Genomic DNA, 144,179 nt, shown 5'->3' with positions numbered 1-144,179 from the left:
GGCTACTCTGCAAAGGTTAGGTGTCACTAGAGGTACCTTGCACAAAATTGCTTTAATTTTATTTTTCTTAACACATTTTTATTTTTACTATTGATGTTAACTGTAATACTAATATCAACAATTGAATTTTTTAGAAATGAATTTAATTGTTCATATTTTGTGTTATTTTAGTTTATACTAATATTTTATTTATCCTTTAAGAACTTTTATCCCCCACTCTTTTTTTATATTTTTGTCTTACTCCAGCTCTATTGTGTTTAACCATAATTTTGTCTCTATAGTTTATCCTTTAACTATTTTGGGCCATTTGTGCTATTTTCTTTCCTTTCCATCCATTTTATCTTCTTTTATGCTGACAACATGATGTCCCTGCTTCTGACTTTTCCTGATGAAACCATTTCTGTCATGCATGCGGCTGTAAACCCCTGGGGACTGCGCTCTTTGTGCAGGGGCTGAAACAGATCCACAGCTGCTCGCCGAGGAACTCCCAGACTCCCGGGCAGGTCCTGGGCAGCACTGCCCCCTGGGGAAGGGGCGGCCTTCCCTCTGGGTGTGAACGCTGGCGAATGTCTGAAATAGTCTCCCCTGCCAGCTGCTCATGTGGGTTGAGGCCCTTATCAAGGAGAGAATTTCTAATGGCTAAACCACCAAGACGTTATTCAGTGAAACACTGGAAGTTTGTCTAGGAAGCACACCATCCATCCACTCCTCTGGGTGCTCTAGGCATCCTCCCGGATCAAATCTGACCATCCAAAGGCTTCCTGGTGGTCATATTAACTGAAACTCTGGGATTCCTTTCTTTGAGTTGTATAAAATTCATTCCTGTCTTTGCTCTAAAAATGTTGTGCTCAGGATGCTCAGAGTGAAATCTGCGTTCTAAAAGAGTAACTTCATTCATCTACAGCCTTTAACAGGTTGATCATCTACATTTTCTACATTTTCCTTGTCTCCAGTTTCTTATTGCGCATTGATTTAAAAAAACAATGCACCACTTTATATCACTTTTTTTTTTTAAATAAAGAGATGAGCTCAGCCATGTGTGGCTCAGCGGTTGAGCGCGACCTAGGATCCAGGAAATCGCAGTTCAGTTCCTGGTCAGGGCACATGCCCCGGTTGTGGGCTCGATCCCCAGTCAAGGGCCTGCAGAAGGCAGCAGATTAATGACTCCCTCATCATTGATGTTTCAACTCCCTCTCCCTTCCTCTCTCTGAAATCAATAAAATATATTTTAAAAAAATAAAGAGGTGTGATATAATAAATAAAAGTCAAATTTCTCTAAATATGTGATTTAAAAGATTTGTTCTTAAGCATGAGTCTATGCTCCTTAAAAACAAACCATTTTCCTCAAGGACTATATTTAATTTTATAATGAAAATAAATGTTAAAATCTGAACTTAGAAGCCCAGTATTTTAAAATTGAAATGAATCTTTCAGGCTACCTAGTTTCGCCAGTGATCCGAGTTTTAAAGGCGTGGTCCTTAACCTTTAGCATCAGAATCACCTGGAGGCCTTTTTGCTAAAACACATCTTGCCAGGTCCCATCCCAGAGTTGTTGATTCTGTAGATAATGGCAGAGGCCCCAAATTCCACATTTCTAACAAGCACACAGATGCTGCTGCTGCTGCTGGCCTGGGAATCACACTTGGCCAGCGACTGGCTTATAGAGTCCAGAATGAAAGGTTTTCGGAAGTTAGAAACGTATGCGCCAGTCACATTGCTCTCATTCTTCTGATTTCTCAGAGATGACAACCATAGCTTCTCCTGCCTCATTTGTTCATTCATTTAATATCCTGTGGTGTAAGTCCTCAAATCTGGAACTTTGAAATGATTTATGGCAGTATTTCACAGAAGCCTGCAATAGCTTCTTAACTGCCTCCCTTCCAGCTTGACTCCCATATGGCCTATTTTCACCCAGCAGTCAGTAATTTTAGGAAAAACAGAAATCAAATCATGCTATTTTTCTGCTCAGAAGCCCAGAAGCTACCCAGAGAAAAGATCAAACTGCTTACAGTTGCCTATAAGGGCTTACGATGTTGCCTTCCAGTTGCCTAGCTGAATTCATCTTTTCCTGTTCTCGGCCTCTCTCACTCCTCTCTAGCCAAATTGGCTTCTGGCTGTCCTCTGCACCTGCCAAGCACACACACGCTATTCCCTCTCTCAGGAACACTCTTCTTCTAGCTAGCTGAATGCCTAACTCCCTCATCTCCTTCAAATCTTGGCAAAAAAGTATACCTTCTCAAAGAGACCTACTGTGCTTCCCCTCCAGCTTCTCATCCCACTCTATTGTTTCCAAAGCACCTTTTGGCTTATTATGGACTATATAATTTGCTTATTTATCTTTATTATTCATTTTCTGTCTCTTCTGGGTAGAATATAAGCCTTGAAGTAAGCAGGACATTGTCAGGTATCTGTTGAATACAACTACTTAAAATGAACTCTGCAACAGCCCTGCTCAACGTGGCAGCCACTGGCCATATGCAGTAGCTGAACACTTGGAATGTTGCTAGTGCCAGATTTTGAAATGATAATATTTGGGGCATGTTGGCTTAACTAAAATATAGCATTAATATTGTTTATTTTTCCTTTTGTCTTTTTTTCAAGTTAGCGTCTAGATACTTCAAGTATGTATGTCGGCCTCATATTTCTACTGAATAGTACTGGTCTAGTATATACCTTCCTCCTACTCCTTTACCCCTCCAAGTGATCAGACCCATAAACAAATGCATGAGTTAAGGAAGGGGCAACCCCCTATTCTGAGGTGCTCTAACGGGGAAGGCAGCCCTCTCTGGATTGATAATTTCTCAGTTTTACTTGGTCATATTGTTGTTTTTGGATCAAGAAACACTATAGTGAAAAGCTACTTTGCCCATAAGCAAGCATCTGTGGGCGTGTATTCATGAGCACATGTGGAGCAGAAACCACATTTAAATCTGAATACAACAGATTTATAGGAAGCTTTCTATTTTGAAATAAATTGGCATCCTGACAAATAGAAAGCATACAGTGTTCTCAAGCCAATAATCAATCCTCTATCCGCGTTCCCACCGTAACATCAGCTTTGCTTCAGCCACAATAGCCCTCTGAGTGGCCCTCAGCCACGTTTCCCCTACTGCTCACTGGTGACGTGTGCTTTAGGCAATTTCTTTCCAGGCAACCGCAGACTGTTTACCAACTGTAATCAAAATGACAGCACACTGTTTTCACAACCGAGTGTTGAATCGATTGCCTTTTTCACTTGGCAACCTGAGGGAACTTTAAACTGGGATCTTGAGGTACAACTTGTATTACTTCAAGATGGTGGTGCTTACTTCATGTGTTTCCTGCACTCCTTTGGGGTTTAAAATATGAGGACTGAGTTTGATCCAGCCTGGAGCCGAGTGGGATGTGACCACTGCCTTCACATCAGTGTTAGTGGTAAATGCACCTGAGCACAGGCCGATTCAGGTGGGGCTGGAGTTCGGCCCTCACGTGCTTCTTTCTCCAGCCAGAACCCAGCCACCTGAGGGGCCTACTCTCCCAAGCACGCCCCACAGTAGATGATTATAGTTCTGCAAATCGGATCACTCTGAGGTGGTGACAGCCCAACATAACACAAAAGCGTTCCCTACCCATCCTTTTAGAAACAAGTTTTAATGAAAAGATAAAGAAGAAGGGAGGAAAATGGAAGAAAAGGAATGAAACTTGCACTTCAAGTGACCTGCATGCTGGACTTGTCTTTGCCATCACTGGCTGCGACATATTGAACACTCAACACCTTCTGTGTCCCCCGTCCACATTCATAAAAGAGAGGGCAAGGAGGGAAAGACTAGTTCATTTGTCGTGTGTTCTTTATCTCTAAAATTCCGGTCCAGTGTCCAGACTCTAGGACTCTGTACTAGGTAGAGTCCAACATGTATCCTTTCCAGGAGAGAATTATCCGAGGGCAGGCAATAGCGTGTGTACTCTGAGCAACAAGGGCCACTGAATGCTGACTAATCATGTAACTGAGCTAGGCTGTGCTCTACCTACCAGGGGCTGTCTTCATGTTCAGAATACTTTGGTGCACTACGGGCTTCCTGGTTTTAAATTTAAACCATGTTTTTGATGAGTCAACAGGAATGCCTTGAATAGAGCATAGCTGGAAGGTTGGTTGCTGAAAAGAGCTATTCCTCGAATTCTTTCTAACTCTGGATATTCAATTCTGATACATGATCTCTTCATGAAATTGTAGTATCAGAAATCTTCTCATCTGAGAAATTCTATCCAAATAGCAGTTTAAAAAAAAGAAAAAACTTTTCTAGTTTTCAGTGAAATATGACAAGGCACTTGGTTAAATCCCCCCAAAATAGGGCCTTCTGAAGTAAAGAATAGGTGAAGATATATTTTCTAGGATCTGAATTCAGTACCCAGAGAGTCTGTCTTTTTCCTTCAGCCACTGAGCACATCATTGGCACCAAAATCGAGCAAGGACCTCCGTGCATCGTCTTGATCTAGGTGTTGGTCATGCCACACACTGAAGCAGGAACCCAAGGAAGGAGGCATCTGCATGTAATGGCAGGAGGGACTCTGTTCAGTGCTCAGTTCTTTTGAGGCTAAAGGAAGGCCAGCATGCTACAGGTAAAAGAAAATCACATGGTGTAAATTTTTTTTCCCGCCAGATGGGATTGCAGTAACCAAACTGCTAATGAGAGCCAAGACTGGCGCTTGTCTGTCCTGGCCCTTCCCAGGATAGTGGATCTAGTAAGTAAGACCTTGGTAGAGAGGACAGCAGTCATTAGAGGAGAAACAGAAGAGTTGAAGGGAGAAGATGCTTGAAAGGATGGAACTGGAACTTGCGGCCTTCTTTCAACATTTCAGATGTGCTGCGTATCTCCTCAAAGGCATAGATAATTCAGGATTTTGATAAAATTGCCTGTACAAAATGGGGCATGCTTTCCACTCATCCTTTAAGTCCCCCACCTTTAAAAAAATTAATAGACTTTATTTTTAGAGCAGTTCTAAGTTTACCAGAAAATAAATAAGTAAACTGGGAAGTACAAAGAGTTCCCACACAAAGTTCCCTTTTTTGTCTTTAAATATTTAGTCTTCAAATTTTTTATTCAGGAAGAAATTAAGTAGAAAACATTTTGTCATGCATAAAATCCCTCAGCTTTAGCTTTTCTGAGGGACATGGGTTGATGGGGGGAAGAGTGTATTATTTGGGATTAATTTGGTCTCATAGACAATGTTGTCTGACACATGGCACCACTATACTGCATTTAATGGGTATTTTAAAGAAATGTGTCTTACAGTGACTCAGGATAATTTTAAGACAGCAAGTAAACAGCACATCTAACAAATGTCTGAGAGGTCGTTACTGTGGCTTTGGCGGTGCATCTTCAGTCTGTGTTAACTTGCATAGAGATCTGCATCATGATTCGGATGTGCTCTGCCACTTTTTATTTACTCCTAAGCACTAAAATGTACTAACTGCTTTGAATAACAAGATGGAATGCTTTTCCCCAAAGAATCAAGTCAGTTCTCACAGTTGTCACCACGTTGGTGAAGGGAATGGTTATATCAACAATAAATGTTTTGCTCTCTACACTGACTGAATAATTTAAGGTGACCCTTCTTCAAAAAACATTCCTTCTCTGTTAAAAGAATGTCAGAAGGCAATCTTATTAATTTTTTACTGGCTTGTTATTTATATTTTCACTGCAGATGACCTAAGTACTTCATGTAAAAAGGTAAGGTGTAATTTTTTTAAGTAAATGATGCGATCCCACTTTGAGAGCCCAAGCACTAAATCACAGATATCCATCATAAATCCAGCCTCAAACATAATATTGAATTCCTAATGTTTACCACAGATGTACCAGCCTCCTGCTTCAGAATGTGGATATTCTCACCTTGAGATTTTACAGATCTTTTCTACATAGTGATCATTTTACTGACCAGGTGGACAGAATGGTAGAGGTCATGAAGAAAGCATAGTTAAGTAGAAATATTAAAGGATATTTCTCTAGAAGAAAGGCTTTAGGATATAATCTGTTATGAAGGACAAAGAGGATTATTTTATTAAAGGCTACCACTGTCTCATCCCCAGCCGTGGAAAGAACCGCAGGGAACCAACATGGAAACACGACTGGGTGTTAACCCAGTGAATGTCTCCTTAAAGACCTGAGAAAGCTGACTCGCTCTAGTAAAGGGATTCCTTTTAAGAAACGTAATTCATTATTAATTCCACTTAGCTATTAAATTCTTTCTTTTCCTGAGAAATACCGCTTTTCTGAATATACATTTTAAATACATTTTGGCTTTAAAAATATTGCTGGTTTACACATCTGCCTTTTCTCTGATCTCCACAATTGCAGTTTCAAAAATTAGAAATCAGTGTTCTGTTTCCACCTGGATGACCTGGACATTCAAAGATTATTTTTCAATAGACACTCTTATTTGGTTATTTAAGACAAGTTTCAAAGGAGCAATTCATAAAGTACAGAATAAAAAAAGGGCATGTCTCTGATTTTACAAATTGAAGTTCATAGATGCCTATTTCCGAGTGTGCACAATTGTTTGTATTGCTGGTTTACAAAACATACCATAACTAGCAGCTGAGTCAACTTTCAAATAGAGTCAAGGGTAGGAAATTAACAATTTGAAATATAAAACTGCTTACACATGTAGGTTAAATAACAGCTTCTTCAAGGAAGAAAGAAACAGACGTGAATGTATTTTTTATTTTCTTAAGTATTTGCATAGGCTCTTTACTTAACATGGGCTCACTCATCAGCATTTATTTTGAAAGTCATTTCTTAGCTAATTTTCACTTCTCTAGTTAAGTTTCCATTCAGTTCTCTGCCTTCCTCTAGTAAATTGGTTTCTCAAACCTGGCTGCATGTTTGAACTATACTTGCAGAGCTTTTATTTATTTTTTTAATACTCACCCAAGCCTATTTTTCCCCCTCATTGCTTTTCAGAGAGAGTGGAAAGGAGGGAGAGAGAAACACTGATGTGAGAGAGACACATTGATTGATTGCCTCCCGCACTCGAGCCTGCAACCAAGGTTCATGCCCTTGGGTGGAATCAAACCGGGGACCCTTCAGGCAGAGGGCCGACACTCTAACCACTGAGCCAAACCAGCCAGGGCTGCTTGCAGAGCTTTTAAACAAACACTGATACCCAGGCCAGCCCCAGGGAATCTAATTCAATTGGCATAAGGTGGAGCCAAGCGGTGCTGTTTTTTAAGCTTTGCAGGTGATTCCAATGTGCAGCCAGAGCTGTGGGCCGCTCTCTGAATAAGCTAATCATGTCTTACCTGTTTCTGTTTTCTCTCAGAATGTTTGCGTGTCTATTTCCCTTAAATTGTTATTTTTTCTCTCCTGTCATTTTTATGAGTTTTAAAAATCTATTTTTTTTTAATTCTCATTTTGCTGTTTCTATTTTTCCATTTACTGTTCAAGAATGTCTCATTCCAGATACATGTATTTGATTTGTATTTTTATCTAATACTACCAAGCTTTTATGTCAATGAGAGAGAATGAAATATGCTGTGAATTATACTTTCGTCTGTTCTTCCAATGCTAATATAATAATATGATTTGATTTCTGGTATAAATTTATAAAGATCGATAGTAAAACCCAATACAATTATTTAAAACTAATATTAAGAATAGATTTACTTGACTTATAATCATTGGCTATGATTAAAGATATTTTAGGACTTTGAGACCATATGAAACTTGAAGACATGTAAATATCCTATTAATAATAGTTTTACTATTTCACAGCTAAAAAACATATGCTTGCTCTAAATTTTAAACTTTAAAGACAAATTTCAATGGCTTCAGAACAGGGCAGAAATGAGAATATTCCATACCACACCAACTAACATATCAGTAACAAGGTACCCAACAGCAAGGGAAGCATTAAAAGCAAACAAAAGGGCGGGCGGGGGGGGGGGGGAGAGAGACTATGATGATAAAGTTCGGGGATGCAAATATCGGATATCAGTTGGGGGAAAAAAAGATACATAGGATATTCAAGGATTTGAAATGAAAGAGATGGACAAATGGTGGGCAGTTGGGTGAGCCCAGAGTAGTAGAAAAGAAATTTTGAGTGCCAGTGTGGCTGCACCTCTAAAAACAGTAAAACCATTTCCTCTTCATGGGGTTTATTTTCCCTCACTGGTGCAAGTACTGGTTGGACTGGCAAAGGGGGAAAAAACACGGCCCAAAATCCCTTGGCTATATCCTGCCTATAGGTATGTTTTGTTAGAGTTATCCAGTATTGTAAATCATTTAAAATAGATGACAACATTTAACAAGAGGGAGATTTCTAATAAAAATCTGGAATTTCAGCTTCTTTGGAGGAAGGGTTTGATTCAACATTTCTCTGGCCCTCAGAAGGAGCTTCCCCTCTTTAGAAAGGGCATGGCTGTCGAATTCCTTAGTCCCAACCTGACTGGCTTTGCTTATTTTTTTAAAATCTGCTTTGCTCATGTAGAAATTTGGGGTTGTTTTCTGGGTAATTTATTCTTAAGGTCATTTCCAATCACAATGTAAGTTCCATGAAAAGAAAATGCCCAGAATATTTTGTTTAGGTAGAACAAAAATAACTTATAAAAAGAAGAAGAAAAAAAAAGTCACAAGCAAAAGCACCAAGGAGACAGAAACTAACAAATAGGTGACAGGTTCCCAAATACAGGCTTAAGCCCATAAAAATGTGTCTTATTAACCCTATGCAAGAATATTGGGGGTTCTGGTGTGGAAGCACAATGTCACTTAGCAATAAGAATTGGGATTTAGTGAATTATTGCATTTTGAGCTCTTGGGAAAGAAAAAAGACAAAATGTTCTGTACAACTCAAGTAAGAATAAAGTATATTCTGAATATCAGGAGATTAAAATTCCCAAAAGTGAGCTTCTTGGCAGAAAATGGCCAAAGTTATTTAAAGAGTGACTTCCCATCTTTAAACTCACCCATTGAATAAAACAATATTAAGCCACTGTTTAATAATTCAAGGCCTGTCATTTCTTTCACTGTGCTCCAGCACAGAGCTTAATCACATGAAGGGCTCCCTATATGCGGTCTCCAAAAGGGTGAAAACCTAATTCAATCATTACAGAAATAACTCCAGACTTTCAAAAGATGTCTCTGAACTAAAACAACCCCTGAGAATTCCCTTATACAACCACCACCTAGCATAGGTTTATATGCACTGAATTTAGGCATCATATATAATAAATACTGTGTGTACATATATATATACATATACTGTGTATATATATGTAATATATACTGTATTGTAAACCTGTTTATAAATTCCTTTGCAGTTGTTTTCTATTTATATTTTCTTGTACAGAAAATTTCTTTAAAATACTTTCCATAGATTTTTTATCACTTGAAATTCTGGAGAAATGAGGTAGACTATTAAAAAAAATCAGTCACTCACTTGGCACATTAAAACTTGTGATATCCAGTTGAATAGATATTTATATAAACTGTAAAGAATTCTTCTACTGTGGCAAATTCTTGGGTAGAATCAGATTTCAGATACCCAAAGAGCTGGTGCCTATCAGGCAGTTCAGAGGACAAAGAATGTCTTTGCTTAGCAAGACAGCAAGATTTTATTTGTGACTGTTTTATCAAGTAAACTAAAATTAACACTATCGTGCTCTGAAATATGTATCTACACTTGCTATATCCCATTAAAATGTATACAAAGAATGTGTTAACTTCACCCCAGAGTGAAAAATGTCAGGTAAAACTGAACTGAAAAAGTAGCTTCCCAATCGAAGATAAACATGTGAACGTGAATGTGCAACGCAAAGCAACAATGTAATTAGCTTTTACCCTTCCCAAATTGTATAACTATCCCAAAGAACAATCTACCTTAAGAAGTAGTAGTTTAGATACCAGGTTCTATATTGAATTGCCATTAAAATTGTTTATGGGTAAAATTCAAGTGGAAACAAAGATAATTTACAATCAAAAGTAGTCTAAACTTAAAACTAGATCCTAAAAATACAAAAGTATGCTGTCAATATCCTAAATTATATTTCAGGGGTAGGTGGGTAATTCATTCTCAAAGTTTTGAAAAACTGGTGAAATATCCATCAGTATTCAGGTGGATTGAATAATCTATTTTTAGATGACAAATGAAACCTTAATTTTCAACCTTCAGTTGGTTCGCAATGTTTCTGTACATGCATTATAACGAGAATGAAGTAGCCTGTCCAGCTACCCATGCAAAGAAATTTCACTATCTAGTCACATGTTCATTCTTTGGTGGAAAAAAGAAAGCATTTTGTCTTTGTATGCTTATACTCATGGGTGCTTTCAGCTAACTTCAACCCTAAAAATAAGGAATCATGAGAGCTGGGGGTGGCTGAGTGTCAGGGACATGAGCTAGCAACACATCCCAAGCAGAGCACTGTCTAACTGAGAAACCTTACCCTCATTCTTTAAGCCTCCCAAACTCTCAGCCACCTCAGATCTGTCTCATCACGAGCCCATTAACTCGTCTTGGCTGCCATGAAGATGAAACTGACAGCGCAGTTACTTGAGTCAGTTTAAAGAGGCCCAGGGTGGTCGAAGGGAAGAATTAGGAGGCCTGGGGTGCTAACAGAACATCCCAGCTCTAGCTCCCGTAGATCCCGGTAGCACACAGCTGTCAAGAGCACAAAGCTTCACACAGAGAAAACCTTGAGAGGGAAGCAGAAGATTTGCACTATGTCAACAATTTCATCAGGCACAGTTGGCCTTTCCTCCTTTTAGTGTACCGTTAATAGGATTTAAACAGTAGAGAGTTTGTGAATTGATCACATAGCCAACACATGAAGCATTTCATAGTAGAAATTATTTGTCATTTAAATGTGATTCTTGGCGAAACCCAGATTTTCTTTGCGAATCTTCACAGAACGCTTTTGCCTAATTGGTCTAGCCTACTAAAGCAGAAGTGAAATAACGCCCTTTCCCCCCATTTTGTTAAAAGAAAAAAGCTTTTGAAGTGGAGCCCATGTATCTTATTGGGCAAAAACAGTCTTCTAGAAGGTATTATGAGAGTTCTATAAACTCCAGGAAATGTCCAGAATGTTAGCACTAATTGATATTACTACAGGGAACACATTTTGCTACTGTTTCAGCACGGGCACTCTTTTAAGATGAGAACTGAAAATTACTCGCTTTTCAACTGCAGAATTCCTTGGCAGTTTCCTCCTAGCCTTCCTGCTGTGGTGGAAGATATTATACCTTCATCACCAACAATAAAACCTGTTCTATGTGATGGTTGGAGGGCGGGGGAGGGGGGGGGCACTTAATCATGTCTCAGGATATATATAATAAATACTGAACAGACATTATTTTATTTACCCAATCCTGCAACATAGCCATTGTCATGCCTATTTTATAGATGATGCAATAAAGGCTCAGAAAGTTTAAATACTTTCTCAAGCAATATTGGAGCTAGAATTCAGTCTGCCAGCCCTTGCTCTTAACCACTTCCCCACTTTGCTTCCTAGTTGTTAGCACCACAGAAGGAATAGGCCAAGGACCTTTAAAACATCAGTCCCCCTCTAATTCTCCATCCCCATGTTTATCACACCATTAGTGATAGCATACAACTCAGTAACAGTCAAGGATGTACCTGATTACAGTTAAGCGAAGAAATCAATTGGTGAAAATCCACATAAATTAGAATCATAGAATTTTAAAAATGAAAAATGTCTGTATATATCTCTGATTCTAATTCCCATCTTTTACAGACAAGGAAAATGTGTTTCAGTGATACTTGGTTTCTTTTCTGAGGGGACAAAGTTCATCAGTACAGAACTTGAACCAGAACCTAAGACTTCCAGCTCAGTATTCAACCTGTTTATCCCTCCTTCACCAATACATTACAGTATTCTTCTTGACCTTACAATTGAAGTCACTATTAGAGTCTTCTAAAGAATAAGATCTACAAACCTATTTGATATGTCATTTAATCAAAACAGGTTTGATTTCTTAAAAATTTCCAAACAGCACATTTGTGACTAACTTTGGATGCATTAACTCTTTACATTGTGACTTCATATACAGACAAATAACTAAGAGATTATTGAAACTATACCCCCAAAATTGCTAACATTCAGGGCCAAATGTAAACATCCATTCATAAACATAAAACAGCTCAAGCAAGACCAGCTCTTGTGTTTACACAGAACAAAGTTACATTCAGTCACCTGTAGAGCAGCACTGCGTGTACAATACACACAAGTCAATTAACATCCATTTCTGGGAACCCTTTTCAAAGAAACAGTTTTGTTTATACCCTATGGTAGAAGTTCTGAAATATACACAACCCAGGGCTTTTCTCGGAGGCATCCACTATTTCATGTTTTTTATGAGTATTATTGTTACTCATTGGAAAACATTAAGTGAGAAATCATTATTTTTACCATATCATTAAAAATTACAGTTGCTTTTAGAGCAGAGGCCTCAAGTTCTATTTTTAGGCCCTTTGACCAGTCCTGACTGGAAAGCCAGGTTGAAATCAGAGGTCTTTAAATCATACAGGGCACTGACTACTTGAAAGAATCATGATGAAATATTTCCATGCAAATCCCTACAATCAATTAAGACTTTATCTTTGTGCTCATATGCTACACTACACCACCTGTTATATTTTTAAAACTTTATAATATTTAAACCCTTTCTTTCAGTTAATACATATAGATTTTTCTGCCAATAATTTCTTATTCTAAGTATGTGATAGCTAATTGAATGATGCATTTGTGGTTATACTATAGAATATTTTAGAGAAAACTATAGAAAATATAGATTATAGGTAAATAATTGTTTTTTGGCTCAAGTGGATCTCCCTGGTAATTAAAAATAACAGTAATAATAATAATAACAGCCAGTTATTAAATCTACACACGAGAAAACCCCCAGAAATGTATCAAGCTTATGAGACAATTCATTAAGAAGACAAACCCTTTAAGTCAATAAATTAAAAGGTAAATATTTAATATAGAAATGAACAGATTAAAATACAAAAGGAATTACACATTATGGAGCATATAGGGATCATTTTATTATTATAAAGTTGAATTTCTTTTTTAATGATTAGTATTGGTGACCTTCTGCCATTAGTGAGAATAGATTTTAGAAAAAAAAGATAATGTGTTTCAAATAGCCAAACACCTCTATATTGTTATCACTCCCTATACTCAAGGCCTCCTCAAAGCTGTTAAATGAAAGACTAAGGCACAAGGATGATAGTTCCAATTTCACTACACACTTATGTTTAAAAATACTAGACACACTGGATATTTAAATAGAAATGTTACAGCCATGAAATCCATTAGGTTAGCTTCATGTAATAAAAAATCCTTCCCCTTAATACAATGAACCGTAAACATCTGCATATTTCTGAAACACAAGACCAGTAATGCCTGGTCTGTACCGTAAGTCACCATTTCTAGACAGAGGCTGTATTTCTATTGAGAAAGAAAGGAATAGTAAGCAGTTTACACATCAAATGGTGCCTTGGTTTCTGTAATTTACATTAAAACAACATTAGGTTAAACAGTAGCATCATGAAGATGATTTTAAAATAAAAATGATGTGGTGGATTCTACGGTGCAGATATTAAATGTTGAGCCAGCTTACCTGATCAAACAGAGCCTTAGGGATCACAGCATAACAAAGCCCCGCATCCAAGATGGTTAGAGTGTAATGTGCCTTCTTTTGCAGTTGTTCACATTTTTTGGCTCCAGAGGTTTAGAAATTAATTACAATATTTTTTTCTTTGCTTTCTCTGTGGACAAGAACACAAAGAGACCTTTCCAGAATCCTCTCTGCTATGCCTCCGCTTCCTCTTCTGAGATTCACTCTATGGTACCCAACATATATCAGAAAACAGCTCTGAGGGGAAAAAAAAAAAAAAAAGCTGATAGAAACCAACGTGGTACCGCCATCTACTGGCAGACACACAAAATTGGACAAAAGGAAAACAACCCCATTATTCTTTATCATTAAGTAAAACATAATCTATCCACTACATATTATGTACAAAGGGGTGCTTTTGCATACTCAATTATTTGCACCTCACTAATATTTTTTCAAATTTTTGTAAATTTACAAAGTTGATTCACCCATAAACTAAGACCATAAAAAAAACCCTTACAAATTTCTGTTTGGAAATTAGGTTTTTAGATTACTTTACACCCTACATGTAGAGTTTTGCAATATCATCACTCTTGTGGCCTGAAAACTTTTGATTTTCATGGGATTAATTCTAAGTAAGTAACCTGCCTCCTTAAAGAACAGTGTAATACACATTCACTGGTAGTCTTTTTGTGTTGCTTTTTGGTAAAACATTTACAAGAAATAATATCTGAATGTAGAAAAGTATTATAAATATCAGTGAGACCTAGATAATTTATATCTGTGGGTTATTTTGGTGCATGTATTAATGCAAGGAACAGTTGAAATTTATCTTACATGAGATAATTCAGTGGTTATGTACAGGGTGTCCCCAAAAAAATGTATACACACTTTAACAGCTGATAGCTCAATTTTGAAAATGAAATGTATTTTAATAAACACTGCCTTTATAATTATTCAAAGTGTGTGTATACGTTTTTGAGGATACCCTCTATTACTATATCTTTGTCTTTAAAATACTAAGAAAACATTATTTATGAGACCATTGAAGCACATATTACATAAGCAAAATAAAAATGATTTTATCAGTTTATTAAAAGACATTTCTCAATTAATCAAAGTGCTTTCCTTTCATTTGACTTTTCATATTTACTTTAGAGTAAACAACTGTAATTTATGAGTTTATGATTAATTAATTAAATACATTTATATTGATGGAGCACCATAATTTATGTCAGGCACTATATTAGCTTAGAAGAGACAAAGATAAAAACGCCCAGTACCTGTCATCAAGGAGATGTGTAACGAAGAGGGACAAATATAAACGATACCATATTTTGAAGCCATGTGCTCAAGGAGCATTATTTACTTAATTTTTTATTCCAGCCCCCATTCTGTCTAGTGGCAGAAAAATAAATGTAGCCAGTTCCAGGTAGATGGAGTCACTTGAGGCTTTTCCCAGTGCTCTTGGGTTTACACTAAACCAGTGCCTTCACCTAAGTCCAGGCACATTTCCACATGTGGAGGAAGCAGGCTGCGGTCCCCAGCCCGCCCCTTTCCTATGTGCGCATCCGATGAGCTGTAGAATCCTGTGGCATCCTCGGGCGTCACTGTCCCTCCGCACAGTCATCTGCCAATGAGCCCACATTCCTGCTCGGTCCCAGGAGCCGCATCCGCTCAGTTTTCTATGGCAGTATTTCCTTCTCATGGCCATTAGTTACCTCGGGTTTTGTTTGCTTTTCCATTCAGCTATCTTCTGTTCCTGTGTTTGGGTGCGTAGGAAAGAAAAACAAGTAGCATCTTTCTGGGGCTCCTCTGGGCTGTAATTTGTTGACCTAAGTCCCAGGTCCCAAGCACCCCACACTGCCACCCCAGTCCTACTGTTTCCATCCCAAGGAGTGTAAGGTGCTCTGTGGGCTTCCAAAGCGAGGCACCGTCTCTGCTACATTAGAATATCCCGCCTTCTCATCTTCCTACCTTTTCAGCTAACCCTGGGTTGGCAAGCCGTGTAGGGAGTTCCTCATTCGAGACCCCGGTTGGGTTTGGCTTCCTTGCTTCCTCACCAGCTTCCTTTGCAACCCCAAAACAGTTTTGCTTCTATTTGTCTTCCGTGCCAGTAACAGACTAGATCCATAAGCTTTCCTCTCAAACCTTTCTGTCTTCTACCTAATTTACCAGTTTGCAAGGTTTGCTGAAACAAAGTACCACACTGGTGGCTCAGACCAACAGAAATTCATTGTTTCCCAGTTCTAGAGGTTAGAAGTCCTAAAGCAAGGTCTGAGGCCTGACAGGAAGGATTCTTCTTTGTCCCTTTGAGCTTCTGTAGCCCAGGCATTCCTTGGCTTATGGCAGCGTGACTCCAACACCTGTCTCCGCCTTCCCATGGCATCTCCCCGCATCTCCTCCCCCCATCTTCCCTCTGTGCGTGTTTTCCCTTTTTATAAGGACACCTGTCATTTTGGATTAGAATCCACCCTAATGACTTCATTTTAATTTGATTACTCTGTAAAGAATTTATTTCCAAATAAGGGTGTATATTCTAAGATACTAGGCATTAGGACTTCAATATATCTTTTTTTTGGTGTGTGGGGGGCAAGGACACAATTCAACTCATACACTTAGACTGAAGCCTTTTAAATTTAGAACACAAGAATCTGATGAGTCTTTTGTTTCCCATGACAGCTCCACTTAGGAAATAATAGCCTTTGTATCTGGCCAGAACTTGGGGAAGTGGCTGGGGGCAGAGAGTCAGGTAATAGTGAAGAAATTCAACAATAACAACAACAATAAAAATTGACATTTATTCAGTGCTATGCACCTGACACTCTTCTAAGCAGCTTGCATATTTCATTTAACCCTGATCCACAGGCGGTATTATTACAGACATTTTACAGGTGGAACAAATATGGAGGGAAGTAAAACATATCAGTTAGTATTTCGCATATCCTCTTGCCACACAAGCAATTATAATCAAGTAAGATAACTACTATGATACCAACATGGACCAAGTATTGAGGAACATAAAGGACATGACCTTCCACGAATTTAGACCAGTGCCACTCACTCACTCCTTTAGTGTGAAAATTCATGACAGTTTACCATTTCATTTATACATTTTCTGTCATGAGATCTTTCTATTTTCTAAGAACTTTTACCTTAGTACTACTTAACTAAATGTTAATTAATTCTGCCAGTCCCTAGCCCTCCATACTAATTTCTCCACTAGTAATAATACTTACAAGTGTATTCATTCTAATGCCCACTTTTGGGAATCCATATACTCAAAAGTTTCCTCTGGTAGTGTTTTCTGAGCAACTGATTTTTTTAGGTGATTCTAGGCTGTGTGTGTGTGTGTGTGTGTGTGTGTGTGTGTGTGTGTGTGTTGCTTCTGTGGTAGACAGTTAGACCAGAGCAGAGCAAGGACGATGGGCCAGGTACAGAAGGTCACCAGAGCAGAAAGCCCTGGGTTTCCTAGCAACAGGCAAAACTGGGAAAACAAGGACTTTGCCCCCAGGGTAACCTTTCCTCCCCTCGAATATCTCTGGTCATGTGGTTCAGACCCTCCCCTGACCTTTCCTCCCCTGGCATGTTGCTAGTAAGCAATAGACCCTTTTGTAGGAGGAAGAAGGGGCTGAAAAGTGGCCTCATGTGACTCCCACTTGGGCCCTTTCATGACCACTCCCTTAAGCATTAACCCCCAGGGATAACATCTAAGCTTCAGTTGTGTTTCAGCTCCAGGCCCAGAAAAGCAGCAAAGCCAGACAAGGGATGCCATGGCTGACCTCAGGAGCAGCTGCATTGACTAATGACCCCCCGCCCTGGCAAAGACCAACCAGTGGAGACCACGACCCTGAAAGGGACCACACCTGGAAAGCAGATGAACATTCTATTAGATCCTCCCTTGGGACCTCTCCTAAAGTCCTCACCCTTAAAAGCTCTTAGGAGGGAGGACCCAGGTGCTTCCCCTTGGGAGCTCCGGAGCACACTAGTGCTTCTTCCTCCCCCTTGCTTTCCCCAGGTGCTTTACCTTTACCTTTCTCGCTCTCTTCTAAGCTCTAAGGGCCCTTCTTCTTCTTTTTTTTTTTTACAAATCTTCACCCAAGGACATATTTCCAATGATTTTAGAGAGAGAGGAAGGGACAGAGGGAGAAAAACATTGATGTGAGAGAGAAACATCAATCTGCCCCTAATGTACAGGCCTCAACCGGGAATCAAACCCAAAACCTAGGCATGTGCCTGACTGGGAATCAAACCTGAAGCTTTTTTGGTGTACAGGATGACACTCCAACCAACTGAGCCACCTGGCCAGGGCCAAGGGCCCTTCTTTTGCCTGTGTAACTTGTTTCTAGAACCATTTCTTCTATCGCTCACTTCTCCCTCTGTAACTTTCTAAATAAACTTTTGCTCATATTTGAGTCTTGGCTCTAAATTATTCTTTCTCGCCAGAACTCAAGTACCAAGGTTGCTGAACTGAGGTCCGATCACTGGTAACATTCTGGTGCCATTATCTCAGCCAATATTTTAAAGAATAAACTCTATTCTGAGGACAATAAGAAGAAATTATCATGGGATAAAATTAAAATTTAGTGGGAGGAAAAATGCAGTTCTATAATGAATTCAACTGACAATAAAAAATATAACAAAATTATATAATTATAATAAATATCAATATAAATGCAAATTATAAATTATACCAAACTTAACAGAATTCACATGTTAATATGGAAATATTAGTCTCTTCTAATTCATATATTCATTGCTAACATCTGTAATTGCTCCATTAGTTCTGACAACGAGCAATGATTATTATTCCAAATATTTAAACCTAATTTAGCAATTCTCTTTTAAATTTTCTTAGATATTTTCCTCTTATTGCCTTTCCCTTTACAACTTGGATCAGTGGTTCCCTAGGTCGAGTCCAAACATAAAAATAGTATAAATGTAATTCTGAAAAATCAAGACAATGCATGGAGCGAAGGTAAATACATAAATACTATAATTAATGTCCCAGAGAAATAGAAGTGTATTATATATGTGAGATGAGAATGAGATATCTTGGGAGAATAATAGGGCATAATAAAAAGCTCTCATAAATTATATATCCTACAGATAAATAGAGCAGGGGAAAATCAGTAAGCAGTTTGGGAGAAAAAATTAGACATTTTTTAAAAAGGTGAACAAAACACAAGGATATGAAAATGTGATTTAAAAACAAAAAAGGTTATCAACCCCTAAAGTAAAATTCCAAGTGACTGTATTACAAGAAAAATTTCCAGAAATGAAAAGGCTTACCAAGTGTTCAATTGATGAAAAAGAACACACACTGAGATGCATTATAAAATGTATGTGTGTTATGCTAAAATTTAAAAAAGGAAAGACACATCAAGTTTTGACAGTTGTCATTTCCTGGGAGAAAAGGAAAATGAAGGGTGAAATTTATGAAAATTTCAGAATTTGTTCTGTATATTTCTGTTGCGTTTGAGCCTTATGTAATTCTATCTGTGTAGTATTAGTGTAATTAAAAATACATTTACAGCCCTGGCTGGATGTCAGTTGGTTGGAGTGCCATCCCATGCACCAAAAAATTTTGGGTTTGATCCCCAGCCTGGATTCCTGCAGGAGGCAACTGATCCAGGTCTCTCTCTCTCTCTCTCCCCCCAAAAATAAATAAATAAATACATACATACATACATACATACATATCCTTGGTGAGGATTTAAAAATATATTTACAATATTAAAAATGCGTTAAATAAATACCTTCATACTATTTATACACATTTATCCCTTAATTCCCCTTTTGAGTCTAGAATAGATCCCTTGTGCTATTTGAGGAGATAGTGAAATCAGTCTTCTCCCAGAAGACTTCATTCATGTAGATACTTACTTAGTTTCTATGTTTCTGTTTTTAGTCACCTTGATAGAAAAGTTATCTACCACTGTGCTTGCATTTATATTTATTAATTATTATTAATTTAAGCAAACAGAAATTAACTTATATTATGTTCTCTCTACCTTTGTACCTCTATAGTCCATCTTAGATCAGAATCTCCTATTGGTAAATAATGATACTAACTCACTTTTGCCCAGTGCTTTTTTACATAAGGAGTTATAAATTACAAAAAGGAGTAGATGGTCTTTTATGATAAAAGGTAATTAAATACATTCACATCTACTATATCTTTTCTCTTTACATCATCTCTAAAAGTTAGAAGTGTACATATTTTTCACATTTTTCAGCTGAAAAAATTCGGTACAGAAAAGCAAAAATTACATGGTGGTAAAAACTGGTTAAAAAAAAAAAAAGGGATAATTGTCACTTTAAAGTCTACTCAGAAGATAAGTGATTTTATATCAAGGGCTCAAATATTCCAGATATAATAGCTGTCAAAATACTACTTATTAGGTGTGATTCAATTCAGTAATATTATTTTTTATCTTTACTATAAAAGAATAATGCAGTAAAAATATTCTATTTCCAAATGGTTTTCTGGATACACTACCCTCCATGTTGTGGCTTTACAGCTATGTAATTACAATTTCCCAAAGGCATCTTGGGTCACCAGCACTTTTAAATGATTATTCTCTCAGTTTCTCATTGCTCTTCATCATTACCCTTCTCATCCCCACTTTCCTCTAACGCCTGGCCAACCGCTGTTTACTCTTGAAGACTGTTAGGATGATGAATTTGATATCCTGACCTGCTCTCCCCGCAAATGACTTAGACACACCCTCCTCTGCTTTCCCCAGGTTACATACGTAGCACTATATTACATGGTTATATTTTCTTTTATTATCTTATGCAGTAGCATCTTCCATACTACACTGTAAATGTTGGCTTATTTTCAATCATCCTTTTAACACTCCTACACAAGGCTACAAATTCCTTGCGAGCAAGTACTATACCTTTTATAGTCACTTCATATCCTTTCCTTTGTTTTAACACAGTGCCTGGCACATAGTAGGTATTCAGTAATATCTGTTATGCATAGGATAGTACTATGTGACTGTTTGTAAGCTGATGTATTATTTACCTTTTCCATTTAGAAAGCCAGGAATGAGAAAAGCCTTGACCTCTAATACCAATGTTAGAACAAGATTCTGTTCTAGTTTTAAAAGGTAGGCAAATTCACTCCAGTTTACCAATAGTGTAATAATAACTTGTGGGAATCTATACCTAAGGGCAAAGTATCAACTTAACTACAGTCTTGAATACTACCTTTCATATTACTACACACACTGTCAAAAGTGAGCATGTCACTCATTCAGACGCCTGAATAGTCTTAGGCGCTTGTAAATGCTCATTATTTGCCACGGGGCTTCATTCCAAAAAGACAGATGTGGAGCCGATGCGATCAGGTGCTGGAGATACACTTCCCTGCGCCTCTCAAAAAAGATCTGCAGATAATCTGTTTACCCATATGGACACACACTCTCCACTCTAGGGCTTTGTGACTAAGCAACAGACCTTTTTTTCCTACACAAACTTTGTTAGTGTGACGCTACCAGACAGTCAGATCAGCTAAGCTAACAGGAAAAATACATTGCTGTTATTTCCATGATCCCTTAGCATTTATTGCTAATTATAAGTAAGCACTCAGTCAAGTCACTTATATGATCTCCCATTATATCTTCTAAAATTTGATGGGTACAGTAACTGTGTCCAAATCTATGCATGATTAGGTCAATATGAGAAGATTTAAAATTTTAATTTAATGTGCTCTCTTTTATTTTTTTGAAAATATTTACTTGAACTTCCACTACTATTTTACAAAATTACCTTATACTAACACAGTAAGATAGGAAACCATACTCAGACCATACATCTTCTAAGTCTAGAGGGTTTAACCCTTTGAAAAGCTTATCTAATGTAAAATGTATTTTTACTTAGTTTATTGATTTTAAAAGATGAATTTAGCAAAAAAAAAACACCCTTCACAGTTTGTAAATTCACTTTATTAGTGGAGAAATGAAATTAAAGGAATTATATTTTAATCAGGTTAATCCCAGTTGAAATCGTCTTCATGTTTCAGAAAATAACTACCCTTTTTAAGTTTACAGAGTAGATTAATACAACTTTCCAACGTACTGTGGCAGAGAGAGGGGCTGTTGAGAAAAGAATGATCAGGGGATGTGGGAGAAATTGGGAGATTACAAATGAAGAAAAAGCTGGAAAGGAAGCAAGGGGCTGCAGTATTAAGGGAACCTATCTACTAGAAGGAGGCCAAGAGGAAAGACAGGGGGAAACACGGCATGTGACTTGTAAACCTGGGAGAAAAGTGTTGCTATGCTAAGTTGAAGGAAGTGGAGATAGATGACAATATATAGCTTTGAAAAATATTAGAGAGTTTGTGTTGTGAATTTCAATCTATTGCCAGGTGTGTGAAAAAGAATAGATTGATAGTAATTTCAAATTCAGTAATTGCTAGGGTACCCCCACCCATCATATTGTGGACAAAAAGGGGGACCTGCACTAAACCTGACAAGCTCAGGGGAGGCCTGCATGGTGGGCCCTACAAACTCAGAGACCTAAAGTAACCACATAGCATGGTCTGAAATTAAAACTTCCTAACTAAAAGCAAGTCATGGTGGATAGTCATGTCCTAGGCCAGTATCTTCCTTGACAAAAGTCAATCTTTACCTTAACTGAGGTTGTCTATGGTCTTTTTTGCATCTAGGATAACATACCTTTGGAATGTCAGCGTAATTTACTTTTTCCAGACCCCTCAGACACAGCCTTCCACCAGAGCAGAGACCACAGAACTCCTCCTTGTTATCTTGTTAATTGTTAAGTATTCTATACCTATCAATGTAAAAGAAGTATGTGTCTGTTTTATTTTTTATCCAATCCCAGAGATTTCCCCACTTTGCTTTCTCTTGCCTCCTTAATCTACCACCAGTGGATTTCATGGTAACCCCCTTATTTCTTCTCCTTTGATTATGATATATAAAATAAAGTGGAAAACTGCCATTCTCTGGAGCATTTTCTCAATCTGTTGAGATTTTGCTTTCCAGGCATTGTCATCAGTTTGGCTCAAATAAGCACATAAAAATTCTCTACAGGTTTGGATGTTTCTTGTGTCTGCCATATCAAAATTCCAGACTCTTACGTTAGGCCCAGGCGTGAAAGTGGAGGTGAAGAGTTTAATTTTTGGTCACAAATTTGCATAGCTTATAAGGATTCATTTATTTAACAAATATAGGGGTTGGCAAAGTAGGTTTACAGTTGTATGCGAAAGTGTACTTAAGTACAGCAAGTAGACTACAAGAATGTGTAAATAATAAAGGCCAGAAATTTGAGCACTTACAAGATTGTACCTAAGTGCACTGTGCCAGTATAACATTCTTTTGAGTTAAAGCTACTGTAATAATCATAACCTGTATGTGATTTTCCATACAAATAACTGTAAACCTACTTTTGCCAACCCCTGTTTTGTTGAGCATTCACTGTTTTCCAGGAAACATTCTTGGTGCTTAGAACAGATAAAGAAACAAAAAAGATCCCCACTTTCACAAAGTTTATATTTTAGGCATAGAGAGCATTACAGACAATAAAAATAATCATAATGGACTAGTCAATTATATGCTATGATAGAAGATGAATAGTGTTAAGTGAAGAAGTTAAAACAGTAGAAAGGATTAGCGTGTTGGATGGGGTGGTGGGTTGTAATTTTATGAGTGATCACATAGAAGGATTTATTAAGATTATACATTTAAGCAATGTCAGTGATGCTCTGGCCAGTGGTGCTCAGTGGTTAGAGCATCGGTTGGTGCACTGAAGGGTCTCGGGTTCAATTCCAGGTCAAGGGCATGTATGCAGGTTGCAGACCCAGCTGGGGCAACCAATCAATGTGTCTCTATCACATCGATCTTTCTCTCTCTCCCCCCCCCACTCCCTCCCTTCCACTCTCTAAAAAAATAAAAATAAAAAATCAATGAAAAAATATCCTCTGCTGAGGATTAACAACAAAAAAGTAATGGCTTATAATTTGGGAGCTCAATTGATTGGCAAGCACTGTGTTATGTGCTTCACATGGATCTTTTTTCCCCCCAGCTCTATAAAGGAAGTGTTGGTGTTGTCTTCCTTTGTAGAAATTGTGGCTTTAAGAGGTCAAGTAACTTGACCAAGATCACACAGCTGGTGAATATGGGATAGGAATGTCAGTGATTAATGAGCTTTCATTTTTACAGTAAAGGATTTGGTGGAAGAGCTGGCTTGCTCTCTTTTAGCATTTATTATGTGTAAACATGTGTTATAATTGTTAAATATCTTAAAGGATCACCAAATAGATTGTCTCACGAAAGTGTAAATATTTTGCTTGTCCTTGTAATCTCTAAATTTTCTGATGTGATCTCTTGTACAAAATATTTTATGTTTTAAATAATTGTATAAATGAATGGAACAAAGCCATGAAATAAATTACAATAAAATATCTCTGAGAAGATTGATTATTTTTTTACAACAAAAGTGGTAACGCATTGTATGATGCTGCAGCATTTCTTATCTGACACCTAATTAAACAACTTGAAAAAAAAAAAAGTAAAATTAAGAGCCACAAACAGCAGGACTGCTCATATCAGAGGTTTTTAATTGCTAAGTGTGGAGACAAATAATTTTAAAAATGGTGAATACAGAGTTTATGGATAATGATTCTCAAATTTGACCCAAGTGAAAAGGGTAGCAGCCCCACAATTGTTCAGAGTACAAATTCCATTGGGAATGTTAATTGTGTTATTGTGTTTAAGCCTAGATAACAGAAGACAAAGAGATAACTTTAAGCATAAAAGTTTGGTTCCATGGAGAAAAACTATAATTTGCCATATTTCTACTCAATTGTGTGGATAGATCCAAGCAATTCTTATCTCCCCCTTTACTAATTAATACTAAGTATCTTTTAAAATATTTTGGATGACATCTGCATATATATATATTTGTGCAATAGGTTATCTCTAGCAACACAGTTTTTGTATCTTTTTTTTTAATCTCTCTTTTTGGAAAATGACAGTGCCTTTACTTCCCTTGCAATGTGTTTCTCAGCTAAAGGCAATAATTGGCCCCAAATTAGCAATGTGTAGTCTTCTAGAAAAATCTTTCCCTCTGCTACCCAGCTAGACAGGTGGCCCTGGCTTTGATTCCTGTCGCAATGGGTCACTACACACCTGGACCCAATTGTTCAGTCTCAAGTGGAGCAGGTGGGATGAGGGTGGGCTGTCCTGCGGGACATAAATGGACATAGCATGGTGCTTTGCAGTCTCACTGAGTGGGTGGGTGGGCACAGGCTATGGGAGGCTCAGGAGGGAGCCAAATAGAAGGGCTGATAATGCAAACACAGACTTTAGAATGGAAAATAATTCCTGGCAGTAAGTAGGGCCTGGCAGCCGCTCACACAGTAGTTAAATGCTGGTTAACACCAAGGCAGGTGCTCTGCATAGGCTGGACAATTGTAAGCACTTGAATAAATATAAGTTGTTGGTTTATTCTCACTGTTTTAGGAGTGTCAGATTCCCAACCTTTAGACAGATACTACTAATTTACTCCATCTAGCCCCTCATTTATTGATTTATTATTTATTTACTCCTTCATTCATTCTTTCAGTTTTAAGGACACAGCAGAGGAAGTGGCCATGTTAAAGCAAGGCTGCAGGTCAGTTGATCTAGGTAGTTTGTAAACCTAAATAAAGTGTCCAGCCTGGTTAGCTATCTATCTCTTAGGGATGGAAACTTCAAAGTAAGAAGCATGCCATTTATTTGTGCTGTAATAAACTTTTTCAAAAAAGTGGCCATATTGACACCGTGTACATTTTAGAACTCTATGGATTCAGAGTGAAAGAACCTCTCTATTCAAAAGACTTAAGACAAAAGGGGCAATAACAGGCTCATGAACTAAAAATTATAGGAGCTAGAGGTGCTTTGGGCTCATCCGGGTGCAAGTCCTGAAATAATGGCATCTCGAATCTTTCCCTCCATTTCAGGCTCTATATTTTGAGAGTCATGAAACTCGTCTGAGATATATATGTCTAGAACCTTCTATGGAATACAGCATTGCATTTATTAATTCTTGTTTTGTTTTGTTGTTGAAATTTCTAATTTAAACCTGATTCATCTGTTGTGTTTAATCCATACTCACTTGGTCTCTCCAATCCTTTGTAGTGTGCTGTTGCCTCTGTGTAAAGCTCCTTTGATTCACTTACTTTTCAGCATCCCTATAATCTATTGAATTGTCTACCAGCGACCGTGATCAGGCACTCCAACAATTTTGTCCTTGCTGCGTTCCTCTGTTTGAAGAGTGGCCTTGTAGATTAATTGGACTAGCAGAGTTTATATCATCCCTGACAAAGCAGCATGATGTAAATTAGGATAACTGACAATAATGAAGTTTCTTTCTTATCTTTAAGATTGAGTAGCATGAGCAATTTTTCTTCACTAATTAGAAACATCCTACAGATTCCCAAACTTTTGGTAGTAACTTCTAGAACAAAATGAAGATTAAGGAGATAGTTTTTATTTCTTGAATTGATTGCTAATTGTTAGGAAATGAATGGTAAAAGGTCTTAAACAACAAATAGACAATTTGGTAAACAATAAACAGTCATAATCATAAACCAGAGTGCTCATCTCCTAAACACCACCTCCAGACCTCAGAGCCTGACATAATTAAAACCACAGATCAATTAAATTCTTGGCCACCCCTCGTGATTTAGACAGAAAAGATCTGCCAGGGAAAAAAGGTCTATTCTGATTATGATGGGTTGGGTGACATAGAGAAAGATTAACGATTGAATTGTAGATAGTATTCCATTACACACACACACTCGCACGCACACACACAATTCTAACCAGAGAATATTTAAATAATCTCGAGAAACTTCAGTCTTACACTCCTTCATGTCATTAAACAATAGCGTGCTAATTGCTGAAGAAGAAAGCATTGAAAGACTGTTTTATACATCATAAACTTGGAAGAAATAAATGAGGTGACAAAGCAAGAGTGTCTTCCATTGCTCTTTTACAAGTTAGAGGCATTGCATTTAGTTAACACATTTTACCTGGTGGACAATCTTCATGCCATTTTAAATTGGAGATTGATTTCAGGAAGAAGCATTGAAGGCAATTTCCTAAGAGCTTAGTTCACAAGGCATGTCCTAAGCATTAGCAAAAGGAAAGCCCAGTACATTGTAAGAGCAAATAAAATGAGATTGCCATTTAAGAAATCAAATTTGTAATTGAGTACAAGAACTTCTAATGCAAGAACTAAAATTGCTTTCTAAGAGCTCTTACATATCTGATGTTTTCCCTAAGCACTTGCAAATAAAAAGATTTCTTTAATATAATGCTACCCATTTATGCATTCTACACAGAGTTAGATCAATCGCATTAATGATCAATATCATTTGGAAAGAAAAGATGTTTGCAAAACCAGCCTCATTTTATGACTTATTCTTATGTAGGAGCCTTAGCTGGATATGAAAATGAGCCATCTCCCATTTATTTGTTTTTGTTTTTTTCTTTTGCCTGCAAAAACACGCATTTCAGAAGCAGTGACGTAAAAATCAGTGAGGGATATGTGGCCTCAAGTGACTTATAACAGGAATGGGGAACCTTTTTTCTGCCAAGGGCCATTTGGGTATTTATAACATCATTCTTGAGCCATACAAAATTATCAACTTAAAAGTTAGCCATGAAACAAAGTTCCTAGATTTATTGAATTTCAAGTCCCACCTACAGTTGCCCTGGCAGGGTCAGACTTTCCCCACTCCTGACTTACAGAAGTGGGCAGTCCATGGGGTGGTATGGCTTTAGGCAAGCCAGTACCAGGGGATCAAGTGAGATCATCTGGATCCAATCTCTCTTCCAGGTGTCTCCTTTTCTTTCCTCATTGGCTTTATTTGTAAGTATGTTCTCTTCTCTTATGCCAACATAGCCTCCAGTAACTCCATGTTTATATCCTTACAACTCTAGTTCAGTTGAAGGAAGTGTGCCTCTCTTCAACCCATTCCAAAGCTTTGATATTTTATCCATTGGCTCTAATTGAGACTCATGTATAATCTTGAACCAGGTTGGAGGCCAGGAATACAGAGTCTTGACGAATTCTAAGGTACATACCTATACCAGAAGCTGAAGGCAGTCCCAGTGTCTCATGGTTTACAACGACCGAGAGTTTGTGCAAGAAAGATCTCTAGAGAAAAATTGAGGTGTGGACACAAGAAGATGAGGAGATGTGTGGCAAGTTGCAACTACAGCAAATATCCACTATAGATTTTTTTCTTGCTGGTCAATTCCAGAAAAGTATGGTGAAACAACAGCAGAGTGTCTTGTGAAGATATCTAAAGGTCACTAAAATTGCATTCCTTGGAAATGGTTCCTTAAGAGACACCGTGTTGTAGGGAATGTGATTTTGGCAACTGAACATCAAGATCAATGGACATCCCCTCTCTCTGGCCAAAATTCAGGTAAATTTTTAGCTAAAAATCTTTCACAGTACTCTCACTATTAGGCAGTGTCTTCCTATGTATTGCTATACCTGTGAATAAAAGCAATAAAAACTTACTTGTAAGTAGACCTTGCAATTTTTAGGGTATTTTCCCATTTATCATTTCATCTGAAATATTCTCCAGGCATTTTCTATTTCATTAGCCAAACTAAGTTTGCTTTGTATAAATACCAAAGTGATATATAGAAAGTCAAAGACAAAGATCTCCACAATGTTTCAGTTTGTATTTATTCTAAGAAACCACCATTCTACATTTTTACCCCAGATACAATTGTATTGAACCTGATAAACCTCATTCTAAAGTTAGATTTTTATATCCAAGTCCTGAACTTTATATTTGACTCTATTAACCATTCAATTTTCTTTTGTTTTTGAGATTTAACTCATTTTTTCAGCATACTGAGATATTTTGAGGTCTAGTTTCTCATGTAATAAACTCATTATAATCTCTACATTTTCCTTTCCCTATCCATCTACTTACCACATCTTCCATGGCTTGGGCTAAAAGCAAAGCTTCAATGATTTTCCTATGCCATACTCCTCTCTACTCAAGGGCTTCTACCCATCCCCAATTCCAGACCTGGGTGGCATGCACCCTAGAATTCTTGAAGCCATGATTTCTAATCTGGATCTAAATTGAAGATGGTGAGTGCAAATTGGGAAAGGACATAGGAAGAAAGGCCTCTAAATTATTAGTATCTGTGTATAATGTGGCAGAGGAAGGGACGCAAAGATACTCAGCTTGGGTAAGAGGGAAAGAAGGTTAAATATTGTCTAGACATTGTGCTTGGCCTGTGTATTTTCTTCGTCTAATACCAGAGATGGTAAAAGAGGTGAGAAATTTCTTGTTTAATCCTTGACTACCGCAATTTGACTCTACCCTTTGTATTGCTCAAAAACCAATTTCCCTGGGTTCACCAATGTCCTAAAATTACCAGATACAAGGACATATTCTTGTTCTCACATGACTTGATATTTCTGTGTTCTTTTGGACTTTTGATTCTCTCTTCATGTAATTCTACTCCCAGTTGAATTTGGTGAAATCATTCATCTTAATGTCTCTTCTCCTACCTCCATGTCCCTTGGTTTCAGTCTCTAATCATATAGAAACTAAGAGTCAGCTTATACATATCCTTCATGTATATTCTTTCCCCAATGCATTTAATTTTATTTTTTAAACAGCTTTATTGAGAAATAATTTGCATATCATATAACTCACTGATTTAAAATGTACAATGCAATGGTGTTTTAGTATATTCACAGAATTGTATAACTATCACTATAACTAATTCTACAACATTTATATCATCCCAAGACAACCTCCACATTCATTAGTAATCACTTTCCATTTTCCCCAACTTTTTACCCTTATGACGCCAGCCCTAGGGTACCACTAATCCACTTTCTGTCTTTACCAATTTACCTATTCTAAATGTTTTATTTAATAGAATCGTTCATGGTTTTTTGTGACTGGCTTTTTTCATTTAACATAATGATTTCAAGACTCATTCATCACATAGCATATATCAGTATTTCATTCATTTTGATTGTCAAATAACATTCCATTGTAAAGATACACCACATCTTACTTATCCATACATCAATGATGGACCTTCGGATTATTTTCCTCTTTTGCACTATCATGAATACTTCCACTATGAGCACTCCATGCAAGGTTTTGTGTGAGCTCATTTCCTTTTTATGCCCTTTGGTATACATCTAAGAGTGGAATTGCTAGGTCATGTGTTAATTCTAGGTTTACTTTTTGAGAAGCTGCCAAACTGTTTCCAAATGGCTGCACCATTTTACATTCATATTAGAATGTAGAAAGTTCCAGTTTCTCCATATCCTCACAAACACTTGTATTTTTTGTCTGTTTTAAAAAATTATTATTTTTATAATAATAATGGATGTGAATTGGTATCTACCTGTGATTTCAATTTGCATTTCCCTAATAATTTATGAAGTTGAACATCTTTTCCTGTACTTATTGTCTATTTGTATATTTTCTTTGGAGAAATGGCTATTGAGATTCTTTGCCCATTTTGAAATTGGGCTATTTATTTTTTAATTGTTGAACTGTAAATGTTTTTTATATAGCTTGGATACAAATCCTTTATAAGGTATATGATTTTCAAATATTTTCTCCCATTCTGTGGATTGTCTGCATTTTCTTGATGTTGTTCTTTAAAGAACAAAGGCTTTTAGCTTTGATGAATTCTAATTTATTGATTTTTCTTTTATCACATATGCTTTTTATGTTGTATCTAAAAGTCATTGCTTAAATGAAGATTTACTTCTATGTTTTACACTAATTTGAAAAGATATATACATCCTTATGTTCATTGCAGTATTGTTTACAATAGCCAAGATATGAAAGCAACCTACATGTCCATTAATAGATGAATGGATAAAGAAGATGTGATATATATATATATACATATATATATGTATTATGGAATATTACTTATCCAAAAAAAAGAATAAAATTTTTACATTCATAACAACGTGGGTGGACCTAGAGGGTGTTATGATAAGTGAAATAAGTCAGACAGAGAAAGGCAAGTATTGTATGATTTCACTTATATGTAGAATCTAAAAAACAAAACAAACTACCACTCTAAATAAAACTCTTAGAAGAAAACATAGAAGTAACTCTTTAAAAATCTTTTTGTTCATGTATGGTTGATATACAATATTATATTAGTTTCAGGTGTACAACATAGTGACTCTACATTTATATAACTTATGACGTGATCACATCAGTAAGCCTAGTAACCATCTGTCACCATACAATGTTATTATAATATTATTGACTATATTCCCTATGTTGTACCTCCTTATGACTTATTTATTTTATGACTGGAAGTTTGTACCTCTTAATCCCTTCTACTTTTTCTTCTAAGAGATTTATTTAGTTCTTAAATTTAGGTTTATGATCCATTATGACTTAATTTTCTATGTGGTTTAAGAAAGGGCTTCAACTTCAGTCTTTTGTATATGGATCTCCAAAACACCCAGTACCCTTTGTTGAAAAGACCAATGACTTTTCTTGACATCCCTGTCTTAACTTGTTTTTAAATACTGTACATTATAAATGTTTAATTTCTCTCTTATCTATTCTTTTTTTCATTCTGTTGTCTCTGTCTTAGGACCTTATAAGTTCTCATTAGGATTAAGGAATATATACATGTTTGTATGTGTGTGTAATCTCACCCATATACATCATGTTTTTGTGCAGTGCCTAAATTTCTTATTTATGAAACAGACTTTATTCCATAAAGATTTAAATGTTAAAAAGGAAAATAATTAGAAAAAAATTCTTCAGTTCTTCACAAGCTATGTGACTGAATTCTTAGAAGCCACCTCTTAATTTGTGTTTTAGGAAGTACATGAAGGGGAGAGAACTGAGTACCTGAAATGGGGAACATAATCCTAGTAAAGGGAAAGGGAGAGGCCAGGACATGAAAATAAAATTGTATGAAGCAAAGAAGAGTTTGGTAAACTTTGGTTTTCCTGTATTTTGTTGTTGGGTTCAAGATTTAGGTAGTCTTTTAAATAAAAGGCAAGTAAGTGGATCTGTTAATATATCAGAAGGGCTTATTTGGGAATATTTAGGATATAGACCTGCTGAAAGATTCATAGAAATGAATAGATTTTGTATCCCAATTATACAAAAAATGTATTTCTTCCTCTATCGCCAAAATATAATTAACATGAATAAACCTTCTTTATATCTATTACATTATTTGTATTGCTATCATAACATTAATGGAATGTCTACTCTGTTCTAGGCACTTTTTTTCCCCCCTGATTTTTATTTTTTTTAATGAATGCTCACAACTCTACAAGATAGATACAGATGAATATCACAGGGGTGTTAAATGATACTAGAAAGGTTACGTAAATAATTAAAGCAAGATTTCACCCAAGGGTTGTCTTGCACCAAAGTCCATGTTCTTTCCTAGCCTAAGCACATATCAAAATATTGACCGTGTACTTGTTCTATTGTTAAATATCCAAATCAATGCAACCTGTGCATTGCTTAGAGAAAAGCAGCGGTGTGGACAAGGGTATTCAGGACAAGTTAAGAAAGAGGTGCCTCCTGAGCTGGTCCCTAGGACGAAGATGGAGGGGATAATGCAAAAAGGAAAGAGCCACGAGGGATGGGGGGGGGGGGTGTTCTATCAACAACAGCATGGTATTAGAAAATAGCCTCTTAAAACATTTAGTCTCTGTCTTACCAAAGATTCCTTTTCGATTCATCTCTTTGGGACAAGTGTTCTTGCCTGATTTAATAGAAATGGTATTTTCTCTGTAGATACCTTTGAGCCATCCTCTGAGATGCACAGATTTCTTGTTGGAACCAGCTCTGCTAACATGGTTGAATAAGCAAAAATATTCCTCTAAGCTATCTGAAATGGAGCTGAGATACCAACAAGCAAATCGTAACACAAAAGAACGGAAAAGTCAAATGTTTATTCCATCCAGCTAGTGCTTACATTAATCTGATTAATGAAAGCATGAATGAAAACGATTTTCCTGTGTGTTGTAAAAGAACAGCATTAAATTAGCTCTTTGCCCTGGGAGACACACTGTGATTGTTGGCTTTCATCCTGTTTTTAGCCTCATTACTTTCTTCGTTAAAAGCCATGCCTTTTTTCTCATGTTTTCTACTAGTTGAAGATGGGCCCAGTGCATAGCCAGAGAAGAGCTTTTGGTTATTTCACTGGTGATCAGACTCAAATCAAAGTAGGGTTTAAACAATGAAATTAATCATGAAGTTTTTCATTAGACAAGCTCATATGCATGCCCACAAGACACCTACCCAAATGGAAATTATGATATGAGGGTCATCTTATATATTTTTGAGGATTTTTCTAGGGGTTTAGTTCCCACTTGGGTTTTATCTGATCACTTTTCCTCTAAAAATTTTTATAAACACTAGGTTAATACCAATTTTCTATCTGCTGTATTTACTATGGGATTTCAGTGTGGAAAAGTGTTTTTATGAATCAGTTCTAAAGGTGGATGCTTCAGGGATCCTTGAATTACACAGAAAATGTAAGATTCTAGTCAAAACTGCTCATACAATAGCCCTTTGCTCGAGGTCTGATGCTGACTTAGTTCTGGTATGACTTTCAGTGTCTGTCTGCAGTGAATTTTACATATGTTAATGGGACTTAAATGATCCTCTGTCTTCATAAGTGGGTGTCCAATCTGTCAAAAGACCAGAAAGTGTTCATAGTGTCATAAAATGCAGAACTGAAAGCAATAGGGTATAGAAAATGACTTAAAACTGAAATCAACTTATAATGGAATTTAACTTGAAAACAGTTGATTATGACATTGAGTGTCATAAAATTGAAAATATTTGCAAAAAATTATTGATAAGATGATTAACATACAAAGTAGTAGTTTAAATATAGTGTCAAGTTATATTTAAATAAACATCAAGTTTATTTAATATTTAGATTGACTAGGAGGGAGACAGGGAAGGTGAAGCTTTAACTGGTAATTCAAAACATAGATTATAAAGAAAATGTAGTTTATAATATTTTTCCAAATTTAGAAGATATTTGACTAAGTGATAAATTAGTCAAATTTTGTCCAGCCCTTCAGAGCAAAAACACATGCTCTGAAGGGCTGGGCAAAACCCCCCAAACAGCAAGTCCTCAAATAAATCGTTTTGTCCAATGTCCTTTCCTTATCATGTAGATGAGAGAAAAGAAAAGTCAGTTCCCAGCCAGGGCCACAGCCTGTGTGGAGTGTGGACATTCTCTGTATCTGTGTGGATTTCCTCTGGGTACTCCGGTTTCCTCCCACATCCAAAGATGTGCGTATGAGGTTAATTTCCATGTCTATCTACACTGCCCAGCTCTTGGTGAGTGTGGGTGTGAGTGCACCCTGTGATGGAAAGGTGTCCTGTCCCGGGTGGGTTCCCACCTTGCATCCTAAACTATCAGTAGGGTCTCCAGCCACTCTGGACTCCAAACTGGAATAAGGGAGTTGTAAATGAATCATCTTACTTGTTTTTATTAATCTTTCTTGGATATAAGTATAGCTTAAATTTATTTCTGTGTTTAATATTAGAAGTGTTTTGGGTCTTTATTTGGTGATGCGGTAGGAACTTAACTCTTATCTCTACGATTAGCCAATGGTAAAATTGGTTGCTTTATTCATTGTTTCACTTACAAGTGCAGTTTCCAAGGACCTATGGGCAACATGAAGTGAGGACTTGGGTTGGTGGTGGGAAGTGTACGAGGATGCTGGTGTATACACTGCTGCTGTTTTACCTGAGAAGCCTCTCCTGATCTTTTTCTTGCTCCCAGTCTTGGAGGTATAGCTCTGCCATCTGCTATACTTGCCTGTACTACGATATGATCCGATTCGTACGCGTCTTGGTTTCATTTTCCTTCTCATCTATTAGAAGTTGAGCTGCTTGAAGCAGAGATTCTGCCTTCTTCATCTCTGTGTCCCCAGCACCTAGCACAGGGCCTGCTGATAAATGCTTATCCGACTGAAAGGATCGACGCAATGGTCTGGATATTCTCAGACTCTGGGGATTGCCTTTATTAAAAGAGACAGGACAGGTTTGAAATATTGTGTCCTGTCTTTTTAAGTCCACATGACTAACAACACTCAGAGGCGCAAAGGAGGTGAAGGAGAGCCCAAGAGCTATTTCTAGGAGGAAAGCATTTCCCGGATCCTTTGCTTCTGCCCACAGTGTTAATAACACTTTGTTCAGCACCCACACTGTCAATTTTATTCCAGCTGGAACTCCTCTGATTAGAAGTCTGCTCTTTGTATTCCCAGAGACAGACTAAGAGAAGGGTGGACCACAATGATGAATTAAATAAGTATGATATTACAATACGACAGCATCTTACATCAGTGCCAAGGGAGAAAAACAAAGCTCAAAGGTTCCCTTGGGATTGTTATCCAGCACTGCCTACTGATAATTTTAAAGTAGTTTTTGTAGCAGTTTATTGTTTCTGAAATAACTTCACAAGCATTTTTTCTCCCATTTGATTGATCCTTATGACAATCTCATGAATTTGGGTGGTAGAGGGAACTATAATACCGCATCCAAGATAAAGGAGAAGGAAATGAATCTGCTTTAGATAGTTAGCATGGTCTTCACAGGTCCTGAGATGTACAAAGTTGGTAGGTTATCAAACAGATGATAATGGAAAAGAAATAAGGTTCTCAGTGGAGATAACAATGTGAAGAAGGGAGCAGAGGCATGAAAATGTATAATGTGATTGGCAATACCCAGTAATATAGAAGCTACTATGGTACATGGTGGAGAGGGGGTGCAGGTAAACCTGCACAGGTAAGGTAGGCAGAAATCACATCACAGAGGCGCTAGCTTGCCATCCTACTGCGCTGGGACTTCATCTCTGGACAGCAGTGAACCACTGAATGCTGTTTCACAGCTATGATTAGTTTGGGGCTTAGTAAAACATTATTCAGAAAGCACAACTGCTCAGGATGAAACACAGGCATTACATCTTTCTCTGCTTCAAAATATATGCTGTTCACACTTGAGATCCAATTCCATGGTTCTACCCAAGGCGAAATGTTACTGTTAACTTGCTAGCTGTAAACCTTTCTCCTGACCTTAAGAAAGCCTCTCTGAATGACAGTGAGTAGAATTCACACTACTATAAGAATAATCTCAGGTACAGTTTATATTAAAAAGTAATCATTTGTGACTATTAACGCATTATAATTATTTTAAAAACATGATGCTCTTTACAATAAAAAACACACACACATACTTTGTCTGATCAGACAGAAATGATCGTAGAAGGAGCAGGCAAAGAGTAACCAGAGAGCTGGACAGAGAACCAGGAGAGAGACCTGGAATTATTGGCACATGGCAGAAAACCTGAGCCTTGTTGCTGTAACCACAACTGCCATTAAATTTGTCCCAGCAGCAAAACTCCCACTCTTATATTTTAAGCCTTCTGTGCTGGTACTCTGTTCTAAACTTATAAGACTGGATGATTTCTAACTAACAAGTGTTAAAAACACTGACTGTAGTCTGTGGATAAAATTTTAATGTGTGGGTAAAGCATTTTTCTCCTTCAAAAATTCTATTGAAGAAAGCCTTTCATACTTATTTCCAAATGCGTACACAAATTTGGAAGCAGTGAGAAAAGTTCTCGGGAGTTATTTTGATTTGCATTGTTTCTCTTTCGGAATCTATGGATAGCAACTATTAAATTAGGTTCCGTATTATTTGTTTATTGCCCTAGAACTTTAGAAGTGAGGCTGGAGGATTAGGGTGGTTGTCTCCTCCAGAGATCCTTTTATCATTTCAAGGGCAAGTGAGGTGGTTGGGTCCCAGGTTTCATAACTAGAGAAGCTTTATAGGCTAATGTTTCTGATGGTATGTTCTATGAAATACTAGCCCCAATGACATTCCAAAGAGTCCGATATTTATGGCAAATGCTTCTGATAAAAAGCTCTATGATATGATAGAGGTAGCTTTTAAGCAGCTGGTATATTGTGATGAGCATGGGCCAAGGGGAAAAAAAGAAGTGCAGTGCTACTTTTATCTCCAGAAACTTACTAGAGATCACCTCACTGTAAGGTGAACCTGGAGACACTCAGAAATTTCTCCAGACCTCATCTTTCTCTGACCACTCCAACCACAAAGCAATTAATATCTTTCAGGTTCCAGCATTCTAAAGTTTTATTTTATTTTATTTTGAGTTCACTTTTCTCATTTGTTATGATGGAACTTTCTCATGTGACTGGTCCTTGTGACTTGCTGGAGTGCAATATATCCAATAAGGGAGAGGCTGCCTCTAGTAGTTAAGCCTTCTCCTGGCTGCCCTTCCCTAGGTGAGCCTTCACACTTCATATAGGTGGGCAGCAGGGCTCTCTACCCAGTGCAGCCCAGAAATTGAATAATCTCTAATTTCTCTACTCCATCTCATAATCCATCCAAGTGAACTCCTCCTAAAATTATTTGTTGGGCTGACTTAAAAGCATGGTTGTAGTGCTCTGCCTTGTGTTATTTACCCCACTGAGAGGTGAATTTTTCAGAAAATAAAATTAGAAATTTACTAAATGCAGTTTGTAAAAAAAAATTTAGCTGATAATTATCATTATTAGTAATAATAATAATTGATAAGCTTGGAAAAATAAAACACTATGAAATGGCTGCCATAAGAACCATAAAAAAGGATTTGGAGTTTATGAACAGTCTTCTGCCTATTGGATTTTGTGGACACCAAGTGATCATACCTTTTTGTAGGGTTCAGAGAGTGTCAGTGTGTCAAAGTGGTTCTTCATTATGTTGGATTTTGCTTCAGAACAAATGCACGCCCCCTGGCTAATGATGTCAGAAAACCTGACCGTACTCACCCCCCTCGGGGAGCCACCAGCCAGCAGCATTCATGTGTTTCTGGTGTCAGTAAGGGAATCGTGTGAGGCTTTTAGCACAGTTGAGAACTTCTCATTGTTCAGTGGATCATGGAAGCCTGTGTTTTGTTTCAGACTTGTCTTCTGGGAAGAGAAGAGTCTCTGGCAGAGTGTAGGGGTCCCATGTTTCTATCCTTTTGCCACCCTGCTCTTTTCTCCCACTTATTAATCTCTTGATGATTTGTTTTCTTTAGTCACTCTGGCTCCTTCTGTTTCTCTTCCTGCCTCAGTCCCTCCATCCGTTACAAACCCATCAGCTGCTCTAAAATGCCACGGTGGATAGAGGCATACTTGACGATCAGCCTGCTCTTTCGCTTCCATCTTGCTCTTTCGGCTCACATGATTGTGAAGGCCGAGAGCTAAAAACAACGAGCTCATAGTTCTGAAGTTTCTTGACATAGTTTTCTCAGAGGTTCTATCACCTGAGCCACAAGGAGAATGCAAATAGAATCTGAAAAATGAGAATAGAGGTCTGCGTTGGAGTTCAAGATACATCTTTTACTAGCTGAGGGATTTTTAGCTTTATTTTCCTCATCTTTATGACAGGAAAAAGAAAGAAAGAGAGAGAGAGAGAGAGAGAGAGAGAGAGAGAGAGAGAGAACCTAGTTCACAAGCTTGTTGTAGGACTTTAATGATATAACTTATGCTATTCTGTGGAAAAATATTCCCTAGATATTTGTATCTTAGATACTGTCACTTATTCTGGATGATATAGAGCTTTTAAAAATGAAATTTATATCAAAATTACAAAGACAACATTTCAAATCAGTGTAAAATTTATAATCCTTTGACTTCTGCAGTTGGTTTTCAGCACCACGGACAGAGTTACAGCCTTACTACAGTAGCAGCTAATGGAAGGCTTTGAAATATTTGAAGACTAGGGAGGTATGTGTAATCTAATGAACAAAATAAACTGATGAACAGGATAGATCCAGAGACATAGAAGCATGGAACAGACTGAGGGATCTCAGAAGGAAGGCGGGGGTGGGTTGGTGGGAAGAGATTAACCAAGGAACTTCTATGCATATATCCGTAACCCATGGACACAGACAATAGTGTGGGGAAGGCCTGGGGTGGGGGTCAGGGGTAGGGAGTAGAAGATGTGGGGTAGAAGAGGTCAACGGGGAAAAAACAGGGGACACCTGTAATACTTTCAACAATAAAGATAAAAAATTTTTAAGACTAGGGAGAATTTAGGTCATATACTTATCCCCAGATTTAAATGGCGTTGTAAAAAAGTGAAAGACTGTCTATATTTTTATTTCAAAATTTAAAAGGGAACCAGGGTTTCATAACTGACCATAGAAAAAGTAATTAAACAAATATATTATTAAGCACATAGTAAGCATGCTTAGTTAACTGGTGTTATTTACCAAATGCATTCTCACTATAATTTAAGTTTTCTCTTATTCCCCTAATAAGATATAACTACACACTATAGTATACAACAATTATCTAATTTCATATAGGGTGTAATTTTATATCTGTATACTTTGAAATATCTTTAAAAGCTGGGGCTGATTAAGGATTTTCTAGTTTGTCCTTTAGTAATTTCATTGTCCTGTAATGACTTTAACCCACCACCAAATAAAACAATAACCACAGCACAACACAGGATTTCTCTAGAAACAAAAAGCGCTACAGCTTCTTCAGTAAAGAAAAATTTGATATCTAAAATTACTTTAGCCCGACCGGGCGTGGCTCAGAGGTTGAACGTCGACCTAGGATCCAGGTGATCAGGGTTAGATTCCCGGTCAGGGCACATGCCCGGGTTGCAGGCTTGATCAATGACTCTCTCATCATTGATGTTTCCATCTCTCTCTCTCCCTCTCCTTTCCTCTCTTTGAAATCAATAAAGATATATTTTTAAAAATTTTGTAAAATTACTTTATAGTAGGTACGTATTACTTTTTCAGGTGATCAATAAAGTTAAATAAGTCTTAAGGAAAGTATGAAGTATTTAAATTTGTTTTTATTGCCTTTAAAGAGGGAGGAAGGGAGAAAGAGAGAGAGAGACAGAGAGAGAGACAGAGAGAGAAACATTGATGGATTACCTCTCATACAACCAAAGATAAAGCCCACAACATGGGCATGTGCCCTGACCTGGAATCAAACCGGTGACCTTTTGGTGCATGGGCGAGGCTCAACCAACTGAGTCACACCAACCAGGGCTAAGCATGGAGATTTTAATGATATATGAAAACTTCCATTTAAATATAAGGTAAATTTAACTAAATCCTAAAAAATTAACTGAAATCCTAAAAGTAGGATTACATATTTTAAAAATCAATACTCTAATGCTTCTTAAATGTTTAATTTGCAATTAATTAAGGAAGCCGATTTCAAATACAGTGGAATTATGGGCTAGACACCACCTAATCAAACTGGCTAGATGCAGCAACCCGAAAGGATCTTGAATGAGCATGGTTCCACTTTCGGCCAGGAGGTGGAGCTGTCATGTAAGACGCTGCTTTATATTTATTTATTTATTTCTATTTAGCATGCTGCTTTCTAACAGACAGTGGATACCATCGAGCGAGTGTCAGGACGGAAAGCTAAGGCAGAAGCAGAGACGATGCTCTGGTCGTCCTTTCTTGTTTTTTCTTTTTTAGTGAGGATGGAATGCATGTGAGATTTTACTTTCTGCTCTCCTCGAAATCCTGAAGAACTGCATTGGAGACTATTATATTCAACACATATATGGATCCTGTGCTATGATTTACAATTTCCTTTATTTCAGGTAAGCCAGCATGATTCTATTTTTGGCCTATCAAAGAATTGCTGTCTATGTTAATGAAAACATTTAAAGTAAGATGTGTGATTTGTAAACTTGGATTCAGATCTAAAGGATTCAAAAGCTCTAAATCTAGCTGTTCTGCATTTTTTTTTAATCTTCCTAGACTGAAAAGCTGCATTTTAATATTTCTTTGGCTTTCTGGCCTTCAGTGTCCATCTGTGGCTATACCTGTGTGCCTTTTGAAGGTAAAGCTTTCAAAGTGAAGTGTGGGTCTTCCTCTCATAAGGGAAATACTGCTCTTTAATGCGGTGAACAAATTGCAGAGATGCAATGAAGCAGATTAACATGGCAGTGGCTTTGCCAAAGCCCAGAGCTGAGCCTTCTGATAGCAGCCTCAGAGGCTTGCCAGCAGCTGAGCCTAAAGGCCTTCTGAACATTTCCGGCTGGTAACGATGGTATGGCTTATTGGGTTGTTTGGTTTATTTTTGTTGTGTGTTTTTTTTTTTGTCTTTTTAGAAAAATATGTAAGCCATTTTTTTCCACGTGAATGGAAGATTTATGTAATGTGTTTAATAGACTTGGAATGATAATACAGACCTTCCCCCTCCCACCGGGATGGATGTAAGGAGTAAACTGAAAACAAATTAATTACTGAGAAATAGATTTTTCTCAGGTCTTAGTGGATTTGAGAGGATAGAAGTGTGACCATTAAAAACAGTAGATATTGTGTAAGGTGTTCACATTTTAAATTATTTTTGATCATGTGACTTTAGCTGTGCTATAGAGTGGAATGACTCAGGAGCTAGAAATTGCAGGCAACAGCCTTGCTTTTCTCTGCTGCTACTCGCGCTTTCCCCTAAATCCTCTTTTAATTATCATCAAATTAATAGGAAGAAAACAAAAAAAGAAATTGTGCATTTTAAAGTCCCGATTGCCATTTAGATTGATTTAAAATGAAAATTTTAAATATTTAAAAATTATTTTGTAAGATTGTTTTTAAAAGGCTAATTCTCTCCTCTTTGGAAAGTGTGTGTGTGTGTGTGTGTGCGCGCGCGCGCGTGTGTGTGCTGATGGGGTGCAGGAAGCGGCAGGTGGTGGGGTGCATCAGGATGTTTCTATCCCACTCAGCATTTTCCCATAAGGCAGTAACTCTGCTGTGTCAGAGGTTGTGAAAGCTTTGGGGAATGGCTTTATAGAATGGTTTGAATCACCAAGAAAAACAAATCCATTCTTTTGACATGTGAGATCTATAAAGAGACTTAAGTTCCACATGTTTCTATATGCATGGGAATTTTTAGAATCACAGATTTTTAGCATTTATCTGTATCATCATTTAAAGAATAATAACTGTGGCTGAGAGATAAAGTGAATTTCCCAGAGCCACCTACTAAATTCAAATCAGAGGCAAGGCTGGAACACTGGTTGGCAGTTTTCAGTCTTCTGTAGCAGGAACTCAATTTACCTCTAGAGTGGATCCAAATGGCATGGTGTGTGTGTGTGTGTGTGTGTGTGTGTGTGTGTGTGTGTGTGTGTGGCTAACTTCTATGTAATAAAGTTTCTTTCAGTGTACATTGTTACTCAATGGAATATTTTATGAAGTGCTCAATTTTCTCAGACCTCTGACAAAACACCCAAGAAAACTAAACCAACAATTATGGAGACGCCCTGTTTCTTAGTATATTCCTTTCCTCATTTGATGAGGTATATCAGTCTACTCTCTACCCATGAGTGACATGCATGGTCACTTACTGGGCTCACAACTCTATTCCTTCTACCTTACAGAACAAATGGCACCTATTAATTAGTCCATCTACCCTTACAAGAACATCATCTCATGCCCTATCCTTCCCTCTTTTTTTCACTTATTGGGCACAGGCTATGCCCCACTTCTTCAATATCTTGAGAAAGTAAAGATACTAAAATGTGCCACTCCCTCATACAATATGGAGTGACACACACCTACCAAGAACTGTCCACCGTAGAGACTGAGACCTAAATAGAGGCATGGGGCTTACTTCATGGAGTTTAACATGGAAATGTGCATATACAGATAGAACTATAGCTCAAAATATTATAAACATGAAAGTGAGGATGAGAAAGTGAGTGGGACAGGTGTGTGAATCCCTACCTTGTATCAGGCACTGTATTATTACGTCTGAGATTCAGAATAAGCCAACAGTCACCATTTCTGTGCATGAGCTCAGAGCCCAGAGAAAATAATTTGAAGAAGATATGATAGTTAAATTACATCTTTAAGAGTGAGTTGAGTATAAATAAATAAAAATAGAAAGTTGCTTATTTCAGGCACCAAGGTGAGGCAAGCAAATACAAGGAAATAGGGAACTATAGGACATCAATCCCAAACCACTTTCAGATGCTGCCATTAGAAAAATAAAATGCTCACTACTTTTCCTCATTTTATCACTTTTTGCTCTATAAATTATTAATACATTTTTTTCAGGGTGCTTTAAATTCTGATGATAGTTATAAACAAGTTTATCCCAAAAGGAAACCAATTAGGAAAAATTTAAGATATTTCAACATATATTTTGAATTTTAAAATACTGTGGACTTGGGTTTTGCCAACAGCTACTTCATATGTCCATTATCTTTAGAATACGAGTTTAATATGATCTCTAATTTCATTTAAATATAGTAACAGTAAGATTTTTGAGAAAAAAGTGGTTTGTTTATGTTGGTAGAAGATCTTGCTTTAGGATTCATAAAAAAAGAGTCATAATGCCTACAAAAGCAAATAAGATCTTTAATAATCAAAACTGTAGTTTTATAGTATATTGGTTTTAAGGCGCATTACAATTTTGAGTACATTTTGATGATGATGAATACCAGGGGCAGTATATTGATGCCTATTGAAATATTATTTCTATGTAGGAAAAGATGGCCTGCGTCAAGAACATGAAAGGAAGTTATAGTAAAACTCAAAGTAAAAGCTATTGGCTTATCTCCACGTAATATTTATACATTAGTGTCATCCCCCCCTTGCTGCGTTTGGGTTTAGAGAAATCAGAGGTGGGTAGAATCAGAGGTGGAGATGGACTTTGTAAATTTTTCCTGGTAGTATTCCATTAAACTTTTTTTTTCTCCTGTTTGCACACTGCCAAAAGAACTACTTACTGGCATGGGTGGATCTTGGACACGGGCTGAGGTATCAAATGTGTGTGCAAAAACCCCCTCACAGTGGGAGGTGGGGCCAGGCCAGGAAAAGAGGAGGGCGGGCCAACAGCTGGGGATAAGCGCCCAGGCGCTGGCTCACCCGGCTCGGCCACGGCCCAGAGCAGGGCTCAGGAGCCCAAGGAGCCTGAATGTAAAGCTGGCCACGTTCTCTTGGCTGACAGATGCACCAGTTGCTTGATCGGGGTTTCTTTTAGGTTACAGTCTTTTTTTTTTCTCTTGCTGCTTTTAGTATTCTGTTCTTTTCTTTGACGTTGACACATATTATAATGTGTCTTGGAGAAGATCATTTTGGGTTAAAATTGTGGTGTGACTTATTAGCTTCACGAACTTGTGTGTCGAAATTTCCCCCAAGGTTTGGGAAGCTCTCAGCCATTATTCCTTTAGATAAGCTTCCTGCTCCCTTCTCCCTCTCCTCATTCTGGAACTCCAATAACTCACACCCTGTTTCTACTCATGGTGCCCACAGATCACACAGGCTTTCTTCACTCTTTCCTTATCTTTTCTATATTGTCTTATAACTCATAGATTCTTCTGTTTGGTCTACTCTGCTATTGATGGTCTCTATTGCATATTTCATTTTATTTCATTGAATTCCTCAGTCCAGAATCTCTGGGTCGGTATTTTGTAGTTACAGAGTGGGGACAATGCGGGTGCAGCACTCAGGCCAGCTACAGGCATCAGTGGGTGATGCACTACCAGTGGCTTCTGGGTGGATGTCCTGATAAAGCTGCCTTGAGGGACCATGTGCCTTTAATGCCCTTTGATAATTTTATCTGCTGCTCTCCCAATCCCCTTCCTTCCCCCAGTCATGGAGCTTCCAATTTACTGGCCTGGAATCTGCAAGAGTCTCTTTGGCAGTCTCACACAGCTGGGGAAGCTGGGAATTCACTTGCCCATCCATTTTCCTTTCTCCCAGGGGAGAAATTATGGCTGAGAAAGTCTCACTTAGCCCTTAGCTGTGCTACCTTGGGGGATGCGTGATGCTGGCAAAAGTAAGCTGTTCCTCCTATTCACTTCAATGCACCCCAACTCCTATATTCTTTTGCTCCACTGTTGTGCTGGAAATTCTCCTCTGGGCACCTGGACTTCCACAAAGGGTCTCTTGTCTGTGGATGACTTCCCAAGTCAGTGTTGTTCAGGTGCTCCTGGACTGTGGCTGAGAGGGGCTGGAAGCAGTCCACAGGCTTCTGCAGGGACCACAGCGGGTAGTGAGGTCTGCCTGCCTATTACTTGATACACGGGTGGGTGAGACTCCTCCCGAGTCCTTTGCCATATGGTGCCGCATTCCACAATTCCCACAGAGACGCTTTTGTTTGTAGATAGATGCCAAATTTTCATTGTTGAGTGGGGGGAGGAAAATACAAGAGGTGTCTTATGCCACCATGACGCTGACATCACTTCACTAAACCACTAGGATTTTTAAATTACCCAATTTGGCTCTCCTAGAGAATTTTCATGCATGTTTTCTTCTAAATCTTGTCCTTGTTAAAGGCCAGTCTTTATTTATAGAAAGTTCTAACATAAATATACCAATTCACTATTAGAAAATGTATCACTTTCCGTGCGATCATATACTGAAAAAAATTTCCACTGAATATATTTCTGTCCTCAATAGAATTCAGTGTTGTAGCAAAAATTTTTTATAATATCCGGTGATTTAGAAAATATATATGAACTTTGTACTAATTATATCTAACTGAAATGTCACTTCTACTATAATGCTCCCTCTGATATTTCCACATGCAATGTCACATTTTCCTCTGTACAGTGGTCCCTCGGTTTTCCAACGTACTTTGTTCCAGAAGACTGTTCAAGTTCAGAAACGTTCGAAAACCGAGGGATCAACAGCCAACAGCTAGGCCTCAGGATCTTGCCCTCAGCAGAAGCCTTGTGGCATGTTCGACTTCAAGGTGTGCTGGAAAACCAAAGCATTTACATTCGGGTTTACGGTGTTCGTAAACCGAAATGTTGGTCAACAGAGATGTTCGAAAACCGAGTTACCACTGTACTTCCATTGCATCCTGCAGCTTTAATACACTGTCATAATGTGGACTAGCCAGATATATGTGCACCTGGGTCATCTCTTATGTGAAACTGTGTAAAGGCAAACATTGTGTCTTGAAGTTCTACCAAGCTACCCACCCCCTAAATATACTGCCTTCCGTAGGAAGTGATCAATATGGCCATTGAGTTCTAGTCATTTAAAACTTCAATCAGGACACTATTTGAAATTTCTTACTTTCGTGATATAATTATGTCCTATTTCAAGTGACTTGCTAAAATAGCTATCAATAGCGTGTTTGAATATAACTGCATTAACTAGCTTTTAAATTTAGTGTTGTAATATACTACCTGGTGATTTGTAAAAGCCTATGGATGCACTATATATAAAATTTTCAGAGAAAATATTCAGAGATAATAAATATACTGATGGGCATATCTTTCTCTGTCTTTTTCTTTCTCCTTCCCCCCAAATCTTATTCATAAGAAATTTTCTTACTCTATAAGTAATTTTTATAATCAATAACAGAATTAATAGTTGTCACAAATATACATTTTCATACACACACAAATACCCACAGTCTGTCCTCGCCAATCATTACCTATCTTCAAAAATGCAATCTAAAAAAAACGACCTAACTTCTATAGAAAGTAATAAAATATAGATTTCAATACTCTCTTGACATCACGATAGCAGGGAATGCATATCTTATAAGATACTTTAAATTCTTAATTTTAGAATTGTTTGAGACAACACCTTACTCAGCCAATCGGGTTAATCTCTGATCCAGTGTAGTTCATCATTTTCCCCCGAGCTTCTGGTTTTTCAAATTCCTGACCTTGGTTTACTCTTCAAAAACATTCGGCTCATTATTAAAAACCAAAAAAGATATGTAAATGAAACTATCTGTTTGTATTTGCCTGATATATTTTTGCCCATATCTTATTTTTAATGTTGGCAATTTGTTCCATGCTTCTTTTAAATAAATAGAAATCTGTTCAGCTTTTGCTTTGTGATCTAATTTGATACTTTTTGTTATTTAATGTGAATAAGCCAATTTACAACTTATTACCATAAGTGTTAGGTATATATGATCTTTCTTCTCATATCCTGTTTTGTGGCTTCTACTTTTATTCTTTATTATTTTCCCCAATTTGCCTATTGGACTATGTCAGCTATAGCTTTTTCTTCTTTTTCATTCTTCCTCTGTTTTTTTCTAGTTATTTGGAATAAATACATAATCCTGTTTTCATTCTATTCTTTTAAAAGAAATTGTCAGCATCATAAATGAAACAGTATCTATTAACTATCCCCATGTAGGATAAAAATATTGTTTTTCCTGTTTAACAATGTTCTAATTGTTAAAAATACATAATTTGGTATTTCATATTAATTTAAATAAATATTTTCTATAAGTGTAGCATGTTGACAACAATATTTTAATTTAGCCCTGTGGTTTAACTCCATGTGCTGAGTGTTTTTTAAATATTACAATTTCCAGCCCAGCCGGGCGTGGCTCAGTGGTTAAGTGTCGACTTAGGATCCAGGCGATCAGGATTCAATTCCCGGTTCAGGGCACAGGCCCGGGTTGCGGGCTGCGGCCGATCAATGACTCTCTCATCATTGATGTTTCTATCTCTCTCCCTCTCCTTTCCTCTCTCTGAAATCAATAAAAATATATTTAAAAATATATATATTACAATTTCCCCATTCTTTCCATCATCTTCTGTAGAGCTGAAGTATACCTTAGAATCATCTTTTCATGAGGGATACATTGCTTATCTCTTGCTGTGTGAGAATGTTTCTCTCATGTCCCCCTACAAGGATGACAGTTTAGCCCGGCTGGGCGTGGCTCAGAGGCTGAGCATCAACCTAGGATCCAGGAGATCTCGGTTCGATTCCCAGTCAGGGCACATGCCCGGGTTGTGGCTCGATCCCCAGTCAAGGGCCTGCAGGAGCCAGCCGATCAATGACTCTCTCATCATTGGTGTTTCTATCCCTCTCTCTCCCTCTCCTTCCTCTTTATGAAATCAGTAAAGATATATTAAAAAAAAAAAAAAAAAAAGAATGACAATCTGTTGGCATATAAATAATTTTCTCTAAAATTTGTTGTTCTTTTATTCTCTGATATCTAACATGAGGGAGATAACATGCAGCAAGGAGTTTGCTTGTGCTTTTTTCCTCTTTGGACATTAGCCAATTTCCCCCATTGGAAACCAATGATTCGTATTTTTATCTTTTAACCTTCTCTAGCTTATGTCTAGATTTGGGGTTATTTTAATTAATTTGCATGTTATTTTATGTTCCCTTTTGATTTGTAGACTCTTTTGATATAAAAATTTTATTCTTTCTTTAGATTAGAAATTATTGCAACCACAATGTTTGTTTGAGTTTCCCCTTCTGAAATTATTCTCTTTAATTAGAGCATCTTCTGAGCTTCTGTCTCATATATTTTTATATTCTTCATAATAAATTTCTCTCTTTTTTCCACTTAACTCTGTGGAAACTTCTTGAGTTTTCTATTTAATGGATTTAATTTTCTGCACTTTCAAATCTGCTATTTGCTGTTTATATTGTACTTATGAATTTAGCTATTTTTTTAAAAAAGAATAGTTGATTGATTTTTAGAGGGAGAGGAAGAGAGAAGAAAGAACCATTGATGTGAGAGCACAACATCCATTGGCTGCCTCCTGCCCATCCCCCTCTGTGGATCCAACCCAAAACCTGGACATATGCCCTCACTGGGAATCGAACCAGCAACCTCTCAGTGCACAAGACAATGCCCAACCACCTGAGCCACACGGACCAGGGCTAAATATAGCTATTTTTAAAGTATCCTTGCTGTTTCCAAGTGGATTCTCTTGTGAATTGCCAGCTTTGGTTTCATATTTAAAATATCCTCTTGATCTCAGAGAAGATTTTAACATTGACATGTTGTTTTTTGTTTCTTCTGGTAATTCTGTTTCATAAGGAGATATCTGCACCAATTTTTAAGAAAATACCCCCTTATTTGAACAAGGACACCTTTTTATGTCTGGTGCTTTTTCTGTGCTCACTCCTACTGACATAGAAAATTCTATACTGAGTATACCTGGGATTTTAGATGGTTCTATAAAGTATTGCTAGTTTCCTATAGAGATCTAAAAATCTTTTAGGCAGAAGGGATATCTTTAAATTCCAGCTTGTAATAGCTTTTCCAGTTCAAGGTCCATTGGCCTAAGGAAGATAAGAGCTAATCAAGGCAGGGACGATGTAGGTTTGCAGCCGGGACTGAATCCTAGGAAGTGAGGCATTATTTCCTGGATTCAATTGCCTTCCTGGGGAGCAGTATCCCTATTCTTTGTCTGGCATGGCTGTCTGCACCTGTTGTAAACTGGGCACATCTGGTGGACATCTCAGAAATATTGGTGAAATCTTCAGTGTCTTACTATTGCTGCAAAGCTAGTCTTCCTCCAAACCCTTGCCATGGGGCCCCATTGTGATTATGCTGTTCTACGGACACATCTATCATTTATTTCTGAGTTATAATCATCATCCTTGAGCCTGCAGTCCTGCAAAATTTGGCGTTTTTTCAATCTGTTCCTGTTGGACTATATCTAGAAAAAGATACTTATGGCACCTCAGCTCTTTCTTCCTAGTTTCCAGCAATGATGCACATTTTCCCTTCTCAACTCATTTCAAGGTGTAAATGCTCTTTTCACTGGCATCTGGCACGTAAGAGGGCAAATTGGAAGGAGAGCAATTAAATGTCTGTGATCAAGGGTCTATTTTACCTCTAAGCAAATGCCTTCAAATCCTAAGATTATTCATGAATAAAGGAAAGAGATATAACAGAAGTATTCAATGACTCTAATAAATTATGTATTTTTATTTACTTAGTAAAAAACAATTCTCATTGTTATCTTTCTGTTTGAATAATTTTTGTTCCCTTTCTTTTAAAAAACCTCATAAATTGATCTTTTCTTTGCAGATAACAAATTATTACCAGTGAAAAGGTGTCAGGAAATCAGAGCTCTGGTCCCTGATCTGACAATAACTACCTAAACTCTTAAATTCCATAAGCTTTCATTCTATCAACATTACAAAGAAATTCTCTCTAAAGTCTTCTAGCACTGTATTTCTTCTAGTGCACATTCATACCAACATTGTTGATGATATCTGTGTTTAAAAGCTGTAGAGCAAATCAACAAGGAAGGATGAGGTTATTTCCTCATTTAAAAGACAAGAGGTTGCTCAACACTCCACTTTAGTTCTGAATTATTAGTAAAATAGACAGGTTAGACACTAGATAGACACCAGTGTGCTGTTAAATGGTTTAAACTTGGGCTTGCATTCTTAACTTTCTCTGTGTTATTAATTTTGTTTTATTTGCAAAAATAAAATAGGCTAACTAGCTCAGTGGTGGTCCATACCTGTAAAGTGAGAGTCATTCAGAGAATGCTCCATGTGGGCCCCCTTTTTGCTGCAAACTACCACCTCCTCTCACACCTGGCCCCGGCATCCCTTCATTTTAGTCACTCTGCATCACTGTGTATGGCTGTGAATGTGTTTGAATTGGTTGAAAAGGAGAAAAGGAGTGATCTTTCAGTCATATTAAAGTGTTGGTTTGTAATAGTAAATGTTTACTCTTTCTCTGGGTATTGCACAATCCTTACAATGAAGTTGACTTTTCAGTGCTTTAGTTATCTCTCAGATGGAATGACTTCTATTTTTTTTTAACTGATAATTATTGAAAAGCATTTCAAGTGAAAAAAAAAAAAATTAGCATAAGGTCTTAAAGCTAGCCATCCTGCCTGGAAATGGTAAAAGGATACAGACTACTGTTCATAAAATACCAAGGGAACGTTTTGCTCTTCTGTGTGTGTGTGTGTGTGTGTGTGTGTGTGTGTGTTTCATGCCCATCTCTAATACTTGTTGGGACTTTTATAAAATATTCTTCCACCCTATCCCTTAGTGATCAAGCTACTTTCTGTTAAATTTTTCAATAAGTGTGGCTTTTTAAAATTATTGACCTCTTTGGTCAATCCATAATTCAGTTTTCCTTTAAGTAAAAATTTCATTCACTTTTTATATTGGCTAACTGTTCAAAATGTCAGAATATTCTTTCTTAATACTATTTTTTATGTTTATCCAGACTAAAAAAATTTAAATGAAGGAAAAGGGTTCTTTTTTTACTTTTTTAGTACATGTCTTTTAAATATAATTTTAAAAAATACTTTATTTTAGTTAATAATGAATCTAATTTCTGGAAAGATCATTTTAAAACTATAGTGGAAAGATCACTATAAAACTCCAATAAACTGTGAAAATATTCACCTACTCTTAAAAAGCATAAATATCTTTATATTATCAAAGCCTATGTCTGTTGACCAAACTTCACTCAATTTTTTTTCCAAGTTTTTATGTATTATTTACTAATGTAGAAAGACAAAATTTTATGAAAGAAGAGTAAGCCAAACATACCAAAAATAAAATGAAAGTCTTGCTTGCTATAATCAGCGTATTTGAATATTTAAAGTACAGTTTGAACGCTAGGAGGTTGTCAAAACCCATGTTAATATTTTCATTTTACTAATTCAGGTGGCAGAAGATTTGTGACACATGGGCTCTTAGGTCTGTCAGCATATATAATAAGATTTAAATCTTAAATATTTTGAGTTCCTATATATAAATCAAAATTAACTCCAATGTTTTTACCACACAAGAGTATATGTAGCATAGAATGCTATGCACACCTTAATATCCTTTTCTTAACCATAAGGTAAAATAAATCTACCACCCCTAGATTGTAGAGCCTGAGAATTATTTTTTAATTAAACATAAAGTTATCATTGTAGATATGGACAAAACTAGACTGGCTTTAGGGATTCTGTTTGAGGTAACAATTTTAGTCCCTTATTAGCAAGTTTTCAAAATTTTAGAAGAGAGGGAATAATTTGTTTCTTATCTATTGACTTCATTACCTTGGGTACAAAAGTACTGTTTGGTAGCAGTGTGCACAGCAGAATTCGGTAGACTTAATTTCTTTTCTTTTAAAGAATTAGTTTTATTAATTTCTAAAAACCATTAAGTGTAAGTTTCAATCTGATAAAGAGATCCCAAAATCTAATTCAATTAACACCCAAGCATCTCAGAGCTAGAAGAGATTTCATAGGGTAACAAAGATCAGCTTTAATATTATACAGAAACCCCTGGGAAGCCTTCTTTAATCAAAAAAGAGAGTGTATTAAAGTTGACACCTAAATATCGGCAGAAATGGAATAGTTCATATAGCACTATAGTAATGGAACAGAAGGTGAGTCATCTAAAATCATTAAAGCCATACATGACTTCTGCTTGGCATTGGAATGCCCTTTGGTCTGACCTATGGACATGGGTCTGTTACTGTGGAAATTCCTATCAAAATATGTCTTTAAATGAACTATAAGTCTGTTCAACATCCATACACCTGCCAGTACCCTTAACTCTAACCGACACTTTGATCCAGTCATTCAATTTTTTTTAAATGAAATAATCAGAACTATTCATTTTTTACCATGCTCCCTTCCTTACCCCTGCAATTTAATCTCCAACTGCCTTGCAAAAGATTCTTCGCTAGTATCATTGCTTTTAGTCTTCCTCTTGCTTCACTATCTCAGGGCAGAACAATTTTTCAGCACAACTCTTATCCTGTTGTTTTCCTCTATAAATTTGGGGTGCCTTCACATGAAATTGGACTTCAAAGAAGATGAAGATTAGCGAGGGTACCTGCTTCTTGTGCATCAAGTCCCCCCAAACATTCTTGTCTTGCATAGGTCTTTTTGTAGGTTTATATTTTCACTATTCTGAGATTGTTAGCAACTGGATAAAAAACAGGATCAAATGATACACTGTTTTCAAGAGACACATTTTAAGTATAAAAATACAGACAGATTGAAAGTAAAAGAATAGCAAAAGATATAGCATGTAAACACTAAGCAAAAGAAAACTAATATGGTTATATTGATATCAAATAAAGCAGGCTTTAAGAAAAGGAATACTAACATAGATTATTCCATTAATACATTTCACAGTGTAAAAGTACTGATTTGTAACAAGACATAACAATCTTAAATTTGTATAACAAAATCATTGAATTCCAAAATAGAAGAAAACATTGACAGGACTAAAGTGAAAAATAGAAAAATGCACAATTATTGTTAGAGATTTTAACAATTTTCTCTCAATAGATAATAGAACAGGTAGAAAAAATTAATAAGTATATAGATGACTTGACTAATATCAATTATCATACATGAGGACCTGATCAATATTTACAAAATATTATAACCAACTACAGATTATATGTTCTTTTTAAGTACTCATAGAACATTCACCAAAGACTATAGGGTAGAACATAAATAAGTGTCAATTCATTTAGAGTATTTGACCAGAATGGAATAAAATTAAAAACCAATAACAATAAACTCTCTAGAAAAGGCCCATTTTTTTTGGAGACTAAACAACACGTTTCTAAATAATTGATCCATGGATCAAAGAACAAATCATAAAGAAAATTTTAAAGTGTTCTATACTGAATGACAATTAGAATACGACATGGTTAAAAAAATCTGTGTGTTCATGCCTTTTAACCATTCTATTGTCTCAGGAACTAATTAATCAAGTGAACATATTTTTTAGAAGAACTGAGGAAGGGGATAGGCAGAAGAGCAGACTGAAGGCTGAGAATCATAGGGACAGTGCCCACCATCAGCAATGTTTTCCTACAATTGTGACTAAGTTCCTGGATCTTGGTTGAACTAAAAAGTAAATATCCTTTTTTAAGAAAAAAAAAAAAAATTATCTTTATTGTTGAAAGTATTACAGATGGCCCCTTTTACCCCCTCATTGGTCCCCTCCACCTGGCACCCTCTCCGCACCCCCCTCCCCCAGGCCTCCTTCACGCTATAGCCTGTGCCCATGGGTTATGCATTTATGCATGTAAGTTCTTTGATGAATCTCTCCCCGCCCACTCCCCAACCCCCTGCCTTCCCTCTGAGATCCCTCAGTCTGTTCCATGCTTCTATGTCTCTGGATCTATTTTGTTCATCAGTTTATTTGTTCATTGGATTCTTCCCACACATGAGGGAGATCATGTGATATTTATCTTTTCAATGTCAATAAACAAAAAGAATGATAAATGTTTTGCAATTTTCTCGTAATAAATCCCATATAAGAGTGTGTATGGTGCTTCCATTTCCATCCAATGAAGCACTAGCAGAAATAGTCTGGATACTCTTAATACTGACAGAGATTATGACTAAAGAGTAAGTTAGACAGTGATTAAAGAGTTGAATGGAAAACAAAGGAAAATTGTGAAACCTCTGTTCTGAGACCTGAGACAAAGCCATCTGTCTCTGATTTTAGTTCAATTCTTAATAAATATAAGTAGTCTCTCTGAATGATCCCTTGGGGGGCCTTCCCTTTCAAGCACAAAACCTGTTATTTTAAGTAGCATTGGTTGTTGTGCCAATATAAGGGAAAATTTTGCTCAGTGCCATAAAAAAAGTAAGGGGTCAATTCTAAATCGAAGTCAGATCTTCCAATTTACAGATTCTTTTATTTGGAAGAATATTTTCTTTTTAAACTCAACCCAATCTCTCTCTTCTCTCTCTCAACCAAAAAAAGAAAATCCAGTTTGCAATTTGTGATCACCGTTTGACTTCTCAGAAACTATGTGAGTCATATCTTGCCCTTTGATAATATCCAAGTGACAGAGCTGTTTTATAGATCAGTCCTTGCTTCTAATGATTTCAATATATTTTGTTTGTTTGGGACTGAGAAAAATAAATGGGAAATGTCATTCACGAATATGAGCCTGGAAATGAATATGTAGGAGGCAAATGATCGCTTCAGTGGAGGGAGGTGGTATGTTTTCCTGAGCCTTTTGCCTTTTTCCATCCTCAAGCTGCTGCTTTCCTACTTTAGCTTGCAGATGAAATTGGTGCAACAATATGGTCGGATGGAAATCACATGGTCCGACATAGGTGGGCCTTCCATTTACATACACGATAGAGAGCTATTCAAAAATCAAACCATCTTAGGAGTTCTAGCCATACTTTTATAATTCACATACATGGAGTTATATAGGGAAACTTTAAAATACAGATAATTTCTTTACATTTAAAATTTCCTTTCTCCACTCATTTCTGCAAGCAAAAGTTGATATTTTAATAATATTAAGAAAAAGAAAAAAATAAATTTCCCTATAATGCTTTGTAGTTCAAAAAATTATTTTACTTCAAATAATATGAATTCATTCCAACAGCAAACTTAGGGATTTATCCTGAGGGGATAAAAGGAGGGGGAGAGGAGAAGCGGAGAATAGAAAGGAAAAGCCTAAGGGTAAGGAGATGAAGTGAGCTGAGTGGCTTCTGTGGTCTCTCCAAAACACGTTAGGAGTGATTAAAAGTAAGGAAATGTGCTGGTGAGAATAGCTGCCAACATGTTAGATAGACAAGTTCATTTTTCACACTGGAAAACCAACACATTTTTTACACAGGAAAACAAACAAAAAGTTTTGTAGCGATATTTGTTTTGTAACTGGTGCTACCGTGCGTTTTTAAGACTGCGTCATGGGACAGGAAGAGCAGCCCTTTTCTAATCTTTTAAATCTTTCTAGGCATTTAGATAGGCAACATTTTGTTTTGTCTGCTTGCCTGATGTAGAGCTGTTTCTCGCCGCTAAACCTGGCTGCTCTTTTCGCCCTGGCCGCAAGGCTGCTCTTGGGACCCCTGCAGACGGCCACCCAGGTTTGGACTTTCCCCGAGCCGCCGGGCGCTCTCTCCTGCTTCTTGCATGCCCCTTCCGGGCTCAGGCTCAGGGCGCGGAGTGGCAGTGAGCTTTCCTTTATTTCTGGTCCGATTGTTGCTTCTCAGGTCTGGCTTGGGCCCTGATCTTGACATTTATGTCACAGGTATCGCCGGTGAAACTGCTGGGCAAGCAGATGGCAGGCCTACCCGGGCCCGCAGCATCTGCTGCTGTACTCGCTGTCCCTGCTACTCGCTCTCTCTTCTTCCTGTTGGTGTTATTGCCTCGTCTTGTCATTTTTTCATTCTCTGCGTGTCATTTACCTTTCTATAGGCCTTTCCGAATGTGAGTGCCTTTCTATAACTCTTTTCATGCACTCGCTGTGCTGGGAAGCCCATCATCCAGGAAGGCTCAAGACCGGGCTGGCTTCCTTTCGTCCTTCAAGGGCTTCTGTTCAGATGTCACTTCCTCAACAAGCCTTTCCCTAAGCACCCTATTTAAATTTACAACACACCCTTCTCCCCCGCCCCCCAGCCTCCTACCCTGATATTTTTTCTTTTTTCCCTGGATTATTTTTTTCTATAGCAGTTAACCCAGTTGCTGTATTCTATATTTAACTTACTCATATGGAGTCTGTATCACTAAGGACACATAGAATATAATCTTCATGAGGGCAGAGTTTTGTCTGCTTTTGTCTGTTTGGTTAGTTACTGTATTCTAAGCATCTGGAAAAATACTGGTCATCGGTTAACACTTAAAAATTGTTCGGTTATATGATAAACTACATTGTAAACTCTGAAAGGTCAGGCTTCTAGCTTTACATTTGGTCTTATGCATTTTGCTTAGTACAATGCTATGTGTTGATGTGTTGAAGGGCACAGGGAAAAATCAGATGAGTAGCATTTGCTATGTGTCGTGAGTATTTCATTTATCTTCTTTAATTCTTACTATAATCCAAGTCCTTTGCCCAAAGAAGCACAGCTAGAAATTAGCAGAGTAAGGATAAAACTAGGTTTGTCTGCCTCTAAAGTTACAGCCTTTTTCTTCAGAAGTATGGTGTCTACCAAGTAATAGTAAGTCTATAAGAGCCCCTCAAGATGAATGATGTTTGCATAAGTTAAATGTAGCAAGAAACTGACCGCCAAAAATGCTCAGTGAAAAAAAAGAACTGCAACCTGGCCAGTGTGGCTCAGTGGGTTGGAGCGTGTCCCATACACTGAAAGGTGGCGGGTTCAATTTCAGGTCAGGGCACATACTCGGCACATGTGTGAGGCAGCTGGTAGATGTTTCTCTCACACATTGATATTTCTCTCTCTCTTAAAAAAAAAAAAAAAGAAAGAAACAGAACTGTAAATTTGCTGTCTAATAAGTGGCAACCCCAAAGGAAGGATATCTAAAACTACCATAGGAACTGGATATTGTGGACACCACAAAGAAAGGTGACCAAAATAAGATGAGAAGGGAGATGGGCTTTGCATACATAACTTTAAAAAAAGGTAGAAATGAAAAAAGGCTAAGATATCTCTTAAAAATTTGAAAAGAAACCAACATTTATTAAGCTTCAACTGTGTCCCAATCATAGTGATTATCTTTTTCTTATAAAATTATTTCATAAAACTCAAAATGAGCCTTCATTTGTATGGATGAGAAAACTGAGGCTCAGAGGGCTGAAGCCTGGTTGCAGCAGAAGTAAGCTAGCCCCACAGTAGCATTGCTGCTCCTGGTGGGCGACCAGTCTGTCCAACAGCAGCAAGCCTACGGCATTCTAGAAATATCTTGGGTATAGACAGTGATCCAGCGACTTAAGAAATCAGGCGCATTTCACATGACTCTTCTCAACTTCTGTATCAACGGTACATTTCTCACTTCCGAGGGATATTGGTACAACCAAGGGTATTTAGAACTGAAATCACACACGTGTGAGTTTAACGCTGGCTCTGTGTGGCCATGAATAAACCAGGGTCGCCACCACATTGGAAAAGGGAAAACGCCACTTTCTTCACAAAATATTACAGGAATGAAATGAGATAACCAACATCAAGAGCCGAGTAGATGCCAGAATTCAGGTTGAGCTACCGTAATGGGAAGAAACAAATCCGTGGTCTCTTAGGCTCCCATCCTCTCAGCTCTAGCTCTCTCTGTCTGAGACAGACACATGCGTGTGTACACATGCACGCACACACACACACACACACATTTTGTATGGAGGGCATTTTGGAATGCAGCTCTGTTTTAAGCATTGTTTTTCATCCCAAAGCCCTTCTGCTCCCGCTCTGCCTGCCTGTTTTCTCCTGAGGAAGGTGCCCAGACATTCAGATCTTGCCCCCTGCGGGAGAGGGTGAGGGCCAAGGGGGAGTGTTTTAGTAGAAGTCCTCAATGAAACAGGAATGAAGGAAACTGAGCTGGAAAGATTTAGGCATTTGGAACAAATAGAAATTCTTCACTCTCAAGGGGATCTTGCTGAAGAAATCTTCTTTACCTGACTATTAACATCCAGAAGTGAAATTCTGTGATTCTGGTATTACCTAGCCATCAAAAACAGATGAATAAGTGATCAGATTAGGATGGCCTTCCAGCTGATAAGTCGTTTGGGAAGGATTGAAGTCATTCATGGATGTCTCTATAACATGCATTTAATACATCTGAGGATTAAGAAAGGTCTATCTCATTATATATAGCTTCCCCCCCCCCCCCAGGAAAGCTGATTATAAAGTGATTATCAGTACATTGGATAATTTTTCAGAGATCGTCATGATAACATTGTTGTGCTTCTATTAAAGAAAAACAAAATGTGTATAAAGCATAATAATTTAAAGAAATGCCTATACTTTTACAAAGAATATTGCTTAATATTATATGAATGTAAAATACTGAAAATAAGGGGCTTTATATTGTAACTAAACCTAGCATTTAAAGAGAAATGACAGTTCATCTAAATAGTACATACAGAGCCTTTGTCTTCCTTTCCTGTTACGCTCTGTTCCTAACCTAGAGTGGAAAAACATGCAAGTTTGGTTGTTCAGATCTTTTCTCTCTAATGGAAATTGTTGGTTCCAGAAATGAGCTAGTGCATCAAGGTTTAAGAGTGAAAGATATAAAAAAACAAGGTAAGTGAATATCAGAAAGTTCATGAGAAAATAGACTCTAACCTATGGATTAAGGATACTAGGAAATACAGAAATTAGACCTTCTGATAACAGTTAGCAATTCTTTGCTTAGTTTTTGTTTTCAGCATTACTTTAAGGTACTGAAGAGAATTAAAAATTACAATTATAAAATAGAATTAAAGATCAATTTCAGAAAAAGACATTCCATAGTATTTCTCAGCTTTCTTAACTTGGGAACAAAATCCTCTAAGTTTTTTGAGCACTTACCCACAGTCATTAATTATAGGATTGACTATAACTATTTCCTTATCTATGAGATTTAATGAGCCAATAATTTTCTTAGTATGAATTTAACTTTAGGGTGCTTATTATTATAAATGTGGATCTTTGTTAAAAGAATCATATACTATTTATGACTACATATCTTTGTTTTGTATTGCCTTATCTTTTATATAACTTTACTATTTCTTGTAGGTGTCACCATATGTAATAACATAGCTTAATTTTCTTTTATATTTTAATTTAGAAAATTAATTTTCCTCTTTTATACATAAGAAAAATACAAGAATACATGGAAAGGGAAACAGAAATGTCAGCAGAATTTAGAAATCTAATTCTTAATGTTTTTTCCTTTCTGACTACTTAAAATAATATTGTTTGCCTTTCTATTATTTATGGGTTTTCCAAAAATAGTATCTGGCCTTAAAAGTTGTAATACAAAATCTTCTGTCTGAAAAGTAGTATAACTGAATGAAGTTTAAAAATCATGTAAATATGTCATTTAGCATTTACATGAAATATCATTATGGTGTTAACAGAGGTCAGAGCCAATGAAAGAAATACTAATGTGCATGACTTCAGAAAAACTTATCATGGGAAATCAGAAACAAAAGACTATGACATTATTTCAAATCTGTATTTCATAAAAGTTTTTTTGAGATGGAAAAATATTCAGGTGTTGCTCATCTTAGGTCTTGTGTGTTTTGAAAAACATTTCATGTTCACCCTTTTAAATATCTTTAGAAACATTAACTGGCTAGTATCAATGGGAGAGAGGTGACCCTATGGCTAATATATATCTTGGTGTGTCTCTGAGAGTGGATGATTCTGGAAAAAGGCTTGAGAAGCATTGCATTATGGTTAGGAACACGTATTCTGCAGCCAAAGAGCATGGGTTCAAATTCTGGCTCTACTACTTCCACCTGTGAGAACTTATGCTTGTTGCAAAGTATTGAAATTTTTGGTGCCTCAATTTCCTCATGTTTTAAATGGGGATGATCACAGTATCTACTTTATCAGGTTGTTATAGACATGGTTTTGTAGTTCTTCAGATAGTCCCTCCCTCCCTCCCTCCCTCCCTCCCTCCCTCCCTCCCTCCCTCCCTCCCTCCCTCCCTCCCTCCCTTCCTTCCTTCCTTCCTTCCTTCCTTCCTTCCTTCCTTCCTTCCTTCCTTCCTTCCTTCCTACCTTCCCTCCTTCCTCTTAAACCAATCTGAGTCATTCTTTTGTTTCTTATAACCAAAAGACTCCTGCTATAGTGACTAAAAAATTATTTTGGCTATATCTTCTCCTTTCTCATTTCCAACAATTACATTTTTGAATGAAAATGGTGAAGTTAGAAAATAGGCAAAATATGCGAATTTAATCATGACATTTTCTGATTATAATTGGTGCCACTGTTTGATTTTTATTTAATCTTTATTTTAGGCTTTGTTTGCATGAGCAGTTGTTTGTTTTTAAGACCGAATGAAGTTCATAGATTTTTGGTGTCAGGCTCTGAGTTTGAATTCTGCCTGTATGATCTTAAGTGACTTTTTCCTGCCCTCGGGGTGCTTAAATTCTTCTGTTGTCAAATAAGAACCACGAACGTGTCTATCTGACAGCATTGTGGGGAGTATAAAATGACATAGCACCTGCAGACATCTGAGCCCTCTCAGTGACTGGCACATAGCAAGCCCTCAGATCTTAGCTCTTTTACTAGTTGAAAGGCTGGCATTTAAGATCCCACTGACTTTTCCGTTTTCTTCTGGTTGCTTTACAGCCACTTAAATCAGAGATAAAATAAAATTCGTGTCCCATCAGGTTGATTTTATTTCTAGAGAAAGTTAACTTGTATAACACAAAGGCCATCTCTTGTTTAATTAGCAAAGCGGTTTATTGGATTTCAGATACTCTGGGGCTGAGCCTAATGTTAAATCGCGCTGTATGTTAAGACTTTCATTACTGTAATTGTTTTATGAATTTTTATTTTTACCCCTTCATTATTTACTTTCTTCTTACTTTTAATTCGAATTATTTGTATTCATTAAATGACTTCTGGCTTAGCAAATAAAAAGCACAAACAGAAGCATTATTTGTTAACAAAATTAATAATTGAAATCAGCAAACCAGAGTTCCATTACTGAAAGCTTTAGGCTGCTCAGCAAGCATAGATCCTCGTGTACACGCCGAGGGGTTTCTCTCCACGGGTCCCCGCCCTCTAGTGCTCATTATAAGAATGTCACTTTGTAGTCCCCGCGCACAGGAAATGCCTGTTCTTACTTCAGTTACCAGAATCCTCTTACAGGAAGTTAGGTGTGGTCTTTGAAGGAGAATTACAAAAAAAAAAAAAAATGAAAAAAAGCAAAAAAGCATGATGGAATTTTAGCTGCAGTCTCCTTGGTGCCAGCTTATCAACCCCAAAATCTGAGTATAAAAGATTCTGCAGGGGTAATGTTTTAATATTCTTATTATGCTTTTTCTCTGTGATGCTTCTGTACCTGTCCAGTGGAATCCTTGGGGGGATGTGCAGAGGACCACTTTCATTTTGAAACTGCTGGCTGCATGCTTGAGCCTGTCTCTTTTCTTAGAACACCCAGGCATGGCAGTTGTCTCCGTGCACACTCCAGGGGGGGACTGGCACGCCTGTCTCCAGGCGAAAGGGTCTCTGGGGCTGGGGGAGGGAAAGGAGGGATGTGTGGAGGCTCTGTGATACTGCAGGCAGGCAGCTAGCTGGGGGCTGAAAGGTCCTACCTCGTCTACTTCAAAAACAAAAAATGTGATGGTACAGCAGCTTCGGTTATTTTAGACTTCCCTGTTTTATCTGGCATATGCTACAGAAACTATCCAGATATTCATGGATTTTTACCCTCAGAAAATGCACTTCACATAATTAAATGGCAATTCTCATTCCTGTAAAGTGGGGGTTAAGATGGATTGACATTTTTAAAAGAAGGAAAAATAGATAAGTGGTTGAATACAGATGGCATTTCGGTGTTAAGATTTGGGTTGTATTATTTTAAAAAGCGTAGAAACCCCTGCCACCGATTCAGGGATGACATTCGGAGTGATGGGTGTGCTCTGTTGAGTTATATATGTTAATCTAGTAAAATGTGATTAGAATACAGTAAAACTTCACGGATGTTATTGCAAAGACCAACAGCATAGGAATTTGCTTAAAGGATAAACTGTCTTCAACTTTGGTTTTTTGTTTCAAGTTCAAAGCTGCTATGTAGATTTTACGAAATGGGCACTATTTGAGAAAATGGGCTATCTCTACAGCGTTTTCTAAGGCACTGCAAATTTGTTCATTTAAGAAGCAACCGCAATAGCTAACAGCAGGTTGCTAAACCAGGGGGTCCTAGCTCCAGACCTCTGACGGGGGTGACTTCCTGCCCAGTTTGGCAGGAGCTGGATCCCTTCCTGTGCAGCTTCCGAGCAGTTCCAAACGCGACCGGGCGTCCCCTGCTCCTTCCTGCTCCCTTGCTTTCCAGCACCATCCACCTGTGTTTCCACAGCCTGGCATTTCAGAATTTCCAGAGCTTGTTACCAGGTGCGTTGATTTTTGAATAAGCTCTTAGGGGTGGAAAAGTAGGCCAAAGGGAACATAGGGGGGGAAAATTGGATAGATAACAGGCAAGATCCCTGCACAGCCCAGGGTCTACAATTTTGGATGATGATTCATCTCTTGTTTTGGATCTCTGATATTTTTTCAGAAAGGATGTTGGAAAAGATGGCTGCCAAATTGTTCACACAAGTGAAACAGCAGGCACAGACCAGTAAGCCTCCATTTCCGAGCTCTGAATTGGACATTTTCACTTCCAACATTTTGGGAGTGGGAGATGAGATGACCTCATAGACAGTCTCCTGACTATGTGCCGTAGATGTCCAGGCGAGCCAGGGAGCGCACCGCGAGCGGCCCCTGGGTGCTAAACACAGCTTCCTTGGTGAAGCACTGTTGCACAGGGCTTGGCTTATACAGTGTATGTCAACATCATGCAATCGCCACAGTCACCTTTCTCCCTAACGGCCGTTGCCTGTTTTCTCTCTCTGTCTGTCTGTCTTTGTCTCTGCCTCTTGTTTCCATAGCACTTTCTTATGCAAGGAGCTAAACAGTGATTAGAGCAGGATGAAAAGATGGCACAGTCAGTGCTGGTACCGCCAGGCCCCGACAGCTTCCGCTTCTTTACCAGGGAGTCGCTCGCTGCCATCGAGCAGCGCATCGCCGAGGAGAAAGCTAAGAGGCCCAAGCAGGAGCGCAAGGACGAGGAGGGTGGCGATGGCCCCAAGCCCAACAGCGACCTGGAGGCAGGGAAGTCCCTGCCGTTCATTTACGGAGACATCCCTCCGGGGATGGTGTCGGAGCCCCTGGAGGACCTGGACCCCTACTACATCAGCAAGAAAGTGAGTTCTTAGCCAAGGTGCCTTGACCTCCCCGCCTTCCTAAGTGGCTCTGGCTGTTCCCAGGGGTGTCCGGCAAAGAACAAGGTGCCCCCTCCTCTGCGGATCAGGAGGCAGAAGGGGCTGGTGGGCCGGACCATGGAGTTCACCCCTGATCCCAGCAGCGTTTCGGAAGCTCATTGAACCTACCTTCCCGGGACAGGGGGAGAACCAGAGGCATCCTGCAGAGTGGGTGCTGGGGAGGGACAGCCCCCCACCTCGTGCGCTGGGGCCAAGGTGAAAAGGGGAGTCAGGTTTGCACAGGGCGGGGCAAAAGGAGGCTTATGGTTGTTGACATGGAAAACATACAATAATTAATAAACAGCACTGCAATAATAAACTGTAGCATAAACCGACTCTCACCCCACCCTGTATCTCCCCGAGTGTCTAAAGGCCTCTTGACCATCTCAAGCTCTATCTGAGGCCCTTGGATTTTCAGCAGGTTCATGCCTCCATGCCACACATAAACTTTGCCCTTTCTGTGGCTCTCTCCAGAAGAAATAACAGCAGGTAAATTGCGATTGCCGAAAAGAGTTTGATCCAAAAACACTCTTGGAGAACCCTGAAGTTCTTGTGATTTCTTTTTTTTTTTTAAAGGAAGAAGTAATCATAGCTTCATTTCGTGCTTTTCAGGAATGATAATTACCGTTAAAAAATATTGGTATCAAAACTTGATTAAGATGCTAAGAATTTATATGGCATTGACTAACTTATATATTTTTTACATTCTCCTTGAAATCCTCATGTCATTTACTGAATTTACGAGACTATACAGTGCTCAGAAAGTAACAGCACCTATCATGATGTCTTATGTTGGTAATTAGTATGTGACTACATTATTTTATAAGGCTCTATTTCTAACTAATGGTCTGGGCTTTCTCTTAAAATGTCCTTGATGCATATTCTAAATCATGTTTTATGTGTTGTGTTTTCTCTTTTTCAGACTTTTATAGTATTGAATAAAGGGAAAGCAATCTCTCGATTCAGTGCCACCTCTGCCCTGTACATTTTAACTCCCTTCAATCCTATTAGGAAATTAGCTATTAAGATTTTGGTACATTCATATCCTTTTTTCAAATAGTTACTTAGTGTGATTTTGCTCTTCAAATGATTGAGCTGGGAATTTTTTTAATATATGTGGTTGGTTGGCAATGTTATATGTTCTTTCTTTTTCTCTCCTCTTACTCAACAGTTAGCATATGACAAAATAGGATCATAGGTAAGTGAAGCAGTTTTTCCATCTTCTAAGCATTTCTCTTCCTCCTGACTCACTGCTTCTTTCTTCTTTGCGCCTCTGCTCCCTTCGGAGTTGCTTACTACTTCCAAGGCTTCTGTATTAATTTTCACCGTCTTACCAGGTTCTCCCAGTACAGTCTTCCTCTTCAGATTTTACAATGCTATGTATGTAACGGGTAAACTTTTTGAGCTAATTTTGTTTATTGCTTCTACTTTTGGAAAATATATGCATAATCTGAATTACTCAATTTTATTTCTTTTTTGGTCTGAATTTTATTATTTTCTGGTTTTTCGTTTTAGCATTTGAAAGTTTTGAATTGCTAAGTATTTACAGTTGTGACTGTGTACACACTAGCCTTTTGAGTATTTCTCAAAATTCAATTCCCAGCAGTATTCCCAGTGATTTTCTATTTTCTTTTCCTTCCTTCTTTCTTTCCTTTGTTTCTTTTTTTTTTTTTTTTCCTTTTTTGTCACTTGTTCTTATGTTCTATTCAAGTTACAGGTCCTGCTACAATTATCTCTCTCCAGAGGCTTCATGCTTGTCTACCCCTTTAGTTTATATTCTTATTTTAATCTTCATTCTCCTTATCGGAGCAGCTACTACTTCCTAGGGATTGATGACACCTTGGTAGGAAAAGGTAATTTAATTTACTCCTAGAAGTTACATAAAGTAGTTGTGAAGGATAGGTTTTATTCCAGGCAGGGGCCAGTGGTCTGCCTGAGGGCCAGCCCTAGAAAAACCAAGGAGGCAAAAGTTTGGAAGACTGGGGCCATGCCAGGCAGGGGCATTTGCAGGAAGATCACAGAAGCATTGAATGAGGACTGATATGCATCAGCAGCCAGAGGTGAGATTCCTGAAGGGGAAACTGAAATTTAAGTAAAGCCTCAGACTGGGCAACTTCTAATGTTGCATCTTCTTTAGAAGAGCCTTGCCTGGAATCCCAGGACGTGGTGAGCCCAGGACTTGGCTTTCTGGCTTGCAGTATAAAAGCTCACTGCCCCTAGCAGGCTCAAATAATTTTTTGAATTACATAAAGTGTGGAACTCAGGAGATGGGATAAGCTTGGTACCAGGGAATTGGTTTCAGTGCCGGGTGGAGGGGCTGCCAATCATGTCCCCAGACTTGCCCAGTGTTGGAGTAAAGGATTTCCTCAGCGGCATGCCATTCTGGGATTCAGTCTCTTTCTAACCCTCTAGTTCATTCCTCTCCCTCTCCCTCAAAGTTTTGCAGAGACATCAATGTATTTTAATTTGGTATTTGTTTGTTTTAAGATTTAATAATTTATTTTGAGTTATATAAAGCAGTATGTTTCCTTATTGCTTTTCAAGTAAGAGGCCCCAGTTGTATAAGGAGAAAAAAATATATATGTCTTTGACTTAGCATTAGGAATGAATGCTAAAGTTGAGGTTTAGATTTGGGTCTCCTGAATTATAAATTATGCTCTATTATTATGTTTCAAACACTTATAATCTTTGCACTGAATAAATATTTTCATAAATTATTTATTATATTTTACAAATAATTATGTGCCCCTTATGTCAACATTATTTCCACATGTAACTATGTGAACACACAGATTTAGTTTAATTCTTTGTTCAGAGCAGATACTCTGGTAAAGTATGTTTTGAATAAATAAGTAACTAATGAACCACAGGTTACAAAATCAGATGCAAAACAAGTGACAAAATGGAAGGTGTGAAAAGGTCAGGAAAATCTATTTTGTTCTGAATCTGAATGGTGAGATGAGATTAAGAAAGTTTAATATTAAAGAAAAGGGCAACTTTTTGTTTCAAAAATTTTGCATGGAGCTCTTTGAGAATGTGATAAAAGCCATAATCTCTACCCTAAAAAATCTTAGGAGGCTAGAGAGCCCATATATTTTAATTTATGACCCTCCAGAAAGAGAAATTACCACTGGCAGAGAAAGAGGCTAGTTTCAGAAGTTCTGATCGGAGAATCTGGGCATTGAGAACACAGTTTATGGTGAGGGCTCTTTAGGAACTAAGGAACAACTTGAATTTGAGGGTTTGCAGTTGGTTCCAAAGAAATCCTCCAAGGGACACAGTTGTTAGAAGAGCTGCAGTGATGCAAGTTGAAGTGTGAGGGCAGCCAAGTAGCTCTATTAAGATTTGCCAAATGGTCGATTCGCCTAGAAGCTTACAAATTGGCTGATAGCCACAAATTTCTTCCAAGGTAGAAAAAGTAGATTTTTTAAAATCTCTAATTGCCTGAATTAAAACATTATATTTCTGATGATCTCAAGTTGGAATAAGAAAAGAAAAAACAGTTGAGCTAATAGTCTAAGGTAGATACACTCTTTAGTCTTTTGGTGATAGTGGTGCACCTGATAATAAATCCTGGTAAACTTTAGCATATATGATACTGTACAGTTTGCAAGAGATTTTCCCAATGGTTTTGTCTTTTATTTCTCACAATGCAAACCCTAGGTTCAAATCTTGGTTTTCTGACTTCAGGCACAGTGCCCTTTGCTGTAAGTTAAAAATGCTTAAGGATAGTCACAGTGGGTTTGGACACAGTTAAGAGATCATTGTGTTCATTATCATTAGTTTATAAACCAGAAAGTGACCGTTCAAAGTAAAGAAATTTGTATTTTAAACCCAGGTTGATACCTCTATTTACAACAAAAATTCCAACTTGTTTCATATAGCTTTGTTGCCCTGGCTGGTTTGGCTCAGTGGTTAGAGCATAGGCCCAAGGATTGAAGGGTCCTGGGCTCGATTCCAGCCAAAGACACATACCTCAGTTGCAGGCTCGATCCCTGGCCCTGGTTGGTACACGTGCGGGAGGCAACCAATCGATGTGTCTTTTTCACATATCTCTCTCTCTCTCTCTCTCTCTTCCTCTCTCTCTCTCTCTCTCTTTCCCACTCTCTCTAAAAAGCAATGGAAAAAATATCCTAGGGTGAAGATTTAAAAAAATTAGGTTTGTTTCTTGATTTTGACAGAATAAATTATGTTTACTATATTTTTGGCAAGATATATTTTGAAAACTGAAAATGTTTTTGATGTGCTTAGTATTTTTTTTGATAGTTAAAGCATGGTTATATATTTTTAGATAGTAAACAAGTTAAAAATAATCTATATTCCTTAAATTCCCAGAATTTTAAATGTGTTTCATGTCTGTTTTTATGATTTTAACTTCATATGCACACTCTTTTTATTTTACATTCATTACTCATTTATATGTTGATTTGCAAATATTTTTTGAGTACCTACTATGTGGCAGATGTTCTTTTAGGCATTAGGATGAGACATTGAACAAAGCAAAGTCCCATTCTCATGTAGTTACATTGATGCGTATGTGTGTATTTGAGAGGAGAAAGATGGTAAAAATAAATCGTATGCCAGCTAGTGATATGTGCTATTAAGAAAAATAAAGCAGCATAAAAAAGAGGAGAGTGATCATATGGTCAGGGAAGTCCTCATTTGAACAAAGATTCAAAGGAAATAAGGGAGTGAGACATAGACATTTAGGGGGAAAGTAAATGTAAGGGGAATGGCAAATATGAGGACAAAGTATGAAGGTGGAAGTGAAACTGGGGTGTTCAAGAATCAGCAAGGAGCCCGGTGTGACTGCAGCAGAGTCAGAAAGGCAGGGGGTAGGAGGAGACAAGGTCAGTGAGAGTGGAGGTCAGGGGCTGAAGCTGTAGTCCATGGTGAGGACACCATGCTTACTTCTAATGAGATGGGAAGAGATGACTGAAGGATTTTCAGCAGAAGAACGTTATGAACTGACTCTCATTTTACAAAGATCACCCCATCTGCTTCACAGATAATAGGATGCATGGGGGAAGGGGGGAGTGTAGAAGCAAAAAGACAGATTGGGGGCCTACTGCCATTATGAAGTCAAGGGATGCTGGCGGCTTAGACTATGGTAGAAACAATGAGGATGGCAAAATGTCATCGGATTCAGGTGTATTTTGCAGAAGAGCTGACAAGTTTTGCTGAGAAAATGGGTGTAGTATATGAGGAAATGAGCAGACCTAAGGATGAGTCCAAGTGTTGGGTCTGCTCAAGAAAGAAAAATGTAGTTCTTGTTGACTGAGCTTGGGGTGACTTCCGGTGGATAACAATGGTGAGTAAAATACAGAGTTCTGACTTGAACATGTTATTTTTGAGATGCCTATTAGATGTTCAGTGGAGGAGTCTCAAGTTCAAGAAAAGGTTGGGCTAAGATATAGCTTAGAGAGAAGGGGAGAAGAAATGGCATTTGCATTTGCAAAGACCCTTATTTAAGAAAGGGCATATTTCATTAGATGCTCTAACACAATTATAAGAATATGGGATAAGAGAGAGTGCAATGAAGAGTAAAGAATACAAAACTAGAGAAGTAGACAGAAGTCATGCCTTCTAGGGTCTAGACAATGATAAGACATTTGATCATCACTTTAAAATAGTGGGTAGCTATTGAAATTATCTGAATTACATTTACAAAGATAATTTTGGCTCAGTATGTAGAATAGGTTGAAAGGAACCAAACATGGAGTCAGAAAGGCCAGTTTGGAGGAAACTGCAATAATCCAGGTTAGACTTGGTACACACCTGGACTATGTAGTAATGTGGGGATGAAAAAAAGTTGACTGAATCCAGAGATAGCAGGTAGAACTGACAATGTTTGGTGCTAAGTTTTGTGTGGAAGTTTAGGGAAAGAGAAACCCAAGATTGCTTCTAGGTTCCTGGCTAGAACATGGGACATTTTATAAGATACAGAGATGTCAAAGGAGCAGGGTGGTGTTTTTTTTTGGGGGGGGGGTATGGCAGAGGGATGGAATGAAAAGATTTTCAGTTCAGTTTAGAACTCAAAATCTTTGAAATGATTTTGAAGTATCAATGAGATACATAAGTACAGATATCATATGGGCAATCGGGTCTGTGGAGTTCGGAAGAGAGGTCTAACTTGGAGAGAAATATTTGAGATCAGGGGGCACATAAGTGGTACTTGAAGCTATGTGTGATTAGCTCTACTCTACTAGGATAAATATAGCAGGAGAGGGGGGGAAATGGCTGAGATATCCTATGTCCTTCTTTTCAAAAAGGAATTACAAGGGTTCAAATGATACAAGCAAAGTGTTGTCCACAAGGCATGAAGAAACCAGGGGATTGGGACCTCATGAAGTGAAAAGAGCATAATGAAAGGAGAAAGAATCATCTTTGTCAAAAACTGCTGGGTGAGCAAGTCAAATAAAAACTCAAAATTATCCTTCTCATTTTAGTGACAAAACATGGAGAGTTTGTTCTCTTCAGAAAGAAAAGCTAGTAGGCTGAAGAAAAGATAAACATCTCTTTTAAGAAGTTTGGCTATGAATGGAGAGAAGAGGCTGGAAGTAGTTAAGGAAGATTGTGGGTTACAAGAAGGCATTCTCTCTCTCCCCAAGATAGGAAAGACGTAAACAAGTTTATGTTGACAGGAAGCGACCAGTAGAGTGAGAAATAGTAAAGATAAGAGAAGGACGAGATTTCTGAAGTATTCTGGAAAATAGAAGGTGCACAGAGTATGGGTGGAGGAATTGAAAACTTCCCTTATTGAAACAGGAAGGAGAAAGGATGGGTCCCAGTACGACAGGTTTGTCAATTTGGAAGTGAGGAGTAGAGATATGGCAGAGTGGTTTGATCTCTTCTCTCAGTGAAGTAGGAAATAAGATCATCAGCTTGAGGTGGGAGGGGGGAAAAAGAAGATTAGAAGTTGGAGGAGAGTGGAAAATATTTGAAATTGTCCAAAGTGAGTAAGAAATGGAGCTAAGTGGGGAAATACAGAACTGTGTTGAAGACCCTGGAGGCTGAGAACCATGCATTCAGAATGGTGCTAATCTGCCAAAGGGAGTTTTATATGCTAATAGCAAATCATCTTTAATTTTATCTTATGTTTTGTTTCTTTTCAGCAGTAAAGGAAAAAGATGATTCTTCCTTGAAATGGTGTTTTTCTGTGTTCTCTAGGTTGTAGTGCCCTCACGTGGCTGATCTGCATCATTCACTTACGATTGTTTTCATGTGGATGCCTTTGGACAAGCTGAGAATTAAGCTTGTGCAATATACTGCTACTAGTAAAAACAAAAAAATCTATTATTGTTTTGACTAAAGCCAGCTGTAGGTGCAAAGAAACTTCCTTTATAGTTTAATGCAACATTGGCTACTCACTGTCCCCTCTTACCGCACTTAAAATCATGTGATATTTCTTTATGTGCTAGTAATATGAAAATTTATAATTAAAATAAAGGTGAGAAGGCTTATGAGTAGCATTTATTCTCTGGGATTTTTTGTGTTTAAATTTACATTGCTAAAGGTTCTTCTTTGTATAATTGCAATTGAATTCTAGTGCTTTTTATCAAATATAACAGAAAGTCATTTCATTACCTGACTACCAAATATTTTCTTAAAGAGTTTTGTTATTTTTCGGAAAAGTGAAGGACATTGACTATGTCCACAAAAGCATAGTGGGGTAAAGTGAAACAGACTAGATATTTTTTTATGAGTAATGTTCTCTACGATTCAGGAAGTTAGGAAAGCAATTTATTGAGCACCTACTTTGTACCAGACCCATTAAGTGTAGTAGCTTTAACATATTTTAAATAACTTGATCCTCACAGAAATCCTGTAAAATAGTTATTTTTTTCTTACTTTTATAATGAAGTGAACCAAGGCTCAGAAAAATTAACGGGTAATTTGACCACAGTTACAAATCCAAGACATGCCAACACAAATATCAGCTATTTTCTCTTACTGTTCAGAATTTTATAAGCTATTACAGTATATTATATACTCCACATAGAACAGATCTTATTAAAGACTTTTCACCAGAGTGAATGGGGGTACAATGCACTTAATTAATCACTTGAATTCTGCCGAATTTCATCATGATTTATAAAATGTTGAATTCGTAGTTGTGGTTGAGTGAGTTGAGTCTCTCATTTAAAAAAATTAAATTGATAAATTATTGACTAATGAACACTTTGCTTTGCACTTAATCTTTTTAATTACTAAAAAGCACCAAAGTAGCCTCAAAATAGGTGGTGACGTGGTTCTACATGGCCTAGCTATGAGGTTGTTGAATGACAGAAATGGAAAGAACAAACTCAATAATAAAAGTCTAAGGGCATAAAGGTTCTAAACTTCATGGTGGCAAAAGGCATGGTGGCGCATGAAAATGAAATTTCCAGTGAACTTTGTCTTCCTTGACGATATTCTACTTTATTCAATGTGCTCATTATGTGCACCATTCTTACCAACTGTGTGTTTATGACAATGAGTAATCCTCCAGACTGGACAAAGAATGTAGAGTGAGTAGAAAATTAAATATATCTTTCAATATGCTCATCCCTTTGTATTTCAAATTGTGCATTTAACAGCTTGAGACTTCAGTTTCTCTAACAAATCATACTAGCTCCTCCCAACTGGACAAGTTAGACAGTGATTTAAGTTCATTTCAAGCACTAATGTCCTCTAGGACAAAGCTTGCAGTGGTGGCTTATTCAGTAGCTCAAATTATTGCACTGATTTGACGGCCAATATTTGTAGCCCTTTATGTTCCTTGTGAGTCTCACAGTCTTTTGAAGATCAGTGACTACTAACATCCAATGACAAAAATTAGACCTAGTTTGTATATTCCTTTACTCATGGCTATTACCTTTTTATGTTTTATTAGTATATAGTTCATGTATCTTAATAATGCATATTTTGTTGAACATCAATACTTCTTTCAATTTTTGGATTAATACCTATTTGCTTCAATCAGACCGAAAGCCAGTGTATTTTAGATAATATCTTCATACAGAACTATATTATTTGGGCCTTCAAGTTGATATAGCAAGTACAGTACCCATTTAGTTGCAATCCAAAGAGAATGTCTTTCAAAATGTAATGTTTCTTTTCTACTTTAATCCCTACCTAGACTCTACATTGTAGGGCGACAGATCTAGACCCATATAGAAACCTCCAATTTTTGTTGTTTAAGTCTCTTTTAAGATATGTACATGTAAATTACACACTAGATCTTTAATGTGGGCTTGGCTGTTTTTTCTCAGGTACACCTTTACAGGGATTTATACTTTTGAATCACTTATAAAAATACTTGCAAGGGGCTTTTGTTTAGAAGATTTCACATTTCTACGGGACCCATGGAATTGGTTGGATTTTACAGTCATTACTTTTGCGTAAGTATTTTAATACATTTTCCATGCTGGAAGGATAAATCATTGGTGGAAGCCTACATTATATTTCTCCTTGGTGGCTTCCCCTGACAGATCAAGCATTTTTTGTAGTTATCATGTGAATTTAGAATATTTTCCTTCCAATTAAATGATGTACTTTGGAGAAATTAGGAACTAACATAATAAATTATATGGCTTTGGTTTCAGTTAACACTGTAAAATAATAGTTTCCTGTGTAACAGAGATTATGCTTGATGACAATGCCATTTTTCTCTTAATTGGGAAATCTAATGGCAACACTCAATGAAGTTACAAAGGTCTTGATGTAAGACCAACGTAGACTTAGATTTCCCTAAATTCTGAATAACTCTGATTTAATTCTACAGGTATATAACAGAATTTGTAAACCTAGGCAATGTTTCAGCTCTTCGAACTTTCAGAGTCTTGAGAGCTTTGAAAACTATTTCTGTAATTCCAGGTAAGAAGAAACCGGTATAAGGTGGTAGGCCCCTTATATCTCCAACTGTTTCTTGTGTTTTGTCATTGTGTTTGTGTGTGAACTCCCCTATTGCAGATATGTGACAGAGTTTGTGGACCTGGGCAATGTCTCAGCGTTGAGAACATTCAGAGTTCTCCGAGCATTGAAAACAATTTCAGTCATTCCAGGTGAGAGCTAGGTTAAACACCGAGGCTGAGTTTAGCTGCGTTGGTGCATTGGCTGAGTTTAGCTGCATTTGTGCATAAGCCTTGTTGCTTGTCACCTATTGCAAATAAATATGTAAAAAAGCAAGAATCAGTACATCATATTTTGGGATGGACTTGATTTTTTGCTTTTACTAGTTGCTTTCTTTAAAACTGTTCTAAATCAGCCTTTGAGTTTAACAAGTTTTTGCATGAGGCATTTGCAGTAACAGGCTACATGGTCTGCATCCTATAACATCAAGCTTTCTGCATAGAAGCTAAACTATGAGGCGTTCAAACTGATGGGAATTGGAACATTTAGGTAAAAACTGGTAATTTTCTTACCTGCAGATAAATGAAAGAGCAAAGGATAGCATGAGTGTTGCATGAGGCTCAGTTTTCAGATGTCTTCCTTTTTTAACCGATACTCAAGCTTATAGAATTCACAAATATATAACCTCATAATTCAGTGACTTAAAGATCTATTACTACTATTCATATAGATATTTCTAAAATCACTAAGAGGTAAGGGAGTAAGACATCTGCAAATATAAGCAAAATATTTACAAAAGGTTGATGTTTAAGCATGAATAAGAAAACCATTTTTTTGTTCTAAGGAGTGTTTGGAAATACACTTTGGTTCATTTCCATTCACAGTTTTCAAATGAACATACGAGTTCTGCTTTCATTCATTTTCACCGGCTAGCAGGCCTTTCATGAAAATGTTATTCGATCACAAACATTAAGCTAATATTCTTGGCATTCTGCATGACATTTTTATTTTCCAGGACAAGCTCATGATGTTTTGTCAGTAAAATAGCTGTTAAACAGTATATTTAAACTTCTCCCTCTGATTTTATTTGTAGGCCTGAAGACCATCGTGGGGGCCCTGATCCAGTCTGTGAAGAAGCTCTCTGACGTCATGATCCTGACTGTGTTCTGTCTGAGCGTGTTTGCGCTAATAGGACTACAGTTGTTTATGGGCAACCTGCGGAATAAATGTTTGCAATGGCCCCCAGATAATTCTTCCTTTGAAATAAACGTCACTTCCTTCTTTAATAACTCATTGGATGGGAACGGTACCATTTTCAATAGGACAGTGAGCATGTTTAACTGGGATGAATATATTGAGGATAAAAGTAAGATATACTCTTTTAACCATTAAGTTGTTTAATCCTTTAAATACTAAAGAATACACATAGTGAAAATTGTCTCAATTTTTTTGTGAACCAAATGATTTAGACCAAGTTAAGATAAATCACTACATGTGATACAGAAATTAAATAATACCTTTTCCCTTATCTGTCAATCAACATGATAAAAGTTATCCTATGTGTTATCTTTTTCTAAAGCAGTGTTGAGAGCAGTACCACATTAAGCTGTGTTTACTTGGCAGGCACTGATCAGGCGTTTTCAGTCATCTTTAGTAAGTCAGAATTTTACACTGAAATGTACTGTTAAGAAGACTGGGGAAAAATAACACGGTCTTATTTGGTTGACTCAGTATATGTATTGAGTACATATTATGTCTCTGGAAGCAGAGAAACTATCCACCAGGGTGAAATCTGAATGTGTGTGCTCATCAAAATGTTAAGCAGCCCCAATCTGGCCATTTTCTCATTGGCGATGGGAAAGAGTAAACTCGAAACCTACCTCTCTAATGTTCTTGTCCCAATGTATTCCTTTGGTATCAGTCATTGTTTTAGCAGTATAGTTTGATTTTATTTTTAAAGATGGACATAAAAATAAATGTATAATGCCATAGACTTCAGCATACTTTCTTACCATTGAATCCAGCCCCTCCATCATTTAGGTATCCAAGTCTCATCCTCTCCATGTACAATTAGCAAATCAACTTCCGTTGATCCCTTGATGATCAGTATTCCACTGGGACACTTATCCTGTGCTACCCTTCATGGTTTATAGGACCATTTGAAATTTTATCTCTTCTCGCATTATATTAATATTTTAAGAGCTGGTATTTTTATGAAGAATATTTACGGAGATTTATACTGGGGAGATTAAGATTCACTGGATAAATGAATAAATAAAGCAAACAATTTATTACTTATTAGGTTTTCCATTTATTAATATTATAATAATAGCACAATGATAATATTTGCACATAAATATTTTCTCTATTTCTAATTGTTTCCTTCAAATGGATTTTCATTAATAGAATATTTTTGGGTCAAGAGTAGGACCAGATTAAGTTTATGGAGACAGTGTCAAATTGACCTCCAGAGAGGTCAGACCACTTGCTAATATTGCTGTTACCATATTTTTAAATCTTTTGGTAGAAGAAAAAATGCACCCTCTGTTCCTAATTATTAATGCAATAAAATTTTAAAGATATGTTTATTACTATCATTAGCAAGTTATACACTTTATATAATGTGAATTATCTGTTGATATTTTTACCCATTATTTTATCAGGTGATAGTATGTTTAGGGAATTCATATGAACTTTAATTTATCAAGTATATTAACATTGTTTTGGCAACTGTATTCTCAGGCTTGTTTTTCATCTTTTTTGTGTGTGTGCGCCATCATTTATTTTTTTAAATTTATCTTTCTTGTTGAAAGTACTACAGATGTCCCTTTTTTTTTATCCCCATTGATCCCCTCCACCTCATGTTTTTAATCTTATTACTTGTTTTTGATGCCTACGTGATTTTGATTTTTGGCAATGGCCTCATTAATTTTTTAAATTTTTTTTCTATATTTTAGTTTAGAAAAATTTTTGATTTAGAGATAACGAAAATATTCACCTTAATATTCTACATATAAAGCAACCACCTATATATTCTCTATTTTAAAACCTTATATATCCTTCATATCATATTAATGGGCTTGTTTTTAAATCTTTAATCTTTAAAAAAAAATCTAGAATTATTTTTTGATATATGTTGTGAGGTAAGGATTAAAATTTTGTTGTTTTATTGCAAAACCATGACACAGGTTTCCCTGCATAATATATTAGCATATTTCTTAAATACAGACTTTAAGTTTTCCTAAAACAATCATAATAATTTTTGTGCGGTATTTGTGTGTGGTTTTTTAAAATTGTGTGTTTCTTGAGATCGCTTTTGCAACTTATTAAAGTTATATGTAAGGTATTCTATACGAATAAGAACTAGATGTAATTAGAAAATATATATCTCCAGAGAAACAAGTCTATTTAGTTCTTTTGAAATATAGTAATCAAGCCAAAACCTTAAGTAAAACACTTATTTATAGCATTATAGAAAGAGCAAACACCTAAGCCCACTTTTCAATGGAAATTAAGTTAAAATGAGTAGGAGAAAAATGTCTGAATCTATTTGGAGTCCAGGCAAAAAGTATTCGTAAAGTAAAATCTTATTTGCATGAAAGCATTAACAGCAACAAGGCTTATCTTTCTCTCAATTTGTTTTTTTTTTTTTGTCAAGAACACTGCCTTAATTTGGCAGCTCTTTTTGAGGCATCTCAAGTAATTTGAGTTTATATTCACAGTAAATGCTGATATAAAAATGTTATAATAGTTTTCCTTCCAAAAAATTTTAAAACAGATTTTCTAAACATTTGTTTAATTTAAAATGTTATATTTCGATATATTTTTAGTATTCAGTTGTTATTAAAATATTTTCATTTATCCATATACATATTTATTATTTTATCTATTTCATTACAATTGGAAAATTATAAGCTTTATTCTCTAAACATAATAGCTGCAGTGTTTTGAGGGCTTTTTAATGATGCTTGCTATTCTTCACTCTTTAAATAGGTCACTTTTATTTCTTGGAAGGGCAAAACGATGCTCTGCTTTGTGGCAACAGCTCGGATGCAGGGTAAGTGATGTTTCATATTGAGTTTCGGTCCACATTGCTCCATCAGCCTCCCTAACCTGCCACCTCCCGCCCACCCGGCCCCTGCTGCTCCTCATTCAAAGCCTCCAGAAATTCCATTTCACACTGACTCGCAAAATAGCTGAGGTAAGTGTGGATTCTCACTTCTTTCACACACTCATATGCAGCATTCTTTTTCCATGCTAGGTCATGGCTGATCTTCCAAGTTAGTTCAATGGAAAATAGAAAAGCAGTGCATATAAATAATAAGCTTAAGTTAATAGAATTTATAAACATGTACCTTTATAAGTGTGATATTTTATGTACGTGTGCTAGTGTGGTCCCCATGGCTTAAAGTGTATGCTCTCTGAAGATGATGTCAGTGTCTGAGGCATGGTGAGCCTCTGTCCTAGCATATTTTAGCTAAGTGGTTAAGGGCAGAGACCAGAGTTTGCATGGATTCAAATCCTGACTCCACCATAGAATGTCCCATCGGCTTACCTTATAGTTTCCTTAGGTAATAAAAGGGTATAATAATAGGGTGACTGTAAGAATTAAATAGGTTAGTGAACATACAGCTAACATAGCACTCAGTGAGTTCTTTCTATGGAAGATGATCTGTGAACGTTAGTAACTAGTACCTGTAGCTGAATTCTCAATGCTTGTAGGCTTTGCGTTTGATTCATACGATAAAGATTGTAGTGCCTTTATCTTCAGATCCCGGTGATCAGTAAAACAGGGTGCTTTAAATTCCTTGTCTGTACTACACTGAGTGCTTTACATACAATATCAAATTCAATGCTTGTTTGTTTGTGAGGCAGGTTCTGTTATCAAACCTTTTATATATATACATACACACACACACATGCATGAAGTGCCCGAAGAGGAGCAAGGTTAGGAAACCTGCACCTGATCATGCAGCCCTGAAATGTCAGGCACAATATCAAGCCAAGGTCAGCTTCATCGTCAAGGTCATATGACATCTTCACTATGCAGAGTCATCTCCTCCTTTCACTGTCCCCCCACTGACCTTTCCTTCACCCTTCTTCTCTACTCACACACACACACTTCTGCCTCTAGATATCTTCAGTGAAAATTAATTTTTCCTCTGTAGACTCATTTTTCTGTTCACGCCCCCAAGTCCCCAAAAATATTAATCATGACATGACTGCTTTCATATGGAGATGTGATAAATATAATAACGACAATGATAAATCACAGAGGAGTTCACAAATAACCTTAATAGATTCTGTTATTATGTAAATCAGTCCACGTAGTGTTGGGTTAAGTGCTGGGAAAGGTAAGAGCAATCTGCTTTCCTCAGTGTTGTATGAAATAGGCATCAGCATCTGTAAAAACCAGAAAGACAGCCAGCAGACTGGCAGTTACTGACTTCCCCTCTTTGCTTTAACCTAATTTCAGCCAGTGTCCGGAAGGATACATCTGTGTGAAGGCTGGTAGAAACCCCAACTACGGCTACACGAGCTTTGACACCTTTAGCTGGGCCTTCCTGTCCTTATTTCGTCTCATGACACAAGACTTCTGGGAAAACCTTTATCAACTGGTGAGAACAGATAAAATGAATTCTTCTGAGAAGCTTGAAATACTGAGATCAAGAGAACTGCTATAGAATACTTTGTTACTTAGAGTTTGAACTCATCACATCCTATATAATATTTAATAAAATATCTCTTCCATTTTGCAGACACTTCGTGCTGCTGGGAAAACATACATGATATTTTTTGTGCTGGTCATTTTCTTGGGCTCATTCTACCTTATAAATTTGATCCTGGCTGTAGTGGCCATGGCCTATGAGGAACAGAATCAGGCCACCATGGAAGAGGCAGAGCAGAAAGAGGCTGAATTTCAGCAGATGCTTGAACAGTTAAGAAAGCAACAAGAAGAAGCTCAGGTACAGTTAGCAAACACTGAGCTCTTTTGTGTTTGTTTATCTCAATTAATTTTCTGACCACACTGGTGAAGTCAAGTGGCATTTAGGAGACAAAATCAGCAGTGGTTACATTGCTATTTAAAACATGTCATGTGTGCTTGGAAGCCTGTTTGGTTATTAGGAGATTATTATTGTATTTTGATAATTACTGTCAATACTAATGGCATCAAAACATGGAGATTTGTAATTGCTTTTTGACTTTTTTTTTTCTCCCTTGTGACCCCTCATTTACTCAAGCTCACAAAATAATTAGACCAATATGCCCTCAATCAAAGTATTTTCTTAATCTTCTGGAGAGGAGGAGATCAGTTATAGCTGCTTCTTTATTAGTGTCACTAGACATGGGAAATTCGGTCAGGAAACTGGTGTCAAACTAGGAAGATTATATTCTAGAGTCTAGAAAGAAATACTTATTTAATATTTATTTTCTATTTGAAGAGTATTTAAATGCAAGCTTGTGGATTGCATAAGGGGAAGACTAGTGGGCGAGCACAGTAAATCAATACATTCTCTGCCTAGTCCCCACAAGTCCTTTAATTTGTACTTGATGAGGCTTCAAACAAGGCAAGAATGTCTCTAATTATATTTGCTTGACTTAATGACATTAACTAGTCCAATTGCATAGTTTTTGGCTTTTCATGGATCTTGAATTTAGATCTCTTTTAACACTGAGTATCCTAAATATAGAATAAAGACCAGATAAATAAAATACACTGGGGTAGCAACAACACAATTGAATACTGTATCTTTCCAGAAATTGTACTATTGTAATATACAAATTCATAGATGATATGATCTGGGATTTCCCTATAATCTGTAATTTGTAATATGTTTTTGTTGTGCCCTTCTTAATGAAATAATTTTAGCCAAAGAGAAAAAAAGTTCATTAAAATAAAACAGCACTTGACTGCATTAAATTCGGTAATTTTGACTGGCACTGAAAGTCATTGTTAAATGAAAGTGTGATAATCAGGTTAAAATAGAAAACCTTTAATTCTTAAATTCTTTCCTTCTTACGACACTGTTTAAATCAGAGAAAATTTTGTTATGACATTGGAGTGTCTTGTTCATATTATTAGATAGTTAGGAAGCATAGTGTGAGGACAGAGCTTGAAGGTTTTCATCAGTCACGTGTTTCATCTTCCACGTGTCTGTTCATTTTAATTCTTTAATTGGTATGATGGCAATATATTGTTTTCCAAAATATGTACCAGAATGGAGCATTGTATTTCAAGATCATATTCATGATACTAAAGGTAAACTAACCAGTAACATGGATAGAGTTCCTCAAAGTTTATATGCCGGTGCCATTTACTTCGTGCCCTTCTAGGCAGCAGCTGCAGCAACATCTGCGGAATCAAGAGACTTCAGTGGTGCGGGTGGGCTAGGAGTCTTCTCAGAGAGCTCTTCAGTAGCATCCAAGTTGAGCTCCAAGAGTGAAAAAGAGCTGAAAAACAGAAGGAAGAAAAAGAAACAGAAAGAACAGTCTGGAGAAGAAGAGAAGGAAGACAGAGTCCGCAAATCTGAATCTGAAGACAGCATTAGAAGAAAAGGTTTCCGATTTTCCTTAGAAGGAAGCAGGCTGACATACGAAAAGAGGTTTTCTTCTCCACACCAGGTAAAAATATTACATGACATAAATTGCATTTTCATAACGGACAACTTTTTTAAAGATGTGCCAGAATTTGGTAGAGATAAGACTGCCTTTCCCCTGGATGGCACAGTGCTTTCAGAACAGTAACGACCATCAAGTGTTGTGATGATGATCTCAGAGAATTTGTGAGTTTTACAACTGTTGATGTAAGAAACTTCCAAACCTGTAGGTAATTTTTTATAAGGTTATTTGAGCCAAACTGAAAACATATGTGGGGAAGCAAGATCTCACATGCTCCCAAGAATGACAATTTTGTAGTTTCTCTTATGCATTTGAATTAAGAAGGAAATGTAAGGAAGAGTACGTGAAGGTGGGAGAAAACAAGGTGTGAATCAGATTATAAGGTAATCAAGGTAATACGCTCTCACGATTTAGAAGGAGGGATCTGAGAGTGTGATCAGGTATTAGGAGGAGGGATGTGGAAGGGGGCCATTTAAAAAATGTGTTAACCCAAATGCACAGAAGCGGTGGACGGAGCTTGCAAAGATATACCTTTTATTAAAGAAGTTATTATATTCCTGGGGCGTGACTACCCACCATGACCCGCACAATTAGGAATTTATGATCAGATCACTCTGTGAGGTTACTTGCCAGAGAGGCCCTTTTTCTTCCACACAATTTCTTGATTCCAGGAAAGCATTTTTAGAGCATGGATTCCACTGGGCATGGGAAGGTTTGTGGTTTTGAGATTTCATTAAAGACTCAAACATCTCAGGGCAATTTTCCACATGGGGAATTATCAGCAGATGTTTCCCATTTCTTCTTTGCTACTGTGCCTGAACTCAGGGAAAGGTGAGTTTTCTGAGGGGCAGATTCCTAGTAGTGGACTGTGGACTCTTTCAGACCATCTGTGTGGTTGTTCCATCCACGTGCCAACTTCATTTGAAGAGTGCATTCTCTTTTTCCTCCAATTACAGTTGACATACAATGTTATATTAATTCCAGGTGTACTATCTTCTGGTTAGACATTTATTTAACTTACAAAGTGATCATCCCAATAAATCTAGTACCCATCTGACACCATCTGTAGTTATTATAATATTATTGACTTACATTCTTAATGCTGTACTTTACATCCTCATAACTATTCTGTAACTACCCATTTGTACTTCTTAATCCCTTCACCTTTTTTATCCATTGCCCCGGTCCCCATCCCATCTAGCAATTGTCAAAATGTTCTCTGTATCTGTAAGCCTGTTTCTGTCCGGCTTGTTTATTTGTTTTGTTTTTTAGATTCCATGTATAAATAAAATCATCTGGCATTTTTCTTCCTCTGTCTGACTTATTTCACTCAGCACAGTACCCTCTGGCTCTACCCATGTTGTTGCACATGGGAAGATTTCATTCTTCTTTATGACTAAGTCATATTTCATTCTATACATGCACCATTTCTTTTTCATCCATTCATCTACTGATGGGCACTTAGGTTGCTTCCAGAGCTTGGCTACTGTAAGTAATGCTGCAATGAACATAGGAGTGCATATATCTTTTCGACTTGGTATTTTGGGTTTCTTTAAATAAACACCCAGGAGTAGAATTGCTGGGTTCATTTTTGTCTTTTGTTTTATAGCCTTTGTTTTAAAGTCCATATGTCTGGTATAAGTATGGCTACCCCAGCTCCCCTCCTCCATTACCCACAACATTTTCATGAAATACCTTTTTCTATCCCTTTACTTGCAGTGCGTGTGTCTTTCAATCTGAAGTGAGTCTCTTGTTTTGTTATCCATTCAGTCACCATATGTCTTTTGATTGGAGAATTTAATCCATTTGCATTTAAAGTAATTGTTGATAGATATGTATTTGTTGACATTTTATTACTTAGGGTAATCTTTTTTTTCTTATTCTTCTTAAAGAAGACCCTTTAACATTTTTATAATACTGGTGCCTATAGGAGGGAGGCATGGAAAGGGCATGTCCCACACCCATGTGTGGTGTTTAAAATCAGGAGGGATATCTCGGCTGTGGAGCTCCCCCAGGAGGAACCAGCGGTCCCAGCCCCACACCAGAATCCCCAGCACAAAGTTCCAGTGCTGGGAAGAGAAATCCCCGTAACTTCTGGCTGTAAAAACCAGTGGGGATAGTTAAGCATGAAAAGGTTAGGCTCCGTTCTTCCTTTCTGCAAATTTTGCTCACAGATATAACATTTTCCCAGTACTATATTTTTCATACCTCTATTTCCCAGCTAGTTGGACATTATAAGTGATCACTGACTTATACAACATGGAATGTCTGATTCAAGTTGATATTTGTTTCTTAAGTGATATCTATAAAACAAGTGATAGGCTTTTTTTTTATTTTAACATGATAAAGAAATAGTCAAACAAATAGCTAAGAAAATGTAGAGGGAGGGAGAGAGGGGGAGAGAGAGAGAACCATCAGAAAGGAAAAAAGGGAGAAAGAATGAGGGAAAGAGGGAGGGAGGGAAACAGATCATTCTGAATTCACACTAATTCCATTTTGCAGGTTCCTGGAAGTAATACAGAAAATATCAAGCTAGGGTGGGGTTCTTAACCTGGACACAGAGATGAATGGCCCATGGCTTTTGTTAGATTTTTCAAAATTCCAAGACCCCAAAGTATTAAAAGCTATTGTTTGACATGATGGAAAGGCAATTGTGTTGAATTGCATTGGTAACCGCTTCTACTTTCATATTGAAAAAATATATAATGGAGGCTTTTACTGCAAGATTATAATTTTCTCAGTAGAGTAGGTGAATTGTATGAAATATTTTTTAGACTTCAGTTTGACTTATTAGCATGCAATAAGGAAGAGAAGGCAGTCGAGTTCAATCTGTAATGAAGTCTTAAGAAAATCTGGATGTTTTATTTTGAACCCTTTTAAGATACGGTTAACCTAGTAAGTTATTATTTACCTCCCTATTTGTAAAGAACCAAGAAGTTTTGTGTTTTAGAGATTCAGTTGGTATGGCAGATTTTTCTTACTGACCATCCTTTATTTGTGGCACAGCATTTGATTGTAATGGATTTACATAATTAATGTAAGCAGTAGAGGTTGATGCTAACAGATGGGACACAATCATTTTTCATGTTCCTGTCGTATGTGAATAATGCTCTAATATGGCATAGTTCACCTTTGAACCTTGAAAAACCTGTGTACAATTTTATAATTTATTTTCCTCCAACCCCCCCTTTGCCTCTAATTGAGTGGAGTGCTTGTAATTTAAGATATAAACTCTTAGTAAGAGTGATATGTATAAATAATTTCTACTTTATTTCTTATTGCCAAGCATTTATTGTCTTTCTTTCTTTTTGAGCTAATGATAACAGGTCACAAATCCTGTAGTTGTTATGTTCTTATAGCTAATTCAATGTCCCTTGTGAAGAGAGACATGAAAGAAATTGAGTAGTTTAAGAGAGACTTAAAAAATAACTTCCCTGGCAAGTGTGGTTCATTTGGCTGGGTGTCATCCCACACACTGAAAGGGTGCTGGTTCAATTTCCAGTCAGGGCACATGCCCGGGTTGCAGGCTCGAGCCCTGGTAGAGAGCATGCATGAGGCAGCTGATCAATGTTTGGCTCTCACGTCAATGTTTCTCTCTCTCCCTTTCTCTTCTTCTCTCTCTAAAAAATCAATTTTAAAAATCTTTAAAAAATACTTATATGGAAAACAAGAAACCTTACTAATGAAGTTGATAAGATGAAAAATATGGGACCAGGAAAAGGAGAAATGACTTCCATTGGGGGAGCATATCAGTCTTCTTAGATGTGCTTCTTTGTGTAAATAGTGAAGAAGACTACATAACATAAGACAATATTGAAAGTTTACAGCCATCATAAAGATGATTATAGGCATTATTGATAAAAATTACTCTTTAGCTTAAAATAAAATTTAAAACATACTTACTGGTCAGGAAATGTAAAAACAATATATAGGTATAAAATAATAATTTTAGGTAACTTTAAATCCTTTAGAGAAAAAAATTTAGTAATATTTAAATGATGACATTGGTATTCTTTCTATTAATAATCAGGAATCCAACTCAAGCCTTGTTTAAAAAAAAAAAAAAAAAAGAGGACTTCTTAGATCATATAAATAATACCTGTGAGCAGTTTTCGGCATGGTTGGACCCAAGGGCTCAAAACATATTATTATGACCAAGTTTTTCTCCATACCTCTGCCCAGGTTCCTCCAATATGGTGGCAAGAAGCCCACTGCAGCTCCACACTTATATTCAACATTTTTACCAACCCTAATTTAAAATGTACCTATTTCCTAACAATTATAAAAATAAGAGGTGGCTGTCAATGGGCCATATATAATCCATTCTTCTATGGCCACAGGTACAGACTACAAATACCCATTGGCTGTGCCTGGGTCATAGTCTTGCCCGAGGATCATTTCTCAAAGATAATCAGGGTAATGTCAACAGAAGGAGAAGTAGATGTTGGACAAGCAAAAACAAGTGCTCACTGCAGGAGAGTTATAAGAAGAGTACACTTGTAATAATTCATTGTGCTCACTGCTGCTGAGCTAAGAATCAAGGTAAACTGCACAATGGCAGTGACAATGCAGCTATTTAGAAAATTGTTAAATGATTGGGACCAGACACTTAATGAAAACGAGGTTTTTGTAAATAGGTATTTTTCAGATTTCTTAAGATAGAAGAGTAAAAATCAGAGAATGAGTCATACAGTTCTTTCAGCTTGATTTAATTTATTCATGAAGACATTATAAAATATGCAGAGAGCAGCGAAGGAGCTTCTTGTACTATAATTAAACAGAACTACTAGCAAGATGAATTTTATTTTCCTCTGTGGTGAGATCTGCATCAGGGTGTGGTCACTAGTGAGCTCTAACTGGGTATATTTTTGGCTTCAAAGGATCTAAATGTAGATGTGTATTTGATTGCTTTCCATTGGATTGTTAAATCAGATTAGCTTCTAGAGAAGGGTCTAGCAAAAACTTCAGTTTTGGGTGCCAGTAATGGGATAAACAATGTAGAGGGGTACTTTGACTATCTTAAGGCATGGGTGAAGTAGAAGAAAATGACAGAAAAGGAAAATTGAAGAAACCGAGCGAAGGGAAAGCAAAATGAAACAGGTGAACATAGAGAGCTCAGACCACCAGCAGGTACTGCGGGAGCCCTTGGTTCCACCTGTCTAATGACTTATCTGTAGGCAGGTCAACAATTTTGAAACAATGAATCACATGTCCTATTTATCAGGATGCCAGCTCTTAATTCTGTTTTGTTTTTTGTTTCCTTCCTTTTTGTTCACAGTCTTTATTGAGCATCCGTGGCTCCCTCTTCTCTCCAAGACGCAACAGTAGAGCGAGTCTTTTCAGCTTCAGAGGTCGAACGAAGGATGTTGGCTCTGAGAATGACTTTGCTGACGACGAGCACAGCACGTTTGAAGACAACGACAGCAGAAGAGACTCTCTGTTTGTGCCCCACAGACACGGGGAGCGGCGCCACAGCAACGTCAGCCAGGCCAGCCGCGCCTCCAGGGTGCTCCCCATTCTGACCATGAATGGGAAGATGCACAGCGCAGTCGATTGCAACGGAGTGGTGTCCCTGGTGGGGGGCCCTTCAGCCCTCACGTCTCCCACTGGGCAGCTCCTGCCAGAGGTGAGGCCAATGAAAACAGCAGCTGAGGCTGGAGCAGGCTCGAGTGGTTTTGGTTTCTAAGAACTTTGCTGAGTCTATTTGTCATAGGCCTATAGAAAAGGGTTTCTACTAAATACCAGATACTTATAGGGCTATATTATTGACATTTCCTTTGTAAAACATCACTTTGGTATTAAATAAGATTTCATTTGCCAATATAAAAATATTCCAGCAATGTCATTTGGTTGTATTTTATAATTTGCGGAATCATATTAAAATCTTTGCATTATTAATTTTTACACAATTCCATTATTATAGTTAGACAAGCTCTTTAAGTGCCATTAAAATCACATGCAGTGAGCGTTCAGTCGCCTAATAGAGGAGCTTCTTACCTTGCATTGGAGATATCGCCATTATCTTCTTCCCTTTTCCCTCATGGCCTCCTTCTCCCAGAGAAATGTGCAGGTATCTTTGAGTCAAATCAAATCATGAAAAAAGCAGGACTTCGTACTGAAGGAACCAGGAAGAATGCAGAGGGAATGTGAACTTCTCTTTAAAAATAATCAGAACTCACTGCCAGACACTGTCCAGAACCCTTTACACATGTTAATTCGTTTAATCCTCCCAACAACCCTTTATATAGTTACTGACATTCTCCCCATTTTGCAGACGACAAAACTGAGGCCTGTGACTGGCGGAACTAAGACCTGACCCTAGGCACACTGGCTACTGAAACTACATTGTATAAACATTGCAATATTGCCTCCCATTGAATATTTTTAACTTTCTTAAATGGCAAAGAAGGGATGGCTAAGGAAACAGTTTCATTTTAACCCAGTATTTCTCAAAATATACTTCCCCCTCAGACTACTGACATCAGAATTCCCAAGATGCTTCTTAAACATGGAGATGCCTCTTTTTTGCCTCCTCCCTACCCCCAGCAACCACCATTCTCCTCTCAGCTTCTATGAGTCTGATGGTCAAAGTTTACAAAATTTCAGTTATGAGAGATAAATAAGCGCTGAAGGTCAAGTACATAGCATGGTGCCTAGAGTTAACAATGCTATACTGTATGCTTAAAATTTGCTGAAAGAATAGATCTTATATTAAGTGTTTTTTAACAACAACAACAACAATAAAGGGAGTGGGAGGGAACTTTGGAAGGTGATGGAAATGTTTTTGACCTTATGATGGTGATAGTTAAGATTGTATATTTATCTCCAAACTCATCAAGTTGTTTACATTAAATACATACAGCTTTTTCCATGTCAATCAGTCCTCAACGAAGTGGTATAAAGAAAAAAGATGGAGATTCCTGGGTCAATCCAGACTTACTCAGACCAAAAAACTGAGGAAAGCTAGGTCAAGGAATCTTCTTTCTTGAAAAGCATCCCGCATGGTTCTTACACATAATAAAGCATGAGCGTCACCAATTTTGTTAAGTGAGCAAACGAAGCAAGTGCACAGCTTTATTACATAAATACACAGAAAATGTCAGTCTGTCAGAAAGTAGTTAGCATTTATCAGGACTTTACCATAAAACTCCAGTGCTGTCAGAAAGGATGGACTAAATCTCGGAAGGCAAATCGGGGCCAGTTTGAAACAAAGCCTCGTGCGATCCCCTTATTACCAGTTCCCTCATGTCCGTTCTTCAGTCTCGCAGTCAGGCTCTGAGAGGCAGGGCACTGAGGTGCAGCCTGAGCTGGGGGTGCAGACGGAAGAAATAAACTTGAGAGACTGCAAAGAGGAAATGAGAATAAAACATAAACAGCCGCAGGCAAATGACACCCTCCAAAGCACCCAATATCCTGTACTCTACACATAAATGCAATTTAAGTGATTTAATTTAAAGAATTTACTCAGTGATATCATTAGAGGTTTTGGAATCTATCATTAAAAATTAGACAGATCTAGGATTATTGCACATATAGTTCTGTATTGAGTTGAAGGAACTAGATGACCTTTAAGTGACCTTATATTTTTCTTAAAAAACTTTGCCTTTTCCTGACCAGAGAAAATATTTTAAATTTTGAGTGACAACATTTTGATTTAAAGAGCTTTAGTTTCAGAGAGGGGTTATTTCTTTTCTCATTAATTTTACTTCTCTTTTACTGTAAAATTAATTTTACAGTGACCTATATGGACGTTTATCACCATTAATGACTAGTATCAGTTGAATGGAAACTTTGCTTTTGTATGTATATGCATGAGAGGTATACATGTTATAAGAATAATTTTACTCATATCACAATAAGGTCAAAGTAGGTGAACAGGACTCATATTGTTATTTTAGAATTCAGGGACATTTTCAGAGAACTAAAAGTGGCTTCTTATTTATTATTGGCAGCTCAGACCTGCATTTGAAATGTTTGTTTCTGTGATAATTAACTTCGTTGTTTGATCTCCTAAAGTAGGAGACCATGTTAAAGTTTTCCCATGTTAAAACTTTGGTGAACTTAATTTGTAATAGAAAAGTACCAAATTATCATATGATTGTTAAAAATCAAAGACCACCCCCCCACACACACACATACATTGGTGTTATTGCCTTAAATTTCAGTTTCAATGACAAGGATGAGTTCTTTTGCTGTTGGAGCCTTTTTTATAAATGTAAAAAAGTTAGATAACTTCTAATATTTGGTGGGGTTTTTTTGTTTGTTTTTTAAGGATGTTGGGAAATGTTGCCTGTTTATAATGAACATAAGTATTTTACAGTGGAATTCTCATTTTAAGGAAACTATTACTGATACATACTAGAGAAAGTTAAAAATACTTTTTGTAGTCCTGCTGGCGTGGTTCAGTGGATTGAGCATTGATTGTCCTATGCACCAAGAGGTCACTGGGTTGATTCCCAGTCAGGGCACATGCCCGGGTGTTGGGTTCAATCCCCAGTAGAGGGCGTGCAGGAAGCAGCTGATCAATGTTTCTATCTCTCTCTCTCTCCAAAGTCTATAAAAATATATTTTAAAAAAATACTTTTTGTACTTTAAACCACATGAATATATGTCTATAAAGGCTTAATAACTCAATCTGAGAGTAAATTAAGGAACAGTATGTTTCATACTAAAGTTCTGAGTGGAATTAGTTGAAATGCTAAAATGTTATCTATCCAATAGTAGGCATGGTCCCTCCAGCCTAAAGCTCCAAGATAAGGGAACCAGAAAAGTCTATCTTGGTTGCAAACCCAGGCATTCCTTAAAACTAAGAACCTGATGGGCTTTCAAACAAATTCCCAAGAATGATGATTCCAGCAATGTCTTAATAAGCTGTTCATGTCAGGGAAAGCATGGTGAACAGTTGCTTAAGTAGCACCTGTTATAGGAATGCTTTCTGTCCCACTCTCTTTAAGAATAATGGTTATTTCATCCGAAATTTTATTTTTAGGGGACGACTACTGAAACAGAAATAAGAAAAAGACGGTCCAGTTCTTATCATGTTTCCATGGATTTGTTGGAAGACCCTACAGCAAGGCAAAGAGCAATGAGTATAGCGAGTATTTTGACCAACACCATGGAAGGTATGTCAGAGGTCTTACAGCATAGCTACTTGGCGGTGCTTTGGTAATGATGAAAAAAATAAGTCCATAAATTCCAAGAAAATTCTTTCTGACTTCATACCACATCATATTATGTCTTTTACTAAATAAAAGTAAAATCCATGTACAGCACATGTATTCTACCATCTACTATAGATTTTTATATTTAGCCTCAAGGAAGCTACTGCCAATTCAAGGTATACTTGGAATACTACTTTCACAGAATAAATGCTAACCTTTGAAATTTGTTGCGTGTATGACATTGAAAAGAGTGTAATGATAAATTCTTATTTTAATAATGATGCTAATCCATTTGAAATGCATTAACTGCTTGAGACACAGGTTACAAATTCCTCCGATTTAACCAGAAATGTAAATGAAAACTGTAAATTAGGGTTTGATATAAACCTCTTTGAAGCAAAGTTTTTACATTTTTGTAAATCTATTTTTGCCTCTCTCTGACCAGAATATTATAATATATTAGCTTTCTCTTGAGTTGCAGATTATGTCTGAGTAGTTAACATATTGTTTAGAGATCTGGATCTTATAAGGCCAAAAGAAAGACTTTGAAGACAACTTGATTTGTGATCAATTCTTGGCTCTACTATGTGTTAAATGTGATAGTTTATGACTCTAAACTTCACTTTCTTCATCAATAAAATGTGGAAATGATGTTTAGGCATGAGGTTGTTGTAAGGATTAAATGGGGCATCATATGAAGCACTTATGTACCTGGCATGTAGAAGGCAGTCAATAAATATTATCATTATTCATTGTTTTTGTTAACTTACATGTTTGTGCCTTTCCATACTATGAGTGAGCTGGAATATCAATGTCAAGTACTTGGAAAATACTTTCATGTGAAATATATTCTATCTTCTTCCCTTACCCTCCTTTCCCCTCTTTCCCTTTTCCCCTTTCTATCCCTTCCCTTCCCTTCCCACCCCTCCCAGTGTGTGTGTGTGTGGTGTGTGTGTGTAGATGTGTCAAAGGAAAAAGAAAGATGGAAAAAGAGAGAGAGAGAGAGAGAGAGGAGAGAGCACATGTGCGCATGACTTTCTTATCTTTAGTTATAGTTTCTCTTAATAGTGGATAGATTCTTGGAATAATTACTTTTCAGTCTGAATGAAAAAAATCCCATGATACTAATAACAGTACCAAAAAACCTAGAAGTCACAGCCAGAAGAAACTCACAGCGTAGATGGCAGTATAAATCACAGTCATGCCAGTATTACAACACCCAGTTTTCATGATGTCCTGCTGCAGTATCGGAAATCTTTTCACTGATTTCTATGGAATATTAAACTCCGTCCGTTCTTCCCCAACCTCGCCTGCGTTAGCTTGCACTCCCTCTTCCCTCCCAGCTGCCAGTAGCTTGCTCCTCCCTGTCCCTCCAGGTAAATCTTTTGAAGATTCTCTGGTCTTCTGCTCCTTGCCATAGCAAAACCACTGAGAGGAAGCTGCCAGTGGTTCTGCTACCGATGTCAGCAGCATGTCTGCTCCCTAAAGCAAGAAGTAGAGAAGGAGACAGGGTAAGTCTCAATCAACAGTCCTACTTTGCACTTCTGATAACATTAACTTTGAGCTAACATAAGAAATTACTTAGAGAACATCAACCCACCACAGGACTGAACTTGTCCACTTATTGAGATACAGAGTTCAAAATGAGCGCACCCACCCACCCTCCATGGGAACATGTCTCATGAATTGCTCAGGAAGAAAGGTGTCCTCGAAATAAGTGTAACTGAGGAAGCGGGAGACTGAGTGTTTGATTTTAATATCTGCAGAGCTTTTGACCTTATATTTTCGTGAGAAACAGTGGCTAAGTTTTATTCATTTTTCATTGTTTGTATAGGATGAAAAAGCTTACTTTTCTTTATTCAGTTATATCTAAAAACTTTGAATGTGGCATTGATCATAGTCTGTTGTTAGCAATACACATGCATACTAGAGCTGTCTTTTGTTTATAGTCTCTTTTTTGTTCCTGATAATGGAGGAAAGGTTTCTTAGGTGGACATAACCTGTTTATTTGGGGATCCTTTCTTCTAAGTCTAATTATGGTTTAGTTCATCTTCCATTTTTATGAAGCAGGCTTGTCGATTTGGTTGGCAGCTTTTGTTTTCCTTCTTTGGAACTACAGCCAAGTCTCTATTGTCCAGGGTAATGAATAGGCTCCTACTTAATGAGACTATAGGAGATGAGCAAAAATGAATTGTTTGCCTTTCAAGCAAAACTCTAAAGCCACATAGAAATGTTTCCTGGTCACAGCCTTGGGAAGGATAGTGGGAGGGTGAGTTAGAAGCACCCGAGGAGTTGAGAAGAGCCAGGAGAAGTCTGAACTGAGCTGTGAATGGCTCTCAGTGTGGGTAATCCACACAGGAATAATGGAGACATGGCTATAGTTCCCTCCTGAGTGCTTTGTTGTCTCAAAATATAAAATTCTCTTTTTTCTGGTATGAATAATTGAAAGATTTTATTTTAGAACTTAAACAGCTTTGCTACACTTTTTCCTGGTGTCAAGATGAGCACACCGGCTGAATTTCCACTTTTGAACTTTCCTCTGATTTATTTACGTTTCTACACAATTACTGTTTCCTTCTGTTTATCTAACAAATATCAGGTAGCATTTTAAAAATACTTACTCTGACTGTACACAAAGAGATTTTTTTCGTTTCTCTTTTGTTACTTGCTATAAATGACAATATCTTTTCATCTTCAGCATAACCATAAGGTTATTTGGGAGTCCTAAAAGCATCTACAAAACAAGTAGCCCATAGTAATTATATTTACATTTTCCTGATTTAAAACTCAACTATTTTTTATTGTTTACAAAATTGCATGTTAAAAGAAATACAAATACACTGTGCACTGAAAGAATTTCAATATCTAAAAAGACCACTGAAGAATCTACTGCTGATGGAATTCTGTTAAAAATTATCAGGAAATTATTTTAAGGAAGTAGTAAACTTTATAGCATTCATTGGTAGTGAATGCTTATCAGCAGAACAAAAAATCATTACTTATGGTTGTGTTTGTCTGTTTCATATGCTGCTTCTTCCTTTACAAAGTTTACTTCCTAGTAAACGATCCCATGTTTAGAGGGCCAGTCCACTGCCACAGTAGTAACACTGACGTGGTTTACCAGAGTCAATTATGCCATAAACGAAAAAAGAACCTTTCCCTCTATTTTAGTGCTAAGATGTGGTGGCCTCATTTAACAGCAGGTAGTAAGTCCGTTGTGCAGCAATGACATTGTCAGAAAACAAGTTCTGAATGCTTTTCCCACGAAAGAGCTGATTAAGAGATCATCTTACCAAAGGAAGAGAGTAATTTCCCGCTTCCTAATTCCCTAAAATTATTTTCCAATATTTACCAAATTTCAGTATTTTGAGTATCATCTTCAAGATCTGTGCATTTCTATCTTCTTTCTCTTATTATTTAGTTATAATTCTTTTTGAAATCATTGTACTTTAAAAAAATAAATATTTTAATATGAAACTTTATATCATAGGTTTGGTATGATAGTCATACATTTTAATACACAAAAGCATACCATGAAAATTTATGAATTCTACACATGTTCCACTTAAAATCCTCTTGTATTTTACCAGTAGTACATAAGTCCCATTTTGTGAAACATGGATTTATTATATAGTGAGAATCCCAGTTTCTTAGAGTGGATATTTTCTCTTCTTTCATACCGTCTAGTTAAATTAAGAAAATGAATTTTGTTGAGTTTAATATACAAGCCTATATCTAATAAGGTTTAATTAGAAACTTTTTGTCTAAGACTGGTGGCACTGACCTACAAAACATAGAAACTGAGATTCAGCATGACTGATCAAGGTTTTAGGACATCTCTTGAGAGGAGTTCTTTAATAATATATGTGTATCGTGCTTTATCTGGAACATGGATGAGTTTTCAATATACTTAACACAAGTCCTACCCATTCGTTTCTAATAGCTTTGAAGCTAATTATCAGACAGTTTAATACTGCAAATAAAATCTTGGAAACTATGCTTAGCCAAGGTAAATTTGGCAAGTTTATTAGCCTTTCTGTGCCCATACCTTCTATGACAGCTAATCCATTATAAGTGTTTTCCTGCTCCACCATCAGATTCACCCATAACGCCTTTGAATAACTTTAGATTTTTTAATTATCACTTTCAATTGAAACCAAAGTCTTCTTACTAGAAAAGAAACAGTTTTCATGAGTATTCTAACTTTTTTCTTCCAGAACTTGAAGAATCCAGGCAGAAATGCCCACCCTGCTGGTATAAATTTGCTAACATGTGTTTGATTTGGGACTGCTGTAAGCCATGGTTAAAAGTGAAACATCTTGTGAACCTGGTTGTGATGGACCCATTTGTAGACCTGGCCATCACCATCTGCATTGTCTTAAATACACTCTTCATGGCCATGGAGCATTATCCCATGACGGAGCAGTTCAGCAGTGTGCTGTCAGTCGGGAACCTGGTAAGGCTCACTTTCCATGGGAAGACTTCATGATTGTCATCATGAATTTTACTCTTACAATTAATGAATGTCACTCTCAAATTAAATATGAATCAATTGGTCATGTACACCTGGACAGCAAAAGTTTAGCATCCCATTTTGAATAACAAAAATATATCATCACAGTTAAGGAGTGCAAAAAGTTCAAAGATTTTATGTGCAATTTGATTTAGAATTAAATTAAAATTGCCCATTCATTAGAAAGATGATTATGAATTATAGAGAACATTAGGCTATGATTTTAAAAAAGATCCTGATGTATTTTTTCAAGTATTTAGAATAGATTTTTTAGGACATGTATACATTTGCCAAACAAATTATAAAATATGCCAAGTCAGATAATTTTGAAATATCTTTTATAATACCTGAAGGTGGATTCTTTGGGGAGAAAACATCATATAGGAGTTATTATTTCTGTTTGAATTTCTTCTGTAAAATTAGGAATTTATAAATGATGGTTTTTTCATATATTGTTACTTAAAATTCTGTATTAACTTTCACTGGATACATGGTAGAGTGATAGAAATGAAAGTAAAGTGATCTTTACAGACATACAAAATGAATAAATTTTTATAACAAAAATATGAGGCTTATTTAGTTCTCATGCACTTTCCAACTTGATATATGGACATATAAACAGGTTGTATATAGATAGTAAATAATATATTGTAAAGTATAATGTACAATATTTTTAGGCTCCGAAGTAACCACTATGTTTTTTATTGTATTTCAGATTGGTCTTAACTGATCCAATGATAAAGTTAATATATGCTGCCCATTTGTTTTATACTAGGCACAGTACTAAATGGTTTACATGAAATTCTTCTCTCTAGGTTCCCTCAAAGTTAGTCCTAAGGTAGATACTGTGATTGTCTGCATTTTACCATTTGGGAAACTGTACCCATGAGAAACTGACATAGCAGTGGAAGGTCTGAGCACTGCATCACAGACTGTAAAAGCTATTTCAGAGATTATGGTCAAAAATCACAGAACTTTAGAGGAAGAAAGGACAATAACATTACCTAGTCCAAATTATCATCTACATAGGAATCTCTTCAATATTATCTCTAAAATATGAGCAAGAGATAAAAATAAGCTTTGTGGAGGTAGGTGTTCTCAGAAACAACTCAAATGGGCTTAAGCCAAAATAAAAAGAATCCATTACCTCAAGTAAGTAAAGTCCATTTGGGCATAGCTCCAGGTTTTAACCTGGTTAGATTCAGGTTCTCAGTCAGTGTCACTGGGAGTCAGCTTCTTGCCCTAATTTTTCCCAATGTGTTTCATTCATCTCTGACAGGGTATTCTATTGATGGCAATGATCTACACAACTTTTATCCTACCAACATAGATTTTTGTGTGGAATAATTGTACTTCCTAACTAGTAGCTTTAATAGAGGCCCAAGAATTGACTATCATTGACCTGGTTGGAGTTACATGGTCATTTCTAAGTCAGTAAGTTATTCTGGTCTGCTGTTACCAGAAGAAGAGAAAGCAGTTGCTAGAAAGACATAAGTAACAAATGGACAATTCAAAGTGGGACTTGCCTTATGTATTAAGGAAGGTAAATTTGTATTTGAGGTGAATCATGGAATGGTAAAATATATAGAGATAGGATACACATTCTTCTTAAGTTCATATGGAATATTACCCAGGATAAGCTATATGTTAAGTCATAAGACAAGCCCCTTAAAAAAGATCAAAATCATATAAAGTATGCTTACTGACAAAAATAGAATGAAATCAGAAATCAGTAACATAAATAAATTTGGGGAATTTATAAATATGTGGAGATTAAAAAACATACCCCTAGCCTGGCTGGGCGTGGCTCAGCAGTTGAGCATCGACTTAGGATCCAGGAGACTGTAGTTCAACTCCCTGTCAGGGCACACGCCCGGGTTGTGGGCTCGATCCCAGTCGGGGGCGTGCAGGAGGCAGCCGTTCAGTGACTCTCATCATTGATGTTTCTCTCTTTCTCCCTCTCCTTTCTTCTCTCTGAAATCAATAAAGATACATTTAAAATAACAAAAAGCAAAAAAAACCATATCCCTAAATTACCAAGAGAAGAAAGAAGAAAATCAAAAGAGAAATTAGACAATACTTTGAGAAGAATGAAAATGAAACGCACCAAATGGGAACTATGGACTGCAGCTAAGACAGTGCTTTAAGGGAACTTCATGCTGTAAATGCCTATAGTAAAAAAAGAGAAATATCTCAAATCCATAATCTATCCTTACCCCTTAGAAACTAAAAAAAGAAGAGCAAACTAAACCCTAAGCTAGCAGAAGAAAAGAAATAATGAAGAGTGAAAATGAATAAAATAGAGAATAGGAGAACAGAGAAAATTATGAAATTGAAATTTTGATTCTTTGAAAAGATCAACAGCAATGACAAATCTTTAACTAGACCTAAAAATAAAAGGCTCAGATCAATAAAATTAGGGATGAGGGAAGAGGGAACCTCACTATTGACCTTACAGAAATAAAAAGGAGTATAAGAAATATTACAAACAATTTTATGCCAACAAGTTAGATGACCTATATGAAATGGAAAAATCCATAGAAAGTAGCAAACTATGGAAACTTATTGAAGAAGGAACAGAAACTCTGAAAAAGGCTTTAACAAGCAAAAACTGAATCAGTAATCAAAAAAATGTTCCTACAAAGGCAAGCCTAGGCCAAAATAGTTTTACTGGTTAATTTTACCAACTGTTTAAAGAATTAACACCAAGCCCTGGCCGGCGTGGACCAGTTGACCGGAGCATAATCCATACGCTGAAGGGCCGAGCTCTCAGTTCTGCCAGGGCGTGTGAGGGAGGCAAGCGATCCACGCGAGATCTCTCTCACACACAGGGTGTGCTTTGGTTCCTTCTCTCCCTCTCCCTCTCCCTTCCTCTCCCTCTAAAATCAATTAAAAAGAAAAAGAATTAACGCCAATTCTTCACAAACTGTTCCAAAAGATAGAATAGAAGGGAATCCTTGCTGACAGAGTTTGTGAGTTTGAAGCCAACTAAGATAAAGAAATTGGGAAAATACCTTTGAAATCCCAGCTGGGCTACACTTTAGGAGTAAAAACTATGTGAGAAACCAGATTTAACAAGGACAAATAGCAAACCAAAATAGACCTATGCTAATTAAATACAAAACCAAGGTACTGTAAGTTCCAGGCGGCCAACCAGCAATTTAACTGCCTGCTAGAAATAATATCAGTACTCTTCAGTGGAAAATAATTGAATCCGAATCTCTACAACTCATCATCCACAGCACATAAAAGATTACGTGTTATGTGAAGAAACAGGAAAATGTGACTCATAGTTTTTAATAAAAGCACTCAGTAGAAATGGATTCAGAAATGACTGAATGGATAGAATTATAAAAAAAGAATTTTAGAGGAGTTATTATTTAAAAAGGATTTTAGAGGAGCTATATAGGTTTAACAATCTGAAGAAGAAAAATGGTCACAAAGAATAAAGAGATGAAGAATATAAAGTTATAAAAATGAAAACTACAAAAAAGCAATTAGAACCCAAAATTACAAATTCTAAAGTGAAATCTGCACTGGATGTGGTGTTCCCTGTGCCCTGGGTTCCTGGTAACTCCCAGGATGGAAATCAAGAGTGTACCCACAAAAGCAGGACTCAGGCGAAGGTTTATTAAACAGCTTGTGCTCCCAAGGGAAACGGTGTCCAAGGGGAAAAGACGTGGCTGCTGCTCCCAGAACAAAAGCCGGGACACACTTTTAAAAGAGTTGAGGCAGGAAAGATGACGCCTCTGCCTGACGCCTGAGTATGTAGAGGCGGGGACTCTGGCACCTGCTTCTTCATGTACCCATGTTGCATTAGCATGTTAAATCTCCACCTAGGGCTGTGTTTTTTCACTGTTTTAATGAGGGTAAGGTCACCAGTCGGTCTTCCTGGGCTTACATCCCCTTGCTTTAGGGTTGAGAAAATCCCTTTTCCAGATAAAGCGTTTATCTGGCGCCTCTTTGTCTGGTGCTAATTAGGTACAGTGTTTGAGGGGCAACCGACAGAAATTCCGACTTTTCTAGGAGAGCCTCAGCCTGTCTCAGATATATTTATAAAAAACTAGCAGATGCCAGAAGAAAGGGTTGTTAAACTTAAAGCAAATCAATAGAAATTATCTAATTTGAACAGCAGGGGAAAAAACTGAAAGAAAAAAATGAACTTGAGTCTCGCTAATCTGTAGAATACTACTGAGTGGTCTAATGTTTCTATAAGGGGACCCAGAGGAGAAAAGAGAAAGAGAATGGAACAAAATAAATATTTTAAGAAATAATGGCCAACATTTTTTCAAAATTTTTGAAAAATATTAACTTAGACACTTTAATAACATTATAAAATTATAAGAGTTCAGTGAACATCAACAAGGATAAATATAAAGGAAACTACATTGAGCACAGCTTAGTCAAGCTTCTGAAAAGAAAATTTCAAACTTTTTTTTTTAAAAGAAAAATACTTTATAAACAGTCATGCAACCACATAATGACATTTCAACCAAAGACAGACCACACCTATGGTGGAGGTCCCATAAAATTATGGGAGTTGAAAAATTCTTATCACCTAATGATGTCATAGCCATAGTAATGTCATAGTACATTGCATTACATAACACAAATACTTAATGTTGTGTTACAATTGCCTATAGTATTCAGTACAATAACATGCTGTACAGGTGTGTGGCCTAGGAACTGTAGGGGAACTGAATTTGTTACATAAAAATATGCCTCCTTTGCATAAGGATTAGAAGCTCTGTAAACCAAGTAGAAGACATTTACAGAAGACATTTACATTTGTAAGGGAAATTTCCATTTAGAAGGGTACTTGCCTACTGTACCAGGAAGAGAGCATGACCTTATCTCTAGAAATTCTTATCAGAGCAGAAGACAGGACTTAAATTTGCATAACAGTCTTACCCAGTTAACTGTGCTTTTCCTGCTAACCTTTCACAAATGATTCCCTTAATCCCCAACATCACCTTTTGTCTCTAGCTGGAGATGGTACTTAAGGTTGCAGCTTCAGTCATTTTGTAGATTACTCAATTTTCCTGGGTGTCCTATGTATACATGTTATTAAACGTTGGTGTGTTTTTTTCTCCTGTTAATCTCTTTCATTGCATGGATGTCTCAGTCAAGAAGCCAAAAAAATAGAGAAAAAATTATTTGTCCTTCCCTACAGAGCAATAGGCTATACTATATAGCCTGGGTGTGTAGTAGGCTATATCACACCCTCTGAGGTTCACACAACAAAATTGCCTTAAGAATGTATCCCTGTCCTAAAGCAGCACATGACTGTAATACACAAGGGACTGACATCTCATTAGAAACAATTTAGGCCCTAAGAAAGTGACCTGATAAAAGAAAGAAAAAGCAAACCCATTTTTCTACAATGAAACTGTCCATTAAAAGCTAATCTGAAATAAAGAATTTTAATATAAACAAAAACTGAGAAAAGTTGTTGCCCTGGAATTATGCTATAAGAAATGCTCGGGAACAGCTGTTCTGATCTTGATCTTCACAAGCCATGCACAAACACTGAAGCAAACTTGTCTAAGGGACCTGCCATTGGCATTGATCTTGGCACCACCTACTCTTGTGTGGGTGTTTACAACAGGGGAAAGTGGAAATAATTGCCAATGATCGGGGAAACCGAATCACCTCAAGTTATGTTGTCTTTACTGATAATGATTGATCGATGCTGCTGCAAAGAATCAAGTTGCAATGAATCCTACCTACACAGTTTTTGAAGGCAAACACTCGATTGGATGTAGATTTGATGATGCTGTTTTCCAGTCTGATATGAAGCATTAGCCCTTCATGTTGGTGAATTATGCTGGCAGGCTCAAGGTCCAAGTAGAATACAAGGGAAAGACAAAAAAATTCTATCCAGAAGAGGTGTCATCTATGGTTTTGACAAAGATGAAGGAAACCACAGAAGCCTACCATGGGAAGACTGTTACCAATGCTTTTGTCAAAGTACCTGCTTACTTCAATGACTCTCAGAGTCAGGCTACTGATGCTGGAACTATTGCTGGTCCCAGTGTACTTAGAATTATCAATGACCCAATTGCTGCTTATGGCTTAGACAAAAAGTTTGGAACTGAAAGAAATGTACTGATCTTTGACTTGGGAGGTGGCACTTTTGATGTGTCAATTTTCATAATTAAAGATGGAATCTTTGAGCTCAGATATACATCTGGAGACACCCACTTAGGTGGAGAAGACTTTGACAACCAAATAGTCAAACATTTTATAGCAGAGTTCAAGCACAAGCATAAGAAGGACATCAGTGAAAACAAGAGAGCTGTCTGTCACCTTCGTACTGCTTATGAATGCACTCTCCCTTCCAGCACCTGTGCCAGTATTAAGAATGATTTACTCTATGAAGGAATTCACTTCTATACATACCTCTATCACCCATGCTCGATTTGAAGAATTGAATGCTGATCTTTTCTGTGGCACCCTGGCTCCTGTAGAGAAAACCCTCTGGGATGCCAAACTTGACAAGGCCCAGATCTATGATACTGTCTTGGTGGATGGTTCTACGCATGTCCCCAAGATTCAGAAGCTCCTAGAGGACTTTTTCAATGAAAAAGAGTTGAATAAGAACATCAACCCTGATGAGGTTGTTGCTTATGGTGCAGCTGTCCAGGCAACCATTCTATCTGGATACAAATTCAAAAATGTTTAAGATTTGCTACTGTTGGATGGCAATTCTCTTTCTCTTGGCATTGAGACTGATGGTAGAGTCATGACTGTCTTCATCAAGCACAATACTACCATTCCTAACAAGCAGACACAGAAATTCACTACCTGCTCTGACAAACAGCCTAGTGTGCACATTCAGGTTAATGAAGGTGAGTGTGCCATGACCAAGGATAACAACCTGCTTGGCAAGTTCGAATTCACAGGCATACCTCCTGCACCTCACGGTGATCCTCAGACTAAAGTCAATTTTGATATCGATGCTAATGGTATTCTCAATGTTTCTGCTGTGGCTAAGAGTACAAGAAAAGAGAACAAGATTACCATCACTAACGACAAGGGTCATCTGAGCAAGGAAGACATTGAGCCCATGGTCCAAGAAACTGAGAAGTACAAAGCTGAAGATGAGAAGTAGCAGGACAAAGTGTCTTCCAAGAATTCAGTTGAATCCTATGCATTCTGCAGGAAAGCAACTGTTGAAGATGAAAAATTTCAGGGCAAGATTAATGATGAAGACAAATAGAAGATTCTTGAGAAGTGTAATGACATTATCAACTGGCTTGATAAATCGAACTAGACTGCAAAGAAGGAAGAATGTGAACACCAGCAGAAAGAGCTGGGAAAAGTCTGCAACTTCACCATTACCAAGCTGTACCTAAGTGCAGGAGACCATCAAAGAGGTGGATGTAGCCAACCTTGAGCATAGATTTAGCATTGTTTCACATAAAATATAGAAAGACCCAAATTTACAACAAATTTCATGGCAATTTTAAAAGTTGAGCTGTTATATTCTAAATAACTGAGCATTCTTCATACTTGAATATGGAATATGTGCACAGGAAAAGGGAAAAATGCGGTTTTTAAGCCCTCTATAGTAATATGAAAAATGTGATGTCTTAAATAAAACTACTTAAAATTGGTGCATACAAAAAAAAAAACGCTGCTAAATGAAGTTCTTCAAGCTGGAGGGGGCGAAAACATCAGATGGAAATTTGAATTTGGGAATGATAGTCACTATAAATAAATGTGAGTAAATAGAAAATACTTTTTATCTTAATTTCTTTAAAAGACTACTGTTTAAAGCAAGGGTTAATAGCTTATGTAAGTGTAAAACATATGAAAAGATTAGCAAATTGATTAGGGTAGCAAAGATTTCTTAGAAAAGAGACAAAAACTGCTATACATTATCTAAATATCCATATAATATTCAAACATTGGAATTCTACTCAATAATAAAAGGACAATAAATGTAATACAGGAAGGGGTGAATTTCAACTTAAAATATTCAAGAACTATGTGGAAAACTCAGTAAGACTCTTGCTTGGGTTTCTGAGTTGGTTACCAAGGTAGAGAGTGATTCCATTTACGTGTACTGAGTTAGAAAATATCAGAAGAGAAGCAAGGGTGTACAGAAAAAGTGGTAAGGTAAATTTTGGACCTGTTGAATTTGAGGTACCTGTGAAATAGTCGTCCAGTGAAGGTGTTGAATAGGCAGGTGGGTGTGTAGTTCTGGAGCTCAGGAGGTATGCTAGAATAAAAAAAAAATCTCAAAATTTAAACTTATTGTAAACGGAAAATTAGAGTAACAAGGTCCAGGACAGAGACCTATGAAGAAATGTAATATTGAATAATTTGTTAGAGAAAGAAAAGTATTCAGGGAGGCGTGAATCACTAATTCCAGAGCCATTTATATAAGAATATAAAAATTAGAATATTAATTTTATTATCTTAACTCATTCACTCTTCATCACTTGATAAACCTTAAATATTGTAAACAATTAAATATTGATTAGAATACAAATCATTTGAGGATATAGTTTGCTGACCTGAACCAATTTTTAAAATACAGAATTGTGATTTGTTGGCAGTAAATTAAATTGCTCAATAATTATTTATGTTTTTAAGATTATTCACTCATGTAATAAACATTTCTCATTTAGGTCTTCACTGGGATCTTCACAGCAGAAATGTTTCTCAAGATAATTGCCATGGATCCATATTATTACTTTCAAGAAGGCTGGAATATTTTTGATGGTTTGATTGTGAGCCTTAGTTTGATGGAACTTGGTTTGGCAAATGTGGAAGGACTGTCAGTTCTTCGATCATTCCGGCTGGTAAATTAACTGGGCATATCCATAATATTTTATAATTAATTTAATTTGTTGCCACCCTTTTTAGTAACCATTATGAGATTTTACATGGTTATAATATTATTTGAATAGATTTTTAAAACAAACCAGATTGCCCCGCAACTGAATGGTAATTTCTTCTACATCGTAGTTTAAATGGATAGCTTAATTATATTCAAATGAACAGACAACAGTTATCTTCTTAGTAATTGAATGGCAGGGTTGTGGGCTCGATCAATGACTCTCTCATCATTGATGTTTCTATCTCTCTCTCTCCCTCTCCTTTCCCCTCTCTGAAATCAATAAAGATATAAAAAAATAAAAATAAAATTAAGAGACAAAAATGTCACTTGATACATTTCCATTTAAAGTTTCATATGCTTTATTGTTCTATTTGAGTTAGTTCCAATTTTTGGTGAGCTATTGCCAAATAACAGAGGTTGTAGATAGTTGCTAAAAGTAGATTTCTAGGTAACTTATCTTTTTTTTAAATTCTCACCTGAGGACATGCTTATTGGTTTTAGAGAGAGGGGAAGGGAAAGAGAGACACAGAGAGAGAAAGAGAGAGAGAAGCATCAGTGTGAGAGAGAACGTCAATCAGTTGCCTTCTGCACATGCCCTGACCCAACTACTTTTAAAAATGTTTAGTAAATCTTTGTGATAATGTGATGCAGTTTAAGGAAATAGGAAGCATAATATTATTAGCATCTTGCTTAGAATGTCAGGCTTTTTGCATTAATTATTCTCTGGGAATAAATTAAACATTATGGTGCTTCTTTTGATTCTTTCAGTCACTTAGATGCCATTAAATAATGCAGTGCTCTGGGCCTGACATTTATTGAAGCAACAGAAATAAAATGCTAATGCTGTTTAACTATAAATGGCATTTTAGAGGTCTCTATGACCTAATACAACCAATGAGTCAGGGACAGTGATGAAGAGCCATTTACATACTCTGAGTTGTTGATTAATGAAGTCACTGAAGACATAAAGGTTGACAAAATGCAGCTTTTATGTAAGACCAAGTATTTCTTCTTTGAATATAATAAATCTTTAAAATATAACCTAATATCACAGCCAGCTAAAGATATAGTAAGTTTAAAGCAATCTTAATTTCTAAAAATTACTTGTTTTTTCTCTTATACCTTATGTAATTTTTTAAATTTTATCTGCACTTTTGCATTTTAGCATAATATTTCAAGTACACTGAAACAATATATCCACTTTGGTTTAAATAATGAGAGCTTTTACCTCTCTGAAAGTCTTAGTTAATTACCATTAATCTTAAATACCTCAATTCCTTACAGAAAAACAAAAGAATATTACATATGCTTATGTAAGATTCTGGGAAATTTGGTATCTTTTATTCTTAAAATACCAATAAAAACTGTACAACATAATTATTTTATTTATACTGTAGATTAATTCCAAATGAATAATACCCCATGATATCAAATAAACTGATACATTTGCTAGATAATAGTTTGACACACAAATAATTCATAACCCTACAACTGAGACATTGTAGATTTTCCATATAAATAGATTTGTAGATTCTTTAGAAGACAGGAAGTAACAGCCTTCTTAATTTTGTTTCCAGCTCCGAGTTTTCAAATTGGCAAAATCCTGGCCCACCTTGAATATGCTAATTAAGATTATTGGCAATTCAGTGGGGGCCCTGGGCAACCTCACCTTGGTGTTGGCCATCATCGTCTTCATTTTTGCCGTGGTTGGCATGCAGCTTTTTGGTAAGAGCTACAAAGAATGTGTCTGCAAGATTTCCAACGACTGTGAGCTTCCACGTTGGCACATGCATGACTTCTTCCACTCCTTCCTGATTGTGTTCCGCGTGCTGTGTGGAGAGTGGATAGAGACCATGTGGGACTGCATGGAGGTCGCTGGCCAAACCATGTGCCTTACTGTCTTCATGATGGTCATGGTCATTGGAAACCTAGTGGTATGTAAAATTATTTTTCTCATTTTCAGTAAAATATAATGTAACCATATAAAACTATGTTCAACTGAAGAATGTTTTATATGTTTTGTTTTCTTTTTTATCAAGGCCATTTCCAATTCTAAATTATTCATTATTTCAGGAGCCATGTATAGTTTAGACTATTGAAATCCACATAACTCTTTTTAGAAACTTTTAAATTATTTATTTATTCTCTTATTGAAATATAATTGACATATATAACATAAACTTTTTTTTAATGCACATCATATGGATAATGTGCTGAAGTTGGAACAAGGTTTGAGGGAGGCACATCTCATACAAGAGTGTGAACACCCATTCATCATGCTTATGAACTACAAAAGGATTTATAGCATAAACTCTTAAGATACCTTTTGAGCCAAAGTTGTTCTTCATCACTACCTCTTACTATTCCACAGAGAGAGCCATTTCTGGCTTTTATCTTTCAGTTCTTGTGCTAAAACATGGAAGAGTTATTAAGAACTGCCACTCATTTTATTTATAAGTACTAACAACAGTATCACTTGAAACTGTTTTAAATCTGAGTTTCCAACAAATTGGAGTTAAAAAATAAATTAGTGATTTTCTCAGTCCATTAAGAGTACACGGAGTCCTGAGTGCCTAGAAACTATAGTATGAACAAGTAACATTGACTCAAGAAGTACTTATTATCATTTCTATGTAAAATGAGCCAGGCCCAGTACCTCTGCATTGGGCCCTGGAGGCAAGGGAAAGATGATAAGAAAATAAATATACCACAGTCATAAATTCATTTACTCAAACAGAAGTTAAAATAGGAAGTATCTAATACATGTCAAAAGATATGAAAACAAAGTGCCTTATGTCAAGTTCACAGAAGGGAAAAATTGATTTACAGTGGCAAGGATCACCAGGAAAGGTTTTGTCAGGGAGTTAGGACCTGAAACATCTTTAATTGAGGTGTAGATTTTAACTTGATAGGAAGAAAGACTGACCATCCAAAATCAGGAAACAGTGAACCCAGTGGTTGAGGAACAGTAGACCCTGTGGGAGGGATTAGGTTCTTGTACTTTATAGTTAAGCAACTATACTGAGTTGCTTGATTAGGTCCCATTCCAGTGTAACAGAACAAAGGTTGCCATAAGCAATATTTTAAAGTATGTAATTTATAAACTTAATTTCATGTCACATAAGAATACCCCCGAATTCCCCAAAGGGAGAAAAAAAGGAAGGGTAACAAAAGACAGAAGATTATCATTTTATTTCTATACATTATTAGATTGCAACCTCCTCGGTATAGGTTAGATAATGCTGACCTATTCTTCAGGTAATAAGAAACGTGAACAGTGTACAATCCAGAAACAGGAACAGTGGTTCAAAACAACAAATATTTATTATCTCATAGTTTGTGTGGGTCAGAAATTCGGGACCAGTTTAACTGGATGGTCCTGGCTCAGGATCTATCATAAGATTGCCATCCAGATGTTGGCTGGGGCCTCAGTTATCTTAACTTCCAATTGCCATCCAGATGTTGGCTGAGGCCTCAGTTATCTTCCAAGAAAGCTCTTTCTCATGGCTACTGACAGGGGATCCCAATTCCTTATTGGCTTTAGTTTCTGTCCACATGAACCTCTCCTTAGGGTTATTAAGTATCTTTATGACCTGGCAACTGGCTACTCCCAGAGCAGGTGATGAAGAGAGAAGGCAACGAGAAAACCCTCTTTATGTTCTAATCTTGAAGTTGCATACTGTCACTTCCGCTATAGTCTACTCTTTAGAAGGTAGTCACTAAGAGCTCGCACTTAAGAAGAGGAATTAGGCCTTAAATTTTGAAAGGAGGAGTATTAAATCACTTATAAACGTATTTTAAAGCTACCACCATCCCCAATACAATTTGCTTTCAGAAAAGTGCAAAATTTCATAGAACAGAAAGAAATGGTCATAGGGTTAAATAGAACAGAAACAAAGAAAAGATCATAAGTTTGTATTAGAGATTTGATTATATGTAATAAATATAATATAAATTATAAATAACATATATAATATATATGGCATACATTGGAAGAAGAGATGAAAAGGCAGAAAACTGAGTCCTTTATGACAATAATACATGAACAGATCAGACCATAACAGGGAATTCATAGTGGGAGCAGTAGAAAGGAAGTTTGAGGCCAGGCTATGTAGAGTTTAATTTATGAAAAGGCTGACTATGCATAACAAAATTGAATTTTTTAATACTCAATTCAAAGCTACAGATGGCTTTTTATCAGGAAGATGACAAAGTGCAAGTGGCATTTCAGTAAAGTTTATATACCAGGAAAATGCAGACTGGATTTAAAGAGAAAAAAACATATCACATATCTTCTATTAAGTGTACTGAAATAAGATCCATCTCTTTAATATGTCATTGTACAAAGGATTAAAATTGAAAAGAGAATTTCAGTTAGTATCTATACCTATGGATGACATTTAATATTAATTGGATTGCTATCCATACATAAAAAGACATAGCCTGTAAAATAATAATCTCAGTCTACTGGCATAAATTTAAAATCTGTACCTTTAAGAAAAAAATTAAAGGTTTTTCTTCCTTTTTTGAGTATTAGTTTTAAAAAAAGTTCCTTTGTTTTGTGATATACTGGATATATTTCTGGAGTACCTAAGGTAGTGATATGTGATTTTTATCAGTGTTAAGGAAATGTGTTCGTATCACATTTGCTGAAATGAGATTAAACGAGCTTGATGCACTGCCGCCTACAATTCTTCCTTCTCGTGCTCACCACAGAGAGAAAAGTCCCCAAGGAAAAGCTGGCATAGCCCCCTTTAAATACGGTTAAAATACCCCATGGAGCTCCACCACAGGAGGTGTGAGTGATCACTGCCAGGTCCACAGGCAAGACAGAGGTGGGGCCACAGACTGCTCTTCCCAGGGCCAGGATTTTTTAATAACCATTCTTGCTTTTTTGATACTATGGCCAGAGATCTTTTTACAGGTTCAAGGCAGGTGTTGCAGAAAAAGAATGTGACTTTTTGGAGGTTACTACTTCTAGAAGCAGCTGACCCAGTCTCCTTCTCTAAGTGAAGGTGGGGAATTAGCTCACAGGAATATTGTGAAAGTTTTGGGTCTCACAAATTGTGAAACAGGTTGGCGAAAGCATTGATACCGGTAACGTATTTCAATCTTGGACCCCATATGGAAATTAAGCTAAAACTTTTATTCCACGTGAAAGGGCCACGTGAAAGGGTTGATTTCACTCAATGAGTTAGAAGTCTGTCCGTGTGAAACAGAATTCAGGATTTCAGTCCCCGAGTGAGCTTGTTAAACTGTGTTCCCTTACTGTTGACCTCGCCAACCACCCTGGTCAGCTGTTGTGCACAGACCCTTTGGTAACAGAGGAGGTCTAGACAAAGAGATTAACTTGGCTCACATAAATATTTCCAAGAAAATAAGGTAAATTGAAAGATAGTATTGCAGAGGTAGGTTGTATCATAATAACAGCTAAACCTTCTCAAGGGTTCACTGTGTGCCAGTAGCTGTGTGGGGGCCACATGGTTCTTTAATTAAATCTTTACAACTATCTTATAAGCTAGGCACTGGGAAAATTATTATATCTCTTTTACAGATGAGGAAACAGGCTCAGATTGGTGTTGCTACTTCTCTAGAGCCATATAGTTAATAACTGACAGAAACTCAACTTTTTCCCAGCACTCTAATTTTAATAAGGGAGAGGAGCAGGCCGTTTACATAAAATGAAAATGACACTTTCACAAATAGGGTACCTACCCCGAAAGTTAGAAAAACAAATATAGATTGGACCTCTGGGAGGGTTGATTGATTATATCAAGAAAATTTCCACTTAGACAAAGACATTACATTCATAAATCTGAAGCCATCAGGTCCGGAAAACAATATGACACCGATATTCAGTTTTATTACAGATAAAAACCAAAATTGAGCATTTTTTCTCTCTTTCATCTATTTCTCATCTAAATAATAAGTCAGACAAGTCACAATAAAATATAAATTTATCTGTAAATTCCAGGTGTAAAGGAGCAGATCATAGTATGAATTCCAGGAGCCATGGTATAGCAACTAAGAGGTGTGTCAGTATAGACTCATAAAATTAGGTACAGTCCTTATTGGTCATCAATTGTTTTATTACCTTTCTTCCCACCATTGATTAGACTAACTAGTTAAACAAAGGAGTTCCAAGTCTCATTAGTTTATTGGAAAGATAAGAATGTAGTAAGAATGTTGCATCTTTTTTATTGAAATTTTACTTAAACTCTTTCTTAGGATCCTTCTTTTGTACTATTTTCTTTTTGTCTTTGACCCCCTTTTACAGCTATATCTTTCTTTTGTTCTGAATGCTTGAATAATCAGGAACTCATGGATATTGTCAATCAAATCCTGAAAAAATTTATATGACAGTCTGGTGCCCTGATTTCTTAGTAAATTACATCTTTATGAGAACACAGTGGGTACACAGTCACCAATCTTTTCTTTCTTTCTTTTTTCTTTTTTACAGAAATTTGGTTTTATATCTATTTTGAGTTGTCCAGACATAATAGCCAAAAAAAATTTTACATAAATCAAAATATGTCACTAATCTTTTCACACACTCATACCAATGGGGCCTATTTTTGGAGATGCAAGTTATAGACTAATTAGTGGTCGTATTCATGGGAATGCCTTTATTCCACAATCTTAAACTCAATATTGACATCATTATTATTGTATAATAACCATTTCTTTGTAATATTTTTAACCATTGTGTAAATCTAACAACTATGATTTTCTGAACCAAAAAATAATCTGGATTTTGATCTAGTAAAAGGTCTGTTTTTTCTAACTTGGCAAGTTATCTAGGTGGAAAAATTGGTATAAATGCATAAAAATCAAATCGTATTTAAATATATTGGAATCGTCTTTGGTTTTAAAAATAAAACTATAATAAATATCACTGTCCTGGAAATTCCAAGTTACATGGGCAAAGTACTTTGCATTCAGTTAAAACTTTTTTTTCTTTTCAATGTATTATTATCTAGATCCCTAAGATTTCTCTTTTGGAATGAGACAATATAGATATATTATGCAACAATGGTTTCAGTAACTTTACAACGATTAAAAAGGAAATCATGTTAATAGTATCCTTTGATATTGGCCAGATATTTATTTCACTCCGTTTTTTTTTCCAACATAGTTTAGTATGAGCTAGAAAAAAATACCTATTATGAAAAAAATTAAGTTTAAGAATCAATTTGGAAAGCTTCAGTCAAGAGCCATTGAAACGGCAGACTATTTTGATCTCTAATTTCCTCCTGTGTTGTAGGTCCTGAACCTCTTCCTGGCCTTGCTTTTGAGTTCCTTCAGCTCCGACAACCTTGCCGCCACCGATGACGATAACGAAATGAACAACCTCCAGATTGCTGTGGGAAGGATGCAGAAAGGAATTGATTATGTGAAAAGAAAACTACATGAATTTCTTCAGAAAGCCATTGTCCGAAAGCAGAAAGCTTTAGATGAAATTAAACCTCTTGAAGATCTAAATAACAAAAAAGACAGCTGTATTTCCAACCACACCACCGCGGAAATAGGCAAAGACCTCACTTACCTTAGAGATGGGAATGGGACTACCAGTGGCCTCGGCAGCAGTGTGGAGAAGTATGTCGTGGATGAAAGTGACTACATGTCCTTCATCAACAACCCCAGCCTCACCGTGACGGTGCCCATTGCTGTCGGAGAGTCGGACTTTGAAAATTTAAATACTGAAGAATTCAGCAGCGAATCAGATATGGAGGAAAGCAAAGAGGTAGGAATTTTTAAATAAGAAGATATTTTGGTATTATGCTTTAAAATATCAGACTTTTAAAATTATATATTTTTTTACAAAGAAAATAAGAAATATCTATTGATACAGTTGCTGTGGCAAACTGGTGACGCATTGATGCTAGATTAAAATATAGCTAGACAAATAATATATGCTCTTTTTCCCAGTATTTACTATTTTGAATTAATATGAAAATGCCGATTATTATGAATTTTTCTAATATTTAAATATAAATTTAGATTGGTGAAAATGCCTCAGGTTATCCACTATCCTCCGTACGATTCTCACACAATGGTGTTTTTTTTGGTATGGACTAGAAAAATACTTGGGCAAGAGGCTAGTTCCAATTCTGTTTATGCTACATTCTTGGCTCTTATGAAATACTTCATAAAATGTGATCTGATTTACTTTGCACATCATATTTATTCATGAAAATTTGATTGTAATCTTGGCTTGATATTTACATATAATTTCATGTTTTTTGGAGTAAATAATTTTTTTAAGGAAGCGAAGGCAGTAATGAGGAATCATAAATTCAGGGAAAATTTAAGTGTAGATACTAAAATTAACATATAAGTAACAAGGCTATATCTACTAGTTTCACAAAATAACTGATAAAATTCAAAGGGAATATTTTAAAACCTTATAGCCTGGGGCAAAGAATTGCTGTAGTTAGTTGAAGTCAAATGTTTATTAATAAGACAATTACCTTAAAATTAAATATCTTAAGATACAGTTAATACAATTTTGGATAAGCATAGTTGGTTGGGGTATATTGAAAGGGTGGGGCTTAATTTCTGGTATTTTATATGACTAGAAACTGAAGTCAGCATTTAGAAAATAAAATTGGGTCATTAAATTTTATTATCTATCCTCCTCTTATTGTTTTGAAATTATTCCTAACAGTTAATATTTCCCTTATAGTAAAGGAAGTCAATTTTTATTTTTATGTATGTTTAATTTTAGACTATCATGTAAACTAAGAATGAATTATAAAAAATCAAATGTTGAAGCCGTCAGTCCCTTTAAACTTTTGGCTAAGTTTGAGTATCTTTTGAGGTGTGAGTAACTTGTCATCCAGTCTTTTACTCAAAAATTTTAAGGCCTCAGGCTTCTCCAAAAGGCCACACATTTTTCCTCACCTCAAAGCACTGCGTTTGCCGTGAAAGGAATGTCCAGTAAGGTGGAGGTTATAGCAGGAAAACCCAAACTGTCTTCCCAATTTTTCCTGTTGTCATTAAATTTTTCCTTTGTTTTTGATTTAAGTACTCCAAAATCATATGTGTGAAGTCGGTACTTTGGAATTGGAGGCAGACAACTGATTGTTATAAACAGAATTATTTTATTGGTTCAGCTGTGGAGTCCTTTAATTATCTTCCCACCCTAGAGATTGTTACCTGGGTGTTAAAATTTATTATTTGGAGAAATTTTCAATTGTGGTTTTATCTCAAACTTCCTAAACATAAACTCATAAGCTAATAAAAGATTAGGCAATAGGTAGGAAGGGAAATATGTGCAGGTTTTAACCTTTTGGTATTTTACATGATCTCTCTAACACCAGACAACAAGAGAATTGAAACAATCAAGGGTTCCCAATATTTCCACCTGAAATATTTGTTTCAGTGTTCTGTCTTCAGGTTATTTTTATCTGGTCCTTTTTTTAACTGGTGGGATGGGATAATGCTGTTAAATATTGCATGGCATGTAGAGTTGTAAAAAATGGTGTGAGCCTTATTGATATTTTTTCTAAGTGGTTAAAAAAATTAAAGGGAAAAAACAGAGCACTTTTTAATTTTTGGAATTCCTAAATGATTTCCTTTTTATAGGGCAGATTAGCCAAGCAGACCCAGAGGTTGTTTAGGTTTTGAACTAATCTCTTCCATTTTGTCTTTGCCAAATCTGCATGATTCTTTGATAGTTCTGTAGATTCTCTAGAATACGTAATTTTAAATTCATGTCATAATCATGTACGCTTTAACTCCTACGTTACTTTTTACTATATTTAATGTAATTCGTTTTGTACTTTGTGATTTTGAATGATTGATTTTTCTTGAGCGTTTTAATAACGCTGAAAGCATGCTCAAATGATTTTTCGAAGTGAACTTTACTAGTGCAATATGGTGACCTTCACTGCTTACCATTCTTACTTCTCGCAGGGGTAAAATCAAGCTGGAGCCATCAAGAATGCAGCTCTGGGGGTTTTTAACCAGCCAGAGGCTCGTGCCACCACTTTTACCCAGGTTACCTAAGCAAGTTGTACATATATAAATAGAATCAGTTTCTAAATGAATTTTGACTGGCCTGCATGTTACTCAGCTACATTCCTTGCCCATCCATTGGCAGTAAAATAAAAACATGCACAGCTGCTCTTATGCTGAGTCATAAAGCATGGTCAGGCAAGTGTGGCAACCCAACTTTTAAAAACATGATTTAGCTGCTAGTTTTCTTACATAGATTTTCAATGGAAATTATGTGCAGTGAAAAGTAAAAGTGCATGCCTTTATGGATTATTTAATTTCCATTTAACGTTACAGAGTTTTGAACATGCTAAGGGTCTAAAGGAGAGATGTAGGTACTCTTTGAAAGACTCTTGCAGAAAAGCTTTTTCTTGCCATTCCCCCCCCCCTTTTATTTATTTTTTTCAATTTTTTTAAAATATAGCCTTAATGAGTTGTACTTTATTGGTAATTTTTTGGTTTGGTATCATATTAAGTTTTTCTGAAGGGTAATCTGCAAATTAAAGCAATCCTTTATACATGTGCAAAGTTCCTGAAGGATGCCTTTGTGTTATAATAACGTAAATGAATTGGAATGTTTATGTTTTGGCTGCTAGCAGCATGGGTATAATTTTTATCTGCTTCATTTTAGAGAAAATAGCGTTGCTTTATTTAGCAATTGACTAAAAGTATTTTGCATTTATAATATGATCCCCTTGGAGATTCTGCTGTTTACCCCTAAAACTCTTAAGACAGAAAAACAACAGGAAATATGTTTTTTATGCAAAAAATAATAAGAAAGACAGTCTTATAGGTGGTATTTTCATTCTGAAAATAGATCTGAAATCCACTTTTTTTATCCTATTGTTCCTAAGTCCTTTGTGTTTTTATCTCTCCTCTATTTTATCCAGCCTGCTGGGAAACTTTCTCCTGAAAAATATTATTTAAATATGTCATCCACTACAGACTCCTACATAGGAAGAGAATCGTTGTGAGCCCTTGCCCCTTTGGTATTTTTGAAAAGAAGGGACCTCCTTTGTCATGTGACTATGGAAATGGGTGTAACAGTGTTCTGTGAGATCTATTTGGTGGATCTTTCATTTCCTGATGTTGAAATCACTTTTTTGTGCCAAAATATGCTAACCAGATTACTCAATCTAATAATTATTTTTCTAAACTATTAGTTTTTCACTTAGATACAGTTTCCTTTTCTTCTGTCATCAAAACTATAAAACAACCCTACCATAAACATTTTTGCTTCTTTAGAAGGAGCAAGGATCTTTCCATTCTTGGAGCATCCTCTTATACTTTGGAACAAAATATTCAGTCACTGACACTCTACATTCATGAAAGATAGAGCCTCATATATTGGAGGAAAGATATATAGAATGAGACCAAAGATATGGTATAATTGTGCACAATTTAACACATATGCACAGGGACTAGAGATAATTTTTTTCCCTATTATGTATTAATTCTTCAGGAAAAGCGCACTATACAACTCCTTAGGATAATGGCATATTTTTCTCAGTTTCTTGAAAAGAGACAAGGTTAGTCTCCTTATTCTCCAAGTATCCCCTTTTCCAAGTTCCTTTGAAGAGAGGTATAAGACAGAAAGGAGATTTGGCTGCAGTAAGTATAGAAGGACACAAACTAAATAGGAACTGATTAAAATTGACCATTTATTCTCAATTCTCACTTTATTACAGTTGCCAATTTTCTTTAATAGGCCTCTGGTCCTCCCTTGGGAAACATTCTCTGTGTTTTAAAGATGTATACATAATGAATTCTAATACTTAAGTGGTGGGAAGGGGAAAAGTTGCATAGGGAAGGCTTGGGTAAGCAATGTCCGAATGGGTTCAATAGGAAACCATCGATGATTTTATCCTGAAAAATGTGAAGTTCTCAAGGGAATCTTTTCCAGTAGGATAGTAAGGAAGGAAAAGGCTCTAAATATCCTGTAAGAACAAAATAAGCCAAATATGTGTGCCCTTGGGGCACTGGTAATCTGCTGAGGGTTAGGTCATAAGGGTTACTTTTGCCATCCCAAGAAAGAGATTTAAGATCCTGTGATTCATAGATCAGAGAATTTTGTAATGTATTCATTATGAAGAATAAAAGATTTTCTGGATGATGTAGTACAATAATAATGATACTTTTGATTTTTCCATCTTTCTTACTAAGGAAGCAACACCAACCACTCTGTTGAGTACTAAAGTGTGACTTTGGCCTTAAGATTATCCCAAAGCAAGCAAGGCCATCACTTTCATTGTTCCAGTGTTAAAACTTTTCATGTAGAAAGACCCAGAGCTCTTTAAGTAGAGAGTAGAATTAGGATCCATGTGGAACAAAGGATTGCCACTCTTGAAGACCAAACTTTTAGTTAGATATGGAATACTTGATTTAATCTGTATTTGAATGATCTTTTTATTTTTAAAAATCTCATTTTTATTGATTCAGATTAGAATATACTACTCTTTTTTCTAAATCATATACAATTTTTAATAATTACATTTCCTTAGCAATAACTTCATGAGAAACAAGTGTGCTTATGAAAAACTTAATCAGAAGTAAAGTTTTCTCTCCCTTTTTCTGTTTAATTATTTTTGCAAGTATTTTCTGAAAGAAAGACAATTATTTTGACACATTGATGTTAATAATTTATCAATGATGTAGAAAGTAAAAGAACTATATTTTTAAAAATACAAACTGAAATATTTGTGTCTTGATATTTACTTATTAGCAAAATATGATTTTGCCCTGCTTAATTCCTATAACTATAATTACCCAGCTCTTAGAAGAATTCAGAAAAATTTAAATAATACAAGCCCTGTAATAGGATTTTCACTTAAAAAAGGTTTAATATTTTCATTTAAAGTAAATGATTGCCAGTGCTATTCATAGCAAATAAAAATTTGCGATTCCTGTTTGATATCTTTACTATCCTGACACCGGAGTAGTTTCATATTTTGTTAAAGTTTAATGAGGTAAGGGCTACTCTAATAATATCATTTGGTCTACTGGTTTCCTGAGAAATATTCTCAGATAATAAAAAAATAAACTACCCCTCTAAATTTAGCAAAGGGGAAGTATAACACTGGTCAAGAACAGAACTTGAAATTACAGACCTGGCTTTATTTCTAGTCAGTTAATATTCTGATCTCTTACTCATGTGGCATTTTGTAGTAAACTATGCCCAGATTGAAGTATTAGCAGCAACCTTTATTTGAGAATTTTTTTGTGTATGGGTACTAATAGTTCCATATAATGATATGTGTTTGACCCTTCTAATTGGTGAATTAGCACTGTAGTTAGGATTGATTGTAATTATGACCTTATCTGAAGTTGAAGATTTTTATATTTTTAATTTGATTCATTTGGTTTTTATAGGCACTTTACAAATTTTTACTGTTTTAGTCGATGTATTTTATACTATTATGATATTTACTTCTTGTGACTTTAAGAAAGTCACTGAATTGAGGTTATCTAGAAAGGTTTTATGAATCAGAATTTCTTGCCTACATCTCAGGATTATCATTTAAAGCAATTTTTTTCATGAAATATCCCAATGCATCTTTATCTCTAATCTACATTATTACATGTAAGAATATGAATATAACTTGAACTTATACTAAGTTCACAGTCATGAGACATGGGAATCAACAATATCACAAGAGCTATTTCAAACCTACAGTATTTAATTACATGTCACTTCTACTAAATGTTTTAAATTGATAAACTTTGGGTTTACCTATGAATCATCAAAGAAATTCCCTAAGGAATTCTGGCAAAATGGGGTACAAAAGATCTAGAGTCCGGCTACTGATTCATTATGACTTTTGACAAGATGATCAAAGACCCATTTCCTTCTCTAAACAGACACTGGAATGTTGATGTTGAGGATTAATGTTCAACCTAAATCCTTCATTTGTAAACCAAGTGAAGCTATTCAAATAAACATGAGAGAGGTAGGACCTGTGTTGTTCCACAGCAGAGGAAAGATGGAGAAGGAGGAGACTTGCTCTCCTTAAAGAGCTTCCCTTCACTTGCTGGGACTGTAGATCCATGTACACAGGGAAAAGAGAGAAAACACTGTCAAAATTATTATTAGTTTTCCTGACTTCAAAGTTAAACTACGGTTTACTTCATAGACTCATCTCAGGTCTGAATAATTGGAAGCCTGGTGTTGGGACAGCACTCTTAATTCTAAGTGTTGTTGGTCATTACACAATTCAAAATCTTGAAGGATCTGTGTTATTCTGCACCTGAAGTCAGAATATTATGTGTACACCTTGAATGTGAAGGTATTAGATAGGAGGTGTCAGAAATAGTTAGTGGTGGAATAAGAGTCCATGTAGTATTCCCTCATTTACCTAACAAACATCTATCAAACACAGACATTGGTGTCAGGCACTAGAGATACAGAGATGGCAAGAGCATGACATTTATTTCAAAAGATTAAGTCTGGTGAGATATGTCTTCTAGAAGTACAAAATATCTTACTTTGCACTTTTGAAAAAGTAATAACATGACCTTTGAGTACATAAATATTCAGCTTCCATAAAAAAAACACACAACACACTTATCCCTTGCTGGTGCGGCTCAGTTGGTTGAGCAACATCTCATGCACCAGAAGGTCTCTGGTTCGATTTCCGCCAGGGAAGGACATGCCCAGGTTGCAGGCTCAATCCCCAGCAGGGGGCATGCAGATGGCAGCCAACTGATGGCACTGATGTTTCTGTCTCTCCTTCCTCCTCTTTCTCCCTCTCTCTCTAAAATCAATAAATATATATATATGTTTTAAAAATCATCTATTAATTCTATGTCAATACTAAGTCACTGAGCTAAATGAAAGGATTGGTAAGCTGATGTTATAGGATCCTCTGGGAACTTTTGAACATATTGAACAAAGATTCCCTGGAATATTTTGTCTGCTGACTCTTTCCAATCATTGTCAAGGGCTAACCTTCATTATTTATGAAATTCATTCATTCATTTATTCATTCATTTTTAAAAAGTATTTATAGAGTACCTTCAACATACCTGGCCCTGGCGTAGGCTCTGATGCAGTAATTCACCAATGCCAGACTGAGTGTGTGGAGCACACTGAATGTGGAGCCTCATTTTTGACTTGGGCCCACCCCAAGGACTGCCTCTAATTTGTATTTGTAGTGTGATGCTTGTTCCTAAAAGGAATGTTTTCCAATTCTGATTGTGCAGATATGTATGTGCTTCAGTGTTTCTGATTACTTATTTCATATTTCAACATCTTGCAAATGATAAGACCAGTATTTTCAGGTCCCTAATATGTAACAACTTCATGTGAATCAGATGGGTTAGAAAGAGAGGGAAATTAAGTCATTTCTTACTCAATTATGTATATAAACAAGGCTACACTTATCAAAACAAAAGGCAGGAAATTAGAAAAAGTCTAAGAAATTAGGATATTTGTAATAAATCTCACTTTGATGTTTCATCTGAAAACAAAATATATTTAAATTTTATTCACAAAGATATTATAATTGAGTATCTGCCTAGTATTGCAATATACTTGATAACTAGAAAAATGAATCAACAACCTACTAACACCTTATAATATATAATTCTTGATTTCAATAATTTGGTCAAATTAAAAAATAATCCCCAAACTAGTTCTAAGAAGGCAGACATATATGATATTTACACTCTATCACTGGTATTGTTAAATTACATAAGACAAAGCATTTTCTGTTTTTTAAATAGTTATTTATTGATTTTTAGGGGGAGAGAGAGAGGGAGGCATCAATCTGTTGTTCCACTTATTAATGCATTCATTGGTTGTTTCTTGTATGTGCTCTGACCGGGGATAGAACCTGCAACCTTGGCATCCAGCTGATGCTCTAACCAATTGAGCTCCCCAGCCAGGACCAAACAAAACATTTTCAGTCTCATATATCATCTATAAATATTTTACTTCATCAATACCACTCTCAAGTAAATAATTTATACAAAGAAAATTATTTTCATTTAATAAACAAACCATTTTCCCTGGGTAATTCATATAACCCTTAAGCCAAATGTGAGTAGACTATTTCTAGTACTGACTACAACATCTATTTTATAATAGTTTAACATAGTTCAACTTTCATTTTATCATGTGCTTACCTCATCCCCTTTATAATGGAACTCTTACCAGCTCAGCCATTTCCTAATGCTATGCATTAATGGTAATAACATTGTAACAGGTTCGAGAATGCTGTGGCCCAAACTACTCTGATTCCATGTGGCACTCATACCTGGCACTGTGTCATTCCTGCAGCATTTTAAGACCAGGTTAACGACTGGGATCCCTTCATTTATGCTGATCCATGAAGGACCTGACCTGGCTGAATTTTGTTGCATTTCAAGGTTTAAAACAATTTCTTTCTAGTATATTTTTAAATGGTATTTGATTTAATCTAAAGGAAAACAAAACAACAACCAAAGATGTATTTCTGCCTGTATTAACAAAACAGGTAAGAGTGCCAGAGTAACAAGTAGTTTCCAAATGCACAATGAAACACAGGAGTGCATTGGCCAAAGAGAATGCAAAATATCAGCTCTTGCTATAAAGCTAACAATGTGCTGCTCTTTTTTGAAATTAGAAAACTATAGAATATATTTAATAACAACCAGTGGTATATGTTTTCATGTCAATGAAAAGTGGATAAATTTAGATTGTTGCTGTTTATGTGCACTTGATCAAATCTTTTCTGCATTTGACATGAAAATACTCTTGTGCAGCTTTCGTTGGTTGGGTCACAATTTTAGAATAAAAGACACTATACCATTTGCAAACTAATTTACAAAAGCAAGATCACAGATGACCATACAACTCTGGCAGCTTACATAAGCTCTCTGCAGGATTTTATTTCAGAATCTCTATTATGGTCTTAATTAAAAATTATTTAAGTTGTGAGCACCATATATTTAAAGAAAAAATATCCTGTAGTGCTATATCTAATCTTGTGACCCCCACCTCTACTAAAGCAGACTGGCATTATGTTTAAGATATTCTTAAATTACAGATCAAGGAAATGCATCCTGAAGACTTGAGGGCACACTTTTTGAGTTTATATATTATAAAGAAAATATTTTAAAAGCTTTTCTGTGAAATTGATTTTCAGAAGCTAAATGCAACTAGCTCATCTGAAGGCAGCACAGTTGATATAGGAGCTCCCGCTGAGGGAGAACAGCCTGAGGTGGAGCCTGAAGAATCCCTGGAACCTGAAGCTTGTTTTACAGAAGGTAGGAGAAACAACGCAAACGTGTTCATTAGGCTTCTCTTAGCTATCCATCTATTCTCTCTCCCCTCTCTTTTTAATTATCTAGGTCTATTTAACAACTGTTTATTTATTTGTTTGTTCTGCTCTTTCTATATCAAAACAAAGACGATTTTTAAAAAGGTAAGATTTAATTTATGCAATCAGATATTCTTATTTTTGTGGATCCTTTTCAACTCTTAGAAATGCTAACTATCTGGGATTTTGGGTGGCCTCCTAGAATCTCTAATAGAAGAGAAAGCCAAGTCATACCTGTCTCTCTCTTTAGCTTTAAAAAAGAAAAAAAAGTTTTAAAGTCAGAGTAGCTTTCTGATTACTGTTTTATCAGATCATAATGGGTACTAACTGATAAGGGTACATTTAAAACTGTCCCAAAATAAAGGGTTACCTGTATTTGTTAAGGTAAAAAAAAATTGTTAGTTCTGTATTTAAATAGATAACTAAATGCCAAAATATAGTATGAGTTAATATATATTATATAATGTGGGGCGCCATGCCATTGGAGTAATCTGAAGAGGATTTTCTGCAGAAAGCTAAAAGTATGTTATTTGAGGTATGGACCAATTATCTCTTGAACAATAATGCTGTGTATCAAACCACACAAAATTTCTTAGCATATAACACCAAACATACTTTTGCTCACAATTCCATTGTCAACTAGCTAGTTTTGCCGATCTTGGTTGGGCTCTCTCACAGTCTGAGGTCTTGGATGAGACAATTGAGGGGACTCAGCGCCACTTTGCTCATATCCCATTCTCCACACACTGGCCTGGGGTTATTCTAACGGTGAAGGCAAAGGGGCAAGAGAGGAAACCTAAATACTAAGGTTAAGCTTCCACTTGTGCCAGCTTTGCTCCTGCCCTGTTCACCTGGCCAATCCAGATCCAGTGCGGGAATGCACTGCTCATGATACAGAGGCATAAAAAATGAGTGCAGTGCCACAGGACACAAAATTCTTTACATTTCTTATATAAACTACTATTGTAGAAACAGAAACATTTCTCTAAAACCCTGGGGCTCACTTGATTTTAACTCATTTTTTAGTTAACAGCATTTTAATAATTCATACTATGTCTAGTCCCAAATTCAATCCCATATAGTAATTGCTGAAATAGAAGTTTATTTTAATAATAGTGATTGCCTCAAATTGTTACTAGTTTATTACAACTAATTCTAAAAATGTTTCATTTGGGAGAATATTCTTAATATTGATATTAAGAATATTAAAACTGTTTTAATTTAAACTTTAAGCTAATTTTTTAAAAATGCAATTATACAGATGTTGGAAATTACAACTGATGTCACAGATTGTTTCAAGGTTATTACAAAAGATTATGTTGCATACACTTATTGATTTTGGACTTAAATGCATTGGTGAAAATTAATATTTAAGTATTAATGATCAATTTTTAAATAATTTTAGAGTGAGAGCTATTTGTTTAGCATAAGTTATGAGGGAAGCCACTTTTTTCTTATGCCTTCAAAAAATCTGCATACATTTCAATGTCGTTACTTGATTATGAAAAAAATTATGACTTTGCAAAACATTCAAATGGTATATACCATCACAAAAATTATTTCTGTGTTATTAGTTGTTACTCTTTCCCAGACAGTTAGCTTACTTTAGGGTCACAATATATGCATCATAATAATTATGATGCTATCAATGTTTGTCTTTTAAAGTTAAAAAAAATTAAGAATGAAATATTACCAACATAACATTATAGATAGTAATAATGAATAATGCATAGATACTGACCAACCAACTTGAACAATTTGAATACTTCTATCACATTTGCTTTAGAGTTTTTATTTAAAAATAAAAAGATACAGATTAGGCCTCTTTTGGACTCCTTCCTTTCTTCCACCTTAGAAGTAAACCAGTGTCTCAATATTTTGGCATTTATTATTCCTACTAACTTGCTCTTTTGTTGGTTAAGCAGTGTTTTTTTAATCTCATATCCTCTTTAGGAAGGAAAATATTAACTACAGTTTCATTTCATTAATTACAGTGAATATTTTTAGTGCATGTAATTCTTCTTAATCCTTTGGGAATCCTGCTTTTCGTAGATATGAAACTAATAACAATTAATAGCACTTCATTAAGTGTTCATGAAACAAAGGATATGATCTCACTAGTTATAATATAAAGTAGCATCTGATAAATATCTACTCATAAAATATTATGATCCTTGAAGATGAAGTATCCATTTTTTTATCATTGAATAAGAGCCCCCCACTGTGGTTAAAACCCTATGTCCTGATTCTTCTCTTTCCCACACACCAATGCCACCTGTTCTATGTGCTGCCAGGTCCTGCCAACTCAGTATCGTTTGATCCCTGACCACTGTCACCACCATGACCTTTGCTTTCACTCTTAATGTGCAGTTGATTGTATCTCATAGACTCACGACTTTTTTTCCATCTCCTTTCTTCTATTTATACAATTTTTAAAATAAGCATAGATAATTCTAAATCAGTGTTCTTATCAGGTAAATCTTCATAACTTACAAAAAAAAAAAAAATCCTTCAATATTTCCCCCATTAGACAGCACATAAACTTTAAATTTTCTGAGTGACTCATTCAGGCCTTTTTTTCCAGATTGGCTCTCAGTGTCTTTTCTAGTTTTGATTACTAATTCTCCCCGTCGTGCAACTTCCAGACTGTCCTGTCACCAAGTTTTACTTGTGTCATTGTTTCTGCTTTCCTTATAGCTCCAGGTACTAGAACTGATCCTTACACATCCTTTAAAGTCCAGTCTCAAATCCATTACCTCCGTAAAGCTGAAATTAATCTCTGTCGACAAACTCTCACAATACCTTATTTATTTTGTGATAATTGTTGCTTTTTAAAACTACAGAACCTGTGGGCAAATTTCCCTTGCTTAAAATGCACACTGTTTTTAGAGCAACGCTATATTTTATACATTCTAGTAATATAATTTGTCCGATATAATTTATTGAATACAGCAGGTATTGAAAAACAATATTTGTTGACAAGCTTTATTACATTGTTGCTAATAATAGAATTAAAACAACACAAATGTTCAATAATAGTGGAATAGTTATATAAATTCTGCTTAGGTCTGGTATTCTTATTTAGAGGTATTGTGAAACCTTTCATATTCTGTTTACTTGTAATAAAAAGGAAATGTTGCCCTGGCCAGTGTGGCTCAGTGATTAGAGTGTCAGCCCGTGGACTGAGGGGTCCTGGGTTCGATTCTGGCCAAGGGCACCAATGTACCTCGGTTGCAGGTTCGATCCCCAGCCCAGTTGGGGCACGTGCTGGAGGCAACCAGTCGATGTGTCTCTCTTTCTCACATCGATATTTCTTTCTCTCTCTCCTTTCCACTCTCTCTGAAAAGCAATGGAAAAATATCCTCAGGTGAGAATAAATAAATAAAAAGGAAATGTTGCCCTGGCCGGTGTGGCTCAGTTGGTTGGGCATCATCTCATGCACTGGAAGGTCGCCGGTTCATTTCTCAGTTAGGGCACATGCCCAGATTACAGGTTTGATCCCCCATTGGCAGCAATGCAGCAGGCGACCAATCCAGGTTTCCCTCTCTCTCTTTCTCTCTCTCTCCCTTCCTCCCTATATCTCCTTCCTTCTCTCTCTAAAATCAATTTAAAATTTTTTTTAAAAAAAGAAATGTTTATATTACATCAAGTGAAGTAATTAGAATTCAAATATAAATAATGTCCATATTTGAATGGAATCACACTCATAGATAAGAATAGGATGGAAATTTCTACGTCTGGGGATTTCAGTTTTCTCTCTGTTTTTATAATATAATATAATCTATGGTAAAAACTTTGTGGAATGAGTGATTAAAAAGCCATATAGAGGATTTCTATTTCTGGAAGTGGAGGCCCTCTCCAAAAAATGAAGTCATTTGCAAGGTATCCGATAATAATATAGATGAAACTCCCACCAACACAAATGCATGTAATTAAAGAGTATTTTCTTTTTCTTCATTTACTCTGACATATTTCAGACTGTGTACGGAAGTTTAAGTGTTGTCAGATAAGCATAGAGGAAGGCAAAGGAAAACTCTGGTGGAACTTGAGAAAAACTTGCTACAAAATTGTGGAGCATAACTGGTTTGAAACCTTCATAGTCTTCATGATCCTGCTGAGCAGCGGGGCGCTGGTAGGTGACCTGTGATCTCCTTTACCTTTCCTCTCTGGGAGCCTCCGATTCCATGTTTGCACAATTAGTTGTTGGTGAGGATGAGAGGCATTGCGTGGTGATTTTAGCACAGCTGTGAGGGGCTCAATAAATAGGCTCAGTAAATGCGTTGTTCTGCAGTAGGCCTCAGGTTGAATCAAACTCAGAATGCTGTTGTTTTTGTAGCAGTTAAAGAAGGACCCTCCTGACTTTCGGGCAACAGAGACAGTTCTTATTCAGAATGAGTATGCAGCCATGATACGGGCTTATCGGCTAAATATCAAACTGCTCAACATAAACTCCACTGCTGCACAGAGCTCACCGGTTTTGTTCATGCTGGTTCACTAGTGCCAGCCATAGTGAATGGTAGACTAACTAATGGTAGACTAACATAGAGCTTGTGTGTGTGTGTGTGTGTGTGTGTGTGTGTGTGTGTGTGAGAGAGAGAGAGAGAGAGAGAGAGAGGAAAGAGTGAGAGGTTATAATTCAGTTTCTTTCCGCAAGCTAAAGGGGCTCCTTGCTTTGCATTTGCATTAGTGAAAGGGTACTTTCCAGTGACTGCACTAAATGAAATAGGTCTACTTGCAGTTACTTTCTGCTGTAGAGAGAAGCAGCTGGCAGTAAAAGTTTTAAACTTTTTGGAGGTACATTGATACTAAAATTTTTAAATTATTTAAATTTATTGGTTGACTGAAATGCCCGGTTAGCAGTCATTTCCATGTAGACAACTATAAAGCAAAATGTAGCCATGGAAAACACGAAGGCTTCCCACCTCGGGCACTTGAGAAAAGGCTTGCAGTATATATTTTCTAATAAGCTATCAATTAGAGACAGTTAATACAATGACATTTAATTGAATTTTTTTCCTTACAGGCCTTTGAAGATATATATATTGAGCAGCGAAAAACCATTAAGACTATGCTAGAATATGCTGACAAAGTGTTCACTTATATTTTCATCCTGGAAATGCTTCTCAAGTGGGTTGCATACGGTTTTCAAATGTATTTTACCAATGCCTGGTGCTGGCTAGATTTTTTGATTGTGGATGTGAGTATACTTCACTTTCTTGTTTCACTCCATCAGCATGTGATGGCACACGGCAGTCCTCAAAGTGGCGCCTGGCATATATAGAGTAGGCACTCACTCGGCAATGCTGTCTGCATGGGCCCAAGCATAAATCATGATTCATTTTCTAATGATAAAAAGTCCCAAAACATTTTTTTTGCCAATTAAAATACTTATACTTTCATAGATGAAATAGTCAAATGCTGTTATTATAATTACTGATTTAGTTTCAAATTAATATTTAAAATCCCAAGTTATACAAATAATATGTTAATATAGAAGATTTTTTTTTTCACTCTCATTTAATACAATAACTATTTAAATTCTTCACATCTTTGGCATTAGTCTCTTTGTTATTATCTGAGAGCATTGAGGAGTGTCTGTCCCACAGATGGATCACTAATTACAAAGAAATGTGAAAGTCCAAATAGCAAAAGACACCTTTTGATTTGTATGATGGTTGAAACAGATTGTCTAGGAGCTAATTATGTAAAGGTTTTATTAAACTGCACTGGTGTTGAAGATAAAGTAAGATGGAGTACCAGAATATAAGAGGCTTTAAAACGTTAAACCTGAGGTTACTTCCTTATTTCTGAGTGAGAAGTTTGAGGAACATCTCACCTTTTATTCACAGATATAAGACCTTAACTGAATAAAAAAAGTTTATATCATGTTTATTTAGTTTTGGAGATTTACTTCTTGTCCTTCAAATTAGTAGTTCACTCAGAATGGATGGAAAGGAACTTAAAGGCTTTTCATCTAGAAAAGTCTAGGGGAGCCTGTGAGCACAGGGAATGGGGATGTGGGGGAACAGAACAGATCGATGCTCACCATCAACATAGAGGAAGAAAACGCTGGAATTTTCAGGAAAGCAAATGTGTTTAATAGTGCATAACAAAGGATATTCTATTTATTTTAATAATTTCTTCATAATTAAAGACATATTTTGATATATAAAATTTACATATCATGTTAACAAAAGAGGAAAAAAAGACACTTTCTTAGAAAAAATTATTTTTTACAGTTTCAGGTAGAAAAAATACCAACTTTTAATCCAGTATGAGCTTTCTAATCACCAAACAGAAGAAAAAAATGTATAAGAGACAAAGAGAGTTCTTTTAATTGAAAAGAAAAAAATATCTTTGTTTTATTTTTTTTCTTAACCTGCCTGAAACAAATCTACTATTAAATATAACATATAAAGTTATATGCAGAATTACATGAAAAAATTTCTGGCAATAAAATGACAATAAATAATATTTAAAACCCATATGTTTGGACATTACAAACAATGGAAAAATATACCAAGACTATACCATTCTTTTATTTACATAATAAACTTACAGATGACACTTTTTCTGTATGTGGTTAAGATAGATTGGTAAATTTATAATAAAGTATATTTAATATAGCTATGTAATAATAGAAGCATTAAGTCAATACTACCTGAATATAAAGAAACTCTTAAGAGAAATCTAGTTGTCCTGCAGCTGGTGTACATATCACTTAACATATCCTGATATTTACCTTCTTAGATTTAAAAAGTAACTATTATGATCATATTAATCATAATATTAATCATTAATCAATACTTTGCCTTACATCAATATATTTATTGATCATCTATTTTGTTACTAAAGATACTCATTTGGATGTCATTTTTCTGGGCCTATGGTGAGGACAGACAGGTCTATGACTAGAAGATGACACTTGTATTAGAAGTCCATTCACTGCACTGAGGGAGAGGAAAGTCTTCATGGGGGCAGCGCTGTGTGAGCCCGAGTGTGAGGAGTAAGAATGTCAGCGCGTTCAGATGGGGGGAGGGACACGAAAATGTTCGGACACTGTGCACGCCAACAGGGCATGTTCCAGAAACAAGTGGCCCTGGAGGCCAGCAGTGCCGCAGAGTGAGGGAAAGCGTTCTGTCACTGGGTGATAAGATGAGAAAGGGAAGGTGGGGAAGAGCTTGAAGAACCTGAGATGCCATCCAGAGAGATTTAGACCTATAATTTAGTAAAAAATAAGCCATTGGAGATTTTCTATGGAAAGTGACAAGAAAAACTCACTCTTTGAGGGAAAGATATTTGGTGGTGGTATAAATGATGGATGGAATAAAATGGGGGTTATTTAGAGGCCAAAAGACCAATTAGGAACTTTATTTTTTAATTATCTGTGAAGGGGAGACTAACAAAGCCTAAAATGTTAGATTTTGGGTAAAATATATAAACCACTTAAAATATTTTTATAGCTCAATTTTATTCCAAATTTAAAGGTTTTTCTATTTTAGATTACATGTGCAAAATTAGTTTGAATAAGTCAGGTTTTGTTGTAAAATTGTTCTGTTTCACTTAATTTCCTTAAAAAATATATTTTAAAAATATCCATTAATACCAGACCCTTAAAACTATATTATACATCTATTTTTATTTATCTACTTTTGAAATTCAGGTGCACTTTAAGAGAATATGTATTTTCTTAGCTTATATAGTTTTAATGAGTTTTCTGTATATTTTCAAAGGATGTCAGATATTTCTGTGCCACCTGACAGTTATTTCTTTCTTTTTTCAGCTGAGATTTTAAAACTTTTATTAACTACATTAGTCATTTGTATACATGACTAAATTGTTTTGGTAATTTCTGATTAGTTATATTAAAATCTCAGCTTTTATAAATTAATTTGAGCTAATTAATGATTTTATATCCTCTCACTAAAATTTACATGAAGACAAAAGCCACTGTTTAGAAGCTTTGATCTTTCTGAATGTGTTTATGTTGAGATTCACCAGTGTTTTGCATAGTTACTTGTGTACTTGTATCAGGGTTTTTTTTGTTTTTTTGTTCTTTGTTAATCCTCACCTGAGGATATTTTTTCCAGTGATTTGTAGAGAGAGTGGAAGGGAGAGAAAGAGAGAGAGAAACTTCGATATGAGAGAGACACATCAATTGGTTGCCTCCCCCATGCACCCCAACTGGGACCAGGGATTGAACTTGCAACCCAGGTATGTGCCCTTGACCAGAATCAAACCAGAGACCCTCCGGTGTGCGGCCCAATGCTCTAACCACTGAGTCATGCCACCCAGGGCTTGTACCAAATTTTAATTTCCCTTTCAGGTCTGCTTAATAATATGAAAAATGGTAAAGTTTTATAGTTACCTAGGGGAAGATTGCATATGTGTCGTTATTTTTCTTGCTTCACATTTCATTTATAAAAACGTTCTTGTCAAGAATCTTGAAAAAGAGAGCCTGTATATCTTCTTTTTTGTAAGTTTTGATAGTGGTTCTAAAAGTGTGGCTCACAGACCACCATCACTAGATTCACCTGGGAACTTTAGGAAATGCAAATGATCAGGCCCCACCCCAAACCTACTGAAGCAGACACTGCAAGGGATCTATCTGTGTTTTCAACAAGCTCTCCAGGTGATTTTGTTACCAACTGTGGTTTGAGAATTACCAGTTTATTGCATAGAGCAAGGCTGAACTGTGTAAGCACTTTTGCCTGTAAATAAGAAAATCATGTTGCTTTTTCTGTATAGGTCTCATTGGTCAGCTTAACTGCAAATGCCTTGGGTTACTCAGAACTTGGTGCCATCAAATCCCTCAGGACACTAAGAGCTCTGAGGCCACTGAGAGCCTTATCCCGGTTTGAAGGCATGAGGGTAAGACCAAATGCTTTAGAATTTGTTGGAATTATAATTAAGAACAGACAGGCATTTTGTACCTTACAAATGACATACCCATGGAGAATTTGTGTCTTCTCCATTCATACTGACATAACCAATCAATCATTAATATTTGTCAGACATCCATAAACTTGACACTGTTGTGGACACCCACGGAATATAATGCCTGAGTGATTGTTTCTTACTAGATTTTTCATTCTGGGAAATCTCTATCATATTGTGTAGAGTTCTGCTGTGAGTCAAGATTAATTATGTTTATTCCATTTGTAAATGTACAGGAAATCCCACTCACTGCAATTTAAAACCACCAAATCATGTCTCATCACTTCTTCATTGTTTCATATGACTGATGTGTTTTGAGCCTGTCAAAGTCCAAATCCGGCCTCTTAGGTTTCAAACACAGGCTGAGCTGGCTGAAAGTAGGTCAGCTGTGGAAATCTACCACTCATTTAGAAAGGTGGGACAAAGAACAGGGAGGAATCTGTGCTTGTCATTTGTCATCGCTGGGGCACAAAATCTGAGACCACATATCTTCAGCACTGAGGAAGTGATGAAGCTGTGTCCTAGTGGACTTAGCTATTTAAAAAGGAACTTTAAAAAAAAATTATGCCTTTTGCAATATTTGAAAATAGTTACTTAGGGGCTTTCTGCGAATGTTGCAAACACCACCAGAAATGAACAGTGTGGGTAAATGTGTGTCTGTGTGTTTGTGTGCACAAGGTTGCATGGAAAGGAATTGTTAGCCTTTAAATTCTTGTCACTTTACCAATTTAAAATTGCTGTTTTTGCAGTAGTGGTTTTTCTTGTAAAAAATTGAATCAAACTTTCAGTACTAGAATAATTTTCATATTTTCTCTATCGAATTTGCATATATAAGAACCTAAATCTTTAATCCTTCCATAGATTTCACTGTCTTGGGAAACACATGTGTTATTTTTTTGCTGCCCAGCTTTTAAAAAGAAAGCTATAACTGTATTAAACAATATCTCCTCGCATTTGTGAGCATTCATTGTAGTGAACTTAAAAGTCAAGTCTAAGCGCCTCTGAATTATGAGAGTTGAAATCCTAGGAGTACTTTAACATTGTAATAAGTTCTTTAAAACTTACTTTCATTTATTTTTGAAAGGGATTCCACAAAGGAGGATCCCTGGGCCAGAAAAGTTAAATAACTTGCTCAAAGGTGCATAACTAATTTGTGATACAAACTAAAACACCGATCTCCTGACTTCCAAACTCTTTCTCCTCAGCACATGTTCAGTCTCCATGCTTCAACCTCTTTGCTCCAGAGTTTTTATATGTAGGCTGACCCTCTACTACATTGCTTGGGAAAGCTCTGCCTTACACTTGCTGTCTCAGAATAGTTATCATTAATGTTTCCTTTCACCCTGGAAACTGACCCTCCAAGTGTTCTCTTTTACTCTCAAATTTGGGAGAGTAAATTTTATGGTGTGCATGCTTTTTTAAAATTGTGACATTTACATGATAACATTGCTTCTGTGGTCATGTCACTATTTGTACTCTTAATTATTCTTTGCATTTACAATTAGTCCCATTCTTCGATGAAAATTGGATAGGCATATAGCCGCACCTCTTGGCAAAGCATTCCACAACATGCTATTTATTTCATACGGTTCTGAAATATAATTAAAAATTTTAGTTGGAGACTAGTTTCCAGAAAACTAGCTTTTGCCCAATATTTAACTTTAAGAACAGATATATTTTCTATCATTTGACTGTTGTTCTTTTCATAGTGTTTAAAAATCGGTAAAAATAAGTAAATGTTGTTGACCCCTCACCTGTGTTTTTCTTCACGTCAGGTTGTCGTCAATGCTCTTTTAGGAGCCATTCCATCCATAATGAACGTCCTTCTGGTTTGTCTGATCTTTTGGCTAATATTCAGTATCATGGGAGTGAATCTCTTTGCTGGCAAGTTTTATCATTGTATTAACTACACCACTGGGGAAATGTTTGACGTAAGCGTGGTCAACAACTACAGCGAATGCAAAGCCCTCATAGAGAGCAATCAAACCGCCAGGTGGAAAAATGTGAAAGTGAACTTTGATAACGTAGGACTTGGATATCTTTCTCTGCTTCAAGTAGTAAGTCACCATTTTATTGTTCTCTGTGGTGTGTTATTAAAATGAATCTAAAATTTTTTTCTGTATTTGTAAATATATACTTCTTCAGGCCCATCTGCATCGATTCTTTCTCAGAAATTACTGAACTAGCTTTCCCTCACTGTGCTGAGAATGGACAGCTCTGCAAAGTTTATAATCTCCCAGGCCGTGCATTAGACCCCAGCACAAGTACTTTGTTATTGAGATTTCTATGTGGGTCCCATTGACTGCCCCCGTCTCTGCTTTAGGAAAGAAGAGGCACAGGCCCTAGGGTGGGGCTGGAAAGGTGTGTGTGGGGAGTGGTAGGTTCCTGTGCTCTTTCTCAGGCACCTGAGAGTGGAGATACCCTTGTCAAGTCTTCACCTCCCCAACCTTCACCACCACCCTAACCAAACTCCGCATCTTTACATCCTTCACGCAGATTGCCACCTCATTCCCATCTTCCTGCCTGCTGCTTGAACAGATAGGAAGATTGCTCTCTTGCAAATGAAAACCTTCCTATCAAGTCTATTATGTCACTATCAATTCATAAAAATTCATTCAGCTCCTCAAATGACCACCCTAAGTTATGCCCACATGCTCCCTGAGATGATCCACCCACACAATTCCCAACATTATATGAATATTTGAGGGAAGGAAAGATTTAGTGGCACTAAGGACTGAAAAAAAAAATGGACAACACTTTTGTTTTCAGGATTACTATGCCCACACAGAAAAACACAAATACTTAAAAGAGTACATTGCAGCTGAATATAATGTTTGATTTCAGGTTACAAAACTGTTTCTTATAGATTAGTGCCTCAAAATAGTATATTCAACAATATTGAGGAGATTTTTAGGTACAAACCATCATGATTCATGATTAGTGATAGTACCTTTTAAAACAGAAAACAGGAAAAAAAGCATTAAGATCAAACACACAATACTTTTCAACTTGTCTGATGCTATTACCACATACATTAAATTATTTCATCAAATTTCATATTATATTCTTATAAGCACAGCAGATAGAAAGGTTGTTAATAATTGCTTTTATGATAGCATATTGTTATAATCTATGAGGATTTAATTAAAGATGTGAAAGATGTATATAAAGATGTCATAGAAGAGTATAAAGTTGAAACATTTTCAAAGCATATATTATAAAACTTTGCCCCAAAAGTTTAGATATTAATTCTAAATTATTGTATATACCTGTTTTGAACGAATCTTGGTCTATCAATCTGATGCTTAATTTCTTTTCTAAAATTATAATTTGCAGAGGAAAATGAGATTAAATGATGTGACTTTTTTACAGGCCACATTTAAGGGATGGATGGATATCATGTATGCAGCTGTCGATTCACGAAATGTAAGTCTACTTAGAGGGAAAATTGCTTAATTGTTCCAGTGAGTATTTCCACAGTGTTATATTTTCATGATATCATCAATAAAATGAAACTCTGGGTCAATTTACAAAGCACATCTATATTACAAAAATAAAATATTATTTTCTTGCTTCTTCTTTAGAGGGAAGCACTATTGAGGTTTTTGTTTGCTTTGTATTCTGCTTGTTTTTTCCTCTATTAACCAGACCCCTTCTACTACAGGGAAGATCCAAAGCTGGTAAAACCTGGTCAGATGAAGAAGGCGCCTGTGAGGGCTTCTCGTGCACAAATGACCATAACTATCAGAGCCAAAAATAAAATCTCATCTCAAATTCATTCAACAAGTTTTTAAGTGCCAAGTGCCATGCTAGATACTAGAAAATATGTTAAAAGATTCACAGCAAGTAAATAATTACCATAAAAGTCAAGATAATGATTACCTCTAGCAGGGATAGTAGAATTTATGTTTGGGAAAGGATACACCAAGGGTTTCTGAGGTCTTGACAATGTCCTGGGTTGTAAAATTCACTTTATAACAATTTATTATATTTTACATTTATATTTTACATTTACATTGTACATATTGTATATAATTTAAAAATATCATTTTATAATACTTTCTACAACACACACATAAATGGAATAAAAGTCTCACCAAAGAATAGGTGTTTTTATAATATTTCTTATTTTACTCTATTTCATTAGGGGGGAAAAACAAAACGCATGTTCGCCATTAGTCTCTAAAGTGATTTCATGACACAATAGGTCATTACCTGCATCCATTATCTCCTGTGACTGGTTAACTTAGTTGGTTCAAACAATATCCTGAAGATCTGAGCTGTAGGTTACAGCCAAAGCACAAACCACCTATCACACATTTTTTGATCAAAAGTGTGCTGGACAAGAGAAGGTATCATACAGAACCAGTGCTTAAGGCCTATTTAGTAGGATGAATCAATAGACTCATATTCAGATTGAAAAGATCCTACTGATGTACTTATATCCACACATACCTATCAAAAGAAATGTGTAATACAAATCAAATCTTTATACTTAGCTATTATAGTACTATTGACCAAACACTGTTTTAAGTACTTTTATATATTACTACTATATTTAAACTTCCAACTACCATATGAGGTTTAGGTTTTCTTATTTCAATTTTACAGGTGAGGAAACTGAGTCAGGGAGAGTAAATTTTAAAGGTTTTAACATAACATCTCTTCTTTTGAAGGAGGAAATCCTTACTTTGCATGCCTTATTGGGTGGGGGTCTTTGCTTATAAAGTGCATTCATAATCTTGGCATTCATTGGGTGAAATTAATTTTATTCCCAGTGACTGAGACATGCTTTGAAAATTGAAAATTCACTGATGTCCTTTTTATGAAACAAGTATTAGGTCTAATAGCTATCATTCTTTATATTTTGTAGGTAGAATTACAACCCAAGTACGAAGACAATCTGTACATGTATCTTTATTTTGTTATCTTTATTATTTTTGGTTCATTCTTTACTCTGAATCTTTTTATTGGTGTCATCATCGATAACTTCAATCAACAGAAAAAGAAGATAAGTATACTAAAACATCATCTTTGCTCTAAAATGTGAACTGAACGTGTCATAGTTTCCTTTTGGCTCCAAAATGCAGTCAACGAAAAGAAAAGTGTAAAATTCATAAATTCTTTTGAGAAACTTACTTAGCTAAAAGTTTTTAAGTAATTGATAATTAAGAGAGCATGTATTGCTATTTCCAGTATAGAAATCTGACTGACTAATATGGCACAATTCATGTATTGAATATATGCATCTCTATAAATGCAGATATTAATTAGCAACATTAGAATAGAATGTGGGGCTAATGTTCACACAGTTACTAAGATGGATTATATAACTAGTAAAGAACATGATTTTAACAAGGATTTTTTTTCATTTATTTACTTTGGAGGTCAAGACATTTTTATGACAGAAGAACAGAAGAAATACTATAATGCAATGAAAAAGTTGGGTTCAAAGAAACCACAAAAACCCATCCCTCGGCCTGCTGTAAGAATAACACTTTCATCACCAGTAAAAGCTATGTTATCCATCATTTTCACAGCTCAGATTGTTAGATACTAGTATTTTTTTGAATTTGCAAAACAAAGTTTTACCTTAGGGATGTGACTAGCTAGACCAAATAGCCTAAGTATATGTATTTTATATATGCACTATGTATAAATATATATTTTATATATACAGACATATAAATATATATATAAATAAAAATGTCAGACTTCTATGCCAATAGTATTCATAAGTTTGATATCATTGAAGAGCTTCTAATAATGTAGAGAAGAAAACATTCATATATATATATAGTGTCAAAATATTGCATATGCTCAGAGTGTAGTGGGGGCTGATTGGGATAATTGGTACATCTCAAATATGTCCCATTTTCTGTCTAATTCTGCAGACTGAATGGAATCATTAATGAAACAAGTCACAGATTTTGTTTTTTTCTGTTTTTTAAAAAAAATCACATATTTCCCCCTAGCATCTTGCCCCTAAATCGGATAACATGATTCTTTTTATGACTTTCTATGGCTATTCCAATGATATGTTTGCCATTTGCTACAGGTTCTATTTAGTTGCTTCAGGGAATTGTTGTCAGGAAAGTCCCTGAATTTTTTATCACTCCTCAAGAAAAACCTCAGTGATTAAGTCTCAGAACTCCTCCCCTCCAGGAATTAAGATTCTATGAATTGACTGGTGATAATATGAAAGTGTCTATGCCCTTGTTCAGTTTGTAGGTTGGCCACAAACTCAGAGAAGGCAGGTAGCCTTACTGGATAAAACAAGGAATGTACAGTTTGAGCCTCGTCTTTGAGAAATAATATAGTTGGAATGGATGGGAAGAAAAGCAGAGTACGTTCCCACTGAGCCACGCCAGCCGGGCTACAGTGCCTTATTAATCAATCTCTTCCTTCATTGATTTACCTCTTCTTATAATATGAAAGTGCCCAAGGCTTCATGCTCAGCACTTTTTTTTGTCTAGTCTAATTATCTTTCAAAAATGAATCTATGCTTCAGCGCCCCATTGAATTCTGACAACTCCAAAATCCTCTCAGTCTGACATCCCATAGGACCTAAATCTGTATTTCCAAATGCATTTACAAGACTTTCATTTACATTATTGGAACCAATAATTTCACAAAACATCAACTGTTTTAGAATCTTTATTATCTACGTGCCCTCCTTTTCCTACACTTACAGCTGCCTCCCAGTGAGTCTTCTTGTTGGCTCATTGATCTCCCGTTTTCCAGACCTACTTGGCATCACCCAACATTATGGACTCACCTTCTTGTCTATGGCCCGCTGTTATTTTGTCTCTAATCTTCTTTTACCAGCCTCTAAAGTCTCTTCTTCACATTGCCATGCTGTTCTTTTCATTATACTGTGTTGTATTGCTTAATTAAGATCGATTTCTTCAGACTCATAGTGGTTGCCTTCATTCATTTAACTCAGAAAACCCTGTGTTTACTACTCACTAATTCCAATGTCACTATTCTCAACTGAAATATTTATTTTCATGGCGTTGAATATGAGAAGTGAAGAAAGAAGCAACAAATATGACTTCAGAGTTTCTGCCTCACAGAATCTGGATGAATAATAGCATCCTGCAGGATGTGAAGTAGGCACGAGAGTGGAGAGAAAATTGGAGGTGCTAGTTTGTAGAATTTGACCATGAAAAGGAGGTGAAGGTTCTGAGAGAGAATAAATATTCAGAAAAAGTAGTAAGATAAAGTTTCTTAAGATTGAGAGAATAAGTTAAAGCAAAACAGGAGTTCTTGAGAAAGGTTTTCATAAAGGAATTAATGTAGAATACAGATGCACAGGATATGGCTCAGGAACGGTCAAGGGTACATGTAGAGAGGATCAGGGACCGAGCCATTCAGTGATGAGTGTGGAGGCTGGAGCCTCATCCCAGACACCAAAAAGGTTGTGGGTTTGATTCCTGGTCAAGGCACGTACCTAGATTGTGGTTTCAAGCTCTAGTTAAGGTGTGTACGGGAGGCAACCAATCAGTTTTTCTCTTTCACATTGATGTTCTCTCTCTCTCCCTTCCACTCTCTTTAAACAAAATAAAAACATCTTGAATGAGGATTTAAAAATATAAAAAATCAAAAAAGTTAGATGTAGAAATTAAGATAATATAAAATGCAAAAGGAATCAGAGGAATTTCTTTCCACTGATTGACTTTAATGTTCTCAAAAAAGAAGTAAGAACAAAGGGCAAGAGAATGGGAAATTTCTGAGACGTCTATAACTATCCTGGGAGCATCTGAGGTACAAAGAATTTTTAATTGTTGTCAAGGGCCAGGATGAAGTGCTAGAACATAAATCTTTGGTGAACAAGGCCTCCAGGGTTATATAGCTTCCTCCAGCATATGCTGCACCCCGGCATTTTAAATCATCTCAGCTAAACCTTAAAGTGGAATTTAAGATGCTGTGGCTTTGGAGAGAGAATATAAAGGCAGAAACGGGGGGGGGGGGGGGGCAGCCATGACAGAAAAAGCTGGAGAAGTATTTATTTGTCAGATCTTCAAATTTAATTTTGATTCTTACCCCCAACACATGGGATGACAGATTTATTGTAACTGTAAATATTTACTGACTATCCATCATAGACATGATGATGTTCTGGACACTGAGAACATAATCAGTGATTCTTAACATAAAGTCAGTTTATAAAATCTGGTATCATGAACAGTATGAATAAAATGAATACATTTGGAGACAGTTGAGTACCAATATATCAAATTCTTCCAAGTATAAAACAGATGTGGTGTGTTTTTATAAAAGCTGCATTTTCATATTGCTGTGTTAAAATCAGATAAGTTGAACTTGATTTTTTTTCCAGTTTCTATATGAATTTTTACATATTCTTTGTTCCAGAACAAATTCCAAGGAATGGTCTTCGATTTTGTAACCAAACAAGTCTTTGATATCAGCATCATGATCCTTATCTGCCTGAACATGGTCACCATGATGGTGGAAACTGATGACCAGAGTCAAGAAATGACAAACATTCTCTACTGGATTAATCTGGTGTTTATTGTTCTGTTCACTGGAGAATGTGTGCTAAAACTAATCTCTCTTCGTTATTACTATTTCACCATTGGATGGAATATTTTTGATTTTGTGGTGGTCATTCTATCCATTGTAGGTAAGAAGAGGTGCTTTTACTCAATTAAGGAAGTTAGTAGTGAATCTTTCTCATTCATCCAGAAATCACAAATTAAAATTTAACAGTTCATTCTTCAGCTTATCATTTCCCTAATTGCATGCTGTGCATGAAATTATGTCTAAAAAAAAGAATTTCTATTTTTGGCTTTCATTTATCATCTTGCCTTATTTTAGAAGACAGTAACTGCAACAAAGGCGTAATAATCAGTAATACTGCTGTTGTATAGACAAGTATTTGCTTTGAATGAACAATTCATACATGCATGCACATATAAGTCTCTGGACATATTCCATAAATAAGATCTCCTTGATAATTGGAATAGTACACATGTGTGTTTATATATATTTACATGCATAGAAGCTTCATGTTATCTTTGATTTCAGGTTGTGTGTTTTTTGGTTTGTGATATACTTCAGAAGCAGAAATTTGTTCAAAACTTCAAAACATTCATTATCTTTAATACACATTAATTATTTATGTATGGAACATTAAATGAAGTACTACAAGTAAATATAACAGATTTAAGACAAGGGCCTGCCTACTCGAGTAAGAACATACACATTGAGAGAAAAATAGCATTGCACTAGTTACACCCTTTCTCTGGTAAAACGGAACTTTGAAAAAATGTCCCATTTCATTTAATCCTCACAAAAGTGCTATGTGGTAGCAATAAAGGATTAAAGGATAAGACTCAAGGGTCATACATACCAGGCCTGGAGTCTTCTTATTTCTACTACTTACCAGCCCTGTGACCAATGGCAGGTCACCTCACCTCTCCTCCAATCCTTGGTTTCTAAAAAATATTTCTGTAAAGTGTTGTTGTGAAGATTAAATGAGATTATTCAAATGAATGCACTTAGCACTGTGCCTAGCACAAAGAAAGGGTTCAGTAAATGTTAAGTTTAATAACAACACAAACCAGACACACACACAACCAAGAGACTATCACCATTTAGTGATACATAAAATCAAGACCAGGATTCAGTCCCAAGTGTGTGTGTCTCCAAAGCCCATATTCTCCCCTGTACACCAGTCTATCACCTCCCAAATAAAACAGATCACAGCCATCTCAGAAGAGTAAGAACTCACATATTCCTGATCCAAAAATCACATGCTTTATCCATTAGTTCTCACACAAATACCAAAACTAGTATTTTAGAAATACAAATCCATTTCTGTGCTTGTCTGCCCTGTACTTTGTGACATATTTAGACCTTCAGTGATTGAGTATGTCTTTTGATAGATGTTTTTCATGAACTAGGAAAAATGGCTATTAATGCTTTCATGTGTAAATAGGTGTTAATGTTATAACACCAAACATACCAGTTTTAGTTTGCTGAACAAATATTGCAGATTGTTTGTGCATGTATGTGTGTGTATTAATGTATGTATAGACCTAATTCTCATGGTCACATTTTGTAAAACTAGTTAGTGTTTATCTTAGCAATGTAAATTTTCACGTGTTGCTATTAAATATAACACTGTTTTTGTTGTCGTCTCTTGGTTTTCCACAGGCATGTTTCTGGCTGAGCTGATAGAAAAATATTTTGTGTCCCCTACCCTCTTCCGAGTGATCCGTCTTGCCAGGATTGGCCGAATCCTGCGTCTGATCAAAGGGGCAAAGGGGATCCGCACACTGCTCTTTGCTCTGATGATGTCCCTTCCTGCGTTATTTAACATCGGCCTCCTGCTCTTCCTGGTCATGTTCATCTATGCCATCTTTGGAATGTCCAACTTTGCCTATGTTAAGAGGGAAGTTGGAATTGATGACATGTTCAACTTTGAAACCTTTGGTAACAGCATGATCTGCCTGTTCCAGATTACCACCTCTGCTGGCTGGGATGGTTTGCTAGCACCTATTCTTAATAGTGGACCTCCAGACTGTGACCCTGAAAAAGATCACCCTGGCAGCTCAGTTAAGGGAGACTGTGGGAACCCTTCTGTTGGCATTTTCTTTTTTGTCAGTTACATCATCATATCATTTCTGGTTGTGGTGAACATGTACATCGCTGTCATCCTGGAGAACTTCAGTGTTGCCACTGAAGAAAGTGCAGAGCCCCTGAGTGAGGACGACTTCGAGATGTTCTATGAGGTTTGGGAGAAGTTTGATCCTGATGCGACCCAGTTTATAGAGTTTTCCAAGCTGTCTGATTTTGCAGCTGCCCTGGATCCTCCTCTTCTCATAGCAAAACCAAACAAGGTCCAGCTCATTGCCATGGATCTGCCCATGGTCAGTGGGGACCGGATCCACTGCCTCGACATTTTATTTGCCTTTACAAAGCGTGTTTTGGGTGAGAGTGGAGAGATGGATGCCCTTCGAGTACAGATGGAAGAGCGATTCATGGCTTCGAATCCATCCAAAGTCTCCTATGAACCCATCACAACCACTTTGAAACGCAAACAAGAGGAGGTGTCTGCTACAGTTATTCAGAGGGCTTATAGATGTTACCTCTTGAAGCAAAACGTTAAAAAGGTTTCATCTATATATAAGAAAGACAAAGACAAAGAAGTTGATGGAACACCTATCAAAGAAGATATCCTCATTGATAAACTAAATGAGAACTCAACTCCAGAGAAAACCGATGTGACACCGTCCACAACTTCTCCACCTTCCTATGATAGTGTGACCAAACCGGAGAAAGACAAATATGAAAAAGACAAGTCAGAAAAGGAAGACAAAGGGAAAGATATCAGGGAAAGTAAAAAGTAAAAAAGAAACAAAGAATATTTCATTTTGTGATCAATTGTTTACAGCCTGTGGTGGTGATATATTAGTGTCAACAGGACTCGCACAGGAGGTCTATGCCAAACTGACTGTTTTTACAAATGTATACTTAAGGTCAGTGCCTCTAACAAGACAGGGACCTCTGGTCAGCAAACTGGGACTCAATAAACCAGAAAATCAGCATTGACAGGAGGTTTCTGTTTTCACAACCAGCTGACACTGCTGAAGAGCAGAGATGTAATGGCTACTCAGACTATAGGAACCAATTTAAAGGGGGGAGGGAAGTTAAATTTTTATGTAAATTCAACACGTGACACTTGATAATAGTAATTGTCACCACTGTTCATGTTTAACTGCCGCACCTGCCATATTTCTACAAAATGTATGCTGTGAATTTATCGCTTTTTTCGTTTTAATTCACAGGTTGTTTACTATTATATGTGACTATTTTTGTAAATGGGTTTCTGTTCGGGGAGAGGGATTAAAGGTAGGGAATCTTTACATTTCTCTATTGTATAACGATGTATTTTAAATGAAGGCATGCTGCACTTCTCATTCACACGTGGAAAAAATCACATCACAGAAGGAAAGAGTTTACCTCTTGCTTCAGGATGTTTTTAGATTTTTGAGGTGCTTAAATAGCTATTCATGTTTTTAAGGTGTCTCATCCAGAAAAAAATTTAATGTGCCTGTAAATGATCCATAGAATTCACAAGCATTAAAGAATTGTTTTATTTTTACATAATCCATTATATGTACATGTATATATGTACATATGTATATGTGTGTGTATGTACATACATATGGATACACACACACCATTGCACAGTCATTCAGAGTCCCGGCAGCATGACTATAACATTTTTGATAAGTGCCCTTCGGCATAAAATAAAAGCATTCTATCCGTCCTTTCTAAGAACCCGAATTGACCAAAAAGCATCCCCGCCACCACTTTATAAAGTTGATTCTGCTTTTTCCTGCAGTATTGGTTAGCCATTTTCTGCTCTTGGTAAGGTTGACATAGCGTATGTCAATTTAAAAAATAAAAGTCTGCTTTGTAAATAGTGATTTTACCCAGTGGTGCATGTTTGAGCAAACAAAAATGATGACTTAAGCACAGTATTTATTGCATCAAATATGTACCACAGCGAGTATAGTTTCCAGCTTTCAACAGGTAACACGACGTAACTGGTTCCAATATAGTTTGAAGCTGTCGCTGCTGCATGTTTCTCGCCTGCGCTGCTGTGTCGTGCTCCTTCCACGTTCAGAAGTCTAGTGTGGGAAGCCATATGTCAGTGGCACGGTGACACCAGGTGTTCTGCCAAGACCTCATTCTCCATGTCATGAAGCAATAGGCTGCAGCGAAGGAGAGCTTCGTGCTTCTTACTCTTCCAAGCTTGATGGAACGAACACTCTATGGTTAAAAAGCCCAACTGTACAAACACGTTGCAAGTCACTTAAACCTGTTGAAAAATATATGGTTAGAGTTTTCTAAGAAAATATAAATACTGTAAAAAGTTCATTTTATTTTCTTTTCAGCCTTTTGTACATAAAAGGAGAAATTAAAAAGTATCTTCAGGTTGATGTCACAGTCACTATTGTTAGTTTCTGTTCCTAGCACTTTTAAATGAAAGCACTTCACAAAATAAGAAACAAAGACTAAGACTGCAGCGTAGGTTCCCGCTTTTTCATTAGTACTGTAAGCTTTGCACACAATTCAATGTGAAACCAATATCAGACTGCGTCCAATGTTTATTTGCTTTCAGATAGTAATGCCTTATCATCGAAAGGCTTAAGGAAGGATCAGGTGATGTTCTTGGCGTTGCTTGGTCAGATGTTTCCACCTAGTCTTTATATTGAATAAATCATCAGTCTTTTCCAGTGTTTGTTTATACAGATAGATCTTATTATTGACCCACAAGCATCAGATACTCATCAGATATGATATGACGCCCAAGCTTTTCTTTCCCCCTACAGAACCAAGTAGTGAAATTATATTACCAGTTATAGCAAAACATTTTGTGTTTCTTTCACAAGCAACATTAAATGTAGATTCTAACTAAAGCTATTGACTTGTAGTGTGTTGGTGAAATGCATGCAGGAAAATGCTATTACCATAAAGAACGGTAAACCACATTACAATCAAGCCAAAAGAATAAAGGTTTTGCTTTTGTTTTTGTATTTAATTGTTCTGTCTTTGTTTCTATCTTTGAAATGCCATTAAAAGGTAAATTTCTATCATGGAAAAATGATCTGTCGGAAAAAGATAAATGTAAAGAATACACATGAAATATAATAATTCATCTTTAAATTTTTTCATGGAATGGAAATTAATTAAGAAGAGTGTACTGGATTGTCTAGTTTTAATATTGGTCAAAAGCCTAGATATGGAATTGGGTAGTGGAAAGTTAAAAAAAAAATTAATAAAAAATTGACTAACATTTTAAGTTGTGCATCCTTTCTCCTCCCCATCTACCTACTGTTTCGGTGTTTTCTCTTTTTCATTTTAGTGTCTTCTCTATGTATTCTAGATCTACATTTCCATCTCTTCCTTGGGCTTTCAGTATTTTTCATTCAGGATATTCTTGTTTCTTTTCTGTTTACCAATTTTTTTATTTATTACAATCTGGAGATAACTGATTTGTGCACTTACGGCCCTAATAATCTATTGTCACTATAAAAATCCATATAGTATCTATTTCTATAGTTAACCTGCCAAAAATTCTAAGTGAGCTTAGATGTCGAGACTTCATAACACATAAACAAAATGACAGTTTTGGTTTTCCCATTTAATTATGAGCAGTTTATGAAATGATTCTCGATTCTAATTGCATATTAGAATTACCTGAGAAGATTTTTAAAAATTCCAATGCATGGACCAAGACCAGACCACCTGAACTCATATTTCCGAGAAAGAACCTTAAGCATCTAATTTTTTAATTGGTGGTGATTCATTCGAAAGAATGAGAGTTAATGAGTCATGGCATCCTTGCCCAATAGGTAAAACATTCTACAGAAAATGTTCCTCTTCCCTTCAGAGATTATAACTCATCATGTACAACATGAGGCTCCCAGCATAATGGCTTTGGAGGTGTTTGTCTTACAGAGTGACATTGACACATTCATGTCAGATTCTCTTCTAGGATCGTCGTTGGGGGAAAAGGGATTCCATAAGAAAAGTTTAGACAGTTTTCAAAGGACACATACACACTCACACACATAACATGGCACCGCAACCACCCCTTGTCCATACTGCACGAGATGAGTAGGGGCTGGTTTGGGAAACAGTATGGATTCATAGAACAGCCCCGCAGGTGAATCCTATGTGCCTTTTTGTGTAGAATCATGAATCTGGCCCAATGGGAGGCAGCTCACATTCACCACCTTAAAACAAACTTTCAGTTTGTCATTATCAAGTCACGAATTTAAACAGGAAAGGTTCCCCTTCTCAACCTCTCCCTTCTTAGAACACCTCTCATCTTCACTCGTTTTCCTGATCTCGGTA

General features: G+C 36.5%; 1 protein-coding gene and 1 non-coding gene across 5 annotated transcripts; one reads left to right on the top strand and one right to left on the bottom strand.

Annotated features, from left to right (window-relative positions):
- Window positions 1–62,637: 62,637 nt before the first annotated feature.
- Window positions 62,638–141,763, top strand: SCN2A (sodium voltage-gated channel alpha subunit 2). 4 transcript variants are annotated; one of them, XM_016198460.2, is made up of 26 exons: window positions 62,638–63,011; window positions 63,991–64,109; window positions 71,489–71,578; window positions 72,323–72,451; window positions 73,023–73,114; window positions 73,996–74,268; window positions 76,896–76,959; window positions 78,379–78,520; window positions 78,662–78,868; window positions 80,238–80,525; window positions 85,801–86,148; window positions 89,512–89,644; window positions 93,901–94,139; window positions 102,836–103,009; window positions 104,625–104,981; window positions 110,312–110,791; window positions 120,171–120,291; window positions 124,322–124,476; window positions 125,368–125,541; window positions 129,093–129,215; window positions 131,057–131,338; window positions 132,654–132,707; window positions 134,155–134,292; window positions 134,662–134,766; window positions 137,658–137,928; window positions 139,464–141,763. In XM_016198460.2, exons 1-26 carry the CDS (start codon window positions 62,745–62,747, stop codon window positions 140,657–140,659), a joined length of 6,021 nt encoding a protein of 2,006 aa, XP_016053946.2. In that variant the 5' UTR covers window positions 62,638–62,744; the 3' UTR covers window positions 140,660–141,763. The 4 variants fall into 4 exon arrangements, with proteins under 4 accessions (XP_016053946.2, XP_016054101.2, XP_016054022.2 ...); XM_016198615.2 differs by lacking the exon at window positions 73,023–73,114 and adding an exon at window positions 72,835–72,926; XM_016198536.2 differs by lacking the exons at window positions 62,638–63,011; window positions 63,991–64,109; window positions 71,489–71,578; window positions 73,023–73,114 and having other exon boundaries at window positions 72,363–72,451.
- On the bottom strand, window positions 105,243–105,346 carry LOC148092614 (small nucleolar RNA U13). Its single transcript, XR_015714950.1, has one exon. It is a non-coding gene; the product is annotated as a small nucleolar RNA U13 (small nucleolar RNA).
- Window positions 141,764–144,179: the final 2,416 nt, after the last annotated feature.

The sequence above is a fragment of the Miniopterus natalensis genome, chromosome 8 (genome assembly GCF_054644295.1).
Source record: "Miniopterus natalensis isolate mMinNat1 chromosome 8, mMinNat1.hap1, whole genome shotgun sequence".
Taxonomy (NCBI): Eukaryota; Metazoa; Chordata; class Mammalia; order Chiroptera; family Miniopteridae; genus Miniopterus; species Miniopterus natalensis.
Note: the sequence above shows the minus strand (reverse complement) of the source record. Positions and strands in the feature narration are given on the sequence as shown.

Bases quoted from the DNA above. Each gene is read 5' to 3' on its own strand.
- SCN2A (XM_016198460.2), top strand. From the start codon at position 62,745: ATGGCACAGTCAGTGCTGGTACCGCCAGGCCCCGACAGCTTCCGCTTC. The intron at 80,526-85,800 runs GTAAAAATATTA...TTTTGTTCACAG, and splicing joins GGTTTTCTTCTCCACACCAG to TCTTTATTGAGCATCCGTGG. The intron at 86,149-89,511 runs GTGAGGCCAATG...TTTTATTTTTAG, and splicing joins CTGGGCAGCTCCTGCCAGAG to GGGACGACTACTGAAACAGA.